This window comes from Thamnophis elegans, chromosome 6, assembly GCF_009769535.1.
Source record: "Thamnophis elegans isolate rThaEle1 chromosome 6, rThaEle1.pri, whole genome shotgun sequence".
NCBI lineage: Eukaryota > Metazoa > Chordata > Lepidosauria > Squamata > Colubridae > Thamnophis > Thamnophis elegans.
This window is the reverse complement of record NC_045546.1, coordinates 19,263,501-19,407,679: the sequence shown is the minus strand read 5'-3', so window position 1 is coordinate 19,407,679 and position 144,179 is coordinate 19,263,501. Positions and strand designations below refer to the sequence as shown.

Sequence of the window (144,179 nt, the reverse complement as noted above, 5' to 3'; positions counted from 1 at the left end):
ATATTTATTTATAGGGGGAAAATTTCGGGAGCAAACATAATTTCTAATGTTGGATTTTCCCCCTTACCAGAGGGAGCCCCCTTGTGGAGTACTGTGAAACCGTTACCATGGCAACTCCACTGCACTGTACAGTAGAAGCCATTTTACGGCAGTACAGTAGAAGCCATTTTAAGGCACAACAGGCTGTATCTTAACAGAACACACACACACCCCGAGGGGTTTTAGGGGTGTCTTACCCCCCACAGTATTTATTTCTAGAGAGTAAGTCATCTGTGTACCAAGTTCAGTTGAAATTACTCAAGGCCTTCCAGAGTTATGCTGGAACATACACACACCCAGCCATATTTATAGATAGATAGATAGATGATAGATAGATAGATAGATAGATAGATAGATAGATAGATAGATAGATAGATGATAGATAGATAGATAGATAGATAGATAGATAGATAGATAGATAGATAGATAGATAGATAGATAGATAGATAGATATAGAGTGGGACTGAGAAGATGTTGGACAGATTAAGTAGTCAGAGAAAAACTTGACTGTCCACCCCATCCCAACTGTCTAATTAGAGAAGATAGGAATTCTTCAATCACATGGAAATCTCCTGACTCAGAGACAGAAAGTGGACAAACCTCCCAGAAGATTGAAGAAAACTGAGTGAATGGTATGGGGAGATTGAAAAATGTTGCACGGAGTTCCAGGCCTATTAAAGAAGTGTCCTTATATTTTGATGCTTCCTTTTGTCCTGAAGATGAAGAAGAGATGGGTGAAGGTAACTCTCCATTAAGGGACTGAAGCGTCTGTTCTAATACTGTGTTATACATTAATGCATATAGAGAGATTCAGAAATCTGAGCATGAGGGTTCAATTAAGAGCATTTGGGTAAGAATAAAAGAACGGGTAACGGGAAAAATCTGGGGAAACTTATTTTGGAAATATATTGTATACTACCAAACTAAGTAAAGGACCTAAATAATACATTTCTGGACCAGATTACAAAGCTTTCAAGGAGAGATATTGTACATGGTAATAATGGGAGACTTCAACTATCAAGACATCTATTGGAATACAGCTTGGACAAGAATGTAAGGTCTCCCAAATTCCTCAGTGGTCTTGCTGAGGAAGGTTGAAGAAGAAATAAGGAAATTGGTTCTTATGGTATCAATCTGATGTTAATCCTAAGGAAGAATTGGTCAAAGAAGTAAACGTAGTGAGAACTTCAGGAGTTCATGACACCTTGACATTCAAAATATCCCAGAAAGAGAAGCTGGAGAATGGGATAGAATGTGCATTAGAATTAGAGTCAATTTCAAGAAGCATACAGAACTACAGAACTACAGAAGATGTCATGGAGATAAATCCATGGTCCAGGTCAAAGGAAGCGTAAGGAGGTTTAGGTTAGAAATTTTCGAAAAATAAGATAACAGGAAGTGCAATTGTATCTGTTCCGATGAAGGAAAAATGGGACAACTTTGAAAATTGTGGGTGCCTAGGGAATTTTTGAGTGAGCTAAGAGTTGAAAGGGACATATACAGGAAATGGAAAATTGGTATAAGAGCAGATAGCCAATATTCACAGACAGAAAGGCTGAAGTGCAAAAGGAAATTGGGATTGCAAAGGAAGCTGAAGAGTAACAAAAATGTATTTTGGCTTTGTCAATAGTAATAAGAAAGAAAATGGAAGAAGAGACCACATTTTTAAAAGATAGTTACAGGTGACAATGAAAAGGCAGAGCTTCTTAACTCCTACCTTGCTTTGGTATTGTCCTGAAAGAGGAAGTTTTCTGAAATGAATTTAAGCAGGATTGATGCTTGTAAGGAGTGAGAACCTAAAAGAGGCTTGAGGAACATCTGGTCACCATGAATCAATTTAGTTTTCAAGACCAGATGGAATGGAAATTACAACTAAGAACCTTCTGTGATCTTTGAGAAGTCCTGGAAGAATGGGGTAATACCAAACAACTAGAGAAGGATAAATGTTCCTATCATCAAAAAGAGGTGGGAGGAAAAAAGAACTCCTCTCAGACCAATTGATATTGATACAGGGCAAATGACATCATGCAACGTGGGTACAAAAAAACCCCTAATAACAGCAAATGCAATCCTAGGCATCATGAACAGAAATGTAGTGTCAAGATCAAGAGAAATCATATTTCATTATCTGTGAAGGCTCAAGGTTGTAGTTGACTGGGCTAAACTGGGAAGATAAAAATATGTGGGATGAGAATGCAGGAGGAGACCATACCAATTAGTTAGGAGTTGACTAAGGTCAGTCCTAGAGGTCAGCCCTAGAGGAGATCAACCCTGACTGCTCTTTAGAAGGCCAGATCCTGAAGATGAAACTCAAATACTTTCCCTACCTAATGAGTACTAAGAACTCAGTGGAGAAGAGCCTAATGCTGGGAAAGATCGAGGGCAAAAGAAGAAGGGGACGGCAGAGAATGTGGTGGCTAGATGGAGTCACTGAAGCAGTGGGCGGGAGCTTAAATAGATTCCAGAGGATGGTAGAGGACAGGAAGGCCTGGAGGAATGTTGTCCATGCGGTCGCGATGGGTCTGACATGACTTCGCAACTAACAACAAGGTGACTAACCCTTTCATAAGTTCTGCCAAACTTCTACTGATTATTCCATAATTGTGGAATTATGAGAGTGTTGCAGTGTTGCAAGATCAACCTCAGCTAGTGTTTGGGGGAGGGGGGAGGTTATAAAGAGTTGATGAGCCTACTTATGTAAAAGGGAAAATCTGTTACGTAAACTATACTACAATTTTCAAGCTTTTTGCCATTTTTCTGATAAATAATATAATTTCAAAACTTTTTTTCTCAAAAAATCTGATTATTTTTTTTGTTCAGCTAGATTCAGCACTCAAAAGCCCTAATGTGAAATTGATTACTCTTTGTCTGATCCATATTTCTCCATACTGGGGCACAGGCAAAACTGCAATTGTGTCCTCACTGCAAGCATAACAGCAATCTTGAATGCGCCCCCCCAAATACCTCAATTGTTGAGTCTTCTGCTGAAGGCCAACTTGAGAGAGGCAGTTTGGGGAAAGGACACTGCCGAAACCTTCTGTATGTGAATAGGCTAGTGAAGAAAGAGAAAACTGTTGTTGCTAGATGCTTTTTCAGAATATGGTATCTGCTAAAATCACTTGGCAATTTATGTTTCATGTACTTATTATATATTTCTTTTATAGGATATGCTTTGCTTTCTCTATCAAGAGGGACCTTTTACTCGGGGTATTTTCAGACGTTCAGCAAATGCAAAATCCTGCAGGGAGCTGAAAGAGAAGCTTGACTCGGGTGAAGATGTACACCTACTTTGCGAGTCCGTATTTGTGATAGCCTCTGTGTTTAAGGTAGATGGGAATCTCTTTCACTCTGTGTAACAATTAGTTGACCATTGGAATTGCCTATCTCTGGATATGAAGATATTATCTTGTTCCTTTGAAAAAAATAAAATAATGTAGAACTCTGCAGATTAATTCAAAGAACCTGTGAACAACTCCATAAAGAAGTTATGGAGCTACCCTACTACCCTAAGTTACCCTACTACCTGAAATTGGGATTTAAAACATTAACAAACAATTCGGAGACTTAGCACACGCAACATGGGTATTAGTCTAGTGCTGAGATGTTTCTGTAACCCATTGATCTTCCTAATCATAGAATCCTCCAAATATTTGATTTGAAACGTCTCTTTGGAATTCAGTGAAAGGCTTCGTTCTGCATATAATTCTAGGCTCCATTCTAATTAATTAATAGAACAGGTAGACTCTCAAACTTTTTTTAATGTATATTTTGAAATGATTGCTCATGTATATGTTTCCCTTCCCTTTCAATAAGGATTTCCTTCGCAACATTCCAGGAAGCATCTTCTCATCTGAGCTCTGTGATCAGTGGGTTTCCTTAATGGATGAAGGGAACCATGAACAGAAAATGAAAATCATCCAGAGGTAACATTGTTTGTGTAATTTCCTTTGTCAGTTTTTCAGAAAATATCAAGGGACAGTGATAGGAAGCCAAACCCTAAAGTGTGTGTGTGTGTTTGTGTATGAGTGTGCACACACACAGATACATATTTTACAGTTTGGCTTCCAACCACTGTTCCTTGATATTTTCCAAAAACTGATACAGTAAATATATAAATATAAATTTATGATCGGGCTTGATAAATTGACATATAAAGCTTGAAAATTAATGAGTAATTTAAAAAGGCACTGTATTATTTTGTTAGAGACGTTAAGCTAAGTTTCTGCTACAGATTAAGACATTATTGTAAAACTAACAACAATAAAATAGATAGGCTTGAGCCCTTTAATCCCACCAGCACCCAGTTGCAACTGGCAGTTGGAACAGAGCTATTTTCAGGTGGGGAGGGGGAGTAGAATGCCTACCTTCTTAGCATGTTAATATAATACTGTATAAGAAATACTAATGATGTGATGGTCATTTCGACAAATCCTTTCTTAGCGAGCACCTAGAAGCCAAGAGGAACATACATGCCAAATTTAAAGTTTGTAGGCTTTATGGTTCTGGAGATTTTGTGATGAGTGAGTGGTATTTGCCAGATTTTTTAAAAAGGAGAATTTTGAGAGTCAGTTCTGAAGCTTTTTCTTTTTGATTTTGTGTTTCTAGACTAATGGAACAGCTTCCAAGAGCCAATGTAGTGCTGTTGTGTTACCTCTTTGGAGTATTACACAGCATACAAAAGCAGTCTGAAGGCAACCAGATGACCGCCTTCAATTTAGCAGTGTGCATCGCACCCAGCTTGCTCTGGCCTCCAGCTCCTGCAAATCCTGAGACTGAAGGAGAATTCACCAAGAAGGTAAGCAACAGTTCTTCAGGTTCTTTCCTTGGAACCACTTCAGATATTCTAAGGAAACAGTAGAAGAGGAAGAACAAGAGTACAACACCTTCTCAATTATCACGTCCAAAGAGGGGTAATACAATGGTATTGCCTACTTTGAAAAAAGAGTTGGGAGTGTACATAAGCATGTACTCACGCTTATGTATTTTTTCAAGAAATAGGCTAGTAGGCTAAGAGCCGAGGTGGCGTAGTGGTTAGGGTGCAGTACTGAAGGCCACTACAGCTGACTGTTATCTGCAGTTCAGCAGTTCTAATCTCACCGGCTCAAGGTTAACTCAGCCTTCCATCCTTCCGAGGTAGGTGAAATGAGGACCCAGACTGTGGGGGCGATATGCTGACTCTGTAAACCGCTTAGAGAGGGCTGAAAGCCCTATGAAGCGGTATATAAGTCTAACTGCTATTGCTATTGCTATTGCTAATTTCTGAGTGCAGCTGGATCCCTTGCACTTTAGAAAGTTTTCTACAGTACATAGGTAATGTAGTAATATGGAATGTGGCTTCAAAATGACCCATGCTATAAAGAGCTTACTTACTTACCAATCCAACATTGCACTGTTCTGTCTTCCTGGCAAGCATTGGTGCATGTTAAGACACAGATACTTTTCTGTATTAAGCATCCAGTCTGAATTGGTTCAAGGTCGTAGCCTTTCCTTATTCATCTACTTGAATATTTAAGCTTGTCTCAAGCAAGCGACACTCTGTTTTCCCACATACATTAATATATATAGTTGCTAATGTGGAAGTATTGGTGAACAAGAATTTGCACTAGGTACTAGCAGATGACCACCCTGCCAACAAAAGTGGATATAGTCAAGGCGATGGTTTTTCCCAGTTGCAATGTATGGCTGTGAATGTTGGACCATAAGAAAGGCTGAGCGCCAAAGAATTGAGGCCTTTGAACTATAGTGCTGGAGAAGACTTTTGCGAGTCCCTTGGCGAGTCCCTTGGCGATCAAGGAGATCAAACCTGTCAGTCCTAGAGGAGGACTGTCAAACCTGTCAGTCCTAGAGGAGATCAACCCTGACTGCTCTTTAGAAGTGCCAGATCCTGAAGATGAAACTCAAATATTTTGGCCACCTAATGAGAAGGAAGGACTCACTGGAGAAGAGCCTAATGCTGGGAAAGATTGAGAGCAAAAGAAGAAAGGGACGACAGAAAATGAGGTGACTGGATGGAGTCACCAAAGTAGTCGGCGTGAGTTTAAATGGACTCTGGGGGATGGTAGAAGACAGGGAGGCTTGGAGGAACGTTGTCCATAGGGTTGCGATGGGTCAGACATGACTTCGCCACTAACAACAACAACTAACAGATGAAGAGCAGCCACCTTCCTACATGTCTCCTCTTTTGCCAATGTGATCAGTAATCATTGTGGAACATTTTCGGATTCCAACCTAGTTTTGGGAGGCAGCCTAGAACAAACAGGTTTCAATAGGAGGATTTGTGTGGGAGGAAAAGAACTGGCATAGAAATCAGAGAGCACATAATTTGACAAGAGATAACAAGGAAAATGTTCTAATACTGAGCTGAGGAAGGATCTGCAGGAAAAGCCTGCTCTGTGCCAAAGGAACAGCAGAATGAGAAGGAAGTCTCACTTGCTTTTATTTTATTTTATTTGAAAGAACATGTTTTATATATAGGATGAGATTTGTCATTAAAGGGCATTCGGAAGGTTTACATAACTGCACATTTTTTTCACAACATATAACGCTAATACTAAAAATGCTGTGACATTAATTCCATTAAAGGAGGAAAAGTATAAAACAAGTTAAAAGTGAACTTTCTACCTGGTGGGCCGGCAGAGGCAAGCTGGAGTCTTGTAAAAAAATTCTTTGACTTACCTTGAATTCCATGGTGACCTTCATGCCTTAATCTCAACATTCTCCTTCGTTCACAGGTTTCTGTCCTTGTACAGTTTCTCATCGAAAATTGCTGCAGGATCTTTGGGGAAGAACTTACTTCTGTCTTTGCAGATATTATGCCCAAAAATGACAACCGGGAAGATGGTTCAGGTAACTAAAGAGAAAAAAAGCATAGTGGGAGGAAATTGCAATATTCTAGCTTTTTAGCCTAGTTTTCGCAACTTGTTGTTTTGGCATTTTTTAAAATGAGGATTGCAACGGAGGTGGTATTCAGCCAGTTCTGACAGATTCTGGAGAACCAGTAGCAGAAATTTTGAGTAGTTCGTAGAACTGGCAAATACCACCTCTGGCTGGCTCTGCCCCTTCTATTTGCTGCCTCCCAAATCGCAGCTGATCAGAGTCCCAGCTGATCAGCTGGGTCTTCTTCTGTTGCCCTGCACAGGAGAACGGAGCTGGATAGAAGGTTAGTGGGGTGGGGAGGGAATGTGGATTTTACAGTATCCTTCCCCTGGAGTGGGGTGAAATGGAGATTTTGCAGCATCCTGCCATACCCACCAAGCCACGCCCACCAAGGCATGGTACGCCTACAGAACCGGTAGTGAAAAAAATTGAATCCCACCACTGGATTGCAATATATGTTTCAAAACACTCAATGGAGCTAGTCAGCTTGTGGTCAAAAACTCAAGAGACTCCTAGGAACAAGTCACATGAAGGTGACTGAGTAGCCTTCCACATAGCCATCACTCTGCTGGAAGATATCTCAGGATGTCTCTAAGAATAGATAAAATTAGTTCAACAACTGATAAACATATTTGCAGGTTTGTTTGTAAAATTTATTAGCTGCCCATCTTTGCCACATGGTAACTCTGGGTGGCTTATCTTATTAAAAGACAACACTGTATAATTTATAAGAATGGAAATAACAATACTATAACATCAATTTATTTGAAAAGATGAGGGGAGGGAATAAGTTGAGAGGAGAAGTGGGGTGGGATCTTTGTTAATCAACCCACCCCCTACATGAAGCTCCTCTGTCAAAGCCCCAAGCCAACTGGCAGAACCAGGTTGGAGCCGACTTCAATTTGGGGGTGGGTGGATGGGAGGAAGCTTAAGATGTTCCAGAGAACAGGTGCAGTGGCAGAGTAGTCCCCTTTCTTGGAAGCCCACTAGCCGGAATACTCAGGCTGATGGGGCCTGCATTATGCTTCCTGTGCTGGCATGGGTGAGGTGGACCAATCCCAGTGGGATGGGACAGTTCTCCGGGTAGCCTGGAACCATCCCATAAACGACTTTAAGGGTAATTACCAGCACCTTGAATTGCACCCAGAAACAAATCAGCAGCCAGTGCAGTTCGCAGAGTGGTGGAGTTACTGTACATGGGCATGCTTGGGCTCCCAAAAACTGCCTAGTCTCCCCACCCCCCTGCACTCTGCACCAGCTGCAGCTTCCAAATGCTCCAATATTGACCTCTGTAAAGTAGTAAATAAGCCTGCTGTTGTTTTATTCAGAGTTTCAGAGCTCTAGATTGAGCTGATGAAACCTTAAAATTCGGTAACACCCGTTTTCATATTTTTGCAGATCTCTCTTCTTTTCATCTGAATGACTCCTCCTACGACAGTTTGGAAAACGAACTAAACGACTGTGCGGACCCCGCATTTGACAACCTTTTTAAAAAACGAGGGAAAGAGAACAGGAGCAGAGACTCCGTTTTGACCTTGAGCGACTGTGATTTGGACTCGCCAGAAGCTGGAGATGCTCAGATTAAATTGTCCATCAAATCTCAGCCAGTATCCATTTCTGTGGGCTTCCATCACAAATCCTCGTCACGGGAGCATTCGGAGAACGAGTCTCTGTGTTCCGTCACCTCAGGTTATTCATCAACGGCCATCTCAGACGTTCTGAAGAGCTCAAGGAGGCACAGGCGCTGTTCAGAGCCCACGATTGGTCTTCTTGACTCCAAGTTTACACCCCTCGGTGGGTTTCACGAAAGTGCTGTGCGCAAAGCCAGCTGCGATGCTGTTCTGTCCCACACAAATGAAGACTATCTCGAGCAGTTTCGTTCTCTCCAAGTAGAAGGCCAGAAACTTATCAATCAGAATTTGGTCATGGGGATAGAAGTAAGCAGCAAGGATGGTCCCGAAAGTCGTATCAGTGAAAAGAAAGATGTTTCTAACCGTCTCCTCCTGCCGCCACCACTTAGGTTAAATATTTGCTCAAGGACTAGCTGTTCTAGCCTCTCATCCCCAGGAACGTCCCCATCAGGGTCTTCGATGAGCTCTCTTGATAGTGCTTTTTCCCAGTTTTCGGACTATTCGGTGTTTACCCCAACCGAGGCTTCCTCTCCTCTAGACTGTGCCTCTCAGCCACAGAGGAAATTTGGAGAGGTTTCTCCTGATTTTAATCCCTTTTCAGGAGGCCACCTTGGATCTGGAGTTAGCGCTTTTTCTAACCAAGCCAACAATAACCAAACCAGCAGCTTGATACCTATTAAGAAAGACAACCTGGAATGGCTTCCTCACAAAAACCCGGTCACTCTGCACCCCAGCACATGGTTGAAAAGCGGTGCTTCCACCATGAAAAACTGGACTCTACGGAAAAGGGAAAGAGCCTCCAAGCAGGATGAGAAAAAGAACACTTCCGTGAAAATAACTTTGGAGTCAACAACATTTCCCTCTGAGAGTAATTTAGCTCAGGGGCAACAAGGAACGGGCAACGTTTGTACCACGGATGTCAATTCTGTGGCGGGGCACTTGGGAAATGGATCTCCTCAGGACATTGGGCAATTCACTAGCCTTCCTTTTTGTGTCATGGAGGCCCAGGAGAAACGGCTAAAGGCCTTGGAGCTTTTAGCAGAGCAAAGCAAGGAAGAAGAAGAAGAGGAAAATTCTACAGTGTTTCTTCCTCACAAACCACCACCACCCAGTCTTAAGCCACCATCTCAAAATAAGCCCAAGCCAGAGGCTGATTTGGGGGCTGACCATCAGGGGGTCACAGAGAGAAAGTTAAACGAAACCGCACGTTTCCCAGGAGTTGCGGTCCAGCAAGCAGCAGATTCCAAAACTGATAAATCTTCATTGAGCAGACAGCCCAAAGATGCTGACATCAACTTGGAAAATGAATGTTGTGCTTCTTCACGCCCCTCAGTCAAGGCTGAGGATGAATGCTCATTTCAAATGGCTCCAAATAATAGCTTTTCCAAAACCCCGGAGGGAACTGATGCTAATAAAATGGAATGGCTGAAAAAGTTGTGCAGTGATCCCAAATTCAAGGATACAGACCAGAATTTCTTTACAGAGGAATCCTACGTTTGAGCAGCGGATATCAAAGAATGTTATTTCAATTTGACTTGGTATTGCTTTAATATCCAAGGAGGTGTCGTCTTCATCAGGGAACGGAGGAAGCTATTTGAGTGGAATGGTTTTCTTAGCTATATTCCTGCAATTTTAAAAAAACATTTCCTGGTATCTAGGAAGGTCACATGGCACGTTTTAAGAGAAACACTTGATTGTATAACACTTAGCAAACACTTGTGTACGTGCTTGCTATGTAACTTTTTAAAAATAGCTCGGATATATTCTGGACATTGTAAATTTATGTTTCGTGTTCATGGTGATTTGGCTGTAATGTGTTAAAATCGGCTTGGCCTTCATAGCTTTGGTATTGTATTGCTCTTTTGAAGCCTATGGTCCATTTCATTGTTCTCCAAGAAAAGATGTCTTAAAGTTTTATGAGGAGCTTGTTGCAGTCAATTTCTTCCTTTGCCAAGAGGGGGAAAAAATAATAAAGGATGACTTTTGACCTTTTTTGTAACTTAAAAGTCCAAGTTATATGTATATCACCATTCTATCTATGTTCCATTTGGCTATTAATTTTTATTTGTCCCATATTTTTTTTGTTTTATAAAGATGCTCTCCAATGGCATTACATTTTGCTGGTGGTGGTAGTGATGGCATTGCAGGCAGAGCTTACATAAGTATTCTATGTGTCTTTATTATAATATATTGAAAGTAATGCAGTTATCTTCCAAAAGCTTCAAGATTGTATAATATATCTTCGTAATTTTTTTTTTTTTTTTTTTTTTGCTATTGTATATGTTCTGAAATAAATGTGTATTTTTGTACATGTGGAAAATACTCGCCTTTTGAGTGGGTGGGCTCTGGCAGGGATGTGTAACCTTTCACTGAATTTTGAAATACAGAAGTGCATGCAGTCCTTGCTTAATGACCACAATTGGGACCAGCAACTTTGATGTTAAGTGTTGCAGACATTAAGAGAGACACCACAGGACTGCAACAGACTAACGATGTTATTTCTGCCGTGGTTGTTAAGTGAGATATCATGCGACCGCACCTTGCAATTACAATGCCCTTGACTCTGCTTGTGGAAGCCAACTGTGAAGGGCACAAAAGATGATCATGTGACTAAGGGATGCTATGACAGTCATAAATACAGTTGTACCCCGGAACTCATTGTTAATTGGTTTTGGGAGACATACTGAGGACTAAAAATACGTACCAAACAAACTATGTGACTTACCACTTCACCCTTTGTTTTGGCCAGGAAGGACTTTCTGTCTGTCCCTTTTCCTATGTCAGAGACCTTCCCAGCATGTCCGACTTCCTGTCCGCCCTCTGGGGCCGTACCCCGGCTTCCTTTTCTAGTGACATTCCCAGCATAGCCAACTTATACCAGATCAAGAGCAAATCAAACGAGAAAATTAAAATAGGTCATCAGTCTCCATTTTTGCAACCCTGTGATTTCTTCTTTTGCATTCCCAGTTCCCTTCAAGGACAGCTCTTCTTCTACTGTGAACTAAGCCTTGAACTGCTTGAATGGATTATTCAGTTAATGAGGCAGGAAGTCAGCCAGTAAAACAACATCTCCTCAGCTTGTTTCCATTTTTTTTTAAAGTTGTGCTAAAGAAGAGGAAAGCTCTGACATTGACATTGGGAGGCTGTAATTCTGGCTCCTATTGCTTTGGTGTTTTGTTGTGGAGGGGAAAACTCATAGCCTTCAGACCACCAAGAACTTTAGAATAATTATAATTTCTCACCCAAGAATGGGTGCTGCTTTGTGGGCTCAGGGCTGCCCACATACCATGTGTTTTTCTTACCCAACAGTTATTTGAGCATATGGAAGGAACTTCTATTGATCTGTTCATAATGAAACATGCTGGGTAATTTTAAAATTTGAGCGACTGAAAAGTAATCACGCCTCTTCAGAGGAGAGTCCCCTCAATCTGGGATTTTAAATTATTTTGCTTTTAAATTGATTTTAAATCACTGCACTGTTTCCTTTAAACCAGATGGATAAGGAAGGTGGTATCTCTTAAAAACCTATGATTCACTAACAAGCATCCAGTTCAAAACTGAGACTAGGACAATTAGACTGTTTATCCATTGTACCTGAGATGGTTAAATTTGTATGCGGCAGGAATAAAACTGCACATCTTAATAGTGTGGAGATGGCATTATTTTTGTTTTCTTGTAAATAATATAAAAATATCCCCTATAAGTAAATCTCAAGCTTACTTATTTAGAACAGTTATATGGCCATCCATCTTTCCTGCAAATTTCAGGCAGCTAAGAACAATCAATAAAAAGCAATACAGTGTAATAAAATGTTCAAATGTCATAAGCTCCTTTCATTTCAGGAGGGAATGAATTTCTACTCTTTCAAAAATAATTCAAACACAGAAAACATTGAACATTACAAAATGCTTCGCAGAATGGAAATCCAAAAATAATAAACTTTATTCTTCCATGTTTTTTGATGAGTTCAGGCAAAGGACTTCATTCAGAAAGCAGAATATTTGCAGTGTTGTTCAAGAACTTCATACATTAGCAGAGATTGTTTCTCTGCTTTTAAACTAACACATATTCCTGAAAATGACGCCGAAAAACAAGATCAAGAAAATATTGAATTCAGTACACACTACAGATCTTTATGTTAATGTGCCAATGCTAGTATCACCTAAGGCTGTGATGGCAAACTTATGGCAAGTGTGCCACAGGTGCCATGCAGAGCCCCCTGTGTGGGCACATGAGCCAACATCGGCCTAGCTCTGCTCCACCGCGCATGTGTGGGTGCCTCTCGCTAGCCAACTGATTTTTGGGTCACTGCAGTGCATGCATGCAGGCACATGCGGGAGATGCGTGTGTGGGGGTTACACATGCATGAATGGGATGGTGGTCATGCATGCACGGTGGGAGCAGGGGGTGCAGTGCACCCCTGTGACCTGTTTTCAGTCCCAGGAGGTTGCAGGGAGGCCTACAGGCCCAGAATGGGACATGGGGGGTGAGCGGGGGTGTCATGCGGACGTGCGCAGGGGTGGGGTGTGGGTATGTAGTTTGTAGTTTGTAGTTTTAATTTATTTGTATGCCGCCCTTTCCCTGAAGGGACTCAGGGCGGCTCACAACTCAAAGGGAGGGGAAAACAAACAGAATTACAAAAAACATAAAAAGCCATACATAGTTAAAAACACAACAATCATACCATTCGAAGTGGGGCAGCAAGTCTTTAGCCCCAGGCCTGTCGGAACAGCCAGGATTTAAGGGCTATGTGGAAGGCCTGGAGGGTGGTGAGGGTACGAATCTCCACGGGGAGTTCGTTCCAGAGGGTTGGAGCAGCCACAGAGAAGGCTCTCCTCCGGGTAGTCGCCAGTCGACACTGGCCGGCTGATGGAATTCGGAGGAGGCCTAGTCTGTGGGATCTAATTGGTCTAGTGGAGGTAATTGGCAGTAGGCGGTCTCTTAAGTACCCAGATCCAGTACCATGAAGGGCTTTGTAGGTGACAACTAGCACCTTGAAGTGTACCCGGAGATCAACAGGCAGCCAGTGCAGCTCGCGGAGGATAGGTGTTACGTGGGTGAACCAAGGCGCACCCACGATTGCTCGCGCGGCTGCATTCTGGACAAGCTGAAGTCGCCGAATACTCTTCAAGGGCAGCCCCATGTAGAGCATGTTGCAGTAATCCAGTCTAGAGGTCACAAGGGCACGAGTGACTGCCCTTGTGTGTGGATGTCACGCATGCATTGCATTATGGGTGCAGGCGGACACACGCACTTTCAGCACGCAACAACAAAAAGGCTAGCCATCACTGACCTAAGGGATTCAGGAGGCCTGTGACAGACTTCCAAAGATATGTGTTCTGTTGTGTCACAAAAGCACACACACATTTTTGCTACTTCGCTTGTTCCAGAAACTCAGGCCTATGTCAGGATGTCAGAGTCCTTAAATTACATTTTTAATTTTAGACTTTGAGTACTTCCAGAGAAGAAGGCTTAGTTCCAGGAATCAAAAGACACCATGCAGCTGTTTCATCTCTTTCAATTTAATATATATTTTTCCTAAACTGAAAAATGGAAGGAACTGACAGGAAGGTTACAAGTAAAAGACACGATTATCTCTCTACCAGGAAAAAAAAAATGTGGAGATGAAAGGATGAGACAATAAAAGCCTTGTTTGGAATTAATTTTTTTACAGTTACAAGAAACCCCCCCCCCCTCCCCAATCCATTCTGAATCTCTAAAGAATTTGTGACATTTCAGATGATGCTAAAAGAGAATGACTGAATTCACACATTGTGCTAAGCCATGTTTTAGCTAAAGTTTTGTAAATAAATCACGCGGCTGTGCAACATGTTATCTCAATCACGACAGTGTGAAATATATGGACATGTACGTAAGTGGGAAGGTAGCTAAGCCATCATTTCTCAGACATCTGAAAGGTTTTCTTCCACCCAGAGAAGGCCTGTGGGCAGTAAGTTCTACAGCCTCATCAGCAGAGGTGATATTCAGTCAGTTCTGACAGGTTCTGGAGAACCGGTAGAGGAAATTTTGAGTAGTTCGGAGAACCGGCAAATAGGCTGGCCCCACCCCAGCCTCCCTGTTGATCTTCTTTTGTTGCCCTGAACAGGAGGACGGAGCTGGAAAGCAGGTTAGTGGGGTGGGAATGGGGATTTTGCAGTATCCTTCCCCTGCCACGCCCACAAAGCCACACCACACCCACAAAGCCACGCCCACAGATCCGGTATTAAAAAAATGTTGAATCCCACCACTGGACATGAGCTGTAGCTGGCAGATGTTTTCAATCAACAAAACTCAATAGCTGAAACTTACCAAGAGGAATCTTAGAACATCACACAGCATCAAGCAATCCTCAGTCCTTGGGTATCTAAAGGGAGGCAAGTGATCAAATGCATGCAATGAGATTGCAATGCAAAGGGCATGTGAGCTCTTTTCTTTGCATGTGATGTGTCAATGCCAAAAAGAAAAGGGCAGAGGGTGTGTCATGACATCACGTTTCATCATTTGGGCACCACTATGATTAGGAACAGATGGCTATATCCCTGCCCAAAAGAGGTTGCTGGCCCTCTGAATTGGTGGCTTTTAAAGAGCATCTTTCTCAATCTGAAACCCATTGTAGGGACTGAACTACCGTAGTAAGCTTGTGATCTCAAGTTCTACTTTACAAAGCATTAAAGTAAACCTACTGAGAGAGATGCTAGCAGTTGTCGGCCAACAGCTTCTGGATGATCAGTTTCTCGGGAGTTACCAGCTAGAATTCCAATGACTTGGTGGCTACAAAGGGAAAAGAACTGTTGCCTTTTCACTTTGACCCCAGGCATTTCTGATTTCCTTTTGTGAGACAGAGTGATAATAAATCCCAATTTGCTACTCCCCAATGGCTGCCTAAGGGAAGAGGGCATCCTTGTGCCAGTCACATGTCGAGACCTAGAAACCAACAGCCTGGAAATCAGAAGCAAAAAGCTCTCAAGAGCCAAGATTTCACATTGAAGAACATTCTTGCTTCAAGGAGAAAAACTTTTGTAGTTCTTCCTGCCAATAAAAGCTTGAGTGTTTGGAGTATATGGAAATGCCAAAATCACATTTATTCTAGGCAGTACATTCTATGTGGGGTATAGAATGATCTCCTGTGCCCTTATTAACCAAGGAAAGTCTTCTATTTCCATCACTCTTCTTTATTGATCTAAATACATTCAGGGTACATCACACTGTAGGGTTTTTAATTTTCTCCTATTATCTATTTATTCTCCAAAGCATCTGAGGACAGGACAGAAGTAGAGTGGATGATCATTAAATAGAGATCCAACCTAAAACTAAGGAGAGGGAGAGAGAGGAAGAGAGGGAGGGAGGGAGAGGGGGGAGAATATGCACTTTTTGCCCAATATTTTTATAACCACCACTTTTTTTTCCAACGGTGTAGACCACACATATGTCTTCTACTGGAAATTAGGTCCATATGTGCAGACTTTTCAGTTTAGCAAATGAAAACATTTAAAGACAAGAAGGCTGCATTTCACCAGTGAATTAGGATGCAGCATTAAAATAAATGGCAAACTGACTTCATTTAGATGTGATTAATCCATTATATCTAGATAATTTTTCCCCTTTGTACCATTTGCCTTAAGGAGAATTATTAATACCATATGGCATTCCAGAGATGCACGTTTTGACCCATTTAATGACTTTTCTTGCCACAGTTGTTAAGTGAATCACTGGAGTTTCTAAGTTAGTAACACAGTTGTTAAGTGAATCTGGCTTCCCTATTGACTTGGCTTGTCAGAAGGTCACAACCAGGGGTGAAATCCAGCAAGTTCTGGCAGATTCTAGAGAACCGGTAGCGGAAATGTTGAGTAGTTCGGAGAACCGGTAACGGAAATTTTGAGTAGTTCGGAGAACCGGCAAATGCCACCTCTGGCTCGCCACAGAGTGGGGTGGTAATGAAGATTGTGCAGTATCCTTCCCCTGCCATGCCCACCAAGCCACGCCCACAGAACTCGTAATAAAATTTTTTAAATTTCACCACTGATCGCAACCATCATAAACATGACTCAGTTGCCAAGTGTTGGAATTTTAATCACATGACCATGGAGATGCTGTAAAGGTCATATGCATGAAAAACAGTCATAAGTCCCTTTTTTTCAATGCTGTTGTAACTTCAGACGGTCACTAAACAAGTTGAGCACTATCTGTACGGAGCCTACAATCTTTCGGCCATGTACTCATAACATAACTGATCGCATCATCCATGACTTGCTGTACAGAATAGAAAAACTGAAGGCATTTTCCCCCTCATCACTGCAAGCATAGTGATGAGGGGAAGGAAGCTGGGAAAGTGTCATCCCCCCCCCCCCCGCCTTTGAAGCAAAAACATAATTTGTGTTGACCTAGTTGCCATCAAGCATCACCCCAATTGTAGTTAGGAGGTCACATCCACATCCCAGGTTCCCAAAAGTAGAGGGCATAAAAGGAACATAAGTGTTAGAGTGACTCCATACAACTTCATCTACGTTTCTGCAGCTGGACAAGAGAATCAAGCTCCATCAACCCACATTTGCCTGTTTGCATAGTTTTTTGTTTCTACTCAAAATGAGTAACCAGATCCTCTTAACTCCCCTCCCTACCCCATTAGTTATACTTGGTTATATGCTAACTCCCCATACCATTAATTGAATAAGTGCTGTGTGAACAGGGCTAATATACAAAACTCATATACTTTGCCTTGGCATAAGGCAAATCCTGAATGATGATGATATGTTGTTGTTGTTATTGTTGTTGTGTTGTGATTTGCTGTGCCCTGCTATGTTTTATGGTAATGGCTAAGTGAGCGAGTCTTAGCATAATGTCAGAATGCTTTGGACTATACATACTATGCTATACAGTATACAGACTATACATACTATACTATACAGTGTAGGTGGTACCTTGCTCAATAGTAGTAACTGTGAGAGGGATCTTGGAGTCCTAGAGGACAACCATTTAAATATGAGCGAGCAGTGTGCAGCAGCTGCCACAAAAGCTAACACAGTTCTAGGCTGCATAAACAGGGATAGAATCAAGATCACGTGAAGGGTTAATACCACTTTATAATGCCACACTTGGAATACTGCATTCAGTTTTGGTCGCCACGATGTAGAAAAGATGTGGAGACTCTAGAAAGAGTGCAGAGAAGAGCAACAAAAATGATTAGGGGGCAGGAGACTAAAACATATGAAGAACGGTTGCAGGAACTGGGTATGTCTAGTTTAATGAAAAGAAGGACTAGGGGAGACATGATAGCCGTGTTCCAATATCTCAGGGGTTGCCACAAAGAAGAGGGAGTCAAAATATTCTCCAAGGCACCTGAGGGTAGAACAAGAAGCAATGGGTGGAAACTAATCAAGGAGAGAAGCAACTTAGAACTGAGGAGAAATTTCCTGACAGTGAGAACAATTAATCAGTGGAACAGCTTGCCTCCAGAAGTTTTGAATGCCCCAACACTGGAAGTCTTTAAGAAGATGTTGGATAGCCATTTATCTGAAACGGCATAGGATTTCCTGCCTAGGCAGGGGGTTTGACTAGAAGACCTCTAAGGTCCCTTACAACTCTGCTATTATATTGTATTGTATTGTATTGTATTGTATTGTATTGTATTGTATTGTATTGTATTGTATTGTATTGTATTGTATTGTACTGGTATGACACAGGAATCAAGTGTGTTATGCAAACACAGCCAATCTAATTATTTAGTGTTCAGTGAACTGTGTGAACATTTTTAAAAAATGGATTCATTGAATAAAACATAGTGACGAACTATGGGAAAGAACAATGAGAAGACATGCCATGCAAATAGTCTTCTGAAATGCCATTCAAATTTCCTACAGTATTTCAGTGTTTCAATGGTTCTACTCCAGTTGCTTATCCCTTGGTCCACTTTCTTTTTTTCAATTTCTTCTTGCAATGAAGCTACATTGTCAATGTTAATTTACATTTATTAATCTTTGAATAATTAAATCCATATATTATCTTAGTATAGATTCAGTAAGTCATGATATTGAGTTTTTAGGTTTTAACTCTGTATCATAACTTGTCAGCCTTCTGGTTTTATGCATGGCTTTCATACATAGTAATTGCACAGTGGGGGATCAGAAATTCTAGCTGAAGGAGGAAAATTTATCTCCTAAGCATTAGAAATCCCTACTTAGAGTGCAATTATTCCAACCCAGCTGGAGCTGAAATGAGGCAGAAGAGTATGCATTTCCATAACTGCTTGTAGATCTTCCCTTGTGTTCTACAGTCACAAAGTTATATTGTTCCACACTGTTAGTTGCCAAGTGTGCCAGATGAAGGAATGTAAAATAGTATGAAATTGTGTTGCATTATGAAATAAAGGGGGACTAAATAAACTGGTACGCATTTTTGGCCATAGCAGATGTTTACAGCTGCATATCGCATGAACCTTTTTTAAAGTTTAATTTTCGTTGCAAGTGCAATTCTTTTTCTATTTAATATATGGGAGGGGGAATTATACAACCAAAATGAATAGAATTACTTCCCAAACAAGTATGTGGACAAAATCTTTGAAAATGCCTCCCCTTTTAATTTCATATTTTAAAACATAGATCTAAAATAATACGTTGTGTTAGTTGATGTTCTAATATGGAAATATTTCCTTCATTAGGACGTGGCAGCAGGGGGTCAAAGTATTTGAGGAAGAAAGCAATTTGAAAGTCAGAAGTAATTTCTCAAGGACAGCGCATGTGATTTCAGCTCATCCTTGCCATCTTAATTTTAATTTAACCTCTAAATCAACCAGCCTGCTGGTCTTCATAACTGCTGGGTTGCAATCTGATTAGACTCTCCAAGCACAGCCAGGAGATTAAGGAAGTATGTGTTAAATCTAATCTATGTGATAAATTTATGATGGCTCCTGATTTTTATTTCTCCAAGAATAATGAAATCTGAGCTATGCATCTCTTACAAACCACCATGGTGCCATAACATATATGAGGTCATTTGCTTGCTGTCTCCTATGAATCTCCAAGATAATAGACAAGTTTACCAAATGCATTTTCTAATCAGATGTTGGGAACAGGCATGTGACAAAATGGAAGTTATTATTTACTGATAACAACAACAACAACAACAACAACAATAATGAACAAAGGACCAACTGCTGACAAACTAATCCTAAAGAATTCAAAGAAAAGACGAACCAACCTGTTCATGGCTTGGATAGACTATAAGAAAGCATTTGATTCAGTTCCCCATAGCTGGATCAAGAAATGCCTGAAAATCTTTGGCATCAGCAGCAACATACAAAAATTTATGGAAACTTCAATGAACCTCTGGAAAACGAAGCTTATAGCTAATGAGGAAGTACTGGGTGAAGTTGGAATTAAACGAGGCATTTTCCAGGGCGATTCCCTTTCACCCCTACTTTTTATACTCTCAATGCTACCACTGACTATCATTTTGAAGAAGATGAACTGTGGATACGAACTTGCAAAGAAAGGACTGAAAATTTCGCCCTTGGTGTACATGGATGATTTGAAGCTGTTTGGTAAAACAAAAGCTGAACTGAATGTATTAATTGAAAGCACAAAAGAATTTAGCCAAAGCATTGGTATGCGGTTTGGAATTGACAAATGTGCAACAATGGCAACCAAAGCGGGCAAGGTCATAGAAGATGATGGAATAGAACTTGAGAATGAAGAAATGATAAAGGCAGTAAAACCAGAAGAAGGCTACAAGTACTTGGGGATTTTAGAGGCATCTGACTTAATGCATAATAAAGCCAAGGAATTAACTTCAGCCAAGTACATTAGATGAATTCGCAAGATATTACAGTCCAAATTGAATGGAGGAAACATCATAAAAGCCATAAATACCTGGGCTATACCTGTGATTCAATACTCTGCAGGAATAATTGACTAGACCTAGATGGAGTTGGACAAATTGGACAGAAAAACAAGGAAGCTTATGACAATGAATCATGCTTTGCACCCTAAAGAGCAGAGGGTGGTCGAGGACTCATACAAGTAAAACAGACTGTGGAAGAAGAAAAACACAGCTTGAATGATTACATCCAGAAAAGTGAAGAACCAATGATTAAGGAAGTAAATAAAGGAGGCCTTTTAAAGACAACTAAGTCAAAAGCTGAATATAAGAAAGAAGTAATTGAGAAGCGAGCTGAAAATTGGAAAAACAAAGCTATGCATAGCCAATACCTGAAAAAACTAATCTTTTAGTTTTCCTTTGATAATTTTGTTCTTGGTCATTAGAAAAACATTCATTTTATTTCCTTTTAATGTACTTTTCTCAGGCTACTGCCATGTTCTGCAGTTATACTATTTTTCTTTCTTTTGGTTTTTCAATTTACTAATCTCCTTTCAAGCCATTGCTTTTTATAGTCCTGTTTAGATTCCATTTCTGCAAATAACTCTTCCTTCTGAGATTCTTCCAAAGTTTTGTTTTTGCTTTTTTTGTTTTTGTTTTTTTAATCTAGACCTCAATTAAGGGATTACAGGATCGTAAAAAAAGAGTTTATATAATCACTAAAGGGACACGGTGGCTGAATGGCTAAGACGCTGAGCTTGTTGATCAGAAAGGTTGGCAGTTCGGTGGTTCAAATCCCTAGTGCCACCTAATGGAATGAGCTCCCGTTACTTGTCTCAGCTTCTGCCAACCTAGTAGTTCGAAAGCATGTAAAAATGCAAGTAGAAAAATAGGGACCAGTTTGGTGGGAAGGTAACAGTGTTCTGTGCGACTTCGGCATTTAGTCATGCACGGAGACATATTCAGACAGCACTGACTTTTCAGCTTTGAAACAGAGATGAGCACTGCCCCCTAGAGTTGGGAACAACTAGCATATATGTGTGAGAGGAACCTTTACCTTTATAATCACTAAGGCCCTATTGTTTTTCCCCTTCTTACTGTTTGCCCATGAGTTGATGGCCATATTTTCCCATCATTTAGACTAGGATTTTCCTTAACTACTTGCAGTGTTTTTACCTGGCTCTACAAAAGATTCCCAAATACCTATAAATTTGCTAGACTTTGCATGGTTGTTCTACTTATGAATTCTTGAGTTGAATATCTTCTTGGTAGTTAGTACCCTTCCCTTTTATTTTAATTATCACACATTTATCAACTCCAATTGGCATTGCAATATCACCACTAAGTATCTGAACAGTGTTTACTAATGATTCCCACATGGCTTTTGACTTAATGTGTAATTTTAAATCATCCATGTTTTAAAACTGAAGATTATTTTAAACAGTTGCAAAACTGATGGTCATGCTTTGGGTTACTTAGCACTCCTATCAATGGGAAATGCCAAATTGAAATATTCTTCTTTTTTATTCTGAGTAGACATAACATGTCAATTGTGCTGAGTTAAGGTTGAAATAATTGACTATATAACTAAGAAGTAGGAAAATTACCCACACATAATGGGGAGGAAAAGCAGGATTGAGTTGGAAAGATATTAGACTGGTATTTACGTAAAACATATGGATTCACAATCAACAAGAATTACTGGAATAATGACATCACAAAATCATTAAACATTTTATGGGAGTTTAAAATTCAGACTGAACACACCAGACTTTATTCTCATTGAAAAATATCATACCAATAAAGGAGAATATTTGTAGCTCAGGATCCTTCGTGCTCTCTGAGCTTGCTTGTTTTCTTGCAGACATTACATTACACAAACTAGCTAACATCATCAGTGCTAGAAAAGAATCATGTTTGGTTTATTGATGCAACCATTTCAAGTGGCAATGATGTTGAAAACAAAGAATTTAAAAAGATTACAAAATACTGAGATTTGGAAATAAGAGATTGCAAAACTTTGGAAGTACTATTAGAAGAGAATATACATGTGGTTCAGGGTTGAATTGTGGAGTTCTTGGTGCTCTCTGAGCTTGGTTATTTGCTTGCAGGCATTGCAGTTACCAGACTGATTAGCACAGTGGTGGGATCCTCCCTGTTTAACAACCGGTTCGGTGATCGCACAATTTGCTGCACGTGCATGCCCAGTTTGAAGAAATCTTCACTTCTGGGTTTCCTCAGAGGAATAACACAGCTGATTCATGCAGCAATCTGCTCTCCCACGCGAATCAGTTGAGAAGATAAAGGTAGGAAAATAGCGCAGGCAGGTGGGCGGGCCCATTTCAGTGATGGGTTTCAAAAATTTTTAGAACCTTTTCTGTAGGTGTGGCCTGCTTTGTGGGAGTGGCTTGCCAGCCATATGACCGAGTGGGAGTGGCTTGGTGCTTAGCAACAAAAATGTTGGCTCAGAAACTCTGGCATTTGTTACACGCAAGTCTTAAAGCTGTTGAGTTACAAGATCCTTGCACCCCTAACCCTTTAGAAAAAAACGCCGTGGCACGACAAAACTGCACTCCACTAAAGCGCGCCCGATTAAAGCGCGTACCTGACGTCATCAGCAATGCGACAAATACGACTGCGGAGAAAAAAGGGCGCTTTAAAAAGCGCTTTTAAAGCAAGCCGATTCACGTAAAGGTAAGGGTTAGGTTTAGGTTTAGGTTAAGGGTTAGGGTTAGGTTTAGGGTTACGTTAAGCGTTAGGGTTAGGGTTAGGTTAAGGGTTAGCGTTAGGATAAGGGTTAGGTTTGGGGGGGTTAGGGTAAGGTTTTTGCGTTAATTTTAACTTTACCGCTCACAGCGTGATGTTTTCGTAGCGCTGTGATGTCAGGTACGCGCTTTCGTCGAGCGCGCTTTAGTCTACCGCGGTTTTGTGGTGGAACCAAAAACCCCACAGGAGTGTTCAAACTTGACAGCTTTAAGACTTGTGGACTTCAACTCCCAGAATTCCTCCACCAGTCATGTTGGCTCAGGAACGCTGGCATTGAAGCACGTCAAGTTACAAGACCGTTCCACCCCTAACCATTTAGCAAAAACCCCACAGGGGTGTTCAAACTTGACAGCTTTAAGACTTGTGGACTTCAACTCCCAGAATTCCTGATCTCGCTCTTCATCTTGATGATGGGCAGATGGGCGGGGGGAGGGAACTAAAACCGGTTCTAAACGGCACTGTAGATTTGTGGAACCTCTTCTATAGAAGAGGTTAGAACTGGCAGGAACCCACCCCTGGCCCATTTGATTGTTGGGGTGAACCGGTTTGCTCCCAGCTGATCATCGAAGCTACTAGTTCACCTGCACCAGTAGAATCCACCCCCCCGGATTAGCATCTTCAGGGCACCTTCATCATCCTTGGTGAAGGTTTTACCTGGGCTGGTAATGAAACAACTGTAAGCAGACAACCAAGCTCAGAGGGCACCAAGGATTCCAGTTTGGAAGTAGTTGACATTGGTGTCAATTGCAGTTGGGGCACTGGGCACAATGTCTCAAGGACTTAGAAATTGGATTGTTTAAATCTGGCACAACTAATGATTGCCCAGCTATAAACAGCAGCACAGTTGGGCAACTCATATATAATTAGACATTAACTTCCTGATTCCCAAGCCCTTTGGCAGAGTTTGAATCACGAAGAGGTCATGGGCTGGGATGCACAATTAGTGGAAGTGGAATTAAATACAACCTTGAGTTGTCAGCATGATGATGCAAGAGAACATGAATTATGTAATATTATTTATTTGGCTATTGCCTATCGAAGGATAAGATTGCATTTCTGCAAAATGTGCCAAACAGTTGTGTTTCTCTTCCCTGCTTTGCTGAGAAATTTAAACTAGATTATTCTCCTCCTCCAGCTCCTTCTCTTAAATCAAATTTGGCAACTGTTGCCAGCGAATCTAGCCCCCATCCCGTCAATCTTTTGCCAATCATCGACAAAAGAGCCGTAATGAACAAGAGATAGTGAGCAAGCAGGAACAGAAAATGACAACGGGGAGCGTTTTGAATATTAAGTGGATATGCAAATAAGCCAGGCCATATGCTGCAAGAAAAAGAAAGAAAGAAACGTCCCTTGGGTCACACAGTTGTTCTTCCATTGTTCCTATTTTCAGATTCTTTGTAATAAAACATGAGCTGAATTTTAAAGTCAGTATTAATAATAAAAATTGATTCATGGGATTTTTTTCTTGGATGGAAGCTTTTGCAAAGCATGAGTCCTGCATGGCCCATTAGAGTTTAGAAAATCTGTGGGATGGGATCCTAATTGTACCTATGAATGAGGTAGGCAGCATCTCTGTAAAGCAGGATTACGTCATTGCAAATTCATAGCCTCTGAATCTATTGATCTGTGACTCACCTTATTCTCTTGCCATTTGTCATCATAGAAGCAACTGGTCCCCTGTGAAGATTTCTATGCTTTTTTCCTTACCTGGGAGAGCCTGAAAGTGATTGACTCCTTGGAGTCATATAGGGATGAAGATAATAAGCAGTTGGCTATCTAGATCAGGAGTCCCTAACCTTGGCAATTTTAAGCCTGGTGGACTTCAACTTCCAGAATTCCGCAGCTGGGGAACTCTGGGAGTTGAAGTCCTCCTGGCATAAAGTTCCCAAGGTTGGAGACCCCATATCTAGATGGTTGGTGGTGAGGAAAGAGACAAAGAAGTAGAAATCCCTCTGTTCTAGTGGGAAAAAGTTTACAAAAAACCTCAATATGTGGTTGAGTAAAAATTCCATTATTTTAGAGGCAGTATTTGCAGATAGGACTGACATCGGAAGCTCACCAAGAAGGTTTAGCAATACCTTTTCTGAGGTATTTGTTTTAAACATTATTTTTCCAGATAGGCTCTGAAACTAAATTCTCTAGTTGGGAAATCTGATTCAATCCCAGAGTACTTTGATGTGACTTCAGTTGATCTGTAATTCTCTAATGCAGTGTTTTTCAACCACTGTGCCGCGGCACACTAGTGTGCCGTGACATAGTGTAAGGTGTGCCGTGGGAAAATTACTTTATATATAGTCAATATAGGCACAGAGTTAAATTTTTTTAACATTTTCTAATGGTGGTGTGCCTCGTGATTTTTTTTCATGAAAAAAGTGTGCCTTTGCACAAAAAGGTTGAAAAACACTGCTCTAATGGGTAGGAATTATACTTCCTAAATGTTATATACAGTTGACAGTTTTCTCCGTATGGAGGTCTACTCCTATCAAAGTTGTTTAAGCTCCCCCTGCTTTTGTTTATAATTTTTTGAATAAATAATGTTAAATGGATGAAGATTCTAGAATCTAGATGAAGCAAATAGTTAACTATGTAAATATTTTCCTGATTTTCACGGATGTTCTAAACAAAACTAAAACAAGTTGTAAGCTGCGTAGAGTTATTTGAGTAGGTGGCCTACAAATAAATGTAATAAATAAATAACAAATCGCTCCCTGTTGAGAAGAGAAAAAGGAGTACATAAGGACACTGCAGTAAGGGTGACAAGGTGGAAATAATCTCCACTCAAACTTAAGCTTCGAACTGCAAAACTAAAAATCAAGTGCAAGTAAAACTGAACCAGGAAGGAATTTCAGATTCAGAAGAACTGTTGCTTCGGTAAAAAGATTTGTAAATGTCTACACAAGATTATACCATGGTTACTCATTATTTCTTGCGCTGCTTCTACAATAATCTATTTCTCTTTGTAGCAATTGTGATAAAAGTTCAGTGTGTTTACGCAGCTCAATGATTTGAATTTGTTACACTTTGGGCTCTTTATATACAGTGGATTCTCCACCACCAGCAGATATATTCCAAGTATATCGTTTTTCACCCAGCAGATTTTTATGGAAGATTCCTTTAGAATGCTGGTTGCAATTTTATCAGCAATGTGTTCCTGATTTCAAAAACTTGTTTTTGCACGTAACTGCCCAAAGTTAAAATGTATTTTTTAAAAAATAAAATGTATTTTATATCCTGTATCATTGATCTAACTTCCCAAAGGAAGGAGGGACAGGGAAGCTAATTTCCCTAGCTATGTGCCTTAAATCTACAAAGGTCAAGAAGCACTTTATCTAACATCTCAGTTTTAGTATTGTTTTTTCATTTTTTTGATTACAAGTCGGGTCTTAGGCTGTGGAGTTCTCTTGCAACAGGTTTAAGGGGGATGGTGACATGTCAGATAAAGGTAACCCCAAAACAGCATCAGTGGCGGCAATAAAAACTATCAAGCATCTACACCAGTGTTTTTCAAATTTGGAAACCTAAGATATGTGGACTTCAACTCTCAGAATTGTGGCCTTACATTTTAAAAGTTGTTGAGGCTGAAAAACATTGAACTTACGCTGAGGACAGAAGATGGTGTTAAGATAAGGAGGGGGGGGGGGAAAGGAATCTTTAGGAATGAAAGGTTGAAATCTCCCACTTTTTAATTCTTCTCACAACTGTCACCAGAAATCAGAATCAACTAATGGGCTATCTTTAGATATGTTTATCTCACGAAGTACAGTACCTCACCCTTCCATAAGGATTAGTAGCGTATTCTGACTAACTTTATTTTGTCTCTCTGGGAGAGCTTTACCAGGAGTAAAAAGACTCAAAGAAGGGGTTCTTACCTTTTGGGGAGACTGATTCCCTTTCACAATCTAATGAAACCCATGGACACCTTCTCAGAGGAAATTATTCAAATGCATAAATTGTGTAACAAAAGAAACCTATTATGCTCAAATACTATTATCAAATATTACTGGCATGTATGGATATTTAGGCACAAAAGAACCTTTGAACTAACAATTGTATTGATCATTATTATTTACATAGTTTTGGAGAAAAGAGTGCTGCGCACAATAAAATGTATTCTGTTCCCACTTTATAAAGGTATAAAGGGTGTAACCCTTTTACATAGTATTGAAATTAAATCCTATTTTTGCAGACTGGAGGCCATCAATTACTTTGTTGCCTGTTATTATTGAATGAAAAACTAAATTGCAGCTAAATTGTAGCTAAAGGTTAGTGAAAATAAAGTTGTAATTTTATATACATCGCAGTTCATGGACACCCTGAAAACAAACCCTCAGGTTATTAAATACCCCATGAAGTATAAAAAGCTGCATAAGTCACTTCCATGACCCAGAGCAGGAAACCTCCCAATAAACCCTTTCTTTTTATCTATAAAACTGGCTTTATTAATTTTAGAAGGGAAATTTTCATTAAAACTTCCCCAAACTGCAGAGTTCCATAGTTTTGAGTTTCAGGACAGGGACAATAGTTTCTGTATTTGGGGGGTTAGACAGAAAGATTCAAATTATCCCCCTTTTTATTTTCCTTGAATTGGGCTGAAGGGATATAATCTGGGTAAGAGGGTTAAGAACTTTTCAACTGGATAGACCAGGATGCCAAGAATCATAGCTACCATTTCCTGGGGAACTCTTGCAAAAAGGGATAGACCAGAAGGTATTTATGTTATCATCCCTTCCATTTTACAGGTTGTTAGTTGCAACCCATTGCAACCCCATGGATGTTCCTCCAGGCCTTCCTGTCCTCTACCATACTCTGGAGTCCATTTAAGGTCACGCCGACTGCTTCAGTGACTCCATCTAGCCACATCATTCTTTGTCGTCCCTTTCTTCTTTTGCCCTCAATCTTTCCCAGCATTAGGCTCTTCTGTAGTGAGTTTTACAGTACTGTACATATAAAAATAAATATTGGTGATACATACTAATATATCTTATTTTGCAGGAACAGCGCAGGATTTGGGAGAAATTTTAAACACAAGAGAACTGTACTCAACCTAGAACTGAAGGCAGCTGGAAAGAAAGAAAAAATCTACTCCCTTTTGGAGGATTTATGTCCAATTTGCCAAAAAAAAAAAAAAAAGGCAGAAGAAAATTGACAAAAGAGTATCTCAGTACTAAGTATAACAATTTCCCCAGTCTAATATGCTGTATGTATTTTAGCTGTTATTGTCCTCATTCCTTGCAGGATAATAAGAATTGTAGTTAGAAGCATTTAAAATGAAAGTTTAGATTATTTCAGTGTTTTGGCAGACTGTGGCAAAGTTCAATAGATCCTATATAGCATGGAGCTATTGCTAAGGAATTCTAGAAGTTATATACTTTTATTATTAATAATCTTGTCATTCTTGGTACACAACCCAATTTGACCTGATGAAATTTCCTTATCAATACCCCAGGTTTCAAGAGAACACCAAGGTAGTTAGCTTCATGAAGTCCTTTCAAACAGAAATTCCCAGATGAGCTTTTCCTCTGCAAGAGATAAGCCAGCGAGAAACAAAATGAAAATTGCTGCATTCTGAGAACATAAAGTAACTTTTTCTCTTTCCCAGCACACGATAATCTTTTAAGATCTAAAATTCCTGAGATGAAAAAAAATCTTTTTTAAAAACATGCTTTACAAACAAGAGATATTTCATTCTTTTAAAAAAAGAAACTTCCCTCCTAAAAGCAAGTTTTCCCCTTGGTTGCAATTAGTGGAAATTGCAACAAAATATTGCAGTTTGTGGCATGCTCTTCAGAGTGCCAACTAGCAAGGTACTCAGAGAATGGGTTCATTGATGATGACTATGTTTTCACAATCCAATCAACCAATTGTATTTAACCAAGTGTTGTTATTAACCTAATGGGATCACAGAACTGTTCTGAAAAGATCAAATTTATTACAGCCTATCCAGTTGTTAAGGTCTACAGAAGTGGGCCTTTTGAATTTGACCCCATTGTCAAAGACCATTTTTTCTGGCATACAAGGGAGAACCAACTTCTCTGCTGTTTCGGTATATGCATTCCCTTTAGAGACACATTTGGTAAATCTCACTAATCTTTCCTTAGATGATTTTAATATTTAACTTTAATCGTATTTTATTCATATATTAATTTCCGTTGACTGTTTTCAGTATAAACCAGAGCAGAAGATAAATCCTTAAATCTGTCTAATAAAAGAAGTTGTATAATCCCTGCAAAATTGACCAAGAGTAACATCCTGAACTTGCTGTCAGCCAGATTTAACAGCTGATACACATCAAAATGTGTATCAGCTGGCACTTAAACCTGCTCAAGCTAATACTTTGTTTTTCCAAAATGAATCTGTGATCTTTCAAATTATGCACTTATTACAAACTAATTCAAAAGACAATTGTCAAAACAGGAAGCATCATTAATTTAAAAATATGAAAAATATATACAATGTGGTGCAAATTTAGCTGATAGATTTTTAAAAAAAAAATAAAAAACAGTATTTTTTTTTCAAAAAATTAGATTTTAAAACAAATGCTTCTTCCTATTTTCAAATGGCATTTCTCCAAATGACAGTCTATCCAGATATGGTCTCCTACTGTTCCCAGAATTAGATGCAATGGACTTTGGCAACAGCCAGAATCTAAAAAAATTGTTGGGAGTAACTCTTTAAGATCTAAACTATTGTCACAATACACAGAGCAAGCAGGCATTAGAATTGAAATGTTAATCATTTCTATCTCCCACCTCATGCGGGTAAAGTTATCAGTAATGGAAAAAGTTCTAAGCTGTCCTATGGACTTTTGAATCTATGAGTGATTTTTTCTTCCACTTTAAATCTACAGTTGATAAAAGAAACATAAAGCATGGCCAACAGTCCAGGAATGCAGCTTTGGCTTTTCTATTAAAGCCAGATGTACTAAGCTGGGGTAGAAGACACAATGGTGCTCTCAAATCTATTTTGCAAAAACTTCACAACTGAAAAATCAAAGCACATTCACAGAAAAAGTTAATGAGTGATGGTCTTCCTCTGCCAGTTATACTCAGTACAGAGTTGGTTTTTTTTTTTTTTTTGCTATACCAGCATAGCAAGGACGAACATAATATGACTTTATTGTGTGGGAAAGGGTTATTATAAACTGTTTATATTATATTGTTCAAATATTATGCACCAAAATACATTTATTTCAAATATAGGAGACTAAGACTAAGGCTCGACCAGCTGTTAGTCCTGAAAGCTCTCCAGGTTATTCTGGACCAACTATTCTTTTTCAACCCAATCGATCTTCCATGAATATTATTATGGGGAAAATAAAAGCCTGAAGGCTAGGAAGACATCTGTTGCTTTAACCAGTTATATTTGTTTCAAGAAAAACTCTTTCTTCCAGTCAAAGATGATTTCCTGACAATTGTTAATATTCAGAAAATGAAAGACATCTGCTCACAAAGAAGAAGAAAACTAGATACAAGGTTTATTTTCAGATTCTGAAAAATGCTAAGTACTGCATCAGCAGTTTAAATAATCTATATTTATAAGATAGGTACAAAACTGATACTAAGTGTTGACTCTACCTAGTTTTTCATACCGGCTATTTCAAGAAACATTTTTAAAAAGAAAGCACAGATCACCTGGACAGTGAAGTTTGTTTGCACTTGTCGTTTCACGGCACTGTTGTTTTCAATGGTTGATGAAGATAAATCAAAATATCCAGTGTCCATGAAGATTTTTTTCAACAAAATCTAAGACATTTACATAATGTATTCATTTATTCTCTATTTTAAAAATGGAACAGGAACAGAGGTACTGAAATCATACCTCCCTTCCTCCCTTCTTTCTTTCCTCCCTCCTTTTCTTCTATCTCCAATGGACTCATTGACTATTTAGCTCTTATAGACTGATAAGAACATGACAGTGTATATTTTTTCATTAGCTCATTTAATTTTCAATGGCTTAGTGCATACTGGAAATAACTTAATCATATTCTTTTATATAACATACTAAACACTACAAATTAATACTCCATGTAGTCTGAAGGCCCGTGCTTCAGCATATATGAAAAACTTCAAAAGATGGAAGAGACTCAAAGGTTCTATGTAAGAAATACCATGGCTTTGGTATTTCTATGTAAGAAATTTCCGACATCGCTTTGGACCAGAGTATCCTAAGGATGCCTGTTGCATCTCCCAGTTGTCTACATTCTGAGGTAATCTGAGCCACTCATTCAGGTGTCTGACAGATATGAGATGGGCGATAACTGAAAAAAGCCCCTTCTCAGTTTCTGATGTTCTCTCACCAGAGAAGCCCACCTGAATGTTGCTATTTGTACAAGAACAGAGGTCTCCAACCATCTGGCTGGGGAATTCTGGGAGTTGAAATCCACAAGGCTTAAAGTTGGCAAGGTTGGAGACTCCTGTCCTAGAAGAAGACATTTTTATTTCAAAATTTTAATTGTACTGTCTATTTTGCTGCCATTTTAATCTGTGGATAGAAGAGGAAGTGGATTAGAAGTTGAACATTTGATTTAAAGCCCCATCACAATGGAATATATAGCTCCTCCCCCTCAACCCCATTAGGGATAATATTTCTATCATTCTGGGAATAAGACACCTGTTCATGAAATGAAGCATACCATAAAACCAGAAATGCATCTTTGCCCATGTAACATCTTTAAAATAACATGGTATTTATGCAGTATTTCTGATTTTAAAAAACCTTTGGAAATGCTTCTGACATGTTGGCTACAACATGGCATACGACTATGAATATGCAATTCCTAGAAGATTCAATAGGATTTTGTACAATTATACAATCTTACAATTAATTTGCACCAAAATTGATCAGCTAATAGTGAATAATATCCCTATTGATTTACTCTCTGGTAAATGTATTTTCAGTAGTTCAATGTGAAACCTGTAATTTAAAAAGTGACTTTTATTCTCAGCTACTGCAAATCCAGCATGTAATTATTACTTTGGGAAAACATGAGTGCAGCAGGAGTAATGATGCATTATTAAATGAAAATAAAAGGAGTGATTTCCTGCTCTTTAACTGTATTTTATCATGTTTCTATCATTCCACAGGTCTCTTCTAAATACCTTGTTTTATCCTTTCAAAATAAGGCCAACTGTAATTTTAATAAAATCATACCTTAACATAGATAATCAAAGGATGAGTATTTCACTTTCTTTAGGAATAAGTAGTAAAATATTTTTAATATCATGAAATACACCTGAAAACATTATTTTATGGGTTCTTGCTCATATCTATATACTGTCGGGCATCAGCAACAGCTTCAGGCACTCGGACAGTCATATTGTTCATATATTTCTTCAAACAAATTTGACAGCCCAAACGTGATCTATAGAAGGGAAAAAGCACATTGTAAGAATGACAATATTATAACATTATATTACTGTAATATTACAATGTTTGAAGTTTCAATGGCACCGAAAAATGTGACTGATATTTGTTTTTCACACTTATGTTGTAGCACCCCATGGTCACGTGATCAAAATTCAGATTTGGCAACTGTCTCACATTTATGATGGTCGCAGTGTCCCAGATCACGTGATCAACTTTTGCAACCTGACAAGCAAAGTCAATGGGGAAGCCAGATTTACTCAAAAACTATGCTACTAATTTAACAAGTGCAGTGATTTCACTTAACAACTGTGGCAAGAAAGAGCGTAAAATGGGGAAGAACACAAGTAACGACTGTCATGCTCAGCAACAGAAATTTTGGGCTTAGTTATGGTTGTAAATGGAGGACTACCAGTACAAAATTACAAGCCCAAAATATATTGATGGAGGATAGAAGCTAAAGTCTATTCAATGTTATATGCAAGAACAAAAAACTGAAGAGATTATGGATTATATATATTTAGCCTTAAGCCAACCTTTCCCAACTTGGCACAGCTGTATAGACTTAAAGACCCCAAATCCCAAGAGTAATCACAATCACTGGGAGCTGTAGCATCTATATATTGAAAAGGCCTTGACAGGGGAAGACTAATTGAGATAGTTCGGTTTGCTTTGCAAATTCACTTCTTTGCGTATTTTCTAGCTAGGGGAGAAAGGGTAATTTTAAATTCCCTATATCCAATCTGTATAACATATATCTGTAATGGCGAACCAATGGCATGTGTGCCAGAGGTGCTATTGCCCCAGTTCAGCTCCACCGTGCATGTGCCTCCTGCCAACCAGCTGGTTTTCAGGTTTCTGCCGTGCATGCACAGGGCACACGCGGGGGGGTTGTGCACACAGGGCGGGTCACGCACACACACATGTGCAGGAGATGGGTCATATGCATGTGGGGTCATGCATGTATGTGCAGGGGGCGCACACATTGCATTTTGGGGTTTGGGGCGCGCACGCATGCACATTTTGGGCACTCGGACCAGAAAAGGTTAGCCATCACTAACATATATTATAATTAACTCTTTATTCCTTTAACAGTTTGACATAAGAACCAAGGGTTTGTAATAGAGAAATATTTTCTTTCAGGTTACATAAGAATATGGCAAAAAAAAAATGTTTACAAAACTTATGCAAATTTCATGGAAGACTAATTTAAATAAATGAATTTCTTTGTTCTGTGAAAATCTAACATTGTTTTAGATATTAATTTTGAGAAGACACTAAGCAAAGCTTGGAAAGATAAAGAAAATGGGGATATACCAACATTGGACAAGAAACATTTCTGCTTTTAAAGGCCAAGGTTCAGAGCCTGGGTATGGATAACATAAGTCAACTTTGTGAATAGGTTTGGATTAAACTCGTAAACCACCATTAGACAAATCATGTTCAATCCTCTTCTGATTTGATAACTGATAATACTTTGCAGATAAAAAGTAGATAGTAACATCAGCAAGGATAACAAACACACTAACTACTGGGCACATTTGAAAATTTGAATTTTGAAAGTGGTAGTGAATATTCTAGCAAAATGTCCATTAATGATAGGTACAGTATGTTCAATCACAAAGTGTTAATGAAGTTAATTCATACCACATTCTACAGCACTTCCCCCTCCGCTCCCTATTATCTCAGGGCATCTCAGTTTTCTAAACAGGGAGCACATTTAAACAGAACTTCGGACTGCAGCTGTACACCATTCTCTAAGAATGCTCATAAACCTATATGCAGTGCAGGAATATTTTAATAAATAAAACGATACTGAATTTATGTTTTTATACCATCCAGAATCACTTTGCGACTGAGGTGGGTGGTCTCCAAATCTGATGTATAAATAAATAAATCTCTTTTAAAATCTAGAAAAAACATTGAAGAGCAGGTGGAAAAACGAGCATGATGTCTGTCAAGAGTAATTTCCATGGGCAGATAAGACATTGCTTGTCCTTGATCTAAGCAGCACATGGTCAATTGAATAAAAACAGTGAAGATATTCTCAACAATTTTATGTTGATTTCACCTTACCTTTCTGTCAAGCCATAAGCAAGGTCCAGCATATCCATTTCTTCATCTGTGATGGCATCTAATTTTTCAAATATGTGGTCTTCAAAGATTAAGTGACATGTAGAGCAGGCAAGTGTTCCTTCACATGCACCTAAAGTTAAATTAGGTACACATATAATTCATTACCTTTCAACATCACTTTGTGTTCATCATTCAACATAATCCCATACATTAATGTGAGATAATCACCTCCATACAGAAACCTGGCAGTATATAAAGTGGGGAGAGTGAATGGAAGGACTGATGCTATTCCTGACAATTAACATTTCACAGCCATTATGGCAAACAATGTATGAAATAAGCTTAAAGTGCTATGAAAGTTGCAACACAAATCAGGACAATTTTAATTCAACACATCTGAATTAAAGGACTTAAATATCTGAGGACATAAGGTTGAAGAAGGCAGTTACAATATTTGTACCATATAGTTTAAAGATATAGTATGCAGCATCATAGGCATCCTCAATTAGTAATGACAGATCAGGATAATGTAGGCAGGAGATATATCTATGCTTATAATACAGATAAACTACAGCTATAAAATCAAAATAAAAAAGGAACTTGAGCAATAGTGTTGTAACAGCAATAGCATCTTTTAATTGAACAAGAATTATGCTTAAACATGAGAAGGATTTCATCAAGCAGGCAAATATTTAAAGCCTAAATGTCAACATATTGTTTGTATGCCTGCTATGCCCCCTAGTGACATAAAAAAGCTGAAACAGACCACATTTGCTTTTCTGAGCATTACCAATGTAACTGATCTTTTTTTTAGAGGACTAAGAATTTTAAATATGGACAATACTAGACTTTTCAATTTTATTTTCTATATCTGGAATATTAAAAAATATGAGGTCTGTTTCAAGATGCCATATCATTCCACTGTGTTAACATATGCAAATTAATCTTTGAGGCTAATTTTTTGCTTTCTGGGAAATACTAAGTTGGCTATCCCTTAATCCTGCCATTTTTAGTTCTGTTAATCATAATTTATCTACCTTTTTAAAAGTTTGCTGTTGTACTGCCTATATGTTGCAAACTTCCATAACTCACTCAAAAAGGCGGTATTAAAATATTTTTGAATAAACACATTTCAGAAAGTGATACTTGGTTCAGTGCAATGCATTACATAATTCTTTGGCTTCAAAGAAAGCAAAACCAGAAGAGTCACATATCTGAGGCCAAAGAAGACAGCAGGTTAAACAGTATAGCAAAGATAACAATATAAAGAGAAAAATCCCTAACTATATGTGAGTGACATATTTTATTTAAGTCATAACCCAGTTTGTTTGTTTTTGGCTTAGGGTTACCTGTGGAATCCCTATGATTACATCTGTAAATGTTTGCTGATGTGTTAACAATTATTTTAAAATGTTCTCCCATGTCCTGTCTGAAAATTATGATAATATGGTTTAATACAACGTATAAATCCAGCTCAATTATCATTCATTCAATGACCATTCAAAATTATGACGAAGCTGAACAAAGAGACTAAGAACTGATGCCTGAAGTTACTGCTATTGCAACACCTCTGCAGTTATGTGACTTGCACTGTGACCTTTTAGCAGTCCATTTGCAATTATGAGAGTTTGCCAAGCTTCCATGATCATTATTTGCAATCTTTCCGGTCAGTTTTTCCAGATAGTCAATGGGAAAATGTCTGATTTGGGGATGGAACTTTTTCAACCATCAATTTGGGGGCAAAGGGGCTGCCTGTCAGATTGATTTTATCCCGCGTGGGACAGAGTCTCCCACTAAGCATTTTGGTTGATTTCAAAGATGCTGGCTGAAAAAGTCTCTGGGGAGAGCCAAGTGGGATTTGGGCACAGGGTGTTTTACAGCATGGGTCTTTGGAGCCAGCCTGTCAGCCTGATTTTGCCTCATGTGGCTAAAATCTATCTGGCCACATGCAGCAGTTCTGCACACAGAGGGGAGCTGCCTGCCACCCTTTGGCAGGGAGCTCTTTCACTCCATCCACTTAACCACTACAAAGGGGAGAGCTGGGGTTGTGGTTGTTGAGCAAGGTGCTCATGTGGGCATCTTGCTTAAAGACTGCAACGACTTAAAACCAATATTGCAGGCGCAGATGTGATTGTAAATTGAGGAATACCTGTAGAAGAATAAACTACAATTCACTAATTGTCACTGCTATCAGAACAAACACACAGCTGTGGAAGAGTTTCACAAACCAACAATATTATTCTTTTTCCTAATTTTAGCAAAAAAACAACAACCTTATACTAGTGCTTTTGCTTAGAAGCTGTTAACTTTGAATCAAAAGTCAGAGTTTCAATTCTATTTTTTTTTAAAAAAAATCAACTTAAATTTCTTATAGGAAAGGAAATATATTTACTTACCAAATCCATCTATGTCTAGATTATTATCTATCACAACATCTAGAAGGGAATCTCCAACCTTTCCTTTGGCTGTTAATTTATCACCGTCACGATTTACAAAGTGCACTGTAACTTTTTCTTCCGAGCTGGGAAAAAAAATTCAGTACCTTATTGTTCTTTTTTAATCCGATTTTTTTACAACGTTGTTTTTCAATAAAGTAAATATTGGTTTACGGAGACTAAATATATCTATTTAGAAAACTTATATGGCTTCCTGTCTTATTCTCTCAATGACATTCCATAGAAACAAAATAAAACAAATACTATCATGGAACTGTCCTCAGACAAGATACCAATAACAATAAACTCAACTCCAAAACTCATAACTCCAATACACAAATCTCATATAAGAGGAATTAGGGCAGGAGGAGAAAGAGAGAGGGGGGAAAATAAAGACAGCACCATACAATCAGGGAAAGGCTTTTTGAAACAACTTTGTCTTCAACTCCTTTTAAAACATCGTCTTGATAAAAATAGTTGAAAGATTAAATTGTTTCAGAGAACCTTCCCATGATTTTATGATGCTGTCTTTATTTTTTTTTTGTCTCTGCCCCCAACTCTAATTTTGGTCTGGTACTGTTTGCTGTTGTTGTTCTTGCTGTTGTTTGTTAAATTCTTATGTGATTTTATATACTGCTATGACTGTTTGAATTCCTCTATTAAATTCTATGTAAGCTGCTTAAGAGTCTTTTTGATTACAGTATAAAGAGCCTTTTTAAGGTGCTGGTTTTTAATCTTAAAGCCCTGTAAAGGCTTCATGTCTGTGTACTTGCAGGACTAGTTTCCCAATCAGAATTAGCCTGCCTTGTACATTCATTCTTAAGAGAGGATGCTGCGGAACATTGATTAAAGACAAAACTGCATTTATTCCTTATTATTCCTATGCAGTGTGTTTGTGTGTGTGTTTGTGTATATAGAGCACTGAGCAATAGCACTTGATTTATACACCGCTTCATAGTGCTTTAAATCACTAAGTAGTTTACAAGTCAGCATATTGACCCCAACAATCTGACTTCTCATTTTACCAACCTCAAAAGGATGGGACTCTGATTTAACCTTGAGCCACTCGGGATCGAACTCCTGGCAGTGGTCAGAATCAGTCTGCAATACTGCATTCTAAGCACTATGCAACATGGCTGCTACAGAATCTATATCTCTATAGATTCCTTGCTTATGTAACTAAGATGACAATCATAATTGCCAAGATGTCACTCCATATTTCATCTCAACACAATAACAAATATAATTTATGTTAGGTACAGATTGATACGCACTATGACCATTTAGAATGGCACAGAAATGCCAAGATTAATATATCTGTTTTTATTGTGTAGGTGGACTAAGTTGAAGAAACAATAAGGCAAAATAACAAAAATGAAAGTATCACAATTGTGAACATTAAAATGGTTGAATCATTTAAATTCTGCTACAACCTCTATCAGAAAAACCACTCAGCTCAGAGGTAAGAGACTGAATATTTCCAAAGCACCTATAATCATGTATTTTTCATATTCATACCTTATAGCAATCAAAGGCCTTCAGTAGTTTACATAATTTAAAAACCATTTAAAACATCCTTGGTTACAAACTACTATTAAAAATAAAAACAGCATAAACAAGACATAATACAAACAATACAAAACAGAAGTTAGACATGGAGGAGTTTCTTTGAAACGTTTAATAATTTCTAGAACATCCATAAGGTTATTTTTAATAATTTTCAGAACAACAAGGAGGGGGCTAGTGTGATCATTCCTGGGAGATTGTATCTCTGCTGCCACTGAAAAGCTGCATGTTCTTCCTTCAGTTCTTTAATCTCCTGAAAACAATCTCTAATCTCTAAGAATAATGATCTCATGTGGGATCATTTCTCTTAGTTTGAACTAACCAGTTTGACCAGTGCAGGTTGGATCTTCTTTCTGGATATGTTGGATTTAGGCTATTGACTGCCTAGTTAGACAACTTTTTTTTTGCTCATAGAATGTACAAGAACTTAACTGACTACAATGACTCATTATGAAAAGGACAAGATAGCCTGAAAAGTGAATGCTATTTGAATGAAAAAAATGAGAAATCTCAGGGATGAAACTAAACCAGAAAATAAAATAAAAAAAGTTTAGACAGCAATAGTGTTGTTCCCAGGAGCACATAGATACACCTCCACTGTTAACAAGGCACAAGTTTTAACTTGAAGGATACTTTATTTTACTTAGCCTTTCTGATCTCAAATATGATATGTACACACAAATGCATATGCTGATAATGTTTATTATTTCAATGTATACAGATAGCCATCTCAAATTCATGACTCTGGACAGATAATCTCCCATCATCTTTCCAGGTCAGTATTAGTGACAGCAGTCATTGGTTGATTGTCAAATTGTGAATAGTGTATCCCAGCATATGCCAGCAGTTGATTAAATAACTACCTAACTAAAGCTCTCTGGGATGCCGGCCTTTGCCTTCTTATTGCTGTTTTGACGCTTCAAATAATCAAACAACTATAACAGCAATAGCACTTAAACTTATATACTACTTGAGAGTACCTTACAACCCTTTCTAAGCAGTTTACAGAGTCAGCATATTCCCCCCAACAACCTGGGTCCTTATTTCACCAACCTCAGAAGGATGGAAGGCAGAGTCAACCTTGAGCTGGTCAGAATCGAACTCCTGGTACTGAGCAGTTAGTTAGCCTGCAATACTGCATTCTAACTACCAAGGCTCTTTTTAAGTCCAACTAAGCTGAATGAAGCAGAAATCTTGCACAAATGCAAATATGCATTACTATATCAACACGGATAGAATCCAATATGCAAAACTTGTGTGAGTTATTCTTTTCATGTGTATAGGACTGGGGGAAATTCCAGAGCAGATCTGGAATGCCTAGAGAATGTTTTTCTCTACTTTGCAAAAACAAAGTACAACTGCCAGAGAATGATAACGCAAGCATAGGAGTTATTTTGCAATAGGGACAGGTTCTCACTTGATCTTCTCTTCTTTTATTTGAAGTCCAATTTCAGCAATCTAATTTAAAAGAACAAGATGGACCTTGTGCCCATGTGAGCACAAGACTTGTAGGCTTGCTTCATATCGTGTGTGTGTGTGTGTGTGTGTGTGTGTGTGTGTGTGTGTGAGATTCCTATTTGTTGGTTGAATTGTGTTTACATGGAGAAATCATAATTACCAATAAGGAGAATATTTGTAGCTCAGGGTTGACCTGAGGTGTTCTCCTAGCTTGCTTGTTTCCCTGCAGAAGCAGTGACTAACACCGATGATGTTACCTAGTTTGGGTAATGAAACAAGCAAAAAAAAACAAGCAAACTCAGAGAGCATCAAGGACCTCTCAAACCATGGATTGCTTCATTTCCCCCTTTAACTTCAAAAAATAAAGGCTAGCAGTCTTACACAAGCAATTATTTTATTTACGTCATCCAACTTTCACATAACAAGTGAAAGTTGGCACTTCCTAAGGTGAAAGTCTTCACCTATGAAACTTTAGGCCAGGGCATAGTTAATCGCAGCTGACTGACAATCAGAGTTAGTAGGCTTTCGTATTATATGCTTATAGAGTTTGCTAAGTCATAAACAAGCAAATCTAAGTGAAAGTATGTTATGTAAAGCCAAAGTCACAAATAGGTAGATCCTCTTCCAGATTAGACAGTACAGTTTGACAGGGTAGTTGTACGGTTAACAGAACCACGGTTTATCTGGTTTATAGGTTCTTCGGGGTTCGAACAATACACTTAACTATAAATTGACGTCAGGGGCGGCATTCACACAACACCAGGGTCATATTACCAAAAGCCGTTGTCGCAGCCCAGGTACAAGAGTATTGGTGGGTCGGTGACCGTGATCAAAGTCACGGCTGGCATATTCTATGACCTCCGAGCTGACCTAGCCTAGCCCAGGTACTGCTCTACGCCTTTCTTCCCTCACTTGGCGCGGTTAACTCCCTTGGAACGAGGGGAGAGGCGAGCGAGCTGAGAGGTGCCCGTCGCCCCCACTTCCAACTCAGGCCAGGAAGGCTGATTTGGCGAAGACAGGACAAAGCTCCTACCTGAGCCCCGTCGCCGTTTGGAAGGACCGGCAAGAGCCAAGGCGGGCTGCGTTGTTCCAGCGACTGCCGGCTCGGAAAGGAGCCTCCAGGAGCCTCCAGCAAGAAGACGGTGCGGCTCGAAAGAGAAGACGGAAGCTGCCTGAGGTAGCCATGCTGTAACGGCGGCCGACGGCGAATCCCCCCAGCCAGCGGAAAAGGCGAGCGCGAGCGACTTCCGCTTATTACTTGCCGAAATCCAAAGGTCGCTCCGTTTATCCAACCGGAATGCACGGCGGCTATTCTCATAGGTGTTTACGCTGCCGACGTCAGAGGGGCCGCGAAACGCCCAAGGGTTCCCTCGCCTGGGAGACGGCTTACGCGAATTACGGAAATGAAACTTTCAGGCACACGCATACCAAGAAGAACGCGGGGAGAGCGAGAGCCTGGGCCGAGAATTGCGCATGCTCTGCTTACCCGGCTGATCCTCGGCTCCCTTTTAGTTTTAAGGGATTTGCGGGATGTATAACAGCGCAACAGTAGTTTGTTTTATTAAGTATATTTAAGTAAATGTCTAACCATGTCTTCAAGGTGTACTTAATGGATTTTATATGGTGTTTTTTAAATTTCTAAAGGTGGTCTAAGTGTAATGATTAACATTTGGTTTTCCGTTCGAGATCCATTACTTAGTAGTTTTGGATATTTAAGCAGCCTATTTTAATGCAGGGACTTTTTTTCATTTTGAAATCTCAGTTAAATTAGCAAATGCTATTTTACACCAGTAGAGGGCAGAGCAATATAAGGAAAAGAGCAACATTAGGTGGGTTGTTAATGTGTAAGTATATGCATACTTTATGTGAAATGCTCCTGCTTCAACGTTTGTCATATAAAAAGATACTTTTCCAACATATTGCCCCAACAATCCCTTCTCCCCATCAGTGAATTCACCATCATATGCTAGCATAAAATTACCTTATTTACTACCCTGATGTCTCCAAAAATGAGAGAGGATAACAAGTTTAATTCTAGAGACCATATGAAAAGAAAAATCCTCATGCACAACATGTGTAAAAAGCTAAATTACATTAGCTTAAATTAATAAGTGCCATTGTAACTGAACAGTTACTAAACGAACAGTTGTAAGTTGAGGACTACTTGTACTAGAACTTGCGGTCTCCGAGTTTCTAAGCCTGGTACCTTGACCACTGGATCAAATTTGTCTTTACCTATCTCTACAGAAATAGAGGACTCTTAAATAGATACTCCCTCTGCTTTTCATATTTTCACTTCCTCACAGAATTCTGAAGCTCCTGGCTATATATCAGAGAATGGGAAAGATAATAGATCGTGCTTATTTTCCAGTCTCCTTCCAGCAATTTTGGCTTGATTTTTAAAATATTCTTAATTTCCCTGTTTTCAGCAAAGCAGCTATAGGTATTTATCTGCATCTGTATGATATTTGTCATGTTTATTAAGGATGACTGAGATGTATGAATGTCTATACCTGTCAAGTGGCAAGGAGGGTGTGCTCTTTAGAATCAATTTATCCTGGATCAGTACCATTGCTACTTGGGAAGAAGAAGCTTTTCAACCTGTGGTTCAGGAACCCCACTATACTGTGATAGAAGAATGCAATTATGACCTGTATTAAGGCCTCTGATGAAAAGGCACATCGGTCAGCCCACCCAGCAATCTATGCTGAGGACTGCTTTTGGGATGTGTAGAACAGAATTTTAGAAACTCCAGCTTTTCCCTATTCAGATCCATGCAGAATTAGTTCATAGGCTTTTTTCTGAAGATAATAAATATCTCTCTATATATAAAAGCCAAATATCACTCACTCATCACGAAATCTCCAAAACCTACAAACCTGAAATTTGGCATGTATGTTGCTCTTGGCTTCTAGGTGTTCGCTAAGAAAGAATTTTTCAAAATGACTATCAGATCATTAGTATTTCTTATAAAGTAATTAATACTCTCTGATGCTGAGGAGTTCTACTCTCCCTCCCCACCTGAAAAAAACTCTGCTACAACTGCCAATTGCCATTGTAACTTTGAACAGTTATTAATGAATTGTTAAATTGAGGACTACCTGTATATTAACACTCTCTGATGCTAAGGAGTTAGACATTCTCCTCCCCCTCCCCACCTGAAAATAATCTGTTTCAACTACCAGTTGCCTCATATTCCATTACCTCAGTTCAAACTTGCAGACGTTCTACTCCTTCACTCAGGAGCGGTCTGGGGCTCCTTACAGTACTAAATGTCACCACAATGTCTACGCTTTACACCTATGGAACTACTTCTGTACTCAAGGCGGCGGGAGCGATATTCCCTTATTTGTTTCAATCGCCAACCACCACTGAGCCAATGGATTGAACTGGATTTCTCTTGCACTGGCCAATCACATAGTTTCGTTGCGAAGCACGGGTATCCAGCTAGTCATAGATAAAATAATTACTGGAAATTGGAATGACATTTTTTTCTGCTAATGCTCAAGGCCTATAAATCATTGACCTAACTGGTGCTCCTAACTCAGCCTAAGCCAGCTAATTATTTATTTCAAAAAATAATGGTAGACATATACAAAATTCAACAGAAGTAACATTTTAATAGCCTACTGTGACCCCTATGGTAGGACAATCAGCCAAAGAAAATCTAATGTATGGTTTCATATAATCCAGTAGATATAGGATTATGATGACATGATCGCCACTGTCCATATTCTATGCTGCTTTTCAGAACTATCAACCACCAAACTTGCTTGTTAGGCTTCCAGATGTTTCTGTGAGCTACCAGCTCAATTTCAATTAAAGGAATTTGGCTGTTTTCTTGGTGGACACAGACTGCAGCCAAGGCGGCTCCACACCCATTTGCGTTACTCAGGTGACCTTGACGACACAGACACACCACCAAGTAGCCTCAAAGACTTTCCAAACCAGGGGTATCAAACTGGTGGTCCGTGGGCTGGATGTGACATGTGCAGGCTATGCCTGCCCCAGCTTCACGAATGGGAAAAATGTCGTGAAATATGTGACAGCAACATGACTGAGTTTGGTATGCTCTAAACCAGAGGTGGGTTGCTGCGGGTACATCTCGGTACGGCCATACCGGTAGTGGCTGGGAACAGCTGAGAGCATACCAGTACGGTGGCTCATTTGGCCCACCTGCTTGCCCGCACTCTATAGCTGTTTTTATGGCAAACGGCAAAGTGCGCATGTGCGCACAGCGCGCGGTGCCTGCGTGAGCCCCAACAAGCAGCTGGTTGTCGTAGTGGCAGTGGATTTGTGCAGCGCACGTCAGGCACGTGCACGAACAGACCACGATCAGCGTACTGGTAGCGACGGTAAGAGCAACCCACCACTGCTCTAAACAAATGCAAATGACCAGCTGTCTGCAAGGAAAATAAATCCTTCCATTCCCCACCATCCAGTCAGAGCTGAAGAAGCTTCTTGGATGAGAAGTGAAACATCTTCAAAGAAAAACAAAGTCTAGTTGCCTCTTGAAAAAAAAAGCACCTTTGGGGCAACCATGACCTGGGTGACTGAGAATCTCCATAGACATCTTTACACGATGAATGATTATGTTCTGCTTAATTGAAGACAGTCCTCTGTTATTAGCAGCACGTGCTCAAAAAGCAATTCGGTCCAAGTCTGTTTCAAAGACAAAGAGTACTTGCTCAACCAAATTTGGGAAACAAACTGAACAGGTTATCTGGAAACAATCTTTCCCATTCTGATGCAAGTACCCATTATCCCTCGCAATAAATCATGCTATCTGGGCTACTTAGAGGTGGAGTTCAGTAAAATTCATTACTGAATTATGGCAAGAATTTCCAATTTGCGTCTATATACATAATTTATATGCAAGTTGTCTTTTACTTTGGAAGCGGAATCTTGTCTAAATTGAGTGAGGTGGAAGACCTCAGCTCAGAAGCAGTGCAAGAACTCTCCTTTTCAAATAGAGATATCTAAAGAGATTGCTTGGACATTCAAATGCATTTGTCATAATCTATGCAATTTAGGGTGAGCCTAAACACTAGATTAGAGCAATTGTGTGTCTTGCTTCTATCTGCAGTTTTCCTATTGACTTGGTGTAATAAAATTCTTGATACATATTCAAATAATAAAAGTCAAGAACTAATGAGTAGTAGGATGGTATGTTTAGCTAACATATCTTAACTTTATTTGTGCATGGAAGGTTTATTTATCAGTTCATTATTTTGCAACAATCTCTATTATGTATATAACATGATTACAAAAGCTTTTTCTCTGGCTAGCTGACAAAACCATTGCATTTTGCTTTGCAGATTTGGAATCAAGTTATGGGCTTGGCTAAGCAAAGCTTTTAGTGCCACATTTTCACACAATTTTACTCAGCCAAGGACATTTGGGGGGTGGGGGTGGCGGCAGGCAGATCATGTTTAAAAACGGGATGCTTATGAACATCAATATGCCTAAGATACCTTCATGGGCGACTGCCAAATTATAAATTATTTTTAGGATATTTTATATTGCATCTTAACTTGTTTGCTCTGTCTTCCACAAAGATAGACTGGGGTGATAATATCTCAAAGGCTAATAAGGCGGATAGCTAGGAAAGAGCTAAAATTTCTGGAAAAATATTTTGTGACTGACTATTCTCCAACTGGCATTTACTTGGAAGCAGGATCTCAGGTAAAATTTATTTTGTGGTAGCATTAAAACATTAAATACATTCCCTAGTTGAATAAATTCATCTCTAACTAAGAAATGTCTTGCAGAATCTGTCCAAAATCTCAGTTTAAGGCAGTTTACTACCAAAGGAAAATCCACAAACATAAAACAAGGCCACCATTCTTCAACAACTACTATTTGGAGATACAGGTAGCGTTTATTATGGTCTGTAAAGCATTTCCTATTGTAAAACATTGCACTGACCCCACCCCCTTCACATAATCATGGGGTAGATACTTGCCAACCTGTTTGCACTTAGAACCAGTTGCCAAGTGTCCACCATTTGCTATCTTCTGAGATGTTATTGTTAGCTAATGAACCCTTCATTTTCCTTCGGTCTGCTGCTGAGAGAAAGTGAACTACATTTTACTGAAGAACGCCTGACTCTAGACAAACGTGGGCATCCTCAACCAAGATATTTAAGCAGGCAAACAAATGAAGAAAGGCAAGAGAAAGTGAAAATAGATCAATCTAATTATTGATGGAAGTGGAGCCAAAATTGGCTGTGAGTTATCCATGTAACAGAACAAATAGAATAGAAAAAAAATACAAAGTGTCTTAAAATTGATGGCTTTGTGTGTGTATATATATCCATATATTGCATTAAGCCAACAACAGCAACAATTTAAAAAATGGGTAAGCCAATCTTTCCCAATCTTGCCCTCACTAAATATATTAGCGCTAGCAGCTGTACAATTCTCCAGGTTGCTAAAGCTAGTAGAAACATTGTGCTAAGTCTAAGACATAATGCCGTCTCTTTAGTTTGCACTTAGTATAACATTTGAACTTAACCAGAGTGATTTGTAAACCACAGTTAATTCCATGACTGAGTAAAAGCCAAGTTTCATAAAAACTGTGATTTAGGTTAACACTTGAATCCAACTCCTGACCTGCAAAGGCCTCATTATGTTAATTTTTGAGATTTTATTTGTTGGAAAAATTAACACCAGTGCCTATTGGTCAAATGGTTTGCATGTGAGCAACTACAACATCCAGTGAACCTGCACTAGGAATGCTTCCAGATAGATGACTTCTATCAATCCAAAAGCATTCTGTACCTTCTCTATGTCTATCTTCTTGTGGCAATTCTTCCCACTTCTGTGCATCCTGTGAAAAAAAAAAAACACGCACAAGAGTGTTAGAAATGGAAAGTGTTTTTGAGTGCCCACTATACAATTCTTTGAATCAGGCATAATTATAGTAAAATGAATGTTTCATCCAGAAGCTTCCAATGAAGGTCAAGACATGTTGGCCTAAGGACAGATGAAATTTCCCCCTCCCCTCAAAACTAATAAATTGGCATCTTTTTGTCAATTCTCACCCCTCCTCTTCAGAATTCCCCTAATTTGAAATCCCTATACCGAATGAGAGAAATCACCAAAGAATTTTTTTTCTGAAGAAAGTAATTGGTTAGACACTGGAAATGATGTATGCCAGAAACTCAGCATTATGAGCTAGAAAATATTGATCACTATATTTCTGAAACAGCATGAGCTGTTCTGACATATCTACAGAAACTAATCATCTGCTTATTTTGGTGTATATTTTGAGGAATCCAGAAATCAAGGTAGGATTGTTTTACGCCCACAACAAGCTATTAAAATCATGTTTTACAGGAAAAGGGACAAAACTTTGCTCTCTTTTGCATCAGTCATCCTATCTGCACATCTTAACTTTAGAACATGTTTTACATTTCATAGCCAATGTTAGTTCATATAGCAAATGAAATTGCTGCTGCAGTTGTGCCACTTATTTCCTTATCTGCTACATTTCCCAAGCATTTATTGACTTTAGATTGTGTTTATATGACCGTAATTTTAAAGTCCTATGAAACATACAAGACAATTTATATTACCTACTATTTCCGCAATTGTAAATCTGTTATATTGATTTATGAGATTAGATTAGAGAGAGTAGATAAATATTATTTTAAATAGCAGGCTAGCCAAAGTTATATGACAAATGAATGGTACTTTTTGATATGTTGCATTACCTTGTAAACCTGTCTAGCAAATGATGATGTATAATAAACAAAAGACAAAATGTTCTTATTGTTTTAAACAAGAGAATTATACCTATGCTTAAAAGTCCATATTGATTTAAAAGAAATTGAGAACAAACAAATCTGGGAACATTTAGCAGATCAGTGACTTGGAAATATTTTAGTATCATTCTATTCCAAAAAAGTATGTATTATCAGGCACAAAGAATCAGGTCCATTTATAAAGTTACAGCACATATTCATTCAAGCCTATGTACAAGAATCTGACCAACTAAAGTTCAGCACTAAATAGGTACCAACAGAATTCAGGAGGGATTAGACTTGGACTGCTTGTGGGAATGTAAAGCTGATGATACACTTACTGTATTTTTCTGAGTGTAAGACGCATCTTCCCTCCCCGCAAAGAGGGTGAAAAATTGGTGCGTCTTATACACTAAATGTAGCTCCATCCACCGGCCCCAACCCCACACCCATCGGCCCCAACCCTTTGGCCTCTGCCTCCCAGCAATTTACCTCTTTGCAGCAATTGGGGGTTTGCAGGGCTGCAATAGGCTATAGCAATCCCTGCAGCCTGAAACAGCTGATGATCGGGATAAATTGTAAGCTGTTTGCTCCACAAGGCAAATTGCTAAAAGGCAGAGGCCTCTTTTTTTTTTCTTGTGCTAATCAGGCTGTTTGCTACAAGGAGGTAAGTCAACAACTATAAATGCCTATAGAATGTTCAAATTAGTAGACTTATTTTTTAAAGGCTGCTTTATTATTCTAGACAATTTAACAAAATGAAGCTTTTTAAAATAAATGCTTGATGTGAAGAGACCAAGTGATATTGTTTTAAAAAGTGCTATTCTTTTAAATAGCAGAGAATAACTATACTTTCAGAAAGCACATCAATTTTAACAGCATCTGTACAAGTAGTGTCTGAAATATAACACTACAAACAGTGTATACTGTTTGCTGTAAGAAGGCAAATTGCTGGGAGGCAGAGGCAGATATTTTTCCCTTGTTTTCCTCCCCAAAATCTAGCATCTTATACTCCAAAAAATACAGTAACTAGACAAGTCCTATTTGTTTATGGAATTCATATATATACATATACATACATACATACATACATACATACATACATACATACATATATATATATATATATATATATATAGTTCTTTCTTAGATTTAGTCTATATATTAGTCTATATATATAATTCTTATATGTAAAATTATTATTATTAGTGAGAAATTACAAACCCAGGACCTCCCAAAAACAGTTAATGAAAAAAAAAATCAGTAGTAGTAGCATCTAGAGATTCTAGACTAAATCTAAGAACAAGATAACCAAAGGAAGATTAGAAGGCAACATACTGCTAAGGCAACATGTTGTTTCTGAAGGAGTGATACAAAGCCCTGTGTGTGTTTGTGTGTGTGTGTGTGTGTGTGTGTGTGTGTGAGAGAGAGAGAGAGAGAGAAGAGATCCCAACTCAACCCACGAGTGAGAAACTAGTCTTTCCTCTCGCTCCATAATTACTGCTCCATGTTAGTTTTCGTACCAATGCAAATATATTTGCTCCTGCTGCAGCGATTTGTTTTGCTAATGGCCGTTAATAGGATATAGTACTTTTCACTGCCTGCATCGTTCTGCATTTCATTTTCATTTGACCTCATTCATTAGAAACTATAAGATACATAAAAAGATGGCATAAGATTTCGTGCAAAAGTGTAGACAACCAAGGCTCTGTTAAGGGAGACTTTACACTTCTTTTCCTTAAAACTCGCTCTAAAACGAACGGAACCTACGCCTTGCTGTAGTCCAGCCCAAAATAAAGTCTCAAAAGGGAGGGGGGACTTGGAGCTCATCGCATCCCCTGCTTATTCAAAAATGCTAACCAAGAGACCGTTACCGACACAACCGACCACGTGATCCCGCATTTGATTCTGAAGCCGCTCGACCCCGCCGCCTCGTCTCTCTCTTTCTCCCTCCCCCCACCCCCAACTTTCCAATTCTCGTTTACATAGAGATACTTCGGAGCCGCAGCTTCATCCCGCCGAAGCACGCATGCTTCCCTCTCTGTCCGCGCATGCTCCGTAGCGAGACGGAGGCGCCAACCGCTGTGATAGGGAGAAAAAAAAATCTCAAAGGGTGCCGCCATATTGCGGATCTGTCAGCGGACGCGGCGCTGCCGCAAATCTAGCGAGCCCCCCTGAGGGAAACGACAGCTCGCCGCCGCGGCCCTCGGAGAGTCTCATCAACGCTGCCAGCCAAGCTGTGTAATCGACGTGTCCCGTCCGCTTGTTGTCCCCCCCTTTAGGTCGACTCCAAGTCAGTTGTCGAGACCTTCGGAAGCAAAGCATCCGAGGAGAGCTGGCCGCTCCCGGCGCCTCAGTTCGGCAGGTGAGGAGGCGAGTCGGGGTGGGGAGAGAAGTTAGGAGCTCGTTTTGTTTTTGTTTTTTTTTATCGTGGCGACCACTAGGCCGCTCTTCGCCTTGTCCCTACGTTTCTCTACCGCCGGTATCCCTAAAAGCCTTGGAACCTGGCGCTCTCCAGAAGTGGCGGACGGAGGGCTGTCCTCAACGCCAGCTTGCTCGTGGGGAGCTGAGGTCTCCAATCCGCTCTGGGGCAGGCGGCTTCCCGCCATGCAGGTCGCAGTGGGATGTGTAAAAAGCGATGTTCGCTGTCTCCGGCGATTTATGAAGGACAGCGAAGCGTTGCTTTTTCCTTTGCCCACCGCGATTTCTCCTCCTCTTTACCTGACAGGGAAGCATATTCCAGAGCTTCTTTTCGCCGGATTTCCGCCCCCCCCGCCCCCACTTCCCCTTCCTCGCATTTTCCCTTTAGCCCCTCAGGTTAAAAAAAAAGGTGGGTGTGAGCTGCAGATTTTGCATCACTTATCCATAACTAGAATAAAGTACGGATATTCAAATCGTAGGTTTCCCTTTATTTTATTTTCATTTATTTATTTGATTTGTCAATCGTTTACAAGATAACAGGTGTAAGACTAAACATGAAATGGGTACGAATAAATGGGGACAGTAGGACAGGGGCGGTAGGCAGGATGCTGCACTTATGTATGCCCCTTACAGACTTCTTAGGAATGAGGTTGAGTCAATAGTAGACAGTTTAAGGTTAAAGTTATGGGGATTTGGAGATGTAACAACAGAGTTGGGTAGTGCATTCCAGGCATTGACCACTCTGTTTCTGGACAACAACAACAACCACCACAGTGTTGTTGGCCATGGATAAGATATGGGTTGGGGTGGCACCTGAAGTTAGAAGAAATGGGCTGAATATGAATCTATAAGGCAAGGTTAGGTGGAATAAGTGCTCTGAGACATAGCAGGTTTTGCTCCTAAAAGAAGAGCTTCTGATTATTAATCGTATATGTGCTTATTTGGAACTATTCACTATTACATCTAGTAAAGGCAGCAATTCTAGATAGCTCTATTAGGAAGCATATTGCATATTACTTCTGAGTAAATATCCAATGAGTGAAGTTACCAGATTTCTAGCACTGAAGTTTCTATACAAGAAAGGAGTTGGGATATACAATATCTACATCAAACAATTTTATCTGTGTTTTCATGGAAGATCTAGATATTGTTTAGATACTCCTTTTTTCCATGCTGCTGGTAAAATCATAACTGGTTAAAGAAAAAGAAAAGGGAGCTAAAATATTTCCCTCGTATACCTTGACTAGTAAATGGGGACAAGTACATTAACATATTAACAAATGTTTCAGAGTTCAAACATTCTGTGTTTACGATGCTCTCATTTCAAACTTGAAGGAAACATTTTAAAAATCTGAGAAAATTCTTTTCCTCTTACTAAAAGTATTCTGATATTTTTTAAACCATTCTGAAATTGTTTCTTACCTGAAAGAGCCACGTTTTGCATTCACAAAAGGACATTTGAACTTAGAACTTTTATGGAATGGTGAATAACATCAGTATATTTGGGACAACCTATTTTGAACTTAGAAACATTTTTACGTTTTTGAATTTGAAATGTTTCAGTTAAACTGTGTTGCATCCCTGTGGTCAATTCTGCCAAAGCTGTACTCAGTTTCCTGTCATTCACTATATTAGGAGCCAGGGAGAAGTCTAGAAGATTTGCTAACAAGAATATTGGAGAGAGAAATGTTTCTCTAGTTTCTAATTGACTTCCTTTGTCTTACTTGGTTTTACTAGATTCAGTTATTTCAATCCAGCATTAAAAAGATGAAGAGTTTTGAATTTTAAAGTAAAGGTATAGGTTTCCACTGATCCACAGTTGTGTTTGGCTCTAGGGGACGGTGCTTATTTCCTTTTCCTAGCCAAGGAAGCAAGCCGCTTCTGTGGTCATGTGGTATAGGTTTCCATTGATCCACAGTTGTGTTTGGCTCTAGGGGACGGTGCTTATCTCCTTTTCCTAGCCGAGGAAGCAAGCCACTTCTGTGGTCATGCGGCCAGCATGATTATACACTTATCTTCCCACTGAAGTGGTACCTATTTATCTAATTGCATTTGCATGCTTTCAAATTGCTAGATTGGGGGGAACTGGGGCAAGAACAGAAACTTACCCTGTTACCTGGTGCTTGGTCTCAAATGCCAACCTTCTGTTGACCAGCCTAACGTCTTAACTGCTAGGCCACCATACCCCTAATTTTTATTCCACAGTAAATCTTAATTTTACCCCACAATAAAATATCAGGAGTACTACAAGAATTGAGTCAGGTGTCCTAATCATATAACAGATAGACACAGATGTGAAAACTTCTTTAGTTTTGCAGAATTCTACATTTACAAAATGTTAGTGCTTCATTTAGTTTTGCAAGGAGCATCCACTTGTGCGTTCATAATAAAACCAGAAAAAATAGTTTAATAAAGATAACCTTGTATGAAACTGTTCAAACTGATGGCCTATTGTGGAAAACAAATAGTATTTTATTGAAAAAAATTGGTTGCAATACCTCTTGTTCGAGTCTCATTGACCTGCATGTAATATAGGCAACTTTCATAGATAATTGAATTTTAAGTCCATAATTCTTTTGTGGTTTAAGAACAGAAGAGCACCTGCAGTGGATGACAATATAGTCTGTGAAATGCATTTAAAAAATATCTCTCCTGCTTTATTTTTTTGTAAAATAGTGGAAGGGGGGACTTTCGGGTATGAAGACTATGTTTAAACTTTCTCTTGTTCAATTCCCCTAACAAAAATCTATATTACTTCCCATATATTTTATTTCTTTGAGGGAAAGTAGGCAGGAGTGCAGATAGTAGCTCCTAGAGAGGTTATTTTTGAGGGGTGGACTTCATCACAGGAAGAATTACTTTTTCCTATGCCTGTTACTAAATGTAATGTTTAGATAATGTTGAATTCACTAATTTATTTAATATACCTTCTATTTTAGCCCAAGAGTCAATTGATTTCAATCAAATGCCTACTTTCGGAAAATTACAAGGTGAAAATAAAAACAATACTCTTCACATTTGATTCTGGCAACTGATATTCAAGCCATAGTCTTCCTAAATATGCTGATAAAATGTTTTTCTAGACCAGTTTTAAAACTATCCTTTGATGATTAGTTTTAAGGTCTCAGCCCAACTCACCTCATAGGGTGATTGTTACAGAAAAAATAGGAGAAGGAAGGAATATTTAGTGTGTTTGCCATCTTGAGTTATTCATTAAAAAGAACAGAATTTTTAAAAAGTTAAAAAACAAAATATACTGAAAATCCTATTTCTCTTTGGGGTGAGATAGCTTTGTATTTTAATATTAATATGAATGAAGGATCTGTTGACTCTTTTATCATATTGATAAAATCTTGATATGTGCAGGTTACTTTCTCCATCCCTGAATCCAGATTTCTAGTATGTTGACTATAAATAATAGTATAACAGATACTGTACCTGCCAGTATACTTGTCTCTCCTGACTTTCTAATATCTATTTAAAATGTTTAAAAATGAATATATGAACAATGCTGTAAAGCAAAGTATCAGCCGTCTGATACATGAAGAATGCATGTAAGTCATCCGTAATGGCTATAACCCAATTCTTATTTTGGAAGGCTATTTTCCTTTCTTAAAAAAAAAAAAAATCCAAGGAAAACTAGTATTTATAGGAACATCCTGAGTTACATCCTGAGGTGAGGTTGAAGGCAACTTCACCTCTTCATGTACATGCTTTGTAACTGACTATTCACCGTTGCAATCTTTTTGTAGCAATCAATACAATATGCTGTAGAAATTGATCTACTAACTCAAAAAAAGTTGTGGATATCTGCCCTGAATGCCTTTGATCCTAATAATGAAGACAACAGGTTTTTCTTTATAAAAAACAAATTACTAATACTGTGTTAAAGTTAAGACAAACTCAATGGTATTGTGGTAAGGCAAATATTTTTACACAATTCTTTTTAAATTTGTTCATCAATTTCTTTTAAGACATGAAATTAAGAATCTTTGTTTTTTATTGGGATTTTTTTCCTCTTATTTACCCACAAAGATTGCAGTTTAGGCCCTTTGTGAATGAACTAAAATATTTGAGATGATTTATCCTAAAGTTGATCAGTTTATATTTTTCATTGGATTTCATTTGATACTGAATAGATTATTCATCCAAATTTGTATATATCTTTTTGATAATCCATGAGATTTTTAACCTGTTTTTTAAAAAAAATCTGTTAATCCCCTTCACCTCTTTCAGTCACATTGTAGATATATGATCCATAATTTTAACCAGTTTGTCTCCCAAAGCTTGTTCTTGTCCCATGTTTAGGGATGTATGTTTAGCATATCAGTGAATTACTTTTTAAAAACCCTTATTCTAGCTACAGATTCACACTTTTAAAGTACTCTAAAAAACTGGATAAGCAGATTAATTTACACAAGTTTTTTTTCTGTAAAAATGTGACATCGTAAATTTAACATTAATAGCATCTTGTGGTGTCTGAGAGTAGTGAGTTACTAATTTCTGTTATATGGTTTGTTATGATGTTGGAAAATGTGTGTCATTTTACTTCTAAAAGATTGGTGTAGGACTGTGTTTTGGAATTTGAAACTTTCAGCCTTGTTTATAATTCACATTGCAGATTCCAAAACATTTTTCTAATTATGGTTTATAAGATACTTGTTTCAAGGAGAGTTGGGAATAAAATATAATGATTAATACATACTGGAAAATAAAATAAGTGCTACTCTTTAATTACATGAAGATCACATCTGGAGAATAGCACTATATAATTAAAAATATCTTAATGTTTTCGGTAAACTTCATGTGACAGATAAAGGTAAAAATGATGGTCAAATGATTCTTTTCATCTATATAAATATTGATTTTTAAGAATAAGGCATATCAGCTGTTCCAGGCTGTAGGGATTGCCACAGACTATCGCAGCTTCGAAGCCTCGCATTTTGGCCTCGGTGCCTTATGTTTTTGACCTCCATGCATTGTGTTTTTGGTCTTCAAATGCTCCATTTTAGACCATTCCAGGCTGCACGTTGCAGCCTCCCCACGTTGCATTTTTGGCCTCCGCATGTCACGTTTCGGCCTCCATATGCCCCATTTTTGGCCTCTGCGCATTGTGTTTTTGGGTAGTTCCAGTCACTGCTGCCGATCCCTGCCACCTGGAACTGCCCGAAAACGGGAACTATGGAGCAAAAATATATGATCAAAATGCAATTGTAAAGTCCAGCTTTTTATAATTAAAACTTCTAATTCAAAATTCAAATTCAACTTACATTATGAAATCTCTCATATTGCTTTACAGCTTATTCTTCAATTAAAACATAGGAACTAGATGAAAATAGTTTTACGTGAGTAAAAGAATATACATTATTCTACTCACGGGAACTATTGTAGTTTGGAAAATTACTGTATGAATATTTCACAATAGAGTAATATAATATAAACTATATATAATTATTTTGTTTTAGCAGAAAAAAAGACAAGAGTGAGCAAGAAAAAGAGAAGAAAAGGAAAATGCCGAAACCAGTAAGTAATCCATATGGAACCTTATTAGTATTTGGTAGACGTTTAATTCCTAAAATCCATAAATTATCCCTAATAATCACTAAGGAATATAGTGTACAAAGTGAAGGAATATTTTCCTATTTCAGTATACCCAAATGATCTATTCTTCCCTTGATCCCAAATAGTGGTAAAGCAGCTAAAATAAAATAGAATAGTTTTCCCGTGTGTTTAGGGCTGTTTCTTTTGTCTCCTCCTCCTAAAAAAAAAAAAAGCTATTTCTGTGTTGGAATGTGCCCCTACAGAGGCAGTAGAGGGAGTTTGGCGGCACAGAACTTTCCCAGGGAGAAAACAGTATATTCTAAAGAAAAACATAAATTAAGAGACTGCAGTCCCAAGCTGGTTGTAGGTGGGGTAAGAGGTTCAGGATAGCCACACCTTAAAATTTCTCAGGATCTATATTAGGGTAGAGAATTATAGATTTAGTTTGGTAAGATTCTGTCCATTAGGTGTAAGGATCAGATTTGATTAAATTTCACTGTGTTATCTTTGGACTTGTGCCTGACAAATTTCTGAATATTTGGGGGATTTTTCTGAAAGTATTTAATACAGGTAATTTTTTATTAATGATGGCTCTGCTTAGCAACTGTTCAAATTTGCAACAGTGCTGAAAAAGTAGCTTTGTGACAGTCTTTGAACTTATGACTGTCCCAACGTCCCTGCAATTACCTAATTGCTATTTGGGTGCTTTGCAGCAGCCAACAAGTTTTCATGACCCTTACAGTGTCCTGCAGTCACATGATCACCATTTGCAAGCTTCACAGTCAGATTCTGACAAAGTCGATTGAGACACTGGCAGTAAGTTGCTAGTTGTGGTCCAGTGATATCATACAATGATTATGGATGATTTCCTTAATGACCAAAAGGGACTGAGCTAAATCTGCCGTAGTCACTTGATGCTATGTTGCTTAACAACAGTTGGCAGTCCCATTTTTGGTTGGTGAGTGAGCTTTACCTATAGTGTTTCAATGTCTACGTGGGGGAATGGTAGAAGGCAGAGTTGAGACCTAGTGATTTTGGAGTATGAAACTTTTACAATCCTCAGCAGTCTTTAACAAAAATAAAAATATGGATTCTTGTTTAGAAACTGATTAATTTATGAAATATGTTCAGGTTTTTCTATGGAATGGAAATCAAATTTTCCTCAGATTTCTTTATTTTTTAAAATACTCTGATCAGCTTCTTGTGTCATTTTTGATTGCTTGCGTCTGACATTAATTTTGCCAGACTAAAGCACCCACCACACAACTACTACATATACACTACAGAGAAAAGTTTTAGGGAGGATCTCCTTTCAACTACTTTGTTGCCATCTGCAACTCAAGACTAGCCAGCCTTTTTACTTTTCCCCTGGACAAAACTCTAGATTCCACCACATATCTGGGTTTCTGATTTTTTTTAGTGATCCTGTATTTATCCTTCCAAATACTATGTCTGTTTTGAAGAACTAATCACTGTCGTGAATTATTCAGTTATCTGTACCTTCATTTTCTGTATTATTAAAAAAAACAATTGAACATTGTTGCTTAGATATATAATTCAATTAGAAATAAATTAGTTTTGTGGCAGGAAAAAGATGGTCCAGTTGTGTTTATCTTGTTTAAATACAAATACTGTACAAAAATAACTAGAATATAGACTTGATAATAAGTAACATTTTTGCTGATAAAATCTAATATTTATGCATGGCTCTATAATGCAGAGTTTTGTTTTTCTCTTTAAAAATATATGTTAGAGAAAGATTTTTAGCATTTTAAGAAGGCATTAGAATTTGCATCTTTCATGAGCATGGTGGATATGCAGCTACATACTTGTCTCTTTATAGCCTGCATATGCTGTATTTTTTGGAGTATAAGACGCACCGGAGTATAAGATGCACCAAGGTTTTGAAGAGGCACATTAAAAAAAAAGTTTTTGCACTCTGCAAACCACCCCAAAATGGCCCGTTTCCCCCCCCCCCCAAAAGGGGCATGAATATTCCTTAGGAGGCTTGTAGAATGTTCCTGGGGAGGGGGGGGCAAAAGCGAGCAAAAAATGGCCCTTTTTTGTGAAAACGGGCCCGTTTTTTGTCAAAAAAAAAATGCATTAGGAAGCTTATAGAGTGCTGGGGACTGGAAGGGCAAAATTGAGCAAGAAACGGCCCATTTTTTGCTCATTTCTGCCCTGCCCTCCCCAGCCCCCAGGAGCTCTCTGAAAGCTTCCTACAAGCTGTGCACAGCCATTTTGGTGAAGGGGCAGGGTTTCAGGAGGCAAAATATGCTGTATTCAGTATATAAGACACACCCAGATTTTCAGACTCTTTTTTTTTTTTTGAGGGAAAAAGGTGCGTCTTATACTCTGAAAAATATGGTAATGTGTGGTTTGCTAATTCAGAGGGTTAACTTTCACCTTCAGTATAATTTATCATTGGAGTATTATCATCATTAGTCATTGTATTATACAAATAGTCCTTGACTTAAAACTACAACTGGGACTGTAAGTTGTTGAGATCGTAAGGCAAGGCACCATGGGGCCAGACTCAACATGTTTACTGTTTTTTTGTCAATTATTAAGCGAATCACATGGATGTAAGTCTGAATTTACTCCCCCAAGTGGGCATTTTTTGCCAGAAACCAGGAAAAAAGTCACAAATTGCAGTTGTAAGATGCTGTAACTGGTCATAAATGTGAGCTGGTTGCAAAGTGACTGGGGGAGTTGTCATGACATTCTACGCTTGGCAGAAGTGGTTTAGGCCAGTGTTTTTCAACCACTGTGCCGCAGCACACTAGTGTGCCGTGACATAGTGTAAGGTGTGCCGTGGGAAAATTACTTTATATATAGTCAATATAGGCACAGAGTTAAATTTTTTTAACATTTTCTAATGGTGGTGTGCCTCGTGATTTTTTTCATGAAAAAAGTGTGCCTTTGCACAAAAAAGGTTGAAAAACACTGGTTTAGGCCATAAAGATCTGAGGCTGTTGTAGGTTTGAATGGTTGTTAAATAACTAGTTGTAACTCAGGGACTACCTGTGATGCATTTTTAGTACTTAATTAATTTTGCCCTGTGCCAGTGCATTAATACATATACATATATAAAAAAATCAGTGGATTACAGTACAGACTTTAACCTTCTTATGAAAAACTCACAACTGTATCATCATTTCTCCCTTGATCCACATTTCTAACTTCTGTGGAGACTAGAGACAAAGTCATGGATCCTGTCATAAATTAATTTAACAAATCTCATGGAAGGAAATTTTCTCATACTGTCTCTCTCACCCCCATAATCACAGTATTGTCTCAGAATGTATCCTTGGAGGTTGAAAAATCCTTCTGATTACTATACAGTATGGGAATCATGTATAGAGGCTACTGACAAATACGAAATTTATTTTGGAGGGATTATTTTTCCTCAGCAGCCTCTCTTATATTGCTCATGGATGTGTCTCAGTATATTTCAAGGTGTGCCACAGTGCCTTGAGGTAGCAGGTGGAAAAATTTCTACAAATTTCCATAAGTTACATTGAGATTCAAGGCAAAGAGTGTTTTGTATTGACTTGCAGGACAGGTGCAATGATTCAACTATTAATATTTTATTCCTAAACTTGGTTGTTAGAATGTTATCTTAATTACTGTTTAGAGGCTCTTACAATCATATTTAAATAACAAATTATAGCAATGTCTACAGAACTATGGGAACTCCAACTACTAGAACAAAATAATTTGGAAAATATATACATACATACATATAAGAAAATAATTTGTTTTAAGGAAATTATGTAAATTGTACTCCAAACTTTCAGTGAAGCTCTTTCATCTTGCAGTGGATTGATTTTTCAAGGACTAATTAGGATTGGTAAAGTTAGCATTTTAAAATTATGTTATAGGTGGTGATTTCAGTTTTATTTGGCATTTATAGAGTTAAGATTTGTTACTAATGTAGTTTTTATAAGAGGATTTGTCACAAGGTTGCTGACAAATACAGCATGCTACAGTTCTGAGTGCAAATGTCAGTCATTAGGAAGAGAGTTATTCTGAAAGTAGAATGCTCCAGCTGAGTGTTCAGCTATCTATTTACTTACTGAATTTATTCAAAAAGATGAATTCTTTCTTTCTGCCCTCTCTCCTCTTGGTAAGGGGAGGGTTGACTTAGAAGATGATTTACAAGATGAAAAAGAGAGGGAGAGAGACTCCATTGCATCCTGCTGGATGTGGATGCCAAGGGAAAAGTAATGATATCAGTAGTAAACTGACTGAGTAAAGCAACAGTCTTGAACATAATTTATCTGGGACTAAGAGCTCTGTGGAACATGCTATGGAATAAACTGCATCGTTTTCCTTGTGTATGCAGCTCAGCCGAAAGCCATTTACTAAAATATACCCTTTTTGGAATCAGAAGGGAAAAGTACCTCAAGGATCCCCCCCCCCAAAAAAAATAATAATTCTATCCCATCTTACAATAAGTATGCTGAGGTAAATAGAGTGGCAAGAGCCTATGCACACTTAGCTGGTAGTAAGAGTCATACAGCATAGTGGGACTTTCTGCAGGGGAAACATTTTTGTATCTTGCCCCCTCCCCCCCTTTGACCATATGTGTATATTTAATAATAATAAATAATTGTACACATTGAGTGCATTATTTTCACAGTGATTTAATTAATTAGGTAAAATTTGTGTGTATATGTACTGCATATGTACACATTTGGGCAAATCTCCAGGACTGGTTTCAGTGGGCACTGGCAATAATAATTGAGAAAGTAGAGAAGTAAGACTTGCATATTTATAACTCTTTAATGCTGTCTAAATATACTTCTTTTGGAGAAAGGTTAATTATCTTAAATTCAACATGTTTTTGATAAATATAATGTTTGTGTGTTTAATCATTGCCCAAAAGGTTTAGTTACAATGAATAAAATATTAATATATAAGAAAACTTCTTCTGAATTTTAATATTCTTTAGAGTTTGTGAGACGCTGACCATATCAATATCATTTGGGATTATATTATTGTTTAAATTAATATAGTAAAATGTTGTATTTATATTACATATTTTTGTTATCTGCAGATTAATGTAAGGGTTACCACCATGGATGCAGAGCTAGAGTTTGCCATTCAGCCAAACACAACAGGGAAACAGCTTTTTGATCAGGTATAAATGTTGAGTTTATGTATGTCTCCATCTTTTAATTTTTATTTTACATTTTGTGTAAATGATAATGTGGTATATTTTTTGCAAAAGATAATCTATTAACACATCGAGGAATAATAGCCTGATTCTGTAGAATATAGTTTTTACATTCTAAAAAAATAAAGTAAAAAAATAAACTCTAAAAAATCCATACAACTGTTATGAGATATAAGCAATATTTTTAAGTTCCTCCTTTCTTCTCGTAGGTGAAAAAGATAGCATTGGTACAAAGTTAAGTTGTTCAGATCCTATTTAGCATTGGAATTATATTGCAAAACATGATAACAAAGAGAAAGATTTGATCTGTGGTTTTTCTTGTATTCATTCCAAAAAGGGCAACATCCACTATAATTGTGTAAAGTTTCCCATAAAAAAGGAAACTGTTCAAAGAATAACTTCATTGTGATTCATATTGTGGGAAGTTTACCAGAATACCTAGTTATGCCAGAAATAGAAGCAACATGCTTAGAATGCCAAAAGCTCAGAAATAATAGCAAGAGGAAGTTTCTATTCTTGTCTTATTTGTAGATATATGATTTGTCTTTGGGAAGCATGAACTGATTTTTCATTTGCTCCAAAGGAGTGTGCTGGGGTTGGGGGTGGGGGGAGATTAGCATCTCACTCAATTAAATCAGCTTACCAGTGACCACAGGCACAAAATTAGTCTGCAGCACATTATATACTTAACCTCTGTTTTAACTGTTAGCAGGACACACTTACATTCTGATAACCCAATAAAATAGTTGTCATTTCATAAAATTATCTCATATGAGAAGATTTTCTATAGTAATTTTGGTGTGTATTTAAACAAAGTTGCAGCTGATGTGACTTTGTTTAAAATGGTTTGGCATTTTTTTCAATGATAACTGCATTGCTCTGTAACTACCTGGCCATCTTTATTTCAGAATTCTTCTTTTTAATTGTAGTTATAATATTTCAAAGTTCTCTCTTGATAGGCTGATACAGATTGCTGTTTTTCTTGAGGAAATACATATTTATTTATTGCATTTGTATATCACTAAATCAAGGAAGGACTTCTAACAGTTAATGGCAGCAGCAAAACATCCATGGCAAGATGATTCTTTGATATTGATATGATTTTATTTTTTAGGTAGTAAAAACAGTTGGCTTACGAGAAGTCTGGTTTTTTGGATTGCAGTATGTGGACAGCAAAGGGTACTCAACTTGGTTGAAATTAAACAAAAAGGTATTTTTTTACTTTAAAAATTTAAAATAACTCTAATATGTTTGGTGTAGCAAAAGTATCAAAGGTAGAATACCATATTTTTTGGAGTATAAGCTGCTCTGAACTATAAGATGCACCTTAGTTTTTGGAAAGAAAAATGGGGGGGGGATTTCTGCCTACCAGGTATTCATCTGACTAGTGATCTTCAGCACAGCTTCAGCACATTAGTTCGCTGGTTGTGAGTGTGCTCACATGCGCCTCATTGGGGCTGAATAGCAGCTTCTAAAGCACAGCTGATCGTCGTAGGGAGCTGCAATTAGTAAAGCAGGCCAAGTGCAGAAGAGATAAGAGAAGGCAGCAGTTGTTCTGGGTTGCCATTTTGGGCTCCGCGCCTCACATTTTCAGCCTCCAAACACTGATCGCCACCTGAAAACGCGACGTGCAGAGGCAGTGATCGATGGTGATGTGCTCTGGCGATCACAGACCTTTCAATGGGTCTCAAACTGACCATTTGGAGGCTGAAAATGCGAGGCATGGAGCCCAAAAATGCAAGCCATTGTCTGGCAACCTACAACCAGGAAGAGGACGCACGGATGCCGAAGGGTGGGGGTCGGCAGGGCTACATTCGGAGTATAAGATGTACCCAAATTTTCAGCCTCTTTGGGGGGGGGGGAGGTGTGTCTTATACTCTAAAAAAATCAGTAGATACATTCTGAAGATTATGTTGAAAGTCAAGCCAATGCTGATACTAGATGGCTGCCTAATGAATGAAAAAAAGAGTAAACCTGTAAAATATATTTCTAGAGCATGTGTGAATCCATTTCTAAGTTTTTTTCCCTATTTCATGTCAGTCTAGTTTTATAGAAAATAAAATTGCTTCCTATCTAAATGACATGTTTCTCAAAGGTTGTGGTGTATTCAGTTCTCTGATAGCAGGTAATATGGAATGTCACTGAAAGCAGATAATAAAATACGTATATTCCTCCTGGTACATTTTAAAAAAATTCTTTCTCCTACTCCTAACTAATTATGGGAGGATTGGGGTGCTTTTAGTTAATATATACCTGATAAATATCCAGCATCCAAGGAGAGCTAAAGTTTCAATAAGTAGGGTAAGTAGAATTGTTGGGCTCATCTGTGTGGTAGAGTTTTGATTTTCATATACTGTAAGGCAAGCATTCCAGCTGACTAAACTTATTAGCTTTCACATTTCTTTGTGGGATGAGGCACTGAGAGACAGGCAAGAGAAGATTATTATACTTGCATCCCATGAATCATAAATCATTCCTCCTAGTAGTAAAGGAAGCTGGTAAGTGCTGAGAGACCGCCTGCTGCCAGTTACCTCCCAAAGACCCATTAGATCACACAGATTAGGCCTCCTCCGGGTTCCGTCTACTAGCCAATGTCATCTGGCCACGACCCGGGGGAGGGCCTTCTCTGTGACGGCTCCGGCCCTTTGGAACGAGCTCCCCGCAGAGATTTGGACCCTCATCTCTCTCCAGGCCTTCTGAAAAGCCGTTAAAACCTGGCTGTGTCGGCAGGCCTGGGGTCGATGAGTTCCCTTCCCCTCTCGAATCGTGTGGCTGTTGGTTTGTTTTATATGCCTTGTATTTCTTGTGTAGTTTTTGTGTTTCCCTTCCCCTCCTTGGGTTTGTGCGCCGCCCTGAGTCCCGTAGGGAATAGGGCGGCATATAAATAAAATGAAACTCAAACTCAAACTCAAACTGATCAGATTGTGGCACAATGAGGTGATTGAGAAACAAGAGGATTGTACTGGTATGCTCCAGGGAACTCTCAAGAATAACAGAACTATAAAAAGTATGTAAGGGAAAAAAAGTAAGGACATACTATTCCTAACTTGAGAACATGATTGTCTGGATTAGAAAAACTAAAACATAATTAAATCAGGGATGGGACATTTTCTAGGACTTTAAACAAGAGAATAATATGCCGTAACATTTTTCTGCCAGCATTACTTACTCTTCCTAGGGTAGTCTTAATTGAGCAATATTAACTACAGGCAATATTAACTTACGATCATAATTGAGCCCAAAATTTCTGTTGCTAAACAAGACAGTTGTGAGTTTTGCCCCATTTTTTTTAGCTTTCTTGCCACAGTTAAGTGAATCGCTGCAGTTATTAAGTTAGTAACATAGTTGTTAAGTGAATCTGGCTTTCCCATTGACTTTGTTCGTCAGAAGATCACAAAAAGTGTCCACATGACCCTGGGATACTGCAACCATCATAAATATAAACCAGTTGCAAAGCATCCGAATTTTGATCACGGGATGCTGCAACAGTCGTAAGTGTGAAAAATAGTCATAAGTCACTTTTTTCCAGTGCTGTCACTAAACAAATTATTGTAAGTCGAGAGCTACCTGTATAAATAGGGGCGTGCACTACCTGCCTATCGTCTCTGTCATTGTATTTTTTCTTTTATTCTTGCTCTCGTTTTTGTTTGACAAGTTCTAATAAAATAAATAAATAAAATATTTCTTGTTCCTCAATATTTTACTTTAGTGGTTTTTAAACATTTTTTCATTTCAGTTCTTGTTAAACTTCTCAGTGGTATTTCATGTGCATAATGCTTATTAGGGGCAGCACAGTCACTCAGTGGTTAAGACTCTGGGCTTGTCAAGCTGGAAAACTGACAGCTTGAGCTTGAAACCCAAGCATCACATGACAGTGTTAGTTACTATTACTCACCCCAGCTCCTGCCAATCTAGCAATAGCAATAGCACTTTCACTTATATACTGCTTTATAGTGCTTTACAGCCCTCTATAAGCGGTTTACAGAGTCAGCATATTGCCCCCAACTATCTGGGTCCTCATTTTACTCACCTTGGAAGGATGGAAGACTGAGTCAACCTTGAGCCTGGTGAGATTTCAACTGCCAAATTGCAGTCAGGAGAAGCAGTGCTGCACTCTAACCACTGCACCACCGTGGCTCGTAGCAGTGCACCACCGTGGCTTGTAGCAGTTTGAAAGTGTGCAAATGCAAGTAGATAAATAGTTATCATTTTGGTGGGAAGAAAACAATGTTCTGTATTTTCATGCTGGCCACATGATGACAGAAGCCTTTCTCAGACAATGCATGCTCCCTCTGCTGAGAATTGGAGATGAGTACTACTCCCTTGAGTTGGTCACAATTGGACAGGGGAAAACTTTAAGCCTTTAATGCTTATTAATCATTGGCAGATGCATTCAAAATATAGTTTCCACCGATTGAGATGGAAAAATATAGCTATATCTCCAATGTTTAAGTTTGATTTATTGAAATCAAATGTATAGCCAATCTATATATAAATAGGCTGTCAGAGTTGAGTTTCTTTAATAAATGTTGGTGAATTCCATTACTTATTGTGATCTTATAATATGTTTTTGAAATACACGTTCTGAAAGGTCTCATGCTTCCCTAATTATTTAAATCTCTCTAAATCACATGTCCTTCAATGCTGTACTTTTTAGATTAAATTGCAAAACATGACAAGTGGTGATAGATTACTTTTCCCAATATTTTAATGTTCTCTTCATCCTTTGAATTTTTGTACTATAGCACATATTTATATTTTATAATTTATGTATTTCATTTTAGGTAACACAGCAAGATGTAAGGAAAGAAAATCCATTTCAGTTCAAATTTAGGGCAAAGTTTTTTCCTGAGGACGTTTCCGAAGAATTGATTCAAGAAATAACTCAAAGACTCTTTTTTCTGCAAATCAAAGAAGCTATCTTGAATGATGAAATCTATTGTCCACCTGAAACTGCAGTTCTGCTAGCTTCCTACGCTGTTCAAGCAAAATATGCTGATTACAATAAGGAAATACATAAACTAGGATATTTAGCCAACGACAGACTTCTTCCTCAGCGGTAAGAAATTTCTGACTATATCAAAATTTAATTGTATCTAAAATATCTGTTTGATAATATGCCTTAAGTAATGTACACTATGAACAATGCAGTACATAATGTGATCTGAATTTGTGATTAAGCCAGTGTTATTAAATATGTATTTTCTCAGTGTTAAAGTAAAATGGCTGCACATATTGCTTGGAGATAATTAGAAGCTGAATATGGAAAAACAAGGATACCTGGCAACCAAATGTAGGTTAGACCGGTCATGATCAGTCAGTAACCAAATATAGGTTAGACCAATCTATTGGGTTCCCCATAGCTATCTATGGTTGTGAAAGTTCGAACTAAAAAACAAATCAGGAAGAAAATTTTCTCATTTGAGATGTGCTGTTGGAGAAGGCTGCTGAGTAGTCCTTGGACAGCAAAGATGACTAATAAGCAAGTACCGGAGCGTATAATACCAGATATGTCACTAGAAGGCAAAATTACAAAACTGTGTCTCACTTATTTTGACCATGTCATGTGGTGGAGTTCACTGAAAAAAAGCAATTATGTTAGGAGGAGTTGGTAATAAAAATAAACCAGGCTGTTAAAGAACATGGTGCCTGGACACCACCAAAGCTGGCATCATCCAGAGCATAGCACTCAAAGAATTAGCATAGGATTAGAAGATGTGGAGAGACCTGGTCCATAGAATCACCAAGAGTTAGGCATGATTGAATGGATAACATCATCATCAGATAATATTAAATGTGCATTCATCTTCTTATGTTTGTGTGAATATACAATATTCAGCAGTATAAAGAAAAGTAAAATATATGATTTTGCTTAATATTTTATTTATAGAACAGTTAAAATGCTGTAGTACAAATAATATCAAGGCAAAATGAGCTAGGAGCAAATTTCTGATACTATCTGTTTCCACAGCTAAATATTATTAGGGTTTATTTTTGGGGTGGTGGTGGTTAAAATGATGCATTACATAAGATAAAACAGTCAATTTCATTGGTGGTGGGTGCTTCTGAAATCTCTTTATTACAGCTGTGCCATTAAATTGCATTTTTAAAATTGAGTAAGATACCACTGATGATTAGTCATCAGTTTTTGGGTAATTGTGCTGCTATCTCTCCTCATCCAAAGAATTGCTTGATTCTGCTATTTGTTTTTATTTGGATTGTCTTTAACCCATCCTGATTGCTGTGAAGTTAGAGGGAAAGTATAGGGCTTTCTAATATAGGAGGTTGGGATTTCTGGAAGTTTAACAAGCTACTTGATATTCTTCTGGCATAATTGACTGTATCTTCTACATCTTTTGCTATGGGATATAGTGAAGAAGTCCAACTAGAATGGTAGGGAGATTGTCTTTGCTGTCTTTCCTATCCTTTTGCAAACAGGTAAGTTTCTTTGTGAGAGAGGCAGCCTTACAAATACTTGAAATAAAAATAAATGCATTTTGTTTTGATAGTGTTTTGGAACAACATAAACTGACAAAAGAGCAGTGGGAAGAAAGAATACAAAATTGGCATGAAGAACACAGAGGGATGTTAAGGTAGTTTCTATATTACCTTCGTATATCTTTTGAAAATTAATTTCCTTTGGTTTAATAGTTATTTTTCTCCTAAAAGAATCTCTGTTACTTTTGAGTGTATACGTGAAATAGATTATTCAGAGAGCTATTTTAATTTACTCAGTGAACAATATTTAATTTTTAATAAGTATTCCTGTTTATATTAAGTCAGCATATTCTTATGTTTTCAATCTGGCAATAATTAACCTTGACCACATCATCTTTGGGACTGGTGCTTACTGAAATAATTAGAACTTATTTACTACTAAAGTTAGATGGAATTTAGTAAATACAATACTTAAGTATTTTTCATCTATTGAGAATAAAGGAGCTAGTAGAAACTAATGTTTGCAGGCCTATGGTTATTATGAATGTTATATGGTTTTAAATTATGTTATTTTTATTGTCAGGGAAGATTCTATGATGGAATACCTCAAAATTGCACAAGATTTGGAAATGTATGGAGTCAACTATTTTGAAATTAAAAACAAAAAAGGAACTGAGTTATGGCTTGGTGTTGACGCTTTGGGTTTGAATATTTATGAACATGATGACAAGTAAGTAGCATAATACTATTCTGTTGTAGTACAGCTTCAAGTATTATATTTGAAATAACTTTCTAATATATATTTAAAATATGCTTGAGAATACTGTAGTAGACAATTCTTTTGACAGAAGTAGACTTCTGTCTATTACAGAAGGCAAGATGGAGCAGAGAAATCTAATAAGGAAAAATCCTTTTGTTTTAACAGATGCAGATGCGTTTTGTGTCTGTCTTTTGAAGCCTAGACCTATATCTCTTTCTGCATTTCTCCCCCATAACCAAGATTCTTTCCTTCTTTCCTAAAGGTTGACTCCGAAGATAGGTTTTCCTTGGAGTGAGATAAGGAATATATCATTTAATGACAAAAAGTTTGTGATAAAGCCCATTGACAAAAAGGCCCCTGTAAGTAAATGTGCTTGAGGTATAATCAGCACATATGTTCTTTTCTTTCTGTTTCTTAGATTTCCAAATAATGTATTTTGTGACTTACAAATTTATTTTGCTTTTATTCATGATTTGTTTTTCAATTACTCTTTGACTTATTTATGCCAATGCCATTCTTTTTTAGTTATGTTGGAATTAATTCTAAGTCGTTACCTTTTATTTCTTTCTGAATTAGAATTTTTAATCACAAACTAGTGCATTAGAATGGTAAATACTGGACTAGTAGAATAATGATAAGATTGATAAGACAAAAGAAATCTGGATAGTGGACATTTAAATATTTGGAGCCAGCAGAATAGAAGAAAAAGAACTAAAAAAATATCACACAATATAAAATACCTGCAAACAGAAGTAGAACAAGAACAAAGAAACCAAAATATAATACCAATATTAGCAAGTATTTTGGGTGCAATTCCAAAATATCAGGAGCACCCTTGAAACCCCATCAGCATTGACAGAATCATCATCAATTGCAAAGAGCAATATGTGGAACAGGTTACATCCTGCAATGATACTTTTAATATTATTAAACAAAAACATCTGCGTAAACATCAACATCTGCCTAAATAACAGCATTTGACTTAGGTTGTTCCACACACCCACAACAGATGTAAAATCAGAGCTTTTCTATTATGGCTCATATGTTGTGAAATAGTCTTCCCACATAATGATTTAGCAAATCTTGGCAAGTTTCAGGTAGGTCTTGAAGACAAGACTCTTGCATAGAATACTCAAAGCCTTTTTTTAAGGAATGTTTGACTGGCATCGAAACTTTCCCCTCCGCTTTACGTTTTTTTCTATGTGTATATTTTACATGGCATTCTTGTAAATCAGAGTTAATCAGTTGAGGCCTCAAATATTAATACTAATATTAAGTGTGCTAACCTCAGGGCATAATAAACATATGATTGACTTAGACCAAATATATAAATTAGCTTAGTCAATCAATATGGTATTGGGAGTATAACAGTAACTTTGAAATATATTATATATGAAACATCTGATGCTCTTGGGAAGCTTTCCTAATCTGATAGCCTCCAAATGTGATTGACGTCAACTCTAATAATTACTAGTTAAGATATTTTTATTATTTGCATGTGCGTAATCAAAATTATGGCATACTCTAGCTTTAATTTGGTTTTCTGCCTAAAAAGAGCAGGAAATAACATACTTGTATATCAGCAGCTTGCTGATTTATGGAAATCAACATTTGTGGAAAAAGTTCTTGGTATCTGATGATAGTCAAATACTCAGTTGTGTATGGGTGTGTGGGTGCATGGAATTTGTGGTTTTCTTGCCTTAACTAAAAGCCCCAACTAACTAATTTTTACATAATTTTTCTGTTGTAATCTTTTGTAATATTTTTCTAAAATGCAGTTAACTAGACCCCCAATTGATGATTTAAAATTTAACTACAGTATAGATAACTTCATATTTTATTCTCAATAATAATTGAGATAATAATACTAATAAACTTTTTCATTGCTGTAGTTTATTGTCTAAACGTTTTAACTGATGACCTATATCTATGTATGTTATTATATTTTCTTTTTCTTTGTTCATAATTTTTAAAGTGCAAGTTGAATTTTCTTCACCATTTTGTTATATAATGATTCCAGTTCTTTTTAAAACACTTTTCACTTATAATTTATTACATTGCTGTAAATGGGTTTGTGTTTCTGAGTAATAGCATGCTAATTCTAGATCACTGATATGTTTTAGGACAGCTTTAACTAGTTCTGTTACAGAGTAATTAGTGAAAGACTGATGCTGAAATCTGATTTAAGCAAAAACTGTTTTTTATTAATAAACCGTTATGTTACTCAAAATGTGGCCATTTTGCTAACTTAAATATTTTTCATTAGGATTTTGTTTTTTATGCACCCCGTCTGAGAATTAATAAGCGGATATTGGCACTATGCATGGGAAACCATGAGCTATACATGAGAAGGAGAAAACCAGATACAATTGAAGTGCAACAAATGAAGGCCCAAGCTAGAGAAGAAAAACACCAAAAACAATTGGAGAGGTAGGATATTTGCAATTAATCTTAGAGGTTGAGATTCTGGTAGCAAATTAGTTTGAAAATTAATTTTATGTTCTATCTTTAGAAGAGTTCCTTGAAGAAAAGTATGACCACAGAATGAGAATGAGTATGAGACAGAATTATCTGAAAACAATGGGGGACAATACTTATTAAACAGAGCTTATTAATGTGTGTCTTATATCTCTTACAAATTGTTTGTACCATTTTAAGCAATATTATCAGACTGGGTACAGTGCTGAGTGATTCTTGGTCCTTGAGGCAAAGTGTTTATAGTACTACGATTTGCACTTTGTTAATGGCTCTAAAAATATGGTTCTCCAGCATTGTGGCCCAATTCCAAGAAAGTACAGTGAGAACAGTTTGCTTATTTTAATTAGACTCTACTGGAAACCTGATACTTTTGGGGAAAAACAAAGTGCTTGTACTGACCCGTTTACTATATGTTCTCTTAGGTAACACCAGATTGTTATGTACTAGGTAGGCTGAATCTTAATATATATATTGATGTGATATTAAGGGAAGTTTCAGTAAGTGCCACTTTCATATAAGCCTTAGCTATTACCATAAGTTGCCAGATTGAGCAATTACAATGTAAAACTTCTGTTTTCCCGTGGGAGATCAGTGATTGTTCTATTACACAGCAATAGTACTGTACAGTACAGTAATATTCCAGTCCAAGTTCAAAAGTTTCTTGTGCAGCATGCTAGAATCATGTGTTAATTGCATAGTAAATTCTTATTCAGTGGAATGAAGTAAAACATCTACTCACTGTATTAGGTGATTATCAGCTAAATGTTTTGTTGCATTTGGTAACTGACTGAAATGTTTGGGACTTGGACCTTATTTAAAAAAAACAGCATAGGCCTGCCTGGTGTCACCAGGTATTATGCGACCACAGGTTGATGAATTCCTAGCCAGTATGGTTGAAGGCCATAGTTACTCACTATTGTGAGATATATCAGCCAATTATTATTCATTTTAAATGCAACAATATAAGCATTGTAAAACCTGTTTTTTTCTGCAAGTAGGATTTTATCAGTAGATCACTTAGCATATGTTAGAATAAATTGTGTGTGTTTGAGTAAATTGATTTATTCAGGGTGTGTGTGTGTGTGTGTGTGTGTGTGAATACTGTTTGTTCACATGCTTTCTTTTTACCTATCTCATTTTCTTTAGGGCCCAACTAGAGAATGAAAAAAAGAAAAGGGAAATAGCTGAAAAAGAAAAGGAAAGAATAGAGCGTGAAAAAGAAGAATTGATAGAACGACTAAGACAGATCGAAGAACAGACAATGAAGGCCCAAAAAGGTGAAGACTTTTTATATATTAATGACAGGACATTATGTTATGATTTGAAAAGCTGTTACACATCTTCTAAAAACATTTATTATTCAAGTGAAGAAAATATTAGCCAATATTATAAAAATATTTATTCTGCTTTCTTGCAATTTTTATCTGTTTTAATGGCTTGACTTAAGACACTAGAAAGCAATAATTCCCCTAACTGCTGCATGAGAACTGATAGTGTGCTGTGAGAAATAAACAGCATAATTAGTGGGGTTTGGCAACTCTGCGTACCCACCCACAGAAGACAAATGCAAACCATACTTTGTAACTTATTGGCAAATTCTGGGTTTGTTCCAACCAGTTGGGGAATCAGTCTAAAGTACATATTTTGCATAAATCAAACTGGAATCTTGGAATAATCATTAAGAGCTAAATATCTAACAATGTATAGATGGGTAAAATTCCCCGTTCTTAAAATCTTGCCAAGGAATTTTGAAATATATCTATTTTTTTATTTGCAAGTATGACCTGAGGACTTTAAAATTAGATGAAGTATTTAAAATACCTTTGCAATTCATTGAAGCATATCAAATCAGATAGCTTGTCCATTTAGGCCAGGGTTGTCCACTTTTGCTTGGCATTCCAGGATTTCGGCAAATGAGTTTTTCATTACTTAGTACAGTATATATTATTGTTAACTGAAGGTGCAAGATGTTGTGCGTGAATTCTGCCTGTGTGCACAGCATAAACTTTACAATAGAGCAATGATTCTCAATCTGTGGTCCATGGACCCCTGGGGGACCGTGACATCAGGGGTCTAGGTTTGAAGAAACATCATTATTTAAATCGAGTTAAGTCTTGGTGATCTGTGGCCGTGGTCCCTGGCCACAAAAGATATTTAAAGGGGGTCCATAGTGAAGAAAAGATTGACAAAGTGTTTTTTACTTCCTGTAATACTGGGAGTGTTTGCCTTTCCAATGGAATATTCAGATATGTAGTGGACGGGTGCAATGGTTTGCAGGCTAGATAGTAAGACCCTTTCTTCTTCTAGTTCTGAAATTTTATTTAAAACATGCCTGTTCATTTCAGAAAAAGCAAGTTCATTGAGAAAAGTTCAGAAAACATTAGAATTGGTTCTTTGAATGTAAAACTGATGGGACTTCTAGTGGAAACAAATTCTACCTGATGACTTCATGCCATCGTAGACAACTTTATTTTCTTGATTAAAACTAGCAGCAAGGCCAGCAGTAGTTTTTGTAGGCATTATTTAATTCTGTATTTCTAATCTGGACTGCTAAAACTTGATTTTTATTTCTTTGACATAATGAATATGTATACAGAACTGGAAGAGCAAACAAGAAGAGCTCTAGAGCTGGATCAGGAACGAAAAAAAGCAAAAGAGGAAGCAGAGCGCTTGGAAAAAGAACGAAGAGCTGCTGAAGAGGCAAAAGCTGCTCTTGCAAAACAGGCAGCAGATCAGATGAAGAATCAGGAACAACTAGTAAGACTTCTCATACAAAGTTGTGTTAGATTGGGTTAAAATGTGGTGTTGTCATTATGCCATGGTGGCACAGTGGTTAGAATGCAGTATTGCAGGCTGACTCTGTGTACTGCCAGGAATTCGATCCTGACCAGCTCAAGATTGACTCAGCCTTCTGACTTCGGTAAAATGAGGACCCAGATTGTTGGGTGCAATATGCTGACTCTATAAACTGCTTAGAGAGGGCTGCAAAGCATTGTGAAGCTGTATATGAAGTGCTATTACTATTGCTGTTGTCATAGGAATGTTAAAGCTGGAAGGTCACCTTGGGGAATCTAGAGTGGACAATGCATTAGAGTGGTGATAGGCAAGGGCTGCCATAGGAGCCAACAAGCAGGCTGTTACAGGGAAAGATGATCCAATGTGCAGCATTGTGTTCCAGCGCCCTTGAGCTCACTCTCAGTCTCTGCTGGTGAATGCCAAGTTGATCAATGATAAGGCTCTTTTTATTCAAGACCTCATTGAGGAGAAATAAATTCCATAATTTAATTAATTAGTTGACTGACTAATTGTATGAGGAGAATAAACTGCTATCTTATGTTATACTAGTATATTAGTGGAATGCTTTTTCCAAGACAGCTTTCTGCCTCCTCTTTTTTAAAAAGTCAAACATTCTAACAGACTTGTACTGTAATGATTTTATTTTTATGATGCCTCTTATTTGAAACATCTGTATACTGTTCCCATTTAAATTGGCTAATTTTAATAAAATATGGTGATTTTTATATTGCGATGGTTTTGCTTTGTATGAAGCATAATTGGGATTATGTCTCCAAGAAGAAACATCTCATTATTTCTAGAAAACATATGTAAGGACTCCATGACAAATATTTTGTGAGTCAATGCAAGGCAAATTCATTTTTAATTATCTTGAGCCTTTTACTTCACTATTTATGACTACCGTATTTATCGGCGTATAACACGCAGTTTTAAAACTAAAATTGTAAGCTGAAACCCTGCCTGCGTGTTATACGCCGATACTGCGCGTTATACGCCGGGTCCACTGTTCCCTCTAAGGTGCGCGGCCGCAAGAAACCCCCGCGCAGAGGTTTCTAACTCCCGCGCAGAGGTTTCTTTCAAAGCAAACGTGGGGAAGTCCTTTGCAGGCAGCTAGAACTGGCTGCCTGCAAAGGACCTTCCCAAACTTGTTTCAGCGGCAGCTCTCAGCCTGGCGGCAGCGTCACACAGACTGTGGAAGGAGGGGGAGGAGGAGGGAACTAAAGAGAGCTTTTACCGAGTCTGCGCCCCACAGCCAGGACTGTCCTTGCGCCCCTCAAGCCGCGTTTCTTCCCCGCAAAGCCCTTCGGGCAACCCGAGAGTTCCGCTTGACGCCAGAAGGGCTTTGCAGGAAGAAACGCGGCGTTTCTTCCTGCAAAGCCCTTCTGGCGCCAAAAGGAACTCTCGGGTTGCCCGAAGGGCTTTGCGGGGAAGAAACGCGGCTTGAGGGGCGCCAGGACAGTCCTGGCTGTGGGGCGCAGACTCGGTAAAAGCTCTCTTTAGTTCCCTTCTCCTCCTCCTCCTCCTCCTCCTCCTTCTTTCTGGAGCCCCTTCCTCAAAGATTTGGTACCAAAGCAATGGCGGTGAGGAAGTTGTGTCTTTTGGATTTTGCACTGTTGTCTTTTCAATGGTTCTCAGACTGGTTGAACCTTTAGCAGCTGGGGTGATATTCTTTACTGTTAAGGTTACAATTGGATGTGTTGGACAAATCTTAAAAGATGAAACTTTTATTAAAACGTTTGACTTAACTAAAAACGTCTTCCTTTTTCTTCTTCTTCTTAAATATGATTTATTTATTTATTTTTACTTCAGAAGTTTGATGACCATTGTACAAACTAATCCAACCTAAATGTAGAGGAGGAGAAGAAGGGGGGGGATTTAAAAAGAGCAGAGGAAAAAGAAAAGAAAGCATGAAGAAAACATAAAGAAAACATAAAGAAAGGGATGGGAGGGAGGGAAGGAAGGAAGGCACTTTATGTTGAAACAGAAAATATTATATAAGGAAGAAAATGGAAATAACTTAGGAAGGAAGGAAGGAAGGAAGGAATTGCACTTAATATTGAAGGAAAAGAGAATGAAGGAAAAAGTATTGGAAGGATTGAAAGAAGGAAGGAGGAACAAAGAATTACACTTAATATTGAAATGGAAAAGAAAATATAATGAATGAAAGAAGAAGTATAGGAAGGGAAGGAAGGAAGAAAGAAAGAAACAAAGACTGTTGAAACAGAAAAGATAATATAAGGAAGAAAATGGAAAGACGTATAGGAAGGAAGGAAGGAAAAAAGGAAGACAATGTTGAAATGGAAAAGAATATAAGGAAGAAAATGGAAAAAAGTATAGGAAGAAAGGAAGAAATGTACTTAATATTGAAACAGACAAGGGAATGAAGGAAAAAATATTGGAAGGATTGAAAGAAGGAAGAAAGAATGGAAGGAACAAAGACAATGTTGAAATGGAAAAGAATATAAGGGAAAAAATGGAAAAATGTTAGGAAGGAAGAATTACACTTAATATTGAAACAATTGAATATAATGAAGGAAAAGGAAACAGGAATAAGGGAGAGACGGAGGACTTCAGCTCCCAGAATTTCCCTGGCTGAAGAATTCTGGGAACTGAAGTCCACCCCTTGTAAAGTGACCAAGGCTGGGAAAAGAATCCACACTAGTAGGGACAATGCAAGCTATGCTTCACCCCGTCAGTCCATCTTAGCGTGCAAGAAAGACATCAGACAACGCCATAGTTGCTATGGTAGCATTTGGCTATGCGCAGCGATGCTCTCCTGGTCTTTATGGGTGGGAGGGGGGCAGTTGAGCTATGATGCTAATCCCCTCGTGGGAACACAGAGGGTGGGAGAAGAGAACCAAAGAACTTCAAACTCCAAGGTTCTGGAGTGGAGAATAAGGGGATCAACTTTGTCTAAATGATATTGACATATAAAGAACGGTTGTAGGAACTGGGTATGTCCAGTTTGATGAAAAGAAGGACTAGGGGAGACATGATAGCAGTCTTCCAATATCTCAGGGCCCAGGGTTGCTCCAAAGAAGAGGGAGTCAAACTATTCTCCAAGGCACCTGAAGGCTGGACAAGAAGCAATGGATGGAAACTAATCAAGGAGAGAAGCAACCTAGAACTAAGGATAAATTTCCTGACAGTGAGAACAATTAACCAATGGACCAACTTGCCTCCAGAAGTTGGGAATGCTCCAACACTGGAAGTTTTAAAGAAGATTTTGGATAACCGTTTGTCTTAAGTAGTGTAGGGTTTCCTGCCTAGGCAGGGGGTTGGACTAGAAGACCTCCAAGGTCCCTTCCAATTCTATTTCTATTGTATTCTCTATATTCTATTCTTTCTCTGTTCTATTCTAATCTCTTCTGAACTAAGTGTTTATCTAGAACTCAAATAAATAGCTGCTTTTTGGTTTTATTTTTTTTAATATTTATCAGTCTCTCTTTTATTCCATACTTCTGGTTGAAAGACTATTCTATGTCATGCTAAACAAATGCATATTCTAGTGGCGGCGGGAGCTCGTTGGCATCTTCAGCAGCAGCCCTGCCTCCTGTGAAAAAACCGAAGATGGAGCAGATCCACGCAGATGACGTTGCTGCAACATGACTGGAGGAGGAATTCTGGGAGTTGAAGTCCACAAGGCTTAAAGCTGTCAGGTTTGAAGACCCCTGGGGTTTTTTTCCTAAAGGGTTAGGGGTGCGAGGGTCTTGTAACTTGACAGCTTTAAGACTTGCACGCTTCAATGCCAGAGTTTCTGAGCCAACATTTTGGTTGCTAAGCAGGACCGTTGTTAAGTGATACTGATATTATATAACACTTTTAATTAAGCGGGTACCTTGAATAAACATAACTTTGAGTTTCAAATAATACTGATTTCGTTGTTGTCTTAGGTGACATCTGTGAAAAAAATTCAGGTGCTCAGGCATGAAAATGTGCCGCTCAAACACTATACTTTTCCGCTCACACTGAAAAAAAATTAGAGGGAACATTGGTGGGGAAGTGAAGTGGCAGAGGGGGAAATGAACCGCATGTCTGACGGTAACTTTTATTGTTTAAACAGCCATAGGTAAAATACTGTATATCCCTGATGGAATCAAGACAGAAGCGTTCAGCATATACAGCTGCTTTCAAGTTAAAAGTTGTAGAATATGCCAAGCAACATGGGAATAGGGCTGCAGCAAGGCATTTTGGAGAGCCACCAACAGAATGCACAATACGAGAGTGGCGAAAAAATGTCGAAAAAATCAAGATGTTACCAAAATCAAAATGTGCTTTGCGCAGTGGCATAACGAAATGGCCACAACTAGAAAGTAAAGTGAAGGAATTCGTCCTGAACCAAAGAAAAGCAGGCATTGCTTTATCAACAAAAATGCTGACTTTTGAAGCTGTGAAAATCAGCAAAGAGCTGCAAATCCAGGATTTTAAAGGGACAACGTCATGGTGCCAAAGATTTATGAAGAGGCATGACCTTCGGATGCGAACAAGAACAAGGATTGCCCAGCGTATGCCAGATGATTATGAGGAAAAGATAATACATTTTCATAGATTTATTATCAATGCAAGAAAAAGACAAAATTTTGAAATGGGTCAAATCGGCAACATGGACGAAGTTCCCCTCACTTTCGATGTTCCTTCAAATAAAACTGTGGATTCAAAAGGTACTAAAACAGTAACAATTAAAACTTCAGGGCATGAAAAAAATCGTTACACTCTTGTTCTTGCCTGCACTGCAGATGGAAATAAGCTGCCTCCATTGGTAATTTTTAAAAGAAAAACGTTACCAAAGGAGAGAATTCCTAGTGGCGTACAAGTGCATGTTCATCCAAACGGATGGATAGATGAAGAAGGCATGAAGCTTTGGATTAAACATGTGTGGGGGAAGCGCCCAGGTGCTTTGTTAAAGAAGCCATGCTTATTGGTATTGGACGCATTTAGATCTCATCTTACAGAAAGAACAAAGGCGGAGTTTCAAAAGTTCAAAACTCATATAGCAGTTATTCCAGGCGGACTGACCTCACAATTACAGCCATTAGATGTTTGCATTAACAAGCCCTTCAAAGCTTTTATGCGTGAAGAGTGGAATAAATACATGTGTGATGAAACTCAACATGAATTTACAAATTCTGGGCGAATGAAAAGACCTAGCATTTCAAAAGTGTGTCAGTGGGTGAAAACATCATGGGACGCAGTCAAAGAAGATATTGTTATCAACTCTTTTAAGAAATGTGGCATAAGCAATGCTTTGGATGGGGAAGAAGACGAACTGATCTATGAAGACAGTGAAAGCAGTGAAAGCAGTGCTCAGTTTGATTTTGAGGATACAAGTGAAGATGAGGAAGAGTTTTTTGGTTTTCCAAAAAGCAGTGATTCTGATTAAGTTTTTTTGCTCAAAGAGGTGTTTTTTCATTTCATATTTGCCTTTTAAGAGGAGTTAATGTTATAATTCATGTTCTAATGTTATAAATTTTAATCCAACATTAAGTTCCGAGCTTCCAAGTCATTTATTTTTAATGAAAAAAAATTTTACTCAAATTTTTGTGTTAAAATGGGGGATGCGTGTTATACGCCGGTGCGTGTTATACGCCGATAAATACGGTATATGCATTTGTGTCTTAGAAAATACAATTATAAGAATTATTTGTTTTAGTTTCTGGTATGTGTTCATATAGTGGCTCTCTGTATTTTAAACTATTTTTAAGGATCTTCTTAATTGTTACTGGATTTTTGCTGGATTGTATTGTGTTACTTTGAATATAGATTTAGATTTATTTTATTTGTATGTCGCCCTTCTCCGGGAGGGACTCAGGGCGGCGAACAACTCAAAGGGGAAAAAGGGGAACATAGAACACAATACAAATAGTTAAAATAGCCAAGAATCGCACAACCACACAAGTCGAGCGGGGAGGGGAACTCATCAACCCCAGGCCTGCCGGCAAAGCCAGGTTTTGACGGCTTTTCGGAAGGCCTGGAGAGAGGTGAGGGTCCGAATCTCTGCGGGGAGTTCGTTCCAGAGGGCCGGAGCTGCCACAGAGAAGGCCCTCCCCCGGGTAGTAGCCAGGTGGTATTGGCTGGTAGACGGAACCCGGAGGAGGCCGACCCTGTGTGATCTAATGGGTCTTTGGGAGGTAATTGGCAGCAGGCGGTCTCTCAAGTACCCAGGTCCAATACCATGAAGGGCTTTATAAGTTACGACTAGCACTTTGAAGCGTATCCGGAGACTGATCGGTAGCCAGTGCAGCTCACGGAGGATAGGTGTAACGTGGGTGTACCGAGGTGCACCCACAATCGCTCGTGCGGCTGCGTTCTGGACGAGTTGAAGTCTCCGAATACTCTTCAAGGGCTGCCCCATGTAGAGCGCATTGCAGTAGTCCAGTCTTGAGGTCATGAGGGCATGAGTGACTGTTGTGAGTGCCTCCCGGTTCAGGTAGGGACGCAACTGGTGCACCAGGCGAACCTGGGCAAATGCCCCCCTGGTCACAGCTGACAAATGATGTTCTAAGGTCAGCTGTGGGTCCAGGAGGACTCCCAAGTTGCGAGCCCTGTCTGAGGGGTGTAAATTTTCACCCCCCCAGCCTGAGTGATGGAATATTAACCAAATTCTTGGGAGGGAAACACAACAGCCACTCGGTCTTGTCTGGATTGAGCACAAGCTTGTTGACCCCCAAATAGTTTTGCCATTTAGAATAAGTTGACTAAATAAGTTGAAGTTCACAAGTTGAATAAAATTATAATACCAAAATTATGAATGTTTTTGTATTTTAGATGATTTTATGAGGTTGTTCAGAAAATAAAAAAAACTCTTCTTGCCTCATAGGCAGCAGAACTTGCTGAGTTTACTGCAAAGATTGCACTTTTGGAGGAAGCCAAGAAAAAGAAGGAAGAAGAAGCTTCAGAATGGCAACACAAAGTAATTCTTTTGTAAACTATTGCTAGATTTTTTTTGATAGTAAAAGATTATAAACTCTGTTGGAGTCCCCCAATTTTTAACATCGTTTGTCAAATTTGGTCTACTGAAAAATGTATCTTTAAGTATTCTGGAGCCTTATTTGCTATTAATACTATTCCATCCTCATCAGAAGAACAATACCACATTTATATTTGCCCATTTTCTTTTTCCCAGGTAGAACAAGTATTATTTGATACAGTATATAGGTCTGTCTATCATTTATCCCCAAATAATTTCCCTCCAACTTAATTCAAAACGTCTTCACTGCCTCTGGTTTATGAGTATTAAAGTTATTTTTATTTGCAACTTTTTAGGCATTTTCAGCTCAAGAAGATCTGGAAAAGACCAAAGAAGAATTGAAAACTGTAATGTCAGCTCCACCCCCACCCCCACCCCCACCAGTAATTCCTCCCACAGATAATGAACATGATGAACAAGATGAAAATAATGCTGAAGCAAGTGCTGAACTGGCTTCTGAAGGTATCATGAATCACAGAAGTGAGGAAGAACGTATTACAGAATCACAGAAGAATGAACGAGTAAAGAAACAACTTCAGGTAAATAAGCCTGATAGAAACCTGTCATATAAGCTGAAAACCAAGGACTTCTTAAGGATTGAGTTTAACCTCAAATTAGGAGCTTTTTATATTGATGTCCTTCTGGATATCTTCCCCTTAGAATATGAAATCTAATGGTGCATGAGATGTTCTTGGTCAACATGGGACACATAGTTGTGTTGATTTCAGTTCCCATACTCAGCGGCCAATCTGGAACATCTAGAATGACTGTTGAAGTCTCCTGACTCTTCTACTCCCACAAACTCTGAAAATTATTATAGTTTTATTGATGCTGTTGAAATATTGTGCTAAGCTTCCTTCCTCCTTATATCTATAATAGATGTAATAGAGATAAAGGAAGTGTTTGCTTTTTAAAAACATTAAAACTGGTAAATGGGATTCCTGACAATATTGTACTAGGCAATAATAAGCATTCTGAACTACAAAAATGTACACAATGTGCTGAGAAGTGAATCTTTGAAATGGGCAAATAAATTATTTTAATGCAGTTCAACAGGTAAAGTAAGAACAAATAAAATGCCTCTGCTTTCCAGCATGTATGTATTTTAATGGTTTAAACAATGGATTTGGCATGTAAATAACTAATCTCATTTAGTTTTATAATTGTATATATAAATTTTGGACAATTATTTAAAAATAGTAACAAATAAGGATACTGTTAAAACAAACATTGGAGTGCAGTGCCAACTATTTTCAAACAAATACATTAGACCAGGGGTGTGAAACTCAAGGTCCAGCGACCGGATCCTCCCCTCAGGGTGCTTAGATCTGGCCTGCGGGGGTTGTCCTAGAAGTAGCAATGGACCGACCCGTGGTCCCTCTGCTGCACGCAGCCCTCCCAGGCTCCATTTTCGCTGACAGAGCACTCGGGCCACCACAGACGCCCTGACACAAGTGACATCAAGCTGGCCGTGCCATTTGGCCACACCCACCCCGGCCCCTAACGTCAAACACAACCCTGATGCGGCTCTCAATGAAATTGAGTTTGACACCCCTGCATTAGACTAAATGCAGACTATAAATGAGTCATATCATACTGTATTTTTAAAATACTGGTAACAAAATATTTTGTCATTTGTCTCTAAGGCTTTGTATCTACTTTTAGCTTTCTATATAATGATACTTCCTTGCTTTTTCTATAAACTTTGTTTAATTAGAAGACTAAAATAAGTTAGTCCTGTATAATAGATTGTTGAATTTGATGGGTAGAAATGTTATGGTGATATCTAATCCCTCAATACTTGCATTGAATAGGCTCTCAGTTCTGAATTGGCGCAAGCCAGAGATGAAACTAAGAAAACCCAGAATGACGTACTTCATGCTGAAAATGTTAAAGCAGGCCGTGATAAATACAAGACTCTTCGACAGATACGCCAAGGCAATACAAAGCAGCGGATTGATGAGTTTGAAGCAATGTGAGAGCCATTTCTTTGCATGTATGTTCTCCATTAAAGTTGAACCACCAGCAGAGAAATACAGGCCTTTCCACAGATGAAAGGATCACACATCACCTTGCCAAAGCACTTATACCAGTTTGTGGTTAAAACATATTTCAAAAAAAAAAGTTCAATAATAAGGCAGTCGATCAGCTGTGGCTCTCTGGAGGTGAATGAGAAGGTTTCCATGTTTTTATATTTTCATGCTTTTTCCTTTGAAGGAACAGCAATCTCATGTAGCAAAGCTGTTAATTCAAATATTGATAATTTACCTTACAACTGACTTCAGTTTGGCATTTGTGCACTTTGGCTTGTTTGTTTTAATTTAGCAAATTGGTGAGGATTTTGATATTGCTAATTTTTAAGGGCTTCCCTTTGTAGGTTAGAATTTTTTGGTGTTTCATGTCCTGTCATCATTGATGGTTTTCTTTGCCTGCCTATTCACAAAGGTCTTGATGGTAGGTGGCTGTTCCAGCACTTTTTTCATTCATATATATGTTACATATGTATATATGAACATTTAGCCTTCTCCTTGTTAAGTAAAGACCTGTAGTCTTTTGCTTGTTAAGTCTGTTATAACTAAGTTTTTAGTTCTTCAAATAAAAGCAGGGAACATTCTTTAGTTTGTCCTTCCCTTGCATTCATTGGATGTTATTACAAATTGTAGTATGGGAAACCTGGATCTTTCTGATAAGGGAGCATATGAAAACATCAGTCCCAAGAAGGGGACAGAAGCCTACCTCACTGTAATAAACATGATGACTGGTTCTTGAAACACCACATTGAAATGCTAACAGTGTGAAACTATGTCCTGCATAGCTAAACACTACAAGAATCTAGGAGCCTTTATTCTTTAATATTTTGTTATATTACATGTAGATTTATAGTATTCAAGAAGTGTTCAGCTGCCTTTTTGACAAGTTACATTTTGAATCATGTATTTTTAATTTTAACCTGTCACTGGTATATTATCCAATAAGAGGTGTGAAATGTTTAGTTATGTTTTCTGAGTACCTTTGTACTGAATTAACATTGTTGCAAAACATTTAATGAAATCAGTGCATAAAACAATGCTCTCTTGCGCTCAGTTGTAGGGCCCACTTGCACATTCTTCCCGTTCCTCCCATGTTAATTCTGAGAATATCTATGCTTTGTGTTTTCAGAGAATGTAGTCACAAGAATTGTGGCAGAATGAGGCATGAGCAGATTTTTAGGCTGAAGTTCAACATGCACTCAAAGAATATTGAACATGTGTGTTGGAATCAATATGAATCACTCTTACCTATGGAATGGCTAATTGGCACCTTGTGTTTGAATACCATATTTGTGGAAGTGACACTGAAATTATTTACCATATTTAGTGAACTTTAGGAGTTGGCAGAAAGAAGTCCTGCTTTCTCTGAGGATGGTTCAGCTGTGTTATGTTTGGTATTATGCACTCAACTTTATACTTATCTATGAAAATTGCCATTTTATTAATCATTCATGCACAGGTTCCTTAGAAACCCCACTGAAAGTTAGGGGCTTTCCCCTGACTCAAAAGGAAGATACTGTGAAAGTTACATACATACCCATTATTTTATGGAAAAATGATAGCTGAGCAATTTTGCATAGACTGGTGTGCAAATATTGTGCATGTGCTCAAACGTCTGGTTGCCCTGGATACTTCTGCTTCCACCTGCAGGATTGGGCAAATGCCTTGCATCTTTTCATGCAATGAATTCTGAGATATGGATTTCTAAAGTGTTCAATACTTTTGCCATAACAGGTGGAATGTTGTGTATGGTTCTTCCCTGAAATAGGTACACATGCATTGTCATGTTAATCTATTACTAAGGAAGAAGGGGAAAGAGAAGTACCAGTAGAATTTGCTGTTCAATAATCTACAGTGTATAGTTTAGTACTTAAATAGATCTAATCTGTTTATAAAACTGTGAATATTTTTCTAGGAATTGACATCTGTAATAAGGCTTTTCACCATGTCTAAATTGGTGGTAATGGGTTGTTACCTGCTGTTGGGGGAACACACTAATTCATGTCGAGGCATTCAGGAAATACTTGGTGAAGATATTTTCGTATGCTTCCCCTCCTCCTCTCTTTAGCATCATGTTTTGTGTTGTAAAATTAAGCTATAGTTATTACCATCTATTATTTTGAATAACATTCATTGGCTAACAATAAAGAGAATACAGCTAATTTTTGTGAGGTTCATTGTGGTTATTTAATTTATCATTCCTGACAAAATTGTAATGTTCTTAGGTCTAAGAAAACATTGCAAGAAAACATATGATCAATTCACTTTGATAATACAATAAAATATGAGATTAAGGAGGAAGAGGGACATTGCATTGGATTGCAATGAAAAGTAATCATTTTGGAATGGACAAAAGGCTATTATAAATGTTTTAAAATTGTTTTCTTTCTCAGTTTCATGACCTAACCTAAGATGGTGTATGTAGATAAGTTTGAATTTGGGACATGTTGGTATCTGATCCAGATTTGCCATATATAAATAGGGTAAAGTATCAATGTTTGAGCCAATTTAAAAGGAAATTCACTTCAATCTCAGTATTTATACCTAAAAAGTAATTTCATTTTTAATTTCAAAGCTTCCTAGTTTTGTGAAACTGACAATATCATAAAAGTTTTTTTCACGGAAATTGATTTGTACTTAGCAGTATAGCCTGCTTAAAATAATTTATAGACTGTCCATGAGATGAATTGACCTTATATTCCAATTTTGTAAGTTGGCAGGCAGGACAAATCACACTATGAAGATTTTGGATGATCTTAAGGAGACAGTTGAAATTAAATCAGGATGACTATAAGGCTTAAATAGCTTGTGAGCTTTTCAAAGGAATGTTGACATTTTTGTTAGGATTTCACACACGGATAGGTTGTGCCTGCATAATAAATTTATTTTGGGTAGGCAAAGTATATATATATGCTGGTATTTGGGTCTTCTTTTCCTGTGTAAGATTGAGATTGTCTTGGCAACGTTTTGGCGAGGTCTCCAGCCTGAAGATGGCGAGTGAGACCTTGCCGAAACATTGCAAGACAATCTCAATCTTACACAGAAAAGACCCAAATACAACAAGACCAGCATAAATAAATAAATATGTATAAATATGTAATAAATGTATACACACACACACACCCACCGTTTGCATGTATGCATGTATATATGATAGTTTTATTTTTTTCATTTTCATAACATATAACCACATGTATACTATTACATAGCCAACACCGTATTGTATTATTAAATGTTTACATAAATTCATCTTACCATCAACTCCCAAAAATAATTATTGGCTCTTCTGCTCTCCATACACCATATTTGTACCTTATCCATCACTTTCTTCTCCGTCTCTCCTCCCCCTCCCTACCTCCTTTCTTCCCTCTGTCATCCTTCTCTTCTCTACTTCCTCTTCCTCTCTCCTTCTCCTCTCCCCTTTCCACTCCTTCTTTCTCTCCTCCTCTTCCCCTTACACCCTCTCTCCTATCCCTCTCTATTTCCCTTACCTCTCTCCTCTGCTTCACACTCTTCATTTCATTTATTTGGTGTATTCAGCTTCTGAACAAACTCCATTTTATGTTGATGGTGTTTATAATTCCTTTTCAATATACATATTTAATTTTAACATATATCTTCCTCCTTTTTTTAAAGGAGAGAAAAAATGTGTGTGTAGTCATTGTGCTTTTAAACCCTCCCCCCAGCCTAATTTTGGCTGAGATGTAGACCTGGTTACAATTCCCAGCTATTCTCATCATCATATTTATATAATTATGCATCCTTACATACACACCCTTTGTCATTCTGTCTTTAAATCTCAAGTTTCCCATTGTGAGTATATTTTATGTTCCCTCTCCATTTTTCCATATCTTGGTTTAGGTTAGGTTATTGGATTTAAATCTGCTTCCAAAGATTGGCAATTCTTGGCAATTCACAACCATAAAAAAGATCAGTATCATAAAATGTCCATGGTATGATTTAAATCATTAAATTAAATCTACCCATGTCTACTAAAAAATGATGGAATCAGGCAAATTCCAAAATGATGGCCATTATATTTCTCAGAGGTTTTTCTACAGACAACACCAGAAATACTCAATGAACAAAGTTGTTTGGGTTCAGGCTCAGCTTGTTTCATTTTAGATCCTGACAGCCACCAGAGTCTGGATCCTGTTACTGCATATCCACAGCTGTGAGTATTAGATTTGGCAGTGGGGGAGGGGGGAGAGTTGGCTTTGCACAATGTGCCTATTTGCTACTGAATACAGTTTTAAGGTTAATATTGCTTAATATCAGTTGGTCACTGAGAATCAATATGCAGTTGTGGGATATAAATGTGATATGCATAAAAAAGATTTTAAGCATGTTTTGTTAACACAATCATATAGAAGTTATCAAAGCAGTTTCCATAATCCTTTAGGATTTGACTTGTTGACTATGCTGTTTAACATACTGTATATGTGACAGTTAGAAGTTGTATGGAGTTCAATGGTACCAGTGTGCTGATGGCGTCAAACCTCAACAAAATCTGAGGAAGCTATTTGAAAGCAGTGCTTTGTGAGAGCAGAAAACTGGATTAAGGTGAAACAGCTTTAGAGCTCTTCAATCTGTTGAAAGGCAGTTCAGGAAAAAAAGGGATAATAATTCCCTTGAAGATTTCCGACTAGAAACTTGATTATGTTCTTATATTCAATCCAATTCTAGATAGAGCCAGCATGTACCAGTACCAGTGAAACTAATATCTCTCCCCATCCCCCCCCCATACACACACACTGTAAAGACTGTCCATCTCATTCATAGAGTGACTCTATTCCTGGAATTACCAGACAAATCAATTATATATATTGATTTCATTGTGACTTCCAAATGAGTCTAATTTAGGAAGAAATTATGTCCATGTCTCCCCTCATTCTTATGATAAATTTATAGAGATACAATTTCAAAGGTCTTCTGAAACATCTTTTCTTATTCTCTTAACTATTACATTTGGGGAGGGGACCTATAATTTAATAATCTAATCTATTCCCTAACAATTAATCAAGGCTGGTGGGACTCTGAGGCCAACAACTTATGTCATTATTCTAAACCACGGAGCATGCAGATATGAGTCTTCTAAACCTTTGCTACTGGCCATGTTTGATGGGCCTCTATTCTACTTTAAAGTATCTGGAGGGTGCAGTATGGTGAATCCCCAACTTTAATTGCTGTTGCAAAACTAAATAACCATGCTTGTATTGGTAAGATTCTTTACTAGTTTATTAAATCTTCTTGGTTTCTTTTCTGTCTTTATGCAGGTTACAAAAATACGATCTCTTGCAGCCCTTAGAATAGAAACTTATTAAGAAGCAACAGAAGATTCTGAGGTCTGCCTCTGTGCTTCTGTTATTTGGAAGTTTGTAATTTTTTAAACAAAAGGTGGTGGGTTTTTTTGCAACTTTATTGATAGGACATTCTCCAATCAATTCTCCAAACGAATTTTGCCAACCATTTAGAGAAAGCATGTTTTAGAAATCATTGGTGTGACATTTTCTCAAAGGAAAGGAAGTTGAAATGTTTGTTTTTCATTTCATGTATGAGATAATGTGGATAAGTTCTGGAAAAAAATTGGACAGATCTGATACTCTGCATGAAGCCTGGCCAAAGTGGGCATATAAGATTGATAAATTTCAAGTATATTCCTGTCCATTCTTAATTTTTAAGTACTGTATATTAAGTGATGATAACTCAGGATAAGAACAATTGATAATTTTTTGAGAAAAATTATCTTCACAAATTGTTTTTAAGTTGTAGGTCAATATAAATCTGTTTCATCCTTCCCGACACTTACTATTTACTGCATATACCTTGCAATCTTTCTCTCAAAATTGGATGCTTTGAGGGAAAAGTGAATAGAATGGAACAGATTTATACCAATCTACAAACTCTTGTTTAAAGAATCAAAGATTCCTGAACAATCTTTTCAATTTATGCAGTGAGAAGGTAAAATATACACACAAAGAGAACTACAAATTAATTATCAACTTACCTTGTGGAGTGATGCAAACTATGTTACTCCAAGGACCATATATTTTGAATTTCATCATTAAAAATATTATTGGAATTGGGAAGTTTTGTAACTAACCTAGATTTAGAGATAATCAGTGAAGTGACCATGTTTGCTAGGAGTTCAGAATTAACTGGAAAATGAGAAACCTTCAAACAGAAATGAGAGCATTAACATGCAAATGTAGTCCAGTATAAGCAAATGTAAAGCACATACCAGAAAGTGTTTGTGTGGAACTAACCACACTGAAAATGGAGTTTTATGTTTATGATGTGGCAATGATAGAAAGCCCTTGTGTGATTACATTCACCCATTATATTTATATTCTTGTTTAAGCATGACTTACTGAACAGCTACAATTAGCAAGCTGCATATAATAAGCCATAGTTTATAAATTGCTCATTGGGTTCACTATTTATTAGATGTTTACATTGCTTGACTCCCAATAACCCTGGTCGATTCATAAATAAAAACAAGAGAATAATAAAGATAAGTTTAAATAAAATATGGCTCAGCACTATATGCAAACCAAATCATAGTATTATTGTGTACTGTGAAAATGGCAAAGTTATACTGGGCGGACACTTACTGGGGGGAAAAAACCAGTACCAGTACCAGTACCAAAGTACCTTTGCAGATATTTGTGATGCAATAAAACATAGAGTATGATATGCAATTCTTTTATTTTCAGCACTGGAAGCAGTGTGTTACAGTCAACACTAATTGCTGGAGAACGGGAGGTGCTGTTGTGCTTATAAAGGCATCTGGTTTCAAAGATTAGGAACAATTTTAGAACAGATGTCCTTTGGCTTGATGCAACTCAGCTTTTCTAAGTTCTTACATTAAAGCACAAAAGAATATAAACATGATGATTACCTGGATTGTCAAAGTTCATATTGCAAATAAAAACTTTGTGCCTGCTGTTTCACATTTTTGCAAGGGCCAGCAGCTTCTAATGCCAAACTGTCAATATACAGTACATCCTTCAAGTGAAAAATATGTACACCGCTTCACAGTCGTATTACCTAAGCATTTCCTCCATTAGAAACAGTAAACTTTAGTTGTTTTATATCAAGAGTCAGAAATCCAAATAAGCTGTAGACTGACAACAGAATAGAGATTTTCATATTGTCATCATCATCGCTGAATAAAGTATGAATAGAGGGTTTGTTATTTGAATAAAAGCAAGTAAAAAGTCATGTCAAAGAAAAAAAAGTCAAACCAGAAACTTTTATTATTTCTCTTTATTTCACAAGAGTCGTATTGTTTTTTCTGTACAAATACGGAATTTGTGTTTCCAGTTTTTTAGCTATCCATCTGGCTGGGTATGACAATGCCACGTTTTCCCTAATTTTCTTGAATTATTTAGGGGAAAATATTGAGCCATTTGTAACCAATCATCATTTTATGGTTCCTCTGGCATGCTGCATTTTCTTTTGTACATTTCTTTTAAATTACCACTTTACTATAATCTGGACAGCTCAGGAATATATTCTATTCATCTTTTGAATGTGTGTGTGTGTATGTATGTATGTATATGTATGTATGTATATACATACATATATATGTCTAAAATATAAAACCTATTATTAAATTTGTATTTTTTGCTCTTTAAAGAAGTTTGGTTTTATTTATTTGTGATAAGATTGGTCTAAACCCTAAGGGTGGGGAGGAGGGGAGCTGAATCATCAAATCATGAATCATCAAATCATGTACCTCTGTACTCCCTGGCCAGAAGCTTTATTACTGAAATTACTTTATTCTATTTTTATCCTTTAATCAACAGAGAAACAGTGTTCTCACTCAACACACTAGAGAAATGGGGGTGAATCCCTGGTTAAGAACCCCTGAAACATAGGTGGGTGCACTGGGTACTACAAGTCTTAACTCCAAAGTAACAAAATAAGCCAGGATACAAAGTCCCAGAAGGGAGATCAGGTTTGACACCTTCAGCTTTCCATATGGATACAGCCATTCACCTTGGTTTCAAGCCACAACCAGGTAACAATATACTGTTATATACTCTGCACCTCGATATTGAAAATGTCGTTAAAAATAAAACAAACATTTTAAGAAAAATTATTCAAGAAAACAAGGATTTGACATTCACATATTCTAAAATTCAGCAAGGCAAGGAAGATATGCAGTGGACCACGTCAATTAAAGCAGCTTGACTGGTGGGGCCCAGGAAGAGCGCTTTCTCTACCATTTTCCCACCCTTTGGAACATTCTCCCCTCAGATATGAGGCCGAACTCTCCTGGCTTTTCAAGCATGTCGGAAGACCTGCCAATTCCCTTCGGTTACCGCCCTGAAGCCCCTCCTCTGCCTTTTTAATTATTTGTTTTTATTGTAATCTCTATTGTATATATTGTTTTGTTTTCATGCCTATTTATACTGCCCAGTCACTCTATGAGGTAGATGGGCAGTGTATGAATGTGATGTATAAATAAACAGTTCTGAGTTGAACTTTTACTGATGCTTTCTTACATTTATGAATTCAGTAACACAGAGCTCTTCTGTGAGATGGGCTGATAGATAGATAGATAGATAGATGATAGATAAGAGTTATAGACAGATATAAACAGATAGACACAGAGAAATAAATATGAAATAGCCTGAAAATATCTTATGCTACCTGATATGCACAGATAAACAAATCCTATATTCCACTTGTGCCTAGTACATGTTAATGTGACCTCAAAATTGACTTGTCTGTGTTTCTACCTTCCACAGGTCAGCCATTTTAAAACCCAATAACGCGACATAAGGATCACCATTTTTTTCTCAGTCCTTTTCTTGTGAAAGAGGTGATGGTTCTTCTAGGCGTTTAAAACTTTTAAAAGCAGAATTCATGCATATCTCCTTTTTCATAAGGCCAAATACTAGTTACTGGATGTGGATAATCCCATCATGGAAAAAAAATATAATCAATGAAAAGATGAACAATCATTTTTCCAGATTCCTCTTTGACCAGAGGTTGTGGGTGCTTCAACACTGGAGGCTTTCAGTCATTTGTCTGAAATGGTAGAGTGTCTCTGGCTTGAGCATGGGGGTTGGACTAGAAGACTTCCAAGGTCCCTTCTGTTATTCTGTTATCTTTCCTACAAATAATTCTGAAAGTGGATATTGTTATTTAAAAATTATTTTTTAAAATTTCTCCTGCAGCTAGAAATGTATGGTGAGTGCTGAGGATCATTAAAAGGTCTTAATAGTCAATGATGCAATTATGTAGTTTTAGGTACACTATTAATATTAATGTGTGCATTTAGGCATTCTCTAAAACTATCCTATAGTCGCCACATGATGTCAACAACTATACCTCGATGCAAATGTATACCATAGGATCTACAATCCATAAATCCCTGCTTGCATAGGATACTCCATTTATTTAACAAATATCTGTGTGATGAAGGCAGGTATATGATTTTTTATTGTGTGAATGAAATGCTCCCTTTCATTGAAAGTAATAGGTTGGTACATATGTACTGGTATTGCTGGATGTGTAGTTTTCTATATGGACTGCTTGATATTCTCCAACAATGGAAACACAAGAGCAGCAACTATGACCTCCTCTACCATATTTTCTCTTTGGCTCTAGCATAAATTTTGCCAGAGTGAAGAGGACATGTTACTAGGTAAGAATATCAATGGCGAACAAGTGTCCCAAAATGTAGCATTTGGCAATAGGATAACATGCAACAATAGGACACCTAATTAAGACAATACCCTCAGCGGCAAAACTGAAGGTCCCACACACAGAACAATGTCTATGGAGATTCTCAGTCATCCAGCTCATGGTTGTCCCCAAGGTGCTTTTTCAAGAGGCAACTGGACTTGGAAGAAGCTTCTTGGATAAGAAGTGAAACATCTTGAGCAAAAACAAAGTCCAGTTGCCTCTTGAAAAAGCACCTTTGGGGCACACACAGATCTTAACTAAATTAATGGGATTTTTTTTAAAAAAGCAAGATCAAATTGATGTTTACTGCTATTTAGTATTAGCACCATTTAAGCATCTAAACTCTAATTTCTGCACATATAGAATTCATCAGTTTCAACTATGTTGAAATATATACTGAAATAGGATGTAGACAGCCACAAATTACAGAAATATGCACCATTTTATCAGCCAGTGTAAGATTTACAGAGGTTTGTTCAATGGTTAAATATAATAACACCTATAGCTTGACTGTATAATACATATCAATCTGTCTTGAACTCAACATACTTTAAGTTTCCATTTTACTAGTTTATGCTTTAAGAATTAAATTTCCCAGGCACAAATAACAAAATAACTATTTTTCTTTATTATTTTATCAAGACATGTCAACAGATATGAATTAACGGTATATTTAACATTTCAATATTATTAGGAAATCTCCACAAATACTACTGAATATTTTTTTAAACGCCAGACTCTGTTTTCTCTGCTAAAACGTGATATTTTTATATAGGTGTTACAAGATATTTGGGTGTGTATCACAAGAAAAGGGTAGGCACAGAATGGAAGTAAATAAGTTGAGTAACTCTTAGAGGAGCCAAGTAGAAAGTGGATTTGTTGTGAAAAGTAAGTTAAACTGGAAAGAAGATAGGCAAGTGAGGAGACAATATCAAAGTAATAAAACCTGAAAATACACATACACACAAAAGAAAGGAAGAAAAGGGCAGAGTGAGATTAGAATAAAAAGACATAGATCACAATACTTAATATTGTTCCATTTTAATGTATACTTAACATATAATGGACACAACATCCAAAGCTAATTAATATTTAAGTTTTATTGCTGATTTGCTGACAGTACCATGATAGACAGTATTCATGGGTACTACAGAAACTACAAATTTTTCTAAAATCAAAAGCAGATACAGCAAAATCACTAGGACTTCAATCCTGTAGATACTAACTTCAGTCCCATATATTTAAATGGATCTATAATGATTATGCCCAAATGGAACTGTTTGAGGGGGGGAAAGAGCAGAGAATGTAGACAGCTTTAAAAAGATTATGAAATAAAGCAATGGATTTGTTTACCCAAATCTTTGTAAACCTCATTAAGAATAGAGGCAACCATGATAAACATCTTGGTTTTGTTATTGCTGAGGTTTTTCACAATCATTCTGTTATTCCTCCTCCCCCTTGCTTTTAGATCTCCAACTCTACCCACTTCTATTTCAAGAACCTGGTATATTTTGGGCAAGATCACACCATTCTTTCAACTAAGAAAGTAGCCTGGTGGTGAATGGGCCATTTGCTGCTGTTGTAGTTTAGAACTGTAAAAGGAGAGCATTGAATTGAAAAATTCCTACAAGCAAGGTGGTAGAAATAATATAAAGAGAAGCCTTCTCTATACCACAAAGCATCAGTATTGTGTTTATTTTCCTATTATCAGATTGAAAATGACATTCTAATGCATAGTAGCTGCAAAAAGAAGTGGCTGCAATTATGTTTTCTCATAAAAATAATTTTTGATATGCCCGGAAATTTAGGAATAAAAGATTAGCTATAACAATACAATGATCCTTTCCTAAAACTAATAATATTTGAGCCTCATATCTAAGAAGACATATTAATTTTAAAAAGATTAGAGGTTCCAAAAATGTTAATGTGACATAAAGCCTCTGAAAACTTCAGCTTACCTTTAAAAAGTATTTGTACAAATGTAGGAATTTGCACAAAATATAACACTATAAATGCCTATGTATCCGTACATTACCAATACTGAAATGGTTCCAGTTATTGATATCCATCAGCTAACTGCCAAACAATAACATGGTTATATTTTCATTTTGTCCAAGACAACTTCTGTAATTGTGGAACAAAGTGTAAATTGTATGAACATTTCAAAGCTAAAATTTTACCCAATAAAATTACATTTAAACTTTACACTCATAATTGCCTGGATCTGAAATTGATATGCATGAATGCACCAATCATTCATGCTTTTTTAATTTGCTCACTGAAAAGACTACTTTTGAGATAAAGTAAATACTCCTTGTGTTAATGGAAGTGCATACGGTTTGGTGGGTGTGTTTCTGAATTTCATCAAGCATTTGATGCGAAATAGATCAGATTTACTATAATTACTCTGTTTTTTATTCCAGCACAACACAGCATTTCTGAAAACCCGCTAAAATATACTCTAGAAGAACCAGTTTCAGGAGGTGAACAATAACAGCAACCTCTGAATATCTGGTGTATCATGGCAAAAAGAGTTGAACTAAAGGATTAAAGCTGCCAACAGTAGATCGTTGGGTTGAATGTTAGCTATCCCAAGTCTTTCTTCCAGGAGCTCAGGGAGGTGAACAATTCTTTTCTGCCTCCAATTTTTCTCCAGCAAGAACAAGCCTGTTCAGCAGATCGGATTTAAGAGTGAGTGACTGATCCTTGAGTTTCTTGGGCCTTATGAGGCCTTAGGTAGTTAACAGTGGATTTTCATTTGGCTTTCCTGCTTCTACACTCTGACCATATAAGGTGTGCAGGTAACAGGTAACCAAACATTCCTGGATTTTCTAAATGTTAGAACTTAAAAGAATACTCTTTACTCAAATAGCTTATTAAAGACCTGTGCAGCACAAAAAAGAACAACAGTGAGCTTCATCAAATTCAACAGTTTATAAGATGGCAGAATTACACTTAGCCCAAACCAAGTATTCCTACTAAAGAATGACAGAATGAGGGCAGAAAATTGATTATTTTACCCTTTGGAGTTTTCTGTAAAATACAGTACACAGTAGAGCCAGTTATGTTAAGTTATTGCAGTGGAAAACAACCGAGACATTTGTGTGGTGTGCAGTGGGATGGGATGGGGGAGAAACCTGCTTTTAATTATAACTAGAGAAGACCATATCAGCTCTGAAGATGAGTATCAATGCAGAGCTGCCATGTGCCCTAAATTCAGTTTAGCCAACACATTTCTCTTCAATGAGTTTAAATTCTGCATTACGCAAGTCCAGCAATTGCACATTTTAACACTATAACACACAATGTACAATCCTATCCTTTTTTCAAGAAAGGATGCTGCAGTCAATCCTACGTAAGTATGATTCCATATACATCAATTGAAAATAAATATAAAAGCTTCTATTTCAGAAGTCATGTTTCTGCATTTTGCCCTCACCAGCTGCAACAATCCAGTTATATTTTAAGGATGCATGAATACTTGTTATCAAGTCTTTGAAGTTACATGTGAATAATAAGCCCATTGCAACAAGTCAGTTCTATATCAAAGGAAAGAGGATCTGCATACCCATGCAAAATATACAATCTCTCCAACAAAATATATTCTGCAAAAAGCAAGGAACAAGGAAGTTAAGAACAAAATGAATATTGAAAGAGGTTTTTCTTCAGGAGACATGGATAAAATATAAGATGAACCTAACAGAAGCAATATCCTCTTTGATTATACAATAGTGAACACTGTGTAGAAGAGTAATTCCTGAATTAAAGTTGCTGAACATGGTTCAGATTACTGGATACCTCTAAGAGTATAATGCTTTGCAGAAGCATTTACTGTGTATCGACATCCTACTTCTTACAACACACAGTGTTGCGTAAGTAGTGAAAATGTATTCAAAAGGTGCTTGGACATCTTTTTAGGCAGCATTTTATCATTATTTTTAGCTATCATCTTATTCAGTTTTATGATAAATGGTCAAGGGGCTATTTAAACAAAAAAAAATAGTGTAGGTTTCAACTAATTTTTTTTTAAAAAAATAAGAGATAAAATGTTGCCCAAAGTCTAAAATAATTTTTACACAATTCAATGTTCTTTTTAAAAGTTAGATCTATAAATTAAATAGTTCTAATAAAGATACAATTTGTATCAACAGCGTAGGTACTTTCTGGTTCTACAGCATCTTCAAGTTGCAGTCATCGATTATGTAAACTTGGGAATCATCACAGTATGAAGCTCTGAAGGGACTTCTAATATATGAGCAGTCAATCACGATGTTTACGGTATCAGGCACTGTGAGATCTACTGTTAATCTAGTTATATAAAATTACATTTTACAAGAGCTAAAAAAGCTCAAAACTTAAAACCAGAAATCTCCCATACTAATACTAGAAGAGATGACAGTGTCTACTTCTAAAGCTATGTTGTCCATGGCAAGAATTGGGCCTATATAATGCAACAGGCCAGACAAAGCTAATTCTTTACAGTATTTCACAAAAAGAATGTGCTGTTTTCATCTATAATTACCATTACTATAGTGCAGTTAAGATGTTGCATATCCTGAACACAATGTTAAAACCTTCTCAATAAATAGCATGAAAATACACAATCTTATATACAAAAATTGCATTGAGAACACAATTTGTTTCTTTAAAAACAGTTATTTTATGAAATACCTGTGCATTAAGTAAAGGAACAAGAGACACACTTATCAATGCCATTTCTGATTAATGGAAATGTACATTGGCTGCACAAGACCGCTATCTAAACAGATATATTTGTAGTCAAATTGGTGACAGTCAGGAACTGGATAAGCTCAATAATTTCAGAACCTGCACATAAAGTTTTTTTTCATCTGCATAATAAATTAATAAAAACAGGTTTCTCTCCTACTGATTGCTTCTGCTTACACCAAAATTAACAGAAACCACCAAATAAATTAAATCCATAGCCAAACAAATTAAAAAGTGCCATACTATAAAGTACTAATATATTGTTACCCATTTCAATGTAAAAACTGGTAACTTATACATTTAAAAAATTCAGTGCTGCAAAAGACTGTTTTCTATAAATAAAATGATTATATACAAAGAAAAATCACACAATAAAATTAAATAACTTAATTATGAAAAAATAGATCCTAATAAGTTTGACTTGAAAAAAGTTGGCTGTGCACATAAAATCCTCTTCAGTTTTCTGCTGTTTTGAAAAAAATGCTTTGCACTTGAAGGATAAAACGCCCAATAATTTAATAAATATGTAACAAATATTAAAAAGTGCTGCATATAAAACCCACATGCACTAGGGATTCTTACTTGAGACATCGTGTTTGTTAATATATTCAGCTGGAGAGACATTCCAGCCATGAATTTTTTTTTTTTAAAAAAAAAACTGAGTATTTAAAATAAATCCTGTTACTTCCAGTGTCTGGGGTTGTACATACAGGTTCCATGGCACAATGTTTCACATATATGGATTACTATATAATCTCCTTGCTGAGAAGGAGATCACAAATGCTATTGTAGCAAACCTCCCTCAGCGATACAGCTGAAACTGAATAGACACCATAAAGATGCATCATCAATATCATGTCATCAATAACCTAGCTGAGACTTCTCCACTAAAATGGCTGCAGCAAGCTGTTGAGCATCTACCATGTGAGGATTCCTTTTCATAACAATCCTCACCAGGTCAGGCGGGAAAATGTTGCACAGGTTGATGTAGACTTTCTCTCGACTGTCTTGGTACCTTGGAAGATCTTGAGGCATTCCACAGTAAGGTATCTGCCAAGGCTGATCGGGTTGCTCAGGTAAGCTTTGGAAAGGAAACTGCTCGTAACATGGTGGGGTGGGATTGCTGGGTAAAGAGTAAGTTTGACGATAGCCATATGTATCCATCCCGTAGCCTGGCCTATCCCAACTACCGAGTCCATCTTGAGCGGAGTATGTTTTTCTTTTTCTCAATGGAGAATTATCATACAAGCGTGAGTCTGATACACTGTCCAGTCTGGTGGATGCTAGAGCTCTCCCCAGAGGCATGCTTTTTGAATGCGGAGAACTCTGAGAAACAGGGAAGTCAAGAGGACAAGTAGAACGGCTTCCCATGTTTGGATGCTGAAAGTGCACGGCCATGTATGGAGCGGGAGGCTTCGGATGATGCTTTGGTTCTTCATGATTATAACTCTGCACTCTGGTTAGTGTATCGTGGTAACTCTGTAAGAAGGACTGTGAGTTCAGATGGCTATGGGGATGCATATGTTGACATTTTAAATTCTCTTCCAGCTGAGGGTCAGGAGAACTCACATAGGATCGATCGTTGTAGCCCATGTAGGAATCGCTACTGCCGCAACTCATACTCCCTTCACTGCTACAATCAGAAGCCACAGAACTAATTCTGTAATCTGTGTCCAAAGAGAAACGTCTTTCGGGACTTCGGGGACCAGAGATACTTAGGTTTGAATATGCACTGAGCATAGAGTAATAACCTACATCCACAGGAGAATCGCATTTGGGATACTGCTCATAAGGCATTGGCGTTCCATGATTTTTGGTTGTCATGATCACTGGAGAATACGGTCCCTGTGGTCTTTGATCCTGAGGTGGGAAATGAACTCCAGATGGAAGGCCATTGGTTAAAGGTGCAGTACTTTGGGGTTTTGCAGCAGCAGAACCTGGTATACTAACTAAAGAAGGTACAGACCTGGTTCCCAATTTATTTTTGGTGGGAAGCTTTTCTTCCAAGTCTTGGTAGACTTGAGTCCTTATGCTAGGATCCGATTGCCTCTTTGGAGTAGTTCGCTTGAGATCTGTAGTGTTATCTGTCTTAGTACTACAAGGAACACTGTTGCTTTTCACCAGCCCTCCTTCACTAGCAGCTTTGGCAGCTGTGTTCCTAGACATGGCACGAAGTTCATCAGCTACTGACCTCTGAGGTTGATTTCCTCTTTCTGGGTGGTAATATTTGCATTTGTGTCCATAAGTGCATTTCTTCCCTATATGAATTTATAATTGAAGATGTAAGCACACAAAGAAAAAACAACAAAATAATGCAATTCTTCAGCAATGTTAAAAATAAAGTACTGTACATACTCATACAACAAGGACTGTTAACTATTATGCAGTGAAATTAAGTAAATTACCAGTAATTGGACAGTGTGTTTGCATAACACCTTAACCCATCCTGGGCTTAGCCCTGGCCTATAATACTGTTTGAATATAGACCAAGATCATATAATAATTGCGAACAACCATACAGAAACCAGGATTATTTACCTAAACATTTGTCTGCTATATTAGCCAAAGTTTAACTGGAGGGGGGTTTGATAGAGAAGATAGGGAAGCCTCATCTGCAGAATCTCTGCTGTTCTGGATCTCCCCCCGATTCACTATTTAGGAGGGATGAGATGAGGACACAAAGGGATTCCTCATTAAACTTCTTATATAATGACAATTTCAAAATAGATATATTTCACTTAATTTATGGAGAGACAAATAAACAACCAAACTTCATTTTTAGAAACACATGTAATGTTTAATTAAATAATATTACCATATGGACAGGGTTGCTTTTTATGTTCTGGTACAACAGGTTTCTTCCTCAGAAAGTTCTCCAGACTTGGGCCATGTCGGCCGAGAGGATCGTCTGGAGGCATGAATCTAAATAATAATAATAATAAAATAATGAAAGGAACAATGCATTTGCTGTGCCATATTTCAGATCAGTTTTAAACCAGTTTCTAAAAAAAAGCCTAGTAAATCAAACTTAGGTTTTTTAGCTACAATAATTTAAATGCAACTGCCTTTGAGATGCTAAGAAAGTAAACCATGAAAATAATGTATTTGTATGTAGTACAGATAGTGGCCTGATTTATACACCAATCTATTCAATTTGCATTGCAGATAAAGGGGAGTCCTAACTTCCTTTTTTCCATGCATTTAAGATAATATCCAGCATAGCTGTTCTATAAGGATATATTTGTATACAGGTAGTCCTTGCCTTATGAACCTTCATTTAACAACCAAAGTTACAATGGCATTGAATAAAGTGATTTATGACCAGTCTTTGCACTTATGATCTTCACAATGTACCCCAGGTCATGTTATCAAAATTTGGGTACAGGATAACAAAACATATATTTATGATGGTTGCAGCATCCTGGAGTCACATGATCAACATTTTCAATCTTCCTAGAGGGGAATTCCAATAAGCAAAGTCAATGGGGGAAAGCCAGATTCACTTAATGACTCTGTTATTCACTTAATGATGGTTGTGATTAAGTTTATCACTGCAGCAACAGGAGTTGGGCATTACTCATTTAATGATTGTATTACTTAGCAATGGAAGTCCCAGTTATGTTTATAAGTAGAGGACTACTTTATACAAACACAATTTATATGTCTTCCTGCATGCTTGTACATATACAACCTTATGTACATAGATAGAATAAAATCTATCACTCCAAAAAACAAAACATTCTGGAGAACTCTGGAATCTTCTGTTTCTCCTCAGGGTCTAAACAATGACTGATTTAAACAAAGTTTAAACAATGGTTTAAATAAGAATGGGGGTTAGCATAATGACAATAAGTCAATTGGTCACAATGAATTCAGTACCCTTACTATTCAAGAACACAGATTGGGAACAATGAATGTAAATGTGAAAGAAAGTTCATAGTCTTTCTTGCAAAGACTACTTTAAGAATACTTAATTATCACTGATTAAGTTTATGTGAGTAGGAACAGTTACTTTACATATGGCAAGGCTCTGTCCTTTCTAATGCTATAGAGCTAATAAGCTAAATATCAAAGGGAAGACTTTATAAAAAGACTTTGAATCAGAAACAGAGTAATTCAGAGATGCTTGTCTTAACGGAGTTTAAAACTACAATACCTGAAAAATCACATTCTTGTCAAAAAGCATATTCTTGTCCTAAAGATACATATTTAATCCTCAAATCCAGCTTTCTGACATATGAATCTAGACACAATGTACCCTCATGAATAAATATTAGAAATGTATAGTCTATTGCAAAACTGGGTAATCAGCAGTTTAAAAATATCTATCTAGTTTTCCAACAGAACAGAAATAGCAAAATTTGTGGGCTGGAGTATTTATCCATAAGATACTGACCTTACGCCCGATTTTAGTTACTTCTGGAGATTTGGGCAGGAAGTTAGTTCAACTCAAATACCAGATATTGATTTGCATTCATAGTAGCATAGAATCAAACTGTTTGTCTCAAAACAGGAAAATAAAAATGACAACAAGTACTTCAATGACCCTATGCAAAGCTGTGATGGTGCAGTGGTTAGAGTGCAGTGCTGCAGGCTACTTCTGCTGATTGCCAGCTGCCTGCAATTTGGCAGTTTGTGTCTTACCAGGCTCAAGGTTGACTCAGCCTTCCATCCTTCCAAGGTGAGTAAAATTAGGAGCCAGACTGTTGGAGGCAATATGCTGACTCTGTAAACCACTTAGAGAGGGCTGTAAAGCACTGTGAAGTGGTATATAAGTCTAAGTGCTATTGCTATGCAAGACTGAAGTAATTGACAAAATGTTCTTGTCCCAAATCTTGTTGACAGTCCTTTTTTAGACGTAGACAATTAAAAATTATAACTTACTTGTCATTGACAAATGAATACATCAGGAGTCGCTCATCAATAAATTTCTTCCATTCTGGCTTTTCATTGGCTAGATCCCTGTAGTTATCATTAGATACAATAATACCATCTGACTCAAAAGCCAACTTCACTATGAATCTGTCGTCATAGCATACCACCCTTCTCCCTTGAACTCGCCGTGATGGGGTGAATACCAGAATTTTCTCTTTTTCTAATTTACGCAAGATTTCTTGATCTAGAATATTGATATTGAAAAAGGAAACACAAAACAAACTACTGAAATTCACTTAATTTGGGTTACTTGGCTCTACCCTATTAAGTCTGTAAAAAACACACACCTACACAAATGCATGCACTGCCTGCCTGCCTACTACTGGAATCTGCAGAAACATATTCAAATATTCATTTTTGTCCAAAACTGTAACAGTTTTTATAACATTTAATTATATTTCACATTTTATTTGATATAAACCTTTCGCAAGTATGTTATAAGCAACATCTGAATATACTTTTGACACAACAGCAAATTAAGTGATCAAGCCACATATTTTAACCAAGTATTGTCTATCTAAACATTTTTCCTGCTTACAATATTAATAGATGAGTAAGATGAGTAAGTTACAGAGTCAGCATCATCTCTGAATCTATTTTTTTCATTTAAAACAAGTTTAACCTCCAAGAGACACTTTCACTTATAAAACTACAATAAAAAGTTAGGGCAATAGATCTGATATGTAGTAACAAATCTTAGATCAAGTGTCTCTATGTTACATGTGTTATTAATATATGAACACAAGGTATGAAGCATTAAAAGATACTGAATGCAGACATTCATGATAATTAATATGAAACTGAAACACAAGCATCCTATTGGCAAATTATGAAATATTTCATACAGGTAAACCTTGCTTAAAGAGTGCCTTGTTTAGCGACAATTTGTTATCAATTCAACCTTTTAAAATTGACATTCAACCAATTCAACCCTTTTCAATTTCCCCCTTCTTCTTAAACAAACCACCTTCCTCCATATTTCTTTTGGGATTCAATTCTTATTCATTATTTCTTTATGATTAAACCACTTCTCCACCTGTCATTCATTTTTGAATTCAACATCCATTTAAGCTTGATTTTTAAAATATTTCCTTGTTTTATTATGCATAATTAAGTGCTCCAGTCACATTGTACTCAATTTATTTCTATGTCTCTCCTGATATACAAACCTAGTTCTCTGTCCCATATCACATTCCTTCCTCATTTAGAGAGGCATCAGGAATTTGCAAATTCTAATTTAAATTGATCTGAAAGCATCAGAGTATAAATTGTAATACAAGCACCGTTGGGTTTTCATTTTTCATATATTGAAATGCAACTGTATCAACATGTATTAAATATGTGCATTTTGAAAACAAATATATTGTACTAAATATGTATTTTAGGTGCATCCAGAAGGGCTTAGACTTAGACATGAAGATGAAATAGTACTGAAGTGGGCACCAAAGCACCTGAAGACAAGACAAGAAATAACAAGTAGAATATCATTAAACAGAGATAAAACCTAGAACTAAAGGGAAATTTCCTGATAGTGAGAATAGTTAATCAGTGGAACTACTTGACTTCAGAAGTTGTGGGTGCTCCGGTCACTGGACGTTTTTAAGAAGAGAATGGACAACCATTTGTCTAGAATGGTATAGGGTCTCCTGCTTGAACAGGAGGCATTGAAGCATGCCTCCTTCAATATCCAAGAAAGGAAAACCTCAACTCCATTTTAATAGAGATAAAGTACTTTTACTAGAAATGAAGTGAAAATAGCAAAAGGAAAGCAAGATCTGAGCCAGAAAGGCAGGAATATATACATATCAAACATTTACCCAGCACCCTCCGCCCAATTCCCCAACCCATTGTCCAATCTGCAACTCCCTAAGGTGTCATGTGGGGTGCATCTTCAAACAGCATCATCAAGTTGGTATGCGAAACGGTTGGCCTTGACCAAGTCCAAACATCAGCTACCAGCATGCACAGAAGATGGTCAGAACAAGACTCCTCCAGCACAATATAATTCCCTTCCCCATTACTATGCCCCCCCCCGTTTCCTATGACAGCCGATAGCAAGCAAGCGTAGCAAGCAAAACAGAGGCTGACATCAGGTTGGATTAGAAGATCTCCAAGACCCTACATAGCCCTGTTATTCCATGTTCTAAAATATTTTGATTAAAGCAGTCCTTAAAATATTTACTCACATAGAATAAGCAAGATCAAAATTGTCATAGGTTTTACAAATGAAACTGGGGAATGCTAATCAAAATATACCTGTAATGAGTGCATCTGGTCGAGACTGCTCTTTTCTCCATGCTGGAACAAACACAGTGACATCTTTGTGTCCTCTTTCCAAAAACCAGTCCACGGCCAGTTTTATCCCACGACAAGAGAATACTTCTTTGTTTCCATGGCTGAAACAGATGTCTTAAAATTACTCATCTACATTATTGTAACTACCACTGTTTCATATATATATATATATATATGAATGGAATCTACTTGCTTTCGGCTCTCATAAGCACAAAGCACTCCAAAGTAATTAACAAAAGCTAAGTGTGGCATTTAAAAACACTCATAAAACAATAAATTGCCTGTATACAAGAAGCTTAACTTAGAAACTGAGCTTTTCAATTAAAAATCCGTATAAGGTAAAAAACATTTTTATACGTACATTTCTTTGTGGCATTACTTTGACAAGTGTTACTCCAAATCAGTTATGCTTAAGTATCAGGAGTACAGTTTACACATTTCAATATTTTCAGAACTACATGGGTAAGTATTTAATTTCAGTGTAATTTATATGCAACACATCTCTTGATAGTTAGTTCAAAATAAGCTCCTTAGCAAGTAGTAAGATATGGCAGTCAAATATATCAACACCACATGATTTTGACGGTTGAAAACAAAACACATTTATCTCTTCTCATATAAAAATTGGAACTGTTTATTTCATAACAATTAATAGCATTTCAAACCAGAACTTTAAAATGCAAAGTAAAGTTATGACTATAACGTTTGCAGAAGTACAAAGATTTCCGTTTATAGTCATGGCTGAGATATACCTCAAGAAAACAGAGAAAGTAACATGGTACTGAGAAAGCACATATAACTGCTCCTTGGTTTATTTTCTACAAAGCCAGCTCTTTTTCATCTGTAATTTTTTCACTCGTGGTTGTATAAAACCTTTATCGTTGGGTATTTTTTAAATCATCACTCTGATACTACAGCAACATGGAAAAAAAGACAGAAGACAGAGAGTAGCTCCAAGTACATTCAATATTTCTTCCATTCTCATGAAGAATCAGATTGCATGAGCCTTTATTTCATCAGCTGCCATTAGTCAGCAACTGCACTGCTTAGAGAAGAGAGTCAGAAGGGGGATTTCAACACAACTGAAACCAAAGACCTTTTTTTTTTAGACTAAAGGATACTAGAAAAAAAAAGTCACAGAACTTTGCTTTTTATTAATGACAACTCCAGCAAGGCTATTATATGATCAAAACTGGGAAGGCTTGACACTACCTACAACAGATGAATCTTTCCAAAATAGGTACTTTGTGAAGAAAAAAAAAGTTCAGTTCTGGTTATACACCATACCATCAAACTGTTACCACTGTAAATTCAAACAGGAAAACTGCAAAATATCCTAGGGACAATGTCCCAATAGTGTCCTTGAGCTCTAAAAACAATCATTCCCAAGTAACAACTGGTTGTGAGATGACAAAAAAGTTGGAAGCAGATTTAATTAATTCCTTTGGAGCTTTACCAGGTGAGCAGGATGAAAGATAAATTGATACGCCGTTTCCCTGAAAATAAGACCTCCCTGGATAATAAGCCCACTCGGGCTTTGAGCACATGTGCTAAAATAAGCCCTCCCCTGAAAATATTGCAACACAGTAGCAGCCATAGGTGACCACGCTTGTCGTCTCCTGTATCTTAAAAACAATAAGACCTTCCCAAAAATAAGGCCAAGTGCTTATTTCGTTGGGTCAAAAGAAAATAAGACCCGGTCTTATTTTCGGGGAAACATGGAATGTACAATGCAAACCATACAAGTTGCAATGTATCATTGATCAAATTAGTTTTTCCCACCTCTATAACTGGATGCAAACACGGTGGTATTTTAAGTCTCCTTCTTATATATTTGAACTCAAAAGAGATCATACAACAAAATGGAAAAGAAAAAGAAATCGTTCACTTAGGTTCAAGTTTTAAAGAGCACCAGTCTTCAGTACCTGGATTTGATTATACTGCATATATTTCCATACTGCATATATTTCCATGGATATCTTTAAAATCTGAAGTGCAGGATATGAATGATAGGCATCCTAATTTACAACTGCTATCCTCCAATTTTTCAACTATTTTGACCATGGTTCAAGAGCAAGTTATTATCACCCAAGGATTGAAATATTTGACAAGCTTGATAAGCAGCTCACCTCCGCATTTAGCAATTGCACTTCAGGCTGCTTTAATTGTTAGTGTTTTATTCCCATTTTCTGCACTAAGTATCTCAATTACAGATACAGATAATTCCTTAATTTAGGAATTAATGAAGGAACTCAGGAAGAGTGTAAAATAACGAATCCCCTTCCCTTATAATCTAATTGATTTTGGGAACTAATCTCTCTCAAATTGTATCATGGAATGTTAGTATTTGAACTGCCAAGTTAAATGACTCTGCCTTTCCAAATGAATGGCTATATTATTCTTTTATAGGAGACATGGAATAATTAAGAAACCCACCACCCCACCCCACTTTAATGGGAATACAAATCATTACTATATGGTCTCCCAGGAAATGGAGAAAGATTGTATGTGTGTTTGTTTCTTTAGCATTAGAAATATTAGAATTGCCCCCTTTGAAAATAGGCAATGTCAGTATTATTACATTTTAATAGCTTTATTATTAATTCATGTATACCATATATACTCGAGTATAGGCCGACCCGAATATAAGCCGAGGCACCTAATTTTACCACAAAAAACTGGAAAGTTATTGACTCGAGTATAAGCCTAGGGTGGGAAATGCAGCAGCTACCGGTAAATTTCAAAAATAAAAATAGATACCAATAATGTTTTTGAATATTTATTTCAAAGAAAAACAGTAAACTAGCGGTGTATTCAATGAAATACTTCACTCACCTCATGATGCTGATGTCCCGCTGTGATGATGATGTCCCGTGCAGCCGCGGGAGCGATGTCCCGCCTCCTATGACACACGGCACAGTGATTCCTATCATTGGATCACTGTACCAGAGGAGGTGGGACATCGCTATGTGGCTGCTTGCCATAACAAGGAGGAGGTGGGACATTGTTGCAGAGCGGCAGGAGGGGGAGGAAGGGGAATCGTAAGACAGCCCTGCATTACATTAGAACGTGAGGAGGGGGGATGGTGCGGTGCGCGCTGCGCGGCAAACTGACACAGAGGGAGGGGAAACTCACAGGGGCACTGGGCCATTCACGAGTGTCACCCAGCGGCATGGCCCCGCCCCTTTTTCTCCTCCATTTCGGGCAAATTTTTCACTGACTCGAGTATAAGCCGAGGCGGCTTTTTTCAGCCCAAAAAGTGGGCTGAAAAACTAGGCTTATACTCGAGTATATACAGTATACAGTACATTCCCTTATGCCCTCAATCGTTGATTAATGGAGGGTACAGGTTAAAAAAATCATTCCTATTATTTCCATGGGCTATAGTCAATTGCTCATATGATAGTAGCAGGGGACTATAATGCAAGAATGAGATTTAATAAGCTTTATATGAAATTTAATAGTTTTCCCCCGATTTTATAACATTGCATCTCCTACCATTGCTTCGACTGAAAGGCCATATTGCTAACCTACAAGACTGCGTACGATGCAATCTTTGAACAGTTTATATTGAACAACACGTTGGATACAAGCTAGCCAGCAATGTATAGACATTTGGCTGGTACACAGCCCTCCTTGAAATAATAGATTGTATTATCAAGGATCCTGGTCTCACATCTGCTAAAATTGTAGAATTGTTATGTGTTCTGCTAATGACAACTTTCCAGCTGTTCTCCATTTGAGAATATCAGAGAATACATCACGCTTGGGAATTAGTGCGGCTGGTAAAATGGATTCTGAAATAGGTTCCAATTTGGATTAAATGGCCATTTCACAGTAGGACCATTTGGTGAAAGCCTATTGAGCTCTAAAGAAGCTGCACAGGTCCATTCTACTATTATGAAGATGTGGATGGATCTATTCTAGCAAATTATAATAAATTACTCCTACTGATAATTGGTAAAAAAAACAGCCTTCTACATCTTAGTGGTTTGATTTCCCCCTTATTTTTTCTGACAAATTTGTCAGCAAATGGAAAGGTTGGATCTTACATAAGTTGAATCATTGTGATAACTCTCTGGATTTATCCTAGGTTATAATCAACCCAGACCTAAGATAAGACAGAGAATAACAGATATAGGAAGCCAGGAAGCTCAGTCCTGCATTCCAACACAGCAGGGGTGAAATCCACTTACCTTTGCTATCGGTTCAGTAGCAATGTCACCTGCATGCACGCACAGGACCTTCTGCGCATGCGCAGAGCGTGCCTGCAAGGGTAAGCAAACAGCGGGGTGGGGGAGGGAATCTGCTGTGCCACGTGATTTATATTAGCTAATATAATTCGCATGTCACAGCTAATCGTTGGAAAAATCAGTTCACCCGAACTGGTAGCATTTTTTTTACTACTGGCTTGGGTGAAGGGGTAGCATTTTTACTACCGGTTCAGGCGATCTGGTCCGAACTGCTAGCATTTCACCCCTGCAAAAGGGGTATATCTGGGGTGCTCAATCCACTAACTTAAGTCTAGCTAGTTATATGAGGCAGACTGTAATATTAAAATAAGATGGGATATATTAGCATGATTTAATGTTTCAGCTAGCCAGTTGTCTTGGTAGGTAGATAAAAAGAAAATTATGTAATGAACTCACTAAAATCATTACTCATTTTCTTCTGTACCAGTGTTTCTTAAACTTCTTTCTCTCAGTATTCCTTTCCATTATGAAAAATTATGGAGGACTCCAAAAGAACTTTTGTTCGTATATGGATGGTCCTTGACTTGTAATCATTCATTTAGCAATCATTCAGAGTTACAATGACACTGAAAAAGCGACTTGCAACCAATGGTGGTTTCCGGATCCTTACCGTACCGTTTGGAATGGGCCTGGCGGCGTCCACATGGACATGTGCAGCATGCGTGCACAAGCGTGCAGCACACACTTGCATCTTAGCACCTCCGCGATGCTCCAGCTGCTCCGCAGAGTGTCATGCAGGCACTGTATGAGCCATGCGCATGCGTGGAAGCCTTAAAACACAGGTAAGGAGCTCGGGTGGGTGGGCCCTCTGGAGCACTGTACCAGAATGGTATCCAGTGCTCCGGGCAGGTTCCGGTACGCCCATATAGGGGCATACTGCCTGCAACCCACCACTGCTTGCAACCAATCATCACATCACCATCCTAGCATCCACAGTTATATGATCAAAATATGGGTGCTTGGCAACCAACACCTATTTATGATGGTTGCAGCATCTTGGGGGGGGGGTGTCATGTGATTAGCATTTGCAACCTTCCCAGCCACCTACCAACAAGCAATGTTAATGGGGGAAGCTGAATTTGCTTAAGAACTGCATTGTTTGCTTAACCACCATGGCAAAAAAGGTCATAAAACCGGGTGCAATTCTCTTGACTGCCTTGCTTAGCAATGGAAATTCTGGCCCCAATTGTGGCTATACACCAAGGACTACCTGTTGATCCTATTTATCAAATTAAAAATTAAAGTCGATGCATTCGCTGCGAGTTCTCATCTTTAGTGGGATTTTCATTCTGTATTACATTTCAAAATAGGCTTCAAGAGAGTGTTGATTTTGAGAACCCCTGAGAAGGCCTTGGGGGGAGCCCCAGGAATCCAAGGACCACACAAGTCTGTTCTATGCTACTTCTTTTATCAGGATATTCGGCCGCAGTTCTTAACTTACCATCCATAACAGCCAAATTAGCCATGTGATCCAAATCTATTTTATCTCCATTTATTGTCTGACAGAATTGATAGTCTGAATGCCGCTAAACATTATATTTGTAGGAATATAATTGTAGGAGTAGATTATTTTATTTTATTGTTGGTTATAATTGTTGCAAAGTAGTCTATTGTTGGTCTATGATATAGACTTCTACACCTTTTAGTCAGTCTTCACTCTTGGCAACTGTCTGGCAAATCTCTGCACTTTTTCTTGGCAACATTTGCAGAAATGATTTACATTTGTCTTCTTCCTGGAGCTGGCAGAATGTGACTAGTTCAAAGTCATCCAGTTGGCTTCATGTCTAAACAGAATTAGAACTCAAATATCCTGGCTTTTAGCCTGGTGCCTTAAACTGTACCAAAATGGATCTCTAGTATAAACATTAGTTTTACTATATTAGGATGATAGATTTCTTTTCAGTCTTGTAATTTATATTAATATTATGGATTTTGTGGATTGAATGCTGATAATTCTGTTATACCACACCACACTCAAGGTCACCAAGCTGACTTTGCCTAAGGCAGGACTAGAACTCACAATCACCTAGTTTTCAACCTAATTCCTTAATCGTTAAACCAAACAGGCTCTCATGCCCTACTATGTCTTTTATTTTATGATTTAATGCTCATTGAATGAAATCAAATTCCTTTCTCTACCAAGAAATCATTCACAAAGCCCCTAGAAGCAAAATTCAATTATTTTTAGAAGCCCATTAAGTGGACATAGAAAACCCATATAGTATTCAGATTCTCAATGTTTTTTTAAAAGAAAAAAACTTTATGGCACAATATCGAATCTTTGTAACTGCTTTCCAAAAGATATTCCATTGCTAATTTATTTTATTTTTTTCTGACAATTTATTTTATTTATTAAATTTTGCTGAATAATTTTTCTTCATTTTCACAGGCAAGCAGACCCCTTGTTCAATCTCATCTTCCTCAGGCAAAAATGGGACTCTCCAAAGCATCACACGGTAGCAACAGAAAATTACCACATTTCTTATCTATGTTAAACCATATAGGTTTATCAGTCTAACACAGGGGTGGGGCCCACATCCCACAGAAGGGCAATTTGATTTTTAATGGGGGCAATTTGAACCTTGTTTAAACCAAGTTAATGGCCTTTTAGGCTTCCTCCGTGTGAATAGAGTTTACTTTTTGAGTAAAGTAAGAATTATATGTCACGGGGGGGGGGGGATCAGGATTTTAAATATGCTTAGATGGAGCATGGCCAAAAAAAGTTTGGGAACCACTGGTCTAATAGAATTAATTCAAGTGCAGTCTTGATGTCCTAGGACATTGATAGTTAACCCTTTTGACACGAAGTGCGAAACAGGAGCGCATGCTGGAGCACCGAAACCTGGAAGAGCGCAGCCAGTGCACTCTCTTCTGGGTTCCGTCGTGCGCATGTGTGCCAGTCAGCTGGTCTTCGTGCATGCGCGTGTCACAACCCGGAAGTGCAGCTAGCAACAGCACACATGCTTGTGTGGCCAGATGCTGTCTTCTGGGTCCCATTGCGTGCATGGACGCAAGTCAGCTGGACTTCATGCATGTGTGCGACGGAATCCAGAAGTGCAGCTGGCGACGGCGTACGTGTCCACAGAAAGGGCGCTGCTTGCCACTTCTGAAATGCATGCCATAAGTTCGCCATCACGGTCTTAGGAAATACCTAGGTCAAATAGAAGCAAAGTTCTATTTCTCAATTACAGAATATCTAATCTTCATCTTTTTTTCAGGGACTTATCTGAAAGCAGTCATTCTCTTCAGCAAATAGGTCTCTACTTACCCAGAACGGTGCGTCTGCTATAAGCAATTTTCATTATTCTTTCCAAACTTAAGTTGCTTGGCTTCACTTTATCTTGGACACTAATAATGGACAAGTTCCCTTCCTTCCTTGTACACCAAACAGAGTTAAAATGGAGCTAATTTAAGTTTCTTTCTAATGGTTCCTTCCTTTCCCAAACTGAAATCATGTGTTGCCAACTGATATTTTCTTCTCCAAGGACATCTCTGTGCTTCTCTACGCAATGCTTCCCCTCACCTCATCAGGTATCCTGTTAGGCATGCCAGGTCTTTTAACATATCGCACAGGAGCTTCACTTTCTTACATATTGACTGAGCATTCACCGATACCAGACTGAGGCCAAGCTGTCTAGCAAACTGTCATCATCCTGGTCTCAAGAAAGAAGTGTTTTGGCTTATTGCAGGAAAACCTGAGCCCCATTTTTCTCCTTTTACAAAGGAAATTAGAATATTGGCAATTCTTTTCAATTTCAGTTAATCCTCAATTCAGAACATGGTTCCTTTTAAAGAACCAGATTTTAAATCATACAATGGCATTTGACGATGCTCTAAAACTTGTCACTTGAATAAAAGCATCGGTATTTGTTTTTACTAGAAAAACTATCCCTGTAGACACATAGCGTATTAAGTTGTCAACATTAAATTCCTGCAAAGAGGCAGCTAGAAAACTAGTGAGAAGAAAGCTTTGTTCCATTAAAGTACAAAATATAGTGTTCATCCAATTATCTGGAAAAGGATTTCAAGCTACACCTTGTTCTTTGCAGGATCATTATAGGGCTTATTAACAAATGTTCCCTGTTCCCAGAAAATGAGATACATTTAAAAAATGATTTTTTAAAAATTCTTCCTACATAACATTATTTAAAAGCGTAAGCTTAATGCTACGCTTTAGACAGAGTCTCCTTATTGTGTACTCCATGTCCCCAGATCCTAAAATCTGGAGGGAGGGGGGGATGCAGATACAAAACAAGCTTTCCAGAGCAAATTCACCCCACAAAATTCAATGTTGTAATAGTGATATTCAGATTGGTTTGCAGCATTACTATCCTGCCTATTTCTGGCTTGGGGCTGAGAAGGATACGAAGAGTTCACTTGAAAGGACTGCATGTTGAGTTTGCTCAGACAGAGCTGCCGTGATTGAGACTATGTTTGAGATTGTCTGAAGGTTGCATTATTGTTTTCTTGCCAGATGCATGAGAAATATAATGAAAGTTATTTAAAAGGCTCTGTTTTTAATTAAGATACCTATGGTCAGGCATGTCTGCCTCCTAGAGGATTATTTGTTAAGTGGCAGATGTATCAAGCTAAAGAGTTGAATTTTGTGCTTTGAGGTGGGTGGAATGGAATATTACCTATCAAAGTGATCACAGCCATTGGAGGAATGAAAAGATTACTAGAAAAAGAAGGAATGTGCAACTGATGCTCCAGCAGGAACAGGGAGAACTGGGAACACAGATTAGTAAGTAGAGTATCTGCTAAAAGGACTGGAGAATGGGGAAAAAAGGAGTGATACTAGAACAGGGGTGTCCAACTCAATTTCACTGAGAGCTGCCTCAGGATTGTGTTTAACCTTGGGGGGCCAGGGTTGGTGTGGCCAGGGTGTGCGTGGCCAGCTTGACATCACTCCTGTCTAGGGCCCCTGTGGTGGCTCAAGATCTCTGCCAGCAAAAACGGCCTCCCACGTTCCGTTTTCAACTGCGACAGTCTCCTGCAACCGTCTGCCAGTAAAAATGGAACTCAGGAGAGCTGTACGTGGTCCTTGCGAGTTTCATTTTCAGCTGGGACAGCCTCCTGCAACCCTCTGCCAATGAAAAAGGAGCTCAGGAAGGCTGTACACAGAGGCACTGCAGGCCAGTCCTTCGCTGTTTCCAGGATGACCCTGCAGGACAGATCTAAGCAACCCGTGGGCTACATCGCCCCCCCCCCCCCCGGGGCCTTGAGTCTGACATCCCTGATCTAGAAAATGCCTGGATAAAGTGGGGATTTTGCCTTTTCTTTCTCAATACCTTGTAAAAAAGGCTTGGCTTAGAAAAATGAAGTAAAGCAAAGTTGTCTAGAGAACACATTAAAAATGTGATTAAATTAAGCAACTTATGGTTAAAGGAAGGGAGTTAAGGAATTTCAAGGAAGCTCTGTAAATAAATGTATATTAGATTGTTAAGCTAGGCATGTAATTAAGGCATGCACAGACACAATAGAGATAATTACATATTTCAAATACAAACAAATTATTTACTTTGTTCGCACTACAGCAATAAACATTACTTTAGTTGGAAGAACATTTGTTTGGATTAGTTTCTGTTCCTTTTCTACATCCAACAGTTGTTCTGCACACAGTTTCAACCATTATGGAAATGTTTCAAGCTTGGAATGAAATGTTTTGAACTGGACGGAGGTATTTTCAAGCTCAAAAATGCTTCCAGAATGACTGACACACTTCATTTCAAACTTGAAAGTGTTTCAAATTTATAAAGTCTGCAGTCCACTGTTAGCATTATATTTGTGGTATGTTCCATTTGAGGGGAAAGGTTGGTTTATTTTATTATTATTTGAGCTTTCAATTATATTTACTGCTTATTGTCTGCTAATAGGAGTTTTAACAAGATTATATATTATCATACATATTTGCTGAATGATTCAACAAGCCCATTTAACATTTTGATCCTGTCATGGAGGTTAAGAAAGCATTTTACTGTAGTTCTGATTGATTGAGTTGGGGTTGACTCATAGCAACCAAATAAATGTGCTATGTGGTAATTAATTTTTACACTGGTCCTTTACGTCTTCCACCTATTGTCACTATAACAAGTCCATCCACTTTGCTTCTGGTCTTCCTATTCCTTGTTTCTTCCACCTTTCACATTATCAGAATTTTCTCTAGAGAGCTATGTCTTCACATAATGGGTCTGAAGTATGATAATTGAGCCTAGTTATTTGTCCCTTGAGTGAGAACTCTGGACTAACTGCTCAATGATCCACTTGGTTTATTTTTGTGGTATTCTCAGAAGTCTTCTCCAACACCAAAGTTCACAAGTGTCAATATCTTTCTATTCAGCTCTTTCGCCCCAACCTTTACTTTCATAAAATGTCATTTGCACAATTCTGATGTTTGTAAATATATGTACATCATGGTATCTGAAATCCTTCATTACCAGATACTAATCTTAGGCATATTTGACTACTTGTTCCTTTATCCTATCCTAAAACACAGAACTTATGTTCCACTTCAATAGTTTCATTGTCAGTTCTAACAATGGTTGTTGTACTAATTGTCATCAGTTGGTCTTCTTTATATTTTAGTTTATATTTTTCCACTGTGTTCCTTGACTTTTATTTCTAAAGGTCTGTAGATAATTTGCATTTTTCACTATCAGAATAGTGACATGAAGAACGCTTGCAGAAACTGGGTATGTCTAGTTTAGGGGAAACATGATAGCAGTGTTCCAATATCTCAGGGCTCGCCACAAAGAAGAGGGAGTCAAGCTATTCTCCAAAGCACCTGAGGGTAGGACAAGAAGCAATGGGTGGAAACTGATCAAGGAGAGAACAACTTAGAACCTAGGAGAAATTTACTGACAGAACAATTAATCAATGGAACAGCTTGCCTCCAGAAGCTGTGAAAGCCCCAACACTGGAAGTCTTTAAGAAGATGTTGGATAGCCATTTGTCTGAAACGGTATAGGGTTTCCTGCCTAGGCAGGGGGTTGGACTAGAAGCCCTCCAAAGTCCCTTCCAACTCTGCTATTGTATTGTATTGTATTGTATTGTATTGTATTGTATTGTATTGTATTGTATTGTATATCAGGATAGCACAGATTATGGAGGCTTCTTTGTCCAATTCTAAATCACTCTCATCTTCTTCCAGTTCATCTTGCCTTGTATATATTTTGGCACATAAGTTGAATAAAAAAGGGGAGTGTATACAGCTTTGTCTCATTCCTTTCCCAACTTGGAGCTACTTTATTTCATTATGTACTGTCTGTACTATGGCTTCCTGTCCTGCATATAGGTTTCACATGAGTATGACGTATTCTGGGCTTCCCAATTCTCTAAAGCTTGACGCAATCAGCATAATCTTTAATCAATGAAGTATATATTGATTTATTTTGGTATTCTTTGGCTTTTTCAATTATGCAGCATGTATCAACAAGCCTTTCTAAAGCCAACTTGAATATCTAGCATCTCCTTTTCTACATAGGGCATTAATCTGTGTTGGATTATTTTGTTAGCATGTGAAATGCTTATCTCACTCTGTTCATGTATAAACACTGACCACAATAGTCTTGCTTCCTATAGAGTTCCCTATAATATATTCAGCTATGTATTTAATGTATTTATTCAGTTGAGCGAGACTGAGAAGGTGCAATTGCTTACAGAAGATGCCTGTAAATGAAAGTCCCTAAGGGTAAGAAGCTAGAGCGACCTTGCCTTGATATTATCAGAATAGACCCAAAGCCACATAAGGCTTTTAACTATAATCTTAACATGTATCTGGAAGTCTAATGGCAACTAATTGAAGGATGTTACTTGAATGGCTATATTCTAGAGTAATTGAACTTTCTGGATTATTTTCAAAGACAGCTTTGTAGAGCAAGTTGCAATAATCCAAACTGGAGATGACCAAGGCATAAATAGTTAAATTTTAAATTAAATTGCAAATTGCATTCTTTTTGTTTAGAACATTATTACTAGGATTTCAGAAGAATATACGATACTAATTAAAAAACCAAAGATGCAAAGGCGGCCTTTTGATAAGGGTCTGCGGACAGTGATTTCTAATTATTGTTTGGAAGAATCCCCTATTAACACACTGCAGATAAAGTCTGCTCCTTTTCTGTGATCAGCTGCCCCATCAAAACTAGAAGTGCATATAAAAAAGCAATGATGGTTTTAAGGTGTTGGCCCAGAAATCAGTAGACTGTAAGTTCTAGTCCCGATTTAGGTATGAAAAACCAGCTGGGTGACTTGGAGCAGCCATATTGTTTCAACCCAACTCACTTCACAGGAGTGGCGTAGTAGGAAAAACAGGAGGAGGAAGGAAGACTGAGATGTTTGACACCCTGAGTTGTATAGGAAAAAAAGTGTTATTGTTTTTTAAAAACAAAACTCAAATAGGGTTTGTTTTGAACAATGATTTAAATTTTTCATAATGTCTGAAACGGACCAATGGACTATAGGTTAAAATGGCAATGCTATGAAATATAAACCTGTATTTTCTGTACACAATCATTTCCCCCAATATATAAATTAACTTGCACTTCCCTACGTCAGTAAAATAAATTGGTCAGAATATTTAATATAGGATTACTTAGTTTCAAAAAGCACATTAAAATACTTTAATGTGGGTGTAAAAAAACAAACTGCAACTTTGGAAGCATTTGTGGTTGAGGGTTAAGGATGCTGCATAGCCTCCCATTTTCTCCCACAAGAAAATACCTGTCTAGTGGCTGCTGCTATGGAGATTTGTGCATCCTTAACACTCTGTATCAGAGTTGCTGAAGAATTCACAATATGCAATACTATGCAATAGTATTGCTCTTGGAATGCTGAATTTTCAAAAGAAGTCTTCAAATGATGATACCTTTTATCCAAGTAAATATCGGCTTACTGGTAGAAGCCAATATGGTAGAAACCTGTTTCAGTGGTCCATAAATACAATTGTGTGCACGCAATAAAATAATACGTAAAAACAACTGTATTGCAACGTACCTCATTGCCACATTGCTGCCATCAATAACTATTGGTCTCAGGTTGTCACCATCCACAAGCACATCCTCCTGAAGGGGAGAGTCAGATCTCTGAGAGTCAACAGAAGATGCTTCTCGCATTACACTTGTGTTAATAGAACTTACACTCTGATCTGCCTCGGTTTTATTTCCAAGTTTGACCAATTCCCCCAATATATCATTGATTAAAGCATCAGTACCAAGTTTATTCAGCACAAGTTGGACTTGCTCTTCTGAGTAACCTAACTTAAGTGCAAAGTCAAGTTTGGTTTGATATTCTTTCACCATATCAGGAGGCTTTTTCATTTCTTTACTTCCTATCTGAACTTCCTCTAACTTAATGTCTTGTAAAATTTCATTGCGCTTTAGTATATGTGGTTCTAAAGATGGATACGTCTGTCTGTGATCCTTAGATAAGGAGCATGGTTCTGTTCTAATTTTAGTTGCTTTTCCCAATTCATTAACAGAATTTATATTTTTCTCAGAATCCCAACTAAAGGTTCCGGTTTCTTCAGACAGTTCTTTCTTAGGATCCTCCTTTCTAGAATTAATTTTATCCATAGTTGGTTTTTCTATCATTGACCAAGGTGCTATTGCACTTATTTGAGTCACTGATGTATCCTCATAGAGGTGCCCAAGGTCATGCTTCAAGTGATCCTTCAAGCCCATGAAGCTGCTGCTGCATGTGGTTGACTCCACTTTGTTGGTTTTTCTGTGTACAAAGTATCCGATAGTCCTAAAAAAGAAAGAATAAAGTTAAAACTGATTTTTAAAATGTACTCTGCAATATTCATTTATTTTGTTTCTTTCTAATATTGGATCCAAATTTTCTTTTGATCACCTCATTATGAAATGCCTGGCATGCCCTGCATGCAAATATGACTTTGAGAAGCTTCTGAAATGAATATGTATTCAAAGTATAGAGCAATTTATGAGACTGAATGTCTACAAAATCAGAAATAAAAAAAAAATAGAAACATTTCCTCTAATCCAGGGGTGTCAAGCTTGATTTCATTGAATGCTACATAAGGGTTGTGTTTAACCTTGGGGGTCAGGTGGGCGTGGCCAGCTCGATTTCACTCATGTCAGGGGCACCTGTGGTGGCCCAAGTGCTCTGCCAGCAAAAACAGAGCTTCGGAGGGCCGCAAGCTCCATTTTTGCTGGCAGAAGCACCGCGGGCCAGTCCTTCACTGTTTCCAGGGTAGCCCCGCGGGCCAGATTAAAGTACCTTGCGGGCCGGATTCAACCCCTGGGCCTTGAGTTTGACACCCCTGCTCTAATCTATAAGTAGCAGCAAGCATAAAGGAAGCCCCTCCAATACAATGTTTCTAAATTAGTTTCCATATACATAAAACAATACTGTACATAGGGGAAATGGTTATATTTAGCATTAAAGGATGGAGGAAACTGAAAACAATACAGATTACTGGATTGGGAGTGAAAATAGAAAGATCTATTTCAGGCACTCCTTTTCCCCTCAACAAGTGTCCAACATTATCACATCTAATGACAACAGCCATCTGTTTGGTATAGGGCATCCTCAGAAGCCTAAATCTGTGGATTGGGACCAAGGGACAAAAGAAATGATTTTTGTCCCCTCTCTCAAAAAACATTTTAAAATTAATCCTAAATTACTTGTAATATACTTTTGGATACATGGTTTTTCCAAAGCCTCAGAGTAACAGCAAAAGTTTTAATTTTGCAGCTTAAACTGTTCAGTCTGGAAATACAGGTATCATGTGTAATGTTAGAAATTTAAACTGAATTGTTCAGTATACAACAGTATATTTGAATACAGTAAATTGATTGTGTAAATTATCAGTAAAGATGGTCAAAAGTTCATAATTTATTCTCACTGATCTATTTTTCTCCAATATTTTTCCTTTTCTTTGCCCAGCTGTTAAAAATTAATTTCTAATGTTATTTGTAATTAGATTTTTCCTTGATGTTTATTATTATAAAACTTAACTGGATTGCATAGATCATTTTAGTCTCTTTTCAGAAAGTCTGCTTGCTTTCTTTCCATTTTATTTCAAGGATGCAAGACTACAACAATATCAGTATTGACAATTAAGACAGAAAAAGGCTTAAGTTTATTAACATAACCTTTTGGTTCATCCAAACAATGCTACAGGCCAAATACATGGTTCATTCAGAAAGTAAAACTAAACAACATGTTGATTTTCTAACTGCTGCAATTCACTCAAAGTCCATTGCCCCTGATAACAGTATAAAAGAATACAGTTTAAACCAACACTTTGGCGGCCTTCATAAAACTACCACTAAAATGTACCTTAGAAAAAGAAAAAGAGATGGAAAACTATGTTGCTTAGCAACTAGCTTTCCGTTGCTAGGATGCACTCCTTTAACAAGCTATCATGAATGCTAGCAGAGTGCAGGAATAATTTGGTATGAACAAAGCCTATAAAAAAAGAAGGGGACTTAAGTGCGTCTGGTATATCCTTGGAGAACAATGCAGCTGCCAAATGAATCTGGAAGCTCCGACATCATTGTTCCATAAACCCTGCAAGCTGCTCTGATTGAAGGAAATTATTTAACAGGCAACACTTTTAAACTGAACTAAAAAGTTCAGATTGGCTCCTGTATTGCAGTAGTTAATAGTTAATACGTCGAGGTAATGGACCGCTCTCCAACTGCATGCATTATGCCAGGGTACTGTCTTGTACTGAAATATTTATTTTCTTGAAGCAACAGCCATCAATTTCAACTGGATTTTGGTAAGACTGGGCTCCACTTACACACTGTCATACAACATAGACATAATCAGAATGCAATTTCTTGTCTAATTTAGAGCTGAAATTTTAAAAAGCCCACTTACTTTCAAAATTATTTTAGCTAAAGAGTATTATATAACATATGAAAACTATAAATAAATCGAATTTACAAAATTGGCCACTTCTAACAAAATATGAGAAGAAATTCCAGTGTTAAGAGTTGAATACGTGCACACTGAATATAAACTAAGCCGCAGTAGATGGTATCTGCCAAGAGAACTTTTCTTGCAAAAATGCTTACATTCTATTCACAAGCATTATGTAGAAATCCACTACAAAGGATACCTAAAAATAAAAAAATAAAAACAAGGAAAAGGACAAAACGACTAATGTAATTATTTTTTAGTTAAAAACACCACAAACCCCATGTGGTTACTTGTAAAAAGTTCCATCAATTCAGTGAGATTTACTAAAGAGTAAATGCACAGAAGGCTGCATCCTTAAGACAATTTTTCTTTAGATCCTCTATAACATCCCAGAAACACTCCCATATTTCAAATCTATAGATTTTATCACTTCATGGAAAGTGGCAACAATGACTTCATTTCTGTTTAAAGTTATGTCCCACCACACCAGCATTTCAACTCAGTACAGCTTCCTCTACTTCACCCACCCGGAAACAATCCCATTATGGTATAGATAGGGTTGAAAAAGATTGACTGTCCCACAGTCACCAAGTGAGCTTCCATAGTCGGAATGCACTTGAACTTCAGTCTTCTTGGTTCTTCTTTAGCACTTTAATAATTGTGCTTATTGGTTCCTATGAAATGTTTAGAGTTGCAGTTAAATGTAGAAGACTTTGGAGATAACATCTGGTGCGTTGCATAGTACAAATAAACTAGAGGCACATCAATTTTCTTTAAGTAACAAATAAATGCAGCTACTTGTATTTCGCAATGTAAAAATCATACTTAATGTTTTAAATAATGTATGGAAAGGGGTCTTACTAAAGTATGATGAAATCCAAACAAGAATTTACATGAGTTCCGCTTATTATTTTTATCCAATACACATAGATCATATCTTTTATGAAAATTTCTGCCTTGAGGCCAAATAAAAAAAAATCACTAATACGATTGTCAGCATTTTACAGCATTTGGATTGTAAGCTAAATTTTGCAACTGTTTTCAATAGCAAGACTATCATGAACATATCTTGAAAGAGATGTTACATGGCCAAGAGATCTGAATTTTCAATAAGGTTACAATTAGAATATAAGACAAGGAACGTAAATATTGAAACCCTGTGAGTTACAAATCAAAATAATGAATACAATATGTAACATGCATCTCCTAGAGGACTTTTTAAGGATTTAATTACTCATGTATTTCAGAGAATACTGCAGACAACAGTCCTCATGCTAACAAAGGAAAGATGTCCACTTGAACAGATTGGTTAATGCTCTGGGGCAACAGATGTCTACTGGAACCGCGGGAGATCAGCAACTGGTGGCCTGCCCATCTTCTGAAAACTTTCAATAGACTTATGCATATGCTCACACAATAGGGCATGTGGTAGAAATGCAAACCTCTTTTTAACCCATTCAGTGCCTCCATTTCTTTCCAACTGAACCCTTCTTTTCCCTATTCCCATCTTGATACTTGAGCACAAATTATAGAAAGCAAATCAAAACTCCCAGAGTTAACATAACACAAGCTATTCAGCACTCTCAGAACATTAATGTCAAACTATCCTTTGACTTTAGTGGAATTGGATTGTGTCCTTTATAACAGATTCGGAAATCATGCTAACTTGAATTCATCCCTTAAAACACTGATCTGACATCTTTCCCTTGGGTCATTTGTTTGTCTACCAAACAAATGACCCAGGTTTGTTAGCTATTTAATCTCAGGCTGCTAAATGCTATTCAACATTACACCAGCTGTTGTGAGATTTGCACTATTATCCATTTCTATAACATTTCTTTAGATAAATGTGCAAGATTTAAATAAGACTTTTCAAAATATTGTTTGAAGTTATCGTTTGTAGAAAGTTTCTTTTCCGCTGATATTGCACTTTAAATTCAAACTGCAAAAGAGTAAATTGCTAAATCAAGTTTCATCTCTTGCCTAAAGACAAATGCTTACCTTCTGGCCAGCACAAATATAACAAGCACCTTTTTGCAGCAGTTCCAAAAGTACTCTTTAATACAACTTCAGCTTCAAACTTCCAGGCAGGCACACAGAACAATGAATGGTTGGCCAGATGGAATAGGTTTTTGCTTAACCTATTACTGAGCAGAAGAACCACCAATCACAGTGCAGGGAAGGCTCACAATTAGTTGGCCAGGCAGATGCAAGGGCAAACTCTCCACCCTACGTCAGGTTTGGAGATTTCTAAGAGAAGCAAGCTGATGTCATTCTTAGGTCTGCCCCTGGCAGCATGTGTAATAATAAGGGGTGTGCTACAACAATGGCCCATACAAAAGAGACTAGCAGGCAGCTGCTGTATGAGAGCCGGAGTCATTAGAGAACAGCCTGCCAACAAAAAACACCTGGCCTAAACAGACTTCAGCTTTTCCTCATTGTTTCTAATTCATAAAACAAAGAAAAGGAATTATTTCTGAGTGGTAAAAGTTGCAAGGAGTCTTCAAAACCAAACCAACCCTCACCCCCAAACAAACAAAAAAACCACATAGCCTTGTCACAAATAACATTCACTTCTAGTGAAGAGAAATGGTGCTGGAGAGGCGGTGTGCTTTTTACCTGCATTCTCTTCCAGGTTTAAAGTGGAAAATCAAACAGGGGCAATTAAAAAAAGTATAGAAAGGCATCAACACAATTTGCCAAACGGCCATTTGTTACCTTTGTTAATGTGTTGGAATAGTTTTTTGTTTTTAAATCATCGTTTCTGTCCATGTACCACAACCTCTACAAATACGTTTAGGTAGAATAAAACGAGACAGTGTCGGTTGACTTTTTTTTGGGGGGGGGGGAGAAATATGTTTATTCAGAAGTTTCTAATACCATCTGAAAGGAAACAGAAGTCAGCCATGGTCTGAAGAATGGAAAGAGTCATGATAATATCTTCTTATAAATGAACATTTTTGAAAGAAATATATGTTTCCATGAAACTATTGGCCACCATTTCACTATTTATTGCTTTAATGAGAGCCTGTTTTTCAATCTTAACAAAATTCAAAGCATGGCATTTAATCTTAACTATAGTCAATCCGGTAGCCCAAATTCAGAAGAACCCCATAAGTTTAATATGAAAACTTATCTTACTGGATTGGGGAAAAAAATCAAATGCAATAACTAAAATTTCTCTACTATTCTGAAAACTGACCTTCTACAGAAATAACCATTTGCCTCTTTCTGCTAGCAGATAAAATCAGTGTAGTAAGCGTAACAATGTACCAGAGAACATGAAGAGTTATGAATTGGAACATTAGTTTTTCGAAACATCCATAACTGGAACCCATAATGCTTTTGCTGACGTATGATTATAACAACAAATGATGATGCACCACTGCATCTAATTCTTTTGAGAATGGCATTAAGCAAATGGACATGGATAGAAATCAACCATCCCAAAATATATTTAAAATATTTTACTTTCAGGCTTTCACTGATATTTTAAGGGTTCAAAAACAGGAGACATCACCTCCCAATTTCTGCTACTGTAAACACAAAGAAAGAATGGAAACTACCTCAAAACACAGCAGGACGCCTGATCTCCAGCACTGGATTAAGCTGCTTTGCAAACAGTGAATAAAGGCAGAGATCTGAAAAAGCTAATCAGTCCCTGCTGCGATATTTAGACTGCCACAGTTACGACTATTGGATAATGTTAAGCATGTTAAAATTATCTATCGGTGAAATGGAGGATCAAAATCTGTTTTAGGGCGCTGCAAATTGTACCTGGCAGAATCTACATGATGATGTAGAAGCACTTTTCAGATAACTCCAGAACTGCTTATTTTGGTAGGGATGGGTAATATGCTTGTAATCTTCATCTAACACAAACATTTCTTGATCTGTATTGTAAACAGCATATTTGCATAACCGCAAGCACATATCCACAAATGCTAAAACAGCATAGAAACCCCAAATCCAAATGATTTCTACAATCCTAATAAAACTAATGATCATACTATTTAAAACGTAAACGCTAAAACACTAAATTCAGATTGCGCCTGCAAAATAATTGCCACCCTTTGAAACCAAGCTGTTTCACAATGCAGATGTGAGTTGGTACCCTCCTGGTTTCTTAAAACAATTCATTTCATAATGTGGGAGTGGAAACTGAGAAGGCATTTCCTTGATTTCCCACCCTTCATTCTCTTGGGAGGACAGAATCTGAAGTCACCCAAGATGGTTGAAGGAGAGATCTGACAGATAACTCAGCAACAACCTACCTGGAACTTTATTGGTTAACATCACCCTGGGAACTGTACTCAGAAATCTTTTTGTCACCCAATACAGAACCTGCAAGAGTTGCATTGTGTTGTTGAAGCAGCTGTCACCTGCCAATAAGTGGCAGCCCTAAGGAAGAGTATAGTACAGAAGCTTAACCTCAAGAAGACAAGATATGCTTCACTGGCATTAAGGTCTGCTCCTACAAAAAGTGTTAAAATTGATTTACTAATAAAAGGCGGACAAAGTCACAGTCTTTAACTCCTGATCAAGCAGTGGCCTTCAGCTACAACTTTGTCCATAAGGTACAGAATAAACTGTGCCGTGTCAGTATCCACCTCAGTATAAATCTTACATCTGATAATGTTAATGTCATGCAAAATAGGTAAGTGTCTTTCTTTTAAAACAGCATTTGGAAATGCTTATTTGCCTTCTTTAAACAAAAGGAGCTAACTTATTTGTTTAAGTCTCTAAAAAGCATTAGATCAAAATCCAGTTTGCTATTTCTTGTTCACATAATTCTAATATTTATTTATTTAGTATATTAAGTAGGTTTGCTTTTATACCACTCTCTGAAGTATTCTAAATTAATGATAGAAAAAGTTAAGACATTGTGAAAGTTACTGGAATTGGTCAAGGTTATTTTTTAAAAAAATATCATTCATGCATCTGTAAAGCATTTGTTTTGAATGTTAAACTAATATTCTAGACTCCATTCAGTAAGTAAAAAAAGACAATAAAATATATGGACAGAAAGCAATGTACATTTCTTGTGACACTGATGACAATGAGCACTGACATTACATTGATCAGAAATAAAAAGTACACTTTAGTTCTCCATTAAAGTTTTCAGATCCAGGAACTTAAGCAGTCTAACTATTATCCACTGCTATAGTTATAACACAGTGATGACATTTAAACAGTTGCTTCAGGTCATGGAAATGTGGCCTGAGAATATAATTTCTACAATTTTAGGGCTTTTGCCTTGAGAGACCAGATTTTCCTGCCAAAACCAGAAAAATCTAAGAGTTCATTACTGAATACTAATATTTGACTTAGGTTTTTTTAAAGAAAAAATCAATGGTTATAACTAAATCCCAAGTAATATAGTACTTGAAAATGCTACTCAATCTATTAAATAGAACCTCTTGCTGATTACTTCTCTTCTCTATGTTTTAATGATATTTCTTGTTTTAGTGATGTTTCTTCACTACCATATTAGGTTCCATATACTGTAATTCTGAATCTCAGCCTTAAGATTGTTTATTCAATGTCAGATAATCTGTTAAAATTACTCACAACTGTCAGACACCTTTAACCAAAAGCATTTTGGTTATAGGAACTAGAAGTGAACAAGATGAATAAAAATCAATTATTATTTTTTAAAAACAATTTTAATGCTAAGGTTTAGTTAAATTTTTTTTAAATGTTTCATAAAAATAAACAAATATAATTTCTAATTAAATCATTCTGCATGCTAATATGAAGGCGGGTCACAACATTCTATTTAGAAGTTCAAGTACAAAAATCAATGAGAACAGAGCACATTCCAACAGTTTTGAAGATTTGGAAAACAAATTTCTAGTCATAAAGCATATTTTCTTCTGACTAAAATCTAACTATGGCAAGAATACCATAAATGGAACCCATTTGGGAATATTTTCCTATATAGTAGAATAGAATAGAATAGAATAGCAGCATTGGAAGGGATCTTGGAGGTCTTCTAGTCCAACCCCCTGCTCAGGCAGGAAACCCTATACCATTCAGATAATGGAAATCAAGAAATCAGGAAATTTCTTTTTAGTTCTAAGTTGCTTCTCTCCTTGATTAGTTTCCACCCATTGCTTCTTGTCCTGCTCGCGGGTGATTTGGAGAATAGTTTGACTCCCTCTTCTTTGTGGCAACCCCTTATATATCAGAACACTGCTATCATGTCACTCCTAGTCCTTCTTTTCATTAAACTAGACACCTCAATTCCAGCAACCGTTTTTATGTTTTAGCCTCCAGTCTCCTAATCATCTTTGTTGCTCTTCTCTGTACTCTTTCTAGAGTCTCCACATCTTTTTTACATTGTGGTGACTAAAACCGGATGCAGTATTCCAAGTGTGGCATTACCAATTGTTAATAAAGTAATATTAACACACTTCATGTGATCTTGATTCTATCCTTCTGTTAATGTAGCCTAGAACTGTGTTGGCAGACTAACCCTAACCCTAACCCTAGTACTCGGGGATAAAACAGGCATGACTTGTGTGTAAAAGCAAAATGCAAATAATGCATATATAAACATAAGACCTGATTGCCAAATAAAGTATATTTGTTCCTCTTGAAAATGTCAAAAGGAGCATGTTCAATCATGGAGGATTGTCCTCCTCATTGATATACTTTTTCCCTCGTACCTTCTCCAGTCTTTTTCTTAAGAGATTTCTCAAGAAGCTTATTAATTCTTGGGTTTCATTATAATTTAATAGAGATAAATAAAACAGGCAGATATTCGTCTTAATGTCAATTTTCTTCAATGCAATATGCACAATTCAATTAATTTTTATTACATAGGTGGATGGTGGCCTAAGGTATCATTTGGATACCTTTTCATACGTCTGATAGCAATGCTCCATCTACATATTCACATAATATGCCAGTAAAAGACACAGAAAGAAACTCCTTCAAGTCAATATACAGATAACATTTTAATTAAAAAAAGGGGAAATTATACCAACATTAATGCAAAGCACTATTTTTAATATCTCAATCTATTTTTGTATGATTGAGACTGTGACTAATTGGCACAGTGCCAAAATATTGTTCATGCAAAAGAGTAAACGTTGCTGGGAAATTGTTGAATGAAGAGTTTAAGGAACTACTTAGAAATATGCAAATAATTTAGAGGAAAAATTGTTATCTGGGGATGTGGAACAACAATTCCACTGCATGTTTTTATCAATCAACCAAAGGAGAAAGCATTTTCCTTATGAATAAAAAAGATATACCAGGAAACCCATGCACTGATAATGCTTTATAAGTAGCAGTAAAAGCTGCCCCAGAACCAACAGAATTTCTTCTTTTCTTGAACATTTGCAGCATTATCTGGACGGTGATTGCTCAATTAAATGCAATGCTCCAAAACCAGACAATGCAAAATACCTCCACAGTAATTGCTTTAATTAATTCTCTGATAAGATTTCCAGTGGAACACATCCGTAAATTGTTTGAATTCCCACATTACAAATTGGCCTATTTAGACAGCAATTTATTAACAAAATGCAAACAAATAAATGCCCTGACAAAGTCAATGTTATTAATATGGAGTTATATGCACATATTAAACATCTGATAGTATCTTAAAGCCTGTGACTCTGGCACTGAAAAATGTGAAATGTTTTTTTTTAAATTTCCATGAAGTCTAGAAAGAAATGAGGCAACCTTGAAAACAGAAATAAATAATGACAAAGTTAAGGTATAAGCAATATTTTTGGAACAAGCATTGTCTTCAGCTCTTTTTTACATTATTCTCAATACTCAGTATCAAGATCAAATTATTGAAGAAGCTCAGCATGCTGTGGTTACCTGTCAAACATTCTTCCATAATACCAGTTACTTAAAAAAAAAATCAAGAAAAGCTTGATTCATTCAAAATTCATGCTGATCGAATTAGTTACACTAGAAACATAGTAGGATACTTAATATTTGAATTCATTGAAATAGCAATATAACAACAACATTTGCTCCTTTGGATGGTATAAAACGAGTATTATCTTCCTACAGCATAATTCATTTACAATTATGAAGCATAATGATTTGGCTTGCATAAAAAGGTGACAAAAGATGATCATGTGATCCCGGGACATGTAACTGTCATAAATACGAGTCAGTTGCTAAGTGTCTGAATTTGAGCACGTGACCACAGGGATGTTGCAATGGTCATAGGTGTGAAAAATGGTCATAAGTTACTTTTTGTAATCTTGAATGGTCACTAAATGAACTATTGTCAATCATGGACTACCGGTATCAGTATCTCTATGCTTTCGCAGATCCGCAATATTAATATCACATATCTACATCTTCAGTTTGTGATCTATTTTATAAGAAACTGTCTAGCGTGGACCTCACTCCATTCTTAAGAGGTCCATAAAGGGGGCATGCATAAGTGCACCAGCTTGTCTACCGTCCTGTCTTACTGTCCTCATTTACCTGTATTTACTTCCTTTGTTCATGTTTATGTTCATGCCTAGACTTTTTATCTTGTACTTGTTTGACAAATAAATTAAATAAATAATAAATTTGAGATCATCTATTTCAAAGTTTATGTTTAACAGCTAATGTAAAATATTGAATCTAGGCACAATGGCATCAAATTCAAAATTAATTCTTATTGACGATATTGGTCTGATTATCGTTCAGGCATGCAACAAAACGAACATTTCCGTGGACAAAAATAGCTGAAAGCCTCGTGATATTTATCAAGTAAACCTTCCCTGAGATTAAGTTATGCAGCTGCATAATTGTCTTAAGAATTAGATATTAGAACTGTACAAAGATGCAAGCAGAATTAAACAGTTTTTTTTTAAAAGGAAGAAAAATACATTCCTAGAAAAGCAGCAGCCACTGAATTACAGATTGTAATTATTTCACAATAAACAAAACGAGTTACTGGCACTGCAAAATTGACATTCAAATCTAATTCAATATTATGCTGCTCTCAATGATTAAAACACACTGCCTCTAAGGAGACAGCCCACTGCCCACTGCCTTTTTGGTTCAATGCAGGGAACTGGATTTTCTATTACTTCAGTTTTCATCAACAAACCCTGAGGCCAAATTGCAACTTAACCCTTATGATAATCCTCTGAGAAGGAAAGTGAAAAACACTCTTCTTCTTTATATGCATTGAACTTAAATTTATAAAGGGTAAGCAAATTAATAATGCAAATCTTTAAATAATTTGTTTTTGTTTACTAGCATCTCTGAGAAAACACTTCAGAGAAAGAGATAGCTCTTCTTGTAAGGAGGCATCTTCTCTTGGTTACAATATTTTTTTGCAAATGAGGCCTAATGAAGGCCTAGAACCCAGAACCTTGATCCCATATGCAAAAAACTGAGTAATAGAAATAAGGCTACCATTGCTACTCTAGAATTGCTATGCATTAACTCTTTAATCTACTAAATCTATAAAACTGTATTCAACCAAATCAAAACTTAAATGTCTAAATTATCATGTGCCTAGTTTTAATAATTTACATGAAACAAAATGAAATATAATTTAACTCTGCAGTTTTACACATGAAATTCTATACTCAAGGTGACTTAAAGCTCAATAGTGACCCCCCCCAACTGATGTCTAATGCTTGCATTAAAATGGCTCAAACCCATGTATGATTTGATGTGACGCGCTACGAAAATGTTAAGATCTACAATTTGATGTTTCAAAATTCCTAGGATATGTAATGAACTCTTCATGAATTAATATTTTATTTTATGTCCTCAGGCTAGGTAAAATCTATGTACACATATTCAATACATACAGCAACGATCACTTTAGTGACTAGTTTACTAGCTCTTATTTATAAGATAAGGTTTACAGCCAAACTCTATCCTTTTTGCTAATATCTGGACTACATTCTAAGCAAGCATGAAACAAATTGCAGCCTTAAATGTCAACTAATCTTATTTATTACTTTTACATGTCTACAAAGACAGCCAAATAAAAATACACCTTTTGGTTTCTAATACATTTCTGCATGACTTCAAACATAATAATTTGGACTAGGCTATGGCATCAATGTTTAGTTCAAGGCAATATGTGTTACTCATTGTAATTACTAACAATATGCACTGTTCAGAAGCTAAACAGAAACCAAAATGGGAAATAATTTAAATTAATTAATTTCTAAGACTGTTCCGAAAGCTGCATTTTAAAATTTAGTTTACCATAACTAATTTCTTTATTTGCTGACTTCCTCTGAGGTTTGTTTGGGATTAGTTAAATCCTTTCCAGTGAATGAACACTTGCTCATTTTTCAAATCAAGCATTTATTCTGAGTTCCTAGCATATCTTTCTGGTATAGATAGAGAGGTCAGTGTTAAAACTTCAAATAGCTGTTGAGGTACACCTGAAAATTTTGTGTATGTATTTGTGCATGTATATACACAACATACACATTATCAATTTTTTAAATCAATGGAAATGATTCAGATTTAAGTAAAGCCTTAAATAAAGCATGTGAAACAAGTTATAATAGTTGCTATAGCTAAAATAGCTATGAATGAGAAATTACAATAAATGACTATTGATTAGTTTTTTGCAGTGTTACCAATTTCTATTAAAGAAAATATTCTCACGTACAAAAGCTCAGTCAATTTATGCAGGTTCACAAAATATATTCTGATATTACCTTCATACAAAAAATTAACAATAAATTCTTGCAGATTTTCTCTGGCAGTTGTTCTTTTTCCTCATACATAAAAAGATATAAACCACATATTTTACAACAGAATGAAATTATACACAAAAATTAGAGGGGTATCTCTAAAGTGTTTTTTTTCCCTCTTTGAATCTGCCATTTTGATGCAACTTGTATTTCCTACAAATTATATATATATATATATATATATATATATATATATATATATATATATATATATATATATATATATATATATATATATATATATGTACATACATACACACACACACACACATACACACACACACACAAATATTTGGGCATACCGGGGGTTGTAACTCTAAATAGATATCTTTCACCCTGGCTTGGCTGATAAGGAGTCGAACTCTGTGGCTTAGTGGTTAACACATCTGCCTAAGATGCAATACAGCACAGGTTCGATTCCCAGTAAGGGTATGGCTAGCTGATGAGAGCTAAATAGCTTGAAATAGATCTATACTAGTCTCCCTTTATTTATTTATCAGCGCAAATACAACATACATACATACATACATACATACATACATACATACATACATATATATATATATATATATATATGTTTTTTTATTTGTGCTGATAAATAAATAAAGGGAGACTAGTATAGATCTATTTCAGGCTATTTAGTTCTAATCAGCTAGCCATACCCTTACTGGGATTTGAACCTGGGCTATATTACATCCTAGGCAAACTTCTTAGCCATTAGGCCACAGGCTCTTATAAATCTAATATATATCCTTGTCTATGAAAAAAAGTATTCAATGCAAAGATATGCAATGAAAAATGTTCAATTATTATTTTTGTGCATGTATGACTTCTCAAAAGCTAAAAGAAATATAAAATTGATTGTGCATTTAAAGAATCCTGATAAACAACAAAACTGTCAGTCATCCCTCCTGACTCAATCCAGTGAATCACTCACTTATTGTAAAGAAGATTCAGGTAATCCTCGACTGATGACAACAATTGAGCCAAAAAGTTGTTGCTAAAGGAGTTTTACCCCATTTATGCCTTTTCTTGCCACCGTTGCGCAACTGTTAAATTGGAAACATGGTTGTTAAGTGAATGTGGCTTCCCCAGTGACATTGTCAAAAGGTTACCAAAAGTAATCACATGCCCCGGAACACTGCAACCATCATAAATACGAGTCAGGGATCAAGCATCTGAATTTTGATCACAAGACATGTGGATGCTGCAATGGTTGAAAGTGTGAAAAACAGTCACAAGGTCACCTTTTTCAATGTCATTGTAACTTCGGTCACCAAATGAATCTTTGTAAGTTGAGGACTACCTGTACAACATTTCCCCTTTCACCAGCATTACTATGCTATATTTACATATTGATGATGCACCTGGAGAACTTTTCACTGTCAGCAATGGGAATCCTTATTCCTTCCACATCAAGCAGAGCAGGTTTCACCTAGGATACTACAGTGGTTCCATACCGATAATTCATTCTCTGAAATTCTATTATGCTGAACTTCAGTGGTTCTCAACCTGTAGTCCGTGGACCCCTGGGGTTCACAATGGTGTTACGGGGGGGGGGGTGTCAGTGAAAGCTTGAAGAAATGTTAGATTTAAATCTTGAGTTACGTCTTGGAGGACTGTGGCCACAGACTGTGGCCACAAAAGGTATTTAAAAGGAGACGGTGGTGAGGAAAAGGTTGAGAACCATGGTCATAGACAATATAACTTTGGGAAAACACCACCAAATAGGCCAACCGCTTATCTGATGGTTATGCTCGTATAATCTTTGCTTGTATTGGTTTTTATTATATGCCAATCTCCCCTTCACTGGCATCATTCTTCTACCTACTTAGTGGCTTCCTCGATGCCTTTGATGGCCATGCTGCCCGGGCTCTTAACCAAGGCACCCGCTTTGGAGCCATGCTGAACATAAAAGCAGGCCAGGAGGAAATTAGGCATTTGATAAAACTCTGCTAAATGTGAAGATGATGATACAGGAATTAAATCATTCAATTTGGCAACCACAACAAGAAGGCAATTTTATAGGAAATAAAAAGATTAAAAGTTTTTTTTTTAAAAAAAAACAACCCTTGAGAACCGCTACCTATGCGAAGTATGACTCCCAAAGCACACTGTTGCAAACAAACCGCTTCTTCTCCAAGTCTAAAGTAGCATCTCTGAAAGACTGGAGGCAAGGGTTTTGAAGGCTTTATCTCACATAAGTAGTCTTTGTGAGCATGCACAGCTGCTTCACTTTTCTGGTAGCCCCAGTGGGAGTAGAACCTGTCTTTGCACAAGCATGCAGAAACAACAGGGAAAAATCAGTAGCACACTAAGCTTCCTGGAAGATGCAACTGCTATAATACTATGAGGAAGCGAGCTCCGATTGTACCAATGTAGCCCAGAAAATGTTCTTTGGACTGCTTTCTATAACTGTATTATGAATCGGTTTCATTATCCCATGGATAAATGGGTTGAAGATAGGAGAAATCACATTCCCACTTTTGCTTTAAAGAGAAGATTTACGCCTATTTTATCCATAGTAACTTAAAAAGCATATTGTAAACAATGCTAAAAATCAGAGACACAAGGCAAAGAAGGTAAACATAGAAAAGATGGAACAGGATACTATTTCAGAGATTAATGTTGCTGTACAACAGGGGTGTCAAACTCAAGGCCCGGGGGTCAGATCTGGCACACGGGATGCTTAGCCCTGGCCCATGGGGCTTCCCTAGAAACAGCAAAGAACTGGCCTGTGGTGCCTCTGCTAGCAAAAATGGAGCTCAGGAAGGCTGTGCGTGGCCCTCCCAGGCTCCATTTTTGGCTGCAATGACTTCCTGCTTCCCTCTACCAGGGAAAATGGAGCTCGGGGGGGGGGGCGTAGCCCCCTGCGGTCCATTTCCCCTGGCAGAGGGTGGCAGGAGTCTGTCACTGCTGAAAATGGAGCTCGGGAGCCCATTTTTGCTAGCAGAGTGCTCGGACCATCACAGATGCCCCCCGACATGAGTGACGTCAAGCTGGACATGCCCACCCTGGCCCCCAAGGTCAAACACAACCCTAATGCGGCCCTCAATGAAATCGAGTTTGACACCACTTCTGTACAACAATGGGCTGAACTTCAGCCAGCCCAACTTGCTATTCTGAGTGAACAACCTTACAATTATATGTGATATTAGATGAGCTTCTTACATATGAAAGAATGATATTGTTGTCTAGTCTAACATCATACTTCCGCAAACTATGTATTGCTACTTAAACATGTAACAGCTCGTCTGTAAATACTTAACAGTAAAAATGATGTTCAGGCAAATTTAGTAGCTTACACATGTCAAGCCCGGTCAGAGAGCACAAACAGTCTAGAAATCAGGGGTCTCCAACCTTGGCAACTTTAAGACTTGTGGACTTCAACTCCGAGAGTTCCACAGACAGCTTTGCTCGTTGAGGAATTCTGGGAGTTGAAGTCCACAAGTCTTAAAGTTGCCAGGGTTGGAGAGCCCTGTTCTAAATCAATCTACTAGATAGATTCTCTGTTATCTGTTTTGATTACAACAAATCATCTACCGTATTTTTCGGAGTATAAGACGGATCTTTTTGAGTTTGAGTTTGAGTTTGAGTTTTATTTCATTTGTATGCCACCCTTTTCCCTAAGGGAACTCAGGGCGGCTCACAACTCAAGGGAAGGGGGGATACAGACAGTTTAACAACACCACGAACAATACATGGTTAAAAAGCACAACAATCATACCATTCGAGCTACCAGCGAATCTTTAGCCCCAGGCCTGTTGGAACAGCCAGGTCTTAAGGGCTATGCGGAAGGCCTGGAGGGTGGTGAGGGTACGAATCTCCACGGGGAGTTCGTTCCAGAGGGTCGGAGCAGCCACAGAGAAGGCTCTCCTCCGGGTAGTCGCCAGTCGACACTGGGCGGCAGATGGAATTCAGAGGAGGCCTAGTCTGTGGGATCTAATTGGTCTAGTGGAGGTAATTGGCAGTAGGCGGTCTCTCAGGTACCCAGGTCCAATACCATGAAGGGCTTTATAAGTGACGACTAGCGCCTTGAAGCGTATCCGGAGACCAATAGGCAGCCAGTGCAGCTCGCGGAGGATAGGTGTTACGTGGGTGAACCGAGGTGCACCCACAATCACTCGCGCGACTGCATTCTGGACAAGCTGAAGTCGCCGAATACTCTTCAAGGGCTGCCCCATGTAGAGCACGTTGCAGTAGTCCAGTCTGGAGGTCACAAGGGCGCGAGTGACTGTTGTGAGAGCCTCCCGGTTCAGGTAGGGACGCAACTGGTCACAGCTGACAAGTGGTGTTCAAAAGTCAGCTGTGGGTCCAGGAGGACTCCCAAGTTGCGGACCCTGTCTGAGGGGCGTACTGTTTGACCCCCCCAGCCTGAGAGATGGAACACTTGGCCAATTAGTAGGAGGGAAGCACAGCAGCCACTCGGTCTTATCTGGGTTGAGTACAAGCTTGTTAACCCCCATCCAGTCCCTAACAGCCTCGAGGCCCTGGCACATCACGTCAATCGCTTCATTGAGTTGGCACGGGGCGGACAGATACAGCTGCGTATCGTCCGCATACTGGTGGTATTTTATCCCGTGACGTCGAATGATCTCACCCAGCGGTTTCATGTAGATATTAAATAGGAGGGGGGACAGGACCGAACCCTGCGGTACCCCACACGTTAGGGGCCTAGGGGTCGATCTCTGCCCTCCGACCAACACCGACTGCGACCTGTCCAAGAGGTAAGAGGAGAACCACCGTAGAACAGTGCCTCCCACCCCCACCTCCCGCAGTCGTCGCAGAAGGATACCATGGTCGATGGTATCGAAAGCCGCCGAGAGGTCAAGGAGCACTAGGACGGAGGCATGACCTCCATCCCTGGCTCTCCAGAGATCATCGATCAATGCGACCAAAGCGGTTTCCGTGCTGTAGCCAGGCCTAAATCCCGACTGGAAGGGATCTAGATAATCGGTTTCCTCCAAGGACTGCTGGAGCTGAAAGGCTACCACCTTCTCAACAACCTTCCCCACAAAGGGGAGGTTGGAGACTGGACAATAGTTGTTTAGAACGGCTGGATCCAAAGATGGCTTCTTCAGGAGGGGTCTCACCACCGCAGCCTTTAGTGCGGGGGGAAAGATCCCCTCCCGAAGAGAGGCGGCAACAACCGCCTGGATCCAGCCCCGTGTCACCTCCCTGCTGTTAGCAACCAGTCAGGAGGGGCACGGGTCCAGTATACATGTGGAGGCACTTACAGCTCCAATGGCCTTGTCCACGTCCTCAGGGGTAACAGCTTGAAAATCAATCCAGAGATGTCCTACCAGATTATCCCCTGGTGCCTCAGCTGGTTCTGCGGAATTGGAGTCCAGGTCCGCCCGAAGCCGAGCAACTTTATCCGCGAGAAATTGGACGTAGTCCTCAGCTCTGCCTTGCAAAGGATCGCTCGTATCCCTCCTATTTAGGAGGGAACGGGTTATCCTGAACAAGGCGGCTGGGCGCGACTCAGCGGAAGCAATCAGAGAGGCAATGTATGTTCTTTTTGTCGTCCTAATTGCCCGGATGTAAGCTCTGATGCTGGATGTTAGAAGTGCTCGGTCTGACTCGGACTTACTGGATCTCCATCGTTGTTCTAGGCGTCTCTTTCGGCGCTTCATCTCCCGGAGTTCCTCAGTAAACCAAGGGGCCCTCCTGGATCCACTGCCTCAGATCGGCCGTAAAGGCGCAATCCGGTTAAGAGCCTCTGTCGCTGCTGAGTTCCAGGCAGCAACCAGAGTCTCCGCTGGACTGCGGACGAGGGTATCAGGAATAACTCCAAGCTCCGTCTGAAAGCCCAAAGGGTCCATAAGTCGCCTGGGGTGGAACCACCTAATCGGTTCCTCCTCCCTACAGTGGAGGTTTGGTCTCCGAAAGTCAAGCCTCAGTAGGTAGTGGTCCGACCATGACAGGGGTAAGATCTCGCTACCCCTCAGACCAAGATCACAACTCCACTGCTCCGAGAGAAATATGAGGTCGAGCATGTGACCTGCCAAGTGAGTTGGGACCCGAATTACTTGGGTCAAGCCCATGGCTGTCATGGACCCGACAAGCTCCGGAGCAGGGATCCTACGAGGTACTAGAGACTCTCGAATAACAATGGCCACACCCCCACCCCTTCTCTGGGGTCGCGGCTGATGAAGCACCTGAAAAAAAAGAGGCTGAAAATCTGGGTGCATCTTATACACTGAATACAGCATTTTTTTGGCTCCTGAAATCTTGTCCCCTTTGCAAAATGGCCATGCAGACCATGTAGGAGGCTTTCAGAGAGCTCCTGGGGGCTGGGGAGGGCAGAAATGAGTGAAAAATGGGCTGTTTTTTTGCTCAATTTTGCCCCCCCCCCCAGCCCTCAGGAGCACTCTATAAGCCTTCTACAGGCTATGCAGGCAATTTTTTGACAAAAAACGGGCAGTTTTTTGCTCATTTTTTTGGGGGGGGGCACCCCCCAGGAGCACTCTGCAAGCCTCCTAAAGGCTATTCATGCCTCTTTTTTTAAAAAAAACAAAAACGGGCCCGTGTTCGTGAAAAATGGGCCATTTTGGGGAGGTCTGCGGAGTGCAACAACTTTTTTTTTTAATTTGCCTCTTCAAAACCTTGGTGCATCTTATACTCCGGTGCATCTTATACTCCAAAAAATATGGTAACTAGTACGTTGGCTGTTTAAATGAACTGATTTTTTGAAAGAGCATTTTGTCTCTGGTTTCTATTTGAATTTATTAGAAATGTTTTTAACATTAAAATTGACCACTTACAGCAACAATGAACTACAAGATTTCAAAGTAAATAATAAAGGAAGAAAACCCCAGTTGACTATTTTTAATGTACAGCAAGAAATAAAACAATAAGGGTGCATAATACTTGCTAATTAAACAACTAAAAAAAAATTCTCCCTTTTTACAACCCTGTAATCGCTTAATTCGGGGAAGAGTCGTGGTGATGGATGCAGCTGAGCATTTAAAGGATGCCCGTCCTAATGCCACATGTAGTTCTCAACAGAGAAAAGAAAGAGAGAAAGAAACATCTGCCGCTATATAGGATTGAACTCTCAACCTTCCTAGTGGGAGGCAAGTGTTCTCACCACCAGGCCACTGCACCACTCTACTTACTAATTTAACAACTAAAATCTATGAATTCCACTTACAGAGACAAAACAGATGATGCATAAAAACATAATAAAACTTAATGAGTAATTTTTAGAATTACTGATAATTGACAACAATAATCATGAAGTCAATAAATTTCAAATGCATAGTGAAAAGCAGCTATTTTTAGTTTATTAAAAACTATCCCAAACATTTTAGGCACACAAATAAATCAAGAGAAAACTTTTTAAATAAACTGTAGATATTTATTTTTAAATAGCTACAGTACATGCAGAGAATTTTGGAAGATATTACCAACTGAAAATTGTAAGAACTTTTTGCAGAAAATATAATTAGTATTTTATTAGAATTTTTGTCAATATGCTAATAGAGCCAGCTTGGTGCACTGGTTAAGGCACAGGTGTCAAACTCCATCTCGTCACGTGACCTATGGTGACGCATCGTGACATTTTTTGCCTTTGTGGAGCCAGGGTGGGCATGGCCTGCGTATGACGCATCCGGCCGCCAGTTTGACAGGCTTGGGCTAAAGGCATCAAACTGGGAAATCATGAGTTCTAGTATCACCTTAGGTATAAAGCTAGCTGGTGACCTTTGGCCTTTCTTTACCTATAGGAAGGAGGCAATGGCAAACCATGTTTGAAAAACCTTGCCAAGAAAACTGCAGGGACTTCTCCAGTCAGTCTTCAAGAATTGGACATGACTGAATGGAAGAATATGAAAAACCTTCCTACGATTGATTTTATCTACGGTATTATTCAGATATTAATAAAATATTGTATAGGTACCCAACTTACACTACCATTTTCCACTGTTAAGCAAGGTAGCTCAGTTGCTAAGTGAGTTGTGCTCCATTATATGACCTTTTTTGCTACAGTTGTTAAGCAAATCACTGAAGTTAAGTGAATCACATTAAGTTAAGGAAGTCTGACTTTCTTCATTGACTTTGCTTGTCAGAAGCAAAGTAAGTTGAGGACTGCCTGTTTATGTGACATTTGTGTTTTGAAATCAAAGCTCTAAACTAGGGGTGTCAAACTCAAGGCCCAGGGCTCAGATCTGTCCCGCAAGGTGCTTAGATCTGACCTGTGAGGCTACCCTGGAAACAGCAAAGGACTAGCCCACAGTGCCTCAGCCAGCAAAAATGGAGCTTCAGAGGGCCGTATGCAGTGGCTCTTTTTGCCAGCAAAGGGCTCCAGGAGACTGTCATAGCTGAAAATGGAGCTGGGGGCCCCCGAGCTCCATTTTCACTGGCAGAGTGCTAGCAAAACAAACTACTAGCAAAAGGGAATTCCCCCCCAGCCCTGCCCAGGCCACCACAGTTGCCCAAACATGAGTGACGTTGAGCTGGCCACACCCATCATGGCCAACACCTCGCCTCCCACTGAGGTCAAACACAATCCTGATGTGGGCCTCAATGAAATCGAGTTTGACGTGACCCGTCAAAACCGCGCTCGACTAAGCCGCGCCCGATTAAACCGCGTCGCTGACGTCATCAACAGGGCGACAACAGCCAGCGCGGAGAAAGAAGGGCGCTTTAAATAGCGCTTTGAAAGCAAGCCGATTCAACTTAAGGTAAGGGTTAGGTTTAGGGTTAGGGTTAGGTTTAGGGTTAGGTTAAGGGTTAGGGTTAGGTTAAGGGTTAGGATTAGGTTTAGGGTTAGGTTAAGGGTTAGGTTAAGGGTTAGGTTTAGGGGGGTTAGGTTTAGGTTTAGGTGTTAATTTTAGGTTTAGGGTTTACAGAGTGCTTCTGTCTCCGCGCTGTTGTCGCCCTGTTGATGATGTCAGTGACGCGGTTTAGTCAGGCGCGGTTTAGTCGGGCGCGGTTTTGTGGTGGAACCGAGTTTGACACCCCTGCTCTAAACAATCTCCACTATCTATTCCACTTTGCTATTTGGACATCAGTGGGATTAATGTCTCCTGGAAGGGGGAATAATAAATCATATTTGAGTCATAATTTGTTTCCAATGTGTTGGAAAAGCACTAATTTTTGCCCAGCTTCACATGCTTCACTAAGACAAAAGCAAAAGTTTATAAAGCATTCACTTTGCCTGAGTTTATTCAACACACTAAACCAAAACCAATCAAACCAGGTAATGGTTATAACACACTTTGTTAATATTTTTTTAACTTTCACAGGATCAAAGCCATGGTATAATAGTGGGCAGCATGTTGCATGAATTAACCTTAAAAAAAAACTATCAAGATCCAAATTCTTCCTTAGTTATAAATCCACAGGATGACCTTGAGCAAATTACTTGCTGAAATTATTTTCTATTTGCATTTTGGCACAAGAATGTCTATAACGATTACATATTATCAAAATTATCATATATACTGCATACCTTTAGGTACATCATGGGCTAGTTCACCCCACAATATAAAGTTAAAGATCCATTACTGTACATAATATATGTGAATGCCTTCCTCTTAAATTCACAACAATTCTATGAGGTAGATGGGTGACTGCTATAGCTACAGACCTAACCAGTGAATTGCTCTCTTTTTTAATTTACTATTTTCATTTAACTTTCTTAACTTACACAATTTAAACTTAAAGAAAAAAAAGAACCCAAAACAAAAATAGAGGGGGAAAAATTAGAAGAGACCTTGTAAAAAGACTACAAACTAAGAAATGAAAAAGAGATGAAAAATAACCTGCCTTATAATTTATATTTATCAATAGTCTTTGGTTTACTAATAGAGTGAACCTCCTAAGGCGAGAAGAGATTTAAACCTGTGTTTCCCAAATTAATACTATTTATTTATACACAGCCACATGCTCATAACATTGTACAATTAAAAAAAACACACAAAAAGACTAAAAATACAGAAATAATCCCAGAAACAATCTTTAAAACTGTCCAACCCTTTTAGAATATATCAAAAAACCATACCAATGTAATCGACATATGGATGACTGATCCTAAGTGAATGCTAGCCTTTCCAAGTGTTTTTCCAAGTGTCAGATGTGCAGATTTCTTGTGAAAGGTTGTTGAGCTGCCAAGAAACACAATGAACTTGCTTTCCCCTGAATTTCAAGCGGGGAATTCCCCTGGATGGCTCAGCATACATCCTGGTTCCTTTCGTGGACTACACCTGAGTTCTGTAGTAAGGAGTGTAGTCCTTTGTCATGCATAGTGCAACATAAAGGGAACCAATATTTTAATCTGTACCTGGATGCATGTTCCAAGAATTTTTTAAAAAAATGTAATTTATTTCCCAGGTCGTCTGTGAGACAAATAAATACACAGTAGGTTCACAAACTAATCCCGGGAACCTTATTCCAAAGCAAACGAAAAGATTTCTTCCTTTCCAACAGGCTGCCTACAGGAGTAAGTTTCGTTAAAATATGTATTTATATTTATGCGGGGGGGACTCTGTCACCGTTGGATCGCGCTGAGCTACAACTTCCAGCAGCGTAGAAGTTCCCTCTCCAAGGCAAATCTTTAATCTAAAACTCCAAGGCAGAAATCGGGGCAGGGAACCAAAACGTGCAATCTGAAGGCATGAAATGAGAAACAGGGCAGGGGAAGAGAAGGAAGAGAAGCCGCTCGGTATCTCCATACGGTCGGAGACTCGGCTGGAAAACCGTAAAAAAGCAGCTTTTAGGGGCCAAAGAAAAACCGGGGTGGGGGACGGGGGACGCTTTCAAGCCAAAGCGGAGCCGTTTTTCCCGGGGCGGGGACGACTTTTCCCAGCGGGTTTGGAGCCCTCGACTCGGAGCTTGAGCTCCGACGAGTCCCGGAGACGGTCTCTCACCTTCCATAAGTTCAAAGCAAAGCTGGGTTCCTTCCTGCCTTCTCCCTCCTTCTTTTCCTCCTCCTCCTCTTTCTCTCGCCAGAGGCACTTCGCGGCCTTCCGGCGGCTCGGAAGCTCAGCAACGCGACCTCGAGGACTCCTCCCCGCCAGGCCGGGCCTGCAAAACACCCGGCCGGTTGCCCCGCAGAGGGGCGGGAGCACAGTCATAACGTTACGGGAGGCCGGGGCAGCCCGGTCCCGCCTCCTCTCCGCCGGGGAATATCCCAGGGTCTCGTCTCGGCTGTCGCTCCGGCTCCACCCCCGACCGCTCCGGGCCCGGTGCGGGAAGCGCCCGGCCTTCCTCGTGCCCGTGCCCGCCGTCTTGGGAGCGGCCCCGGAGAGGCCGCGGCGGCCTTTGGTGTCCAGGCGCCTCCCCCTCGCGGCCATCTGCCGGGAGGGGCAGAGGCGGGCCCGCGAAGGGTGAGGAAGCCGCGCCAGCCGCGGGAAGAGGTGGAGGTGCGGCTTGGCAGGTCTTGGGCGCGGTGGGCTCTGGGATCCGCTCCTGTCTTGGCAGCCTTACCTGCCCCGGTGTTCGCCATTTCGGTTCAGGCGAAAGAGGGAAGGGGGGTGGACATCCGAGGTAGGAAAAAAGTCTGGGCTGTGGCGCCTTTGGGGAACTCTGCACTTGCTCAAGGGCCCTTTGGAAGGGCGAGGCCGAAAGCCCCGAAATCCCTGCTTGTCACACCTTCGCACAACATGGAAGGCGCGGACAAACAGCAGCCCGGTCTTGTACTGGCAGGAGTAAGGGCTGCCTTAGGAAATCCGCAGCGGGGATGGTTGTCTGAAGGACACCAGTGCTGACACCTGAACCCAAAGCTGTCACTTGCCAGAGGCTCTTAAAAACTTTAGCCTCTCCGTTAATTTGTCCTATTAGTTTGTGTAGTCCAGTGGTTCCCAACCTTTTTTTGGCCATGTCCTATAAGTATCTCTAAAATTCCGATTCCCCCCCCCCCATATAATTCTTACTTTACTCAAAAAGTAAACTTTACTCACATGGATGAAGCCTAAAAGGCCATAAACTTGGTTCAAACTCTAGACACAAAACTACAAAGTTGCAGAGCCAGCCAGCTTCCCTATTATTGCAACTGTACTAGTATATTTTTAGATGTGAAAATGGGAAGTAATTAACCACAAACGCTGATTTTTGCAGAATTTTACATCATAAGCATAAATTTAATTCTTAGTTTCAAACTACTACTTGTCAATTGGGTCTTGGGGAACTTTTTCATACCCATTCTCCTAGCCACTCTCATCCTTTCCCCAACTTGCCCATTACCAGTGACGTGCGGTGAGCTTCATGGCCGGTGAGGCAAGCGCGAAAGCCCCACCAAAGCCCCGCCGCCGCGTCCACCATAGAGCGAGTCCTGGTCCCGCTCTATGGCGGACGCGGCGCTGGGACTTTAAAGTCCTGCCGCCGGGGCCCTGCCGCCACTTTAAAGCCCTGCCACCGTGGGACCCACTCTATGGCGGATGCGGTGCCGGGACTTTAAAGCCCTACCGCCGGGGCCCTGCCGCCACTTTAAAGTCCTGCCGCACCGTCCCGCTCTATGGCGGATGCAGCGGCAGGGCTTTAAAGGCCTCAGCGGCCATGATTTCCCCCTCCCCAGCCAGCCAGCCCACCCAGCCCATTCCTCCCCCGGTGCGGAGAGCTCCAGCGGGCTGGACGCGGGTGCGAGGGGCCTGGCAAAAGAAAGCAAGCGCCAGCCCGCCATTGCTGTGTCCAACAGGCCAGGTGTCTCGCGTTTATGGCGGACATAAACATAAGATGCTTGGCCTGTTGGACACAGCGGCAAGAACGTCCCTGCTGCTGCCGCGCTCCACCGCCTCACCCCCCCACCTCCTCCAACCCCACCGCTGTGAAGAAACACATGCACACACACACACACAAACAAATTCCTCACAATAAACAATTACAAATTAAATTACAATAATTTTGAATTCCCCCTCCTTCTGTTCGATCCACATACCTTTTCCAGTTGTGGATTTCAACTCTCCTCTTGTCTGCCCGCCATGATGAAAATGTAAAAAATTAAATAAAAAAGCAACTTACTTAGGCACAATTTGCTGCTCCCAGATCAGGAGGCGGGAGAATCACATGCCTCCTTTGCATAAGGAATTTTTCGCCTTTTAACCCTTGCTTAACTCTGAGCAAGGGTTAAAGGGCGAAAAATTCCTTATTCAAAGGAGGCCCATAGTTCTCTCACCTCCCCCTACAGTTAGCACTAAGCAGACTCAGAGTCACTGTAACTCTGGAGTCTGGCAGCAACTACCTTAGCCTTTTTAATTATTTAAAGTATTCTTTTCTTTTCCTCATGACACTGGTGAGGCCCCGCCTCCCCTGATTGCACGTCCCTGCCCATTACTAAAGAAGCAATTCTTA

General features: G+C 38.2%; 4 protein-coding genes and 1 long non-coding RNA gene across 8 annotated transcripts in view; 2 read left to right on the top strand and 3 right to left on the bottom strand.

Moving 5' to 3' along the window:
• Positions 1 to 10,804, top strand: part of ARHGAP20 (Rho GTPase activating protein 20) — a 101,708-nt gene extending 90,904 nt beyond the window's left edge. For all 3 annotated transcript variants that reach the window (XM_032220073.1, XM_032220074.1, XM_032220071.1), the window contains 5 exons: positions 3,204 to 3,365; positions 3,853 to 3,962; positions 4,645 to 4,834; positions 6,771 to 6,885; positions 8,314 to 10,804. In XM_032220073.1, coding sequence (XP_032075964.1) covers positions 3,204 to 3,365; positions 3,853 to 3,962; positions 4,645 to 4,834; positions 6,771 to 6,885; positions 8,314 to 10,046 — 2,310 coding nt within the window. In that variant the 3' untranslated portion in view covers positions 10,047 to 10,804. The remainder of the gene's footprint in view (positions 1 to 3,203; positions 3,366 to 3,852; positions 3,963 to 4,644; positions 4,835 to 6,770; positions 6,886 to 8,313) is intronic.
• Positions 10,805 to 30,576: 19,772 nt separating this feature from the next.
• FDX1 (ferredoxin 1) lies at positions 30,577 to 41,284 on the bottom strand. Its single transcript, XM_032219862.1, has 4 exons — positions 41,055 to 41,284; positions 36,959 to 37,083; positions 34,563 to 34,692; positions 30,577 to 32,484 (listed from the first exon to the last, which is right to left on the bottom strand). The coding sequence occupies exons 1-4, from the start codon at positions 41,204 to 41,206 to the stop codon at positions 32,370 to 32,372; spliced, it is 522 nt and encodes a 173-aa protein (XP_032075753.1). The 5' UTR covers positions 41,207 to 41,284; the 3' UTR covers positions 30,577 to 32,369.
• A 3,248-nt stretch (positions 41,285 to 44,532) lies between these two features.
• LOC116509953 lies at positions 44,533 to 49,711 on the bottom strand. The gene is made up of 3 exons (XR_004255579.1): positions 49,629 to 49,711; positions 46,804 to 46,852; positions 44,533 to 44,683 (listed from the first exon to the last, which is right to left on the bottom strand). It is a non-coding gene; the product is annotated as an uncharacterized LOC116509953 (long non-coding RNA).
• Positions 49,712 to 50,050: 339 nt separating this feature from the next.
• Positions 50,051 to 84,543, top strand: RDX (radixin). 2 transcript variants are annotated; one of them, XM_032219456.1, is made up of 14 exons: positions 50,051 to 50,133; positions 55,658 to 55,712; positions 60,793 to 60,876; positions 62,027 to 62,122; positions 65,697 to 65,971; positions 67,422 to 67,505; positions 67,934 to 68,080; positions 68,373 to 68,469; positions 70,377 to 70,540; positions 71,735 to 71,865; positions 73,185 to 73,345; positions 80,202 to 80,294; positions 80,648 to 80,890; positions 82,166 to 84,543. In XM_032219456.1, the coding sequence occupies exons 2-14, from the start codon at positions 55,701 to 55,703 to the stop codon at positions 82,328 to 82,330; spliced, it is 1,752 nt and encodes a 583-aa protein (XP_032075347.1). In that variant the 5' UTR covers positions 50,051 to 50,133; positions 55,658 to 55,700; the 3' UTR covers positions 82,331 to 84,543. The 2 variants fall into 2 exon arrangements, with proteins under 2 accessions (XP_032075347.1, XP_032075346.1); XM_032219455.1 differs by having other exon boundaries at positions 55,655 to 55,712.
• An 8,145-nt stretch (positions 84,544 to 92,688) lies between these two features.
• Positions 92,689 to 142,215, bottom strand: ZC3H12C (zinc finger CCCH-type containing 12C). The gene is made up of 6 exons (XM_032219866.1): positions 141,761 to 142,215; positions 117,289 to 118,041; positions 104,003 to 104,142; positions 101,696 to 101,930; positions 99,627 to 99,733; positions 92,689 to 99,069 (listed from the first exon to the last, which is right to left on the bottom strand). The coding sequence occupies exons 2-6, from the start codon at positions 117,972 to 117,974 to the stop codon at positions 97,673 to 97,675; spliced, it is 2,565 nt and encodes an 854-aa protein (XP_032075757.1). The 5' UTR covers positions 117,975 to 118,041; positions 141,761 to 142,215; the 3' UTR covers positions 92,689 to 97,672.
• Positions 142,216 to 144,179: the final 1,964 nt, after the last annotated feature.

What these genes read in the sequence shown, in the direction of transcription:
- RDX (XM_032219456.1), top strand. An exon ending in GGAAACAGCTTTTTGATCAG is followed by an intron (nt 60,877 to 62,026) that starts GTATAAATGTTG and finishes TTTATTTTTTAG; the next exon opens with GTAGTAAAAACAGTTGGCTT. An exon ending in CTTCAGAATGGCAACACAAA is followed by an intron (nt 80,295 to 80,647) that starts GTAATTCTTTTG and finishes GCAACTTTTTAG; the next exon opens with GCATTTTCAGCTCAAGAAGA.
- ZC3H12C (XM_032219866.1), bottom strand. Translation starts at nt 117,974, where the DNA reads ATGGGCTTGAAGGATCACTTGAAGCATGACCTTGGGCACCTCTATGAG. An exon ending in ACCAGATGCACTCATTACAG is followed by an intron (nt 101,931 to 104,002) that starts GTATATTTTGAT and finishes TCAATATTCTAG; the next exon opens with ATCAAGAAATCTTGCGTAAA. An exon ending in AAAGCAACCCTGTCCATATG is followed by an intron (nt 99,070 to 99,626) that starts GTAATATTATTT and finishes AAATTCATATAG; the next exon opens with GGAAGAAATGCACTTATGGA.
- FDX1 (XM_032219862.1), bottom strand. Translation starts at nt 41,206, where the DNA reads ATGGCTACCTCAGGCAGCTTCCGTCTTCTCTTTCGAGCCGCACCGTCT. An exon ending in TCTAGACATAGATGGATTTG is followed by an intron (nt 34,693 to 36,958) that starts GTAAGTAAATAT and finishes ATTTAACTTTAG; the next exon opens with GTGCATGTGAAGGAACACTT. An exon ending in GCTTATGGCTTGACAGAAAG is followed by an intron (nt 32,485 to 34,562) that starts GTAAGGTGAAAT and finishes TCCCTTCTATAG; the next exon opens with ATCACGTTTGGGCTGTCAAA.